Here is a 144,179-nt window from a genome sequence, read left to right as displayed (position 1 = left end):
TCTTCCCCCCCGTCCTGCCCATAAGAGAAAGATCCCCCCGGCCCCATACCTCTAGCTCCCAGTCGACTCCTGTTCCTCCCCCTAAAACTACACCTGCCACTAAGGGGCACAAGAGTGGCACTCTGGCCCCCCGCCCAAAGCCCACTCCTCTGCCCCCTAAACAGAAGGGTAAAGACCATCCCCCTCCCAAACCCAAGCCCAAACCCAAGGACCCCCCACCCAAGAAGAAATCCCCTCCAGCCCCCTGAGGTGCCTGCCTAATATCATCATGATGACCCTGCCCAGTGGAGTGACTGGGCTGTCAGGAGTCAAGTTGGGCCTTGAGTATTGCCCTGTGGCCATTTGTTGAATGTGGACTGGCCTATGGCCCTACAGCATATTTGCACATATGTAAATACTTATTTATTTATAATTGAGGTCGCTGTTCCCACAGTATTACAGTGGTTGGACCAGAGGTATGTGTCCTAGCTTTTTTTGCTCCTGGGTTATGTTGCTGTTGATTTACTCTGCAGATTGTTCTCGGTGTATGGTATGTGTGTTTGGTGTGTGTTGTGTGGGTGGGTGTGTCACTCTCCCATCCCTCCCTTATGTGCTAGGCGGCTATACTCACCGTCTTCATCGGAGTTGCTATTCCTGGACTGCCATCGCGTGGTACAGCATCGGCAGGACTTCCAGTTCTGGTTCCATGGCAGCCACAGTCTCCTCTTTGTCCCTGCAGGTGAGTGTCTCCTTTTATGTGATGTGTTTCTGTCAGGCTTTTGGTGGCGGTGGTCCCGTCCTAGAAATCCTGGCGGTCTGCTATGTCATAATATAGTGGGTGGGTCGTTGTCTTCCGCCTGCCTGAAGATGGCTATCGCCGTGGTCAGTGGAGGGACGGTTCGGGTGGTACACTGGCTGTTTATGGGAGGGATCGCCGCCATGATCATTATTTGGCAGTCTTCACCGCAGCCTGGCGATGGTACTACTGCCATTGCGGGCATGGCGATCAGCTGACCGCCAATGTCATACTAATGGCCATAGTCATTTTCATCTAGTGGGGTATCTTCGGCAGTATCAGGTCTTGGTTTGGTGCACAGTTCAGTCACATCGAGGCAGCAATGCTCCACCTCATCCTCACAGTCATTTACATTTTCAACTGGAATTTGTAAGAGCATTGCTACATTCAGAACATTACATCTTTTAATGTTGACATTGGGGGACCCCAAGATGACCTGCTCATAGCGAGTTAAACGAGCATTGTTCAGATTCTGGGTCTTTGTATCGGTCAAAAGAACTTCAACAGAATAGGGCACAAAACATTCAGAGGATAGCTCATGACAATACCTTTGCATTGTCCTATACTGACACCCACAGTAGCCACGCTTTCAAACAACCGGGCAATGCAGCAGCTGCTGTGGGTGTCAGTATAGGACAATGCAAAGGCATACTGTCAAGTGTTGCTGAAAAATATGCAGCAGGCTTGTTAGCACTTCTGTGTAACTGTGTCAAAACAGAAAGCACACATTCATCTCTTTCACAGCAAAACAAAGAGAAAGATTTGTTGTAATCAGACATTCCCAGAGCTGGGGGCTCGGCACAGGCTTCTTCTCAGCTCGGAGAAGGCACACATGCATTCTTCATCAAATGGTACCGGATCAGACACATCCTTGTGTGTCAGACTCTGTAGAGACTTGGACAAAAGGGAAAAATTCGGAATCCGCTGGCGGCAGTAGCCAGTATTCCCAAAAACATTCTGACATCTCTCTGTGTAACTGGTGGATTTATTTGCATTATGGCTGAAATTCCCTCTTGAGACACCTTCCTTGCACCTTTTTCTATGTGGTGACCTAAGTATTTTACCTCCATTTGACAATACTGCAACTTCGTTGGGGAAACTTTATGTCAATTTTTTCCTAAATGTTGTAACAGGGCAATTGTATCTCTCCTACAGGCTTTGTGTGTATTTGATCCAACTATCAAATCATCAGTGTAATGAAAAAGGCATTTTAAGGGACTCCAAATTCTTTTTCAAAATCTGATTAAAAAGTGATGGTGCCTCCGTATATCCTTGATGCTTACGACACCAAGAGAAAACACGGCTTCCGAATTCAAAGGAAAATAAGAACTGACGGTCCTTGTGGAGGAGAATGTTGAAAAATACCTGATACAAGTCAATGACCGAAAACTGGAATAAAATCACTGCTGCTTTTGGTACCACAGGACAACATAGAACAACAATCTCATTCATGTTTCTCAAATCCTTAAGTATGCAGTATTTTCCATTAGGCTTTCACAATCCTAAATTAGGGGAATTACATTGGCTTCCCAAGATTTCTTTCTGGGGTCATGTTATAAGGCGTTATTCCTGCAATTACTTCTGGGGTCATGTTATAAGGCGGTATCCTCAGAAACACTGTGCTTGGCTTCTCTGTTATTGTTACTGGCTCAACTCTTTTTATGAGCCCTATCTCTTTTCCAGAAAAATCCCAAACGTCTGGTAAAACTGTCTCTCGCAACTCATCAGGTAAATCTTTAACTGTCATCATAGGAAACAGTGTGACAAGCTGGTACTGTTCTGCAATTTTACAGGGCACTTTTTCATCATTTGTTTGAATTTCTACCCCTTTGGGTGTGCAGCTAATAGAACAGTTCAGCTTACACAATAGATCAAAACCTAACAAGCTAACAGGACTTGAATCGCAAACCACAAATTGGATCTGGTCTTCAAACAAACCAATTTTTACTGGGACATGTTAAATAACAGGATTTGTTAATTGCTTATTTGCTACTCCTACCACCTGAATTATTTTTCCTGACAAGGGCAAGTCTAGTACTTTTGCAGTTCTGACAGTGGAAAGTGTAGCTCCAGTGTCACTCAGGGATGACATATTGGGGGTCATTCAGACCCCGGCGGGCGGCGGGAGCCGCCCGCCTGGCGGAAACCGCCGAATGACCGCACCGCGGTCAAAAGACCGCAGCGGCCATTCTGTGTTTCCCGCTGGGCTGACGGGCGACCGCCAGAAGGCCGCCCGCCAGCCCAGCGGGAAACCCCTTCCCACGAGGACGCCGGCTCCGAATGGAGCCGGCGTAGTGGGAAGGGTGCGACGGGTGCAGTTGCACCCATCGCGAATTTCAGTGTCTGCAATGCAGACACTGAAATTCTATGTGGGGCCCGCTTACGGGGGCCCCTGCAGTGCCCATGCCATTAGCCAGGGGCCCCACAACACCCCTCACCGCCATCCTGTTCCTGGCGGTCGGAACCGCCAGGAACAGGATGGCGGTGAGGGGGTCGGAATCCCCCATGGCGGCGCAGCAAGCTGCACCGCCATGGGAAATTCCTCAGGGCATCGGAAAACCGGCGGGACACCGCCGGTTTTCCTGTTCTGACCGCGGCCAAACTGCCGCGGTCAGAATGCCCTGCGGGGCACCGCCAGCCTGTTGGCGGTGCTCCCGCCAACCCCGGCCCCGGCGGTCCTTGACCGCCGGGGTCGGAATGACCCCCATTGTGTCTCATAACATTGGTATTTACATAGGGACCACGTTGAACTACCTCTAAGGGTGCTGTTAACATGCAATCATGCAATCCTGATCATCAGAGCTGTAACTGTTAAATGTTTCTGAAAACTCTTGTCACTCAGATCAATTAAGGGAAGCTGTGACACCAACTGATTTATATTAGCATTTTCTGTCTAATTCACATTTTGCTGAGAAACAATCACTTGCTCACTGTGTCATTGGAGATTATGGAATCTGCATTTGTTGTGGAACCCTTATTTGCTGTGGAACCTGTATTTGCTGTGCACTTGTTTAAGCTGTCACATTTTGGACTCAGGGTCTTTGAATTCTCTGAATTTGAACTTGATCATTACTAATACTCTGAGCAACCCCACCATTCCGCACCAAATTATTCACATTATTATAAGGACATTGCTATCGCCAATGTCCAAAATTTCCACAAGCATGGCATGGCTGTGTTTCCTTTCTCAACTGCACGTCAATCACATTTCCACTCTGATCTGACCGAACACCACATCCTTTACCCCTATTCTCCACGGAGGCACGTTGTTAACCTGCTGTTGAACATCTTGCATTCCACTAGTGTTTACCACCATCTGCGGGCTCTGATTTCCTGCTTAAGCAGCTTTTAATTTCATCACCATTAATTTCTCCTTCAACGTTTTCTGCTTCAACTCAATTTCTTCACTACAGAACCTGGTGTACTGTAGCACCTAGTCAATGGGCTTGTTCTGCCAACAAAGTAATTGCTGCTGAGTCATGGTACTAATCTCAGGCTTCAATCCTTGCACAAATCTAAATACAAAATGACTCATATCTTTCGGCTCAATGGTTTCAGAACCACTGTGCTGTTGCAACAATCTCTCATGATAGGCATGAATTTACTCTTTAGTTTTGTATGCTGTCCTGTCAATTGTCTGCCAATCATCATCTTTCTGGGAAACTCTTTTCTTCAGGAATTCAATTACCTTATAGTACTCTTTCATCACCTCTTCAGGCGATGCACCTGTTACTGGATCACTATGTGGTTCACTATCTGGCCAATCAACACTTCGCTTGCACTCAACCCACAAATCAACTGGAACCACAGTGTCAAACAACGTGTTCAAATCTTCCCACAGGCATTTTGAAAGCTTCACAAATCTCTCCATCTGCTTATTTGCAGTTCTGACAGTGGAAAGTGTAGCTCCAGTGTCACTCAGGGATGACACATCGTGTCCCATAACATTGGTATTTACATAGGGACCACGTTGAACTACCTCTAAGGATGCTGTTAACATGCAATCATGCAATCCTGATTATCAGAGCTGTAACTGTTAAATGTTTCTGAAAACTCTTGTCACTCAGAACAATTAAGGGAAGCTGTGACACCAACTGATTTATATTTGCATTTTCCACTGGCTCTTTCTCAATCTCGGGTAATCATTTCTGAATGACGGTATGTCACTTCTGCTCCAAGGTACATGCACATAACCTCTACATGGTATTTCCCTCATTGGCATCATTTTTATATTGTCTTCAGCTTGATTTGCTCCAGCCAGAGACAAATTATGCTTCGCTATCTTTTGATCTCTTTTCTTACCCCATCTGCCTACCCAGTTATCTAATGCACCCTTTGTATGTATGTATGTAATGAATTCCTTTATGTGCATTTTCATTACTGGTGATCTCATGTTCATTATGTCTTTGGTACTGAATTCTAATCTGTAGCTTCTTTTTAAAGGATTAGATGTTTATAAATCTACTTCATAATTCTCAGCCAATTCTGTTAACTTCTCATAAGTCAAACCAGCATGTTCAGTAACATATTTGCAAGTGAATCACAATTGTTCCTCTGTGTGTGTTTCTAATTGCTCCATCTCTAGCGTTCCCATAATCAATTCATTTAATTCTAATTTGAGTCTGGGCACATTCACATTTTTGTCTTTCTCTGGTGTCTTTTCTGTTCCAACATTACCATTTGTTGCACCTGTTGCTCCTTTTGGTTTCAGATTGCCTAACCAATCAGTTAACTGCTGTGCTGAAAAACCTTGCAAACTAATATTATTTCTCTGGGGCATATTTTGAGAGGTACTGCAATGTACACTTGTAAACTGATCTGGTGTGGGCATGTAAGGAAGTGGAGTTCCCTGAGGACATCTCACATCAGGAACTAGTCCTTTGTGATTTAACATCTGGTTAGGTTCTGCAGTTTGTGTAGGGTTCAAAGTTTGGACACAAGAAGCTATTCTCTCCATCTACGAATCGTCTGAGTATACACATCTCCGCATACCAATTGGTGACATTTCTGCAGATACTTGTGTTTCATGAACTACTTAAACATTCATTGACTGGACATTACTTCCAGGCTTACCTGAAGATACAATGGAACAACTGGACCTATAGTCACAGGAACTGTTAATGCATAAGATCCGATGGGTCCCATCTGATTCTGTTGAATTTGCATTCCAGTACTTTGACCTGTTAAAACAGTACTGAAAGTCTCTCCTGTTTGACTCAGGGTAACATTTGACATTGGTCCTCATTACGACATTGGCAGTAAGTCCCGCTTACTGCTGCGGTGACAGCCGCTAACATACCGCTGCAGTGGCAGATATCCGTTCTCCATATTATGACACACACACCAATCTGACAGAATACTGCCACATACACAAATCCGTAAGCCCAAAGGTCAGTGCTAAAGTGGCGGAACCAACACCCATAACGTTATGCCAAAAGAACAACTACCACATCACGACCCATGTATCACCACAGCAGACATTCAATGGCTTTAAACCATTGGCAGTACACACTGGTGTGCTAAGAATGGACACACAAATACTAAACTACACAACATTGGCCAATACCAAATACACACACCTGACACTCATACACACACCACACCTACCCACCCACAGCACTATAAAACACACGCCCACATTATCCACAACCCTCTACTAATACAAATTATTGCCACCAGACTGACACCAAGACCACCGCAACAACTAGACACACACACCACATATACCCACACATCCCTCACTTACCCCACTTCACACACACAACCACAGTACCCGACACCCACACACTTACACACACCACACAACACCCATGTCCCCACAAAGGCACCCCCGTTTCACGGATGAGGAGTTGCGGGTCATTGTGGAGGATATAGTCAGGGAAGAGCCATAGCTGTTTGGAGAACAGGTACAGCAAATATCCATTGCCAGGAAGATGGACCCATGGCGGAGAATCATGGATAGGGTGAACGCCATGGCACAGCATCCAAGAACAAGGGACGACATCAGGAAGAGGTGGAACGACCTACGGGTGTAGGTACGTTCCGTGGCAGCAAGGCACCAGCTCGCCATACAGAGGACTAGCGGTGAACCTCCACCTCCTCCCCACAGCTCACAGCATTGGAGGAGCAAGTCTTGGCAATACTGCATCCTGAGGGAGTCACTGGAGTTGCTGGAGACACTGGTGAGTCAACATTTACTACTTATCACCCCACATTCCTGCATGCCATCTCACACCCTCACCCTGACTCCCATCACTCCACTCCATCCCACACACTGCACCTACACATATGACTAACCCCAATGCCAAACCCTGCATGCAATACCAATGCATGGACAGCCCTCCCAGCCCTGCATTTACACCCATTACAAAAGCATGCACAGCATGGAGAACATACAACACCATATACAAAGGTGGCAGGGCAACAGCAATGATAGAGGGGAAGCTAGGGATGTACAATATGTCACAGACATGAAGCATAATACATCACTTACATCCCCACAGGTGCCCCAGCCAATCTCAACGGAGAGAAGGTGCCACGATTAACCAGTCCCCCAACAGAAGATGCCCCCAGTGATGCCAGTAACTCTGGATTAGAGGATCTGGATGAACCACCTTGCCCATCAGGGACCACTGGTCAGTCGGTCACCCCAGCCCACTCCCAGTCAACCACAGAGCCTCCCCCCTCATTATTCAACACCACAGCACCCGCCCAGCGTACCCACACTTCTGTCCCCAGGACACGTCAATCAACAGTGTGCCCACCTGTACAGGGACCCCAGTCCACACCTCACACCCAAGACAATCAGGGACCTGGGGTCAGTAGCAGTGGGCCACACCGTTCAGGGGACAGGGGCACAGGGCAGCAGGGACACTGAGGGGGACTGCTGTGCGCCAGGGGGAGGACAGGCCCAGGGAACTGACTCTCCAGGAGGCACTCACCAGTGTCCTGGGGGCCTACCAACAATCTCAGGACACGATGGGCCAGATCCTTAACAGCATACAGGAGAACAAGTGGCTGCAGGAGGAATACCATCAGGAGATCAGGGAGAACTTCCAGGCTGTCAACACCACCATGATCTCCATAGCAGGGGTGCTGGCAGACATGGCCAACATCACGAGGGAATGGTCAGTACAGCAGCTGGCCCCTACCACTCGCCAGTGTATTGATCAGCCCTCCACTTCCGCTGCAGCTAGTGGGCAGGAGGCCCACAGACCACCAGCACCCCTCCTACTGCAGAAGGTGAACCACCCTGCAAACATTCCCTGGGACCCAGACAGAAGCCAGAGACACTTGTCAAGACCAAGACCACCGCCAGGAAATTAGACTCTCCTGATTTTCCCCCTTGTGTCCCACCTTGTCCCCTCTGAACTGACTTTGCTCCCCTTCCCATGGCCCCTTGGACACTGGACCTGTGCTACAAACAGACTGGAACAATACCCTGGACTTTCCCCTACCATCACCCCATTCCATTGCACTTTACAGTCAATGATTTGCACTACAATAAACACCATTGAACACAATTTGAGTGACAGCGTTTTATGTGTTGAAAATGTGCATTTATGGGAACAGTCACAACTAGTGCAAATGATCTGAACACTGTGATAGCATACGAATAATGACCTGTAGATGTCAGCAGTAAACACATCAGGACACTGTTGTTAGATCACCAACATCTGTAAAAGGACAAGGCATAGGTGATAGTAAGTTGAGATGCAAAGGACGTAAATGCCTTCATGCTACAGCCACACAGAAAACATCAATAGTCAGAGTAATGGGCAGTTGCACTGTCTCACTTGTGTGTCATTGGAAGTATTGACGTATAACTGATGTTCTGTTGTCCAAATCCTCATCCTCACTGTCCTCAGGGTCCACTGCTGCCAGAGGGGCATCTCCAGTTCCTTCCTCCTGCAGGAAAGGCACACGTCATCTGAAGGCCAGGTTGTGCAACATGCAGCATGCCACTACTATCTGGTAGACCTTCTCAGGTGAGTAGCACAGGGATCCACCTGTCGGATGCAGGCATCTGAACCTGGCCTTCAGGAGGCCGAAGGTCCTCTCGATTATTCTCCTGGTTCGCCCATGTGGGTGGGCATCTCCTTCGTCCCAGGCCCCTGAGGCCCTGCCCCAGTCAGCCCTGCTGCCCTGAGTGAGGAGGCTATTGACCTCCTGAGATCCATCTCTGTAGGGTAGTCAACCATAGTGAATGGAATCCAGATGCAGCAATGCAGTGCATTCCTGAAGGGCATCCACAGTGGATTGGCGAACCAACAGAGATCGATTCAGGCTCTGGCCTCCTCTCTGATGGCACCCATTGTCCCTATTCCTACCGTCCCCCCTCCAACTACCACTTCCAGGTCCCAGTCTCCTGTACTCCAACCCATCCCATGCACACATACAGACGAGCATGCACACAGGACATCACACAAGAGTGGCACAGTCAAACACAGGCACCACACTTCAGTCCACAAGCACTCACACAAACAACAGACAGTTGCACACACATCCACATGCACTGCCTCCACTGTCTCCCCCTCCTCCTCCTCTTCCACCTCCCTCACAGTCACGTTCACACTTACACATGCATGCACTGCTTCAACAGCCACCACCAGCATCACCACACCAAGCAGCATATACACCTCACTAGCAGACACCTCCACAACATCCATCCATGCGACCCCTGTGCCCTCTCCCACCCTCGTTTTTCATCCTTCACAGGAATCAAACACTTCACTGAGGTCAACTGACCTTTTGACCCAGAAAGAAGTGTGAGAACCATACACAAATTTACATCAACACCACCCAAACAATTTTGACACCATGACCAATGTGGCCAGGGAAGGAAAACTCCAATTGGGAATAAAGTTCAAAGCTTTATTTTACAACCACAAAGTTAGTGTCATAAAGACAATGCGTAAAATCATATTTTAAAGGTATATAATCACCATAGGTTGCCCAAAGCGTTGAAACAAGTTCCAACGAGTTATCATTAACACAATTAAGCATTCAAGAAGAACCAGATATCTCATTAATGAAATTATCTGAGACACAGAAACATATCTCAGGTCAGATTGCATCAACATTTGTCAAGTTCAATTAAGCAGAGTATACAAATTTAGGGCTGGACATAGGTTGTCCCTACAGCTAAACAAATTAGAAAATGCATGTGTGGGAACAGACACTTGTGGGCAAAAATACAATGAGGAGATCCAAATAATTTGTAAAATATATCTCATACTACAGCGTACTAGCTAGAAAAATAAAAAGAGTGAGTTTCAGCATGATAGATTCTATTCTAGAAAAAGGGATGTCAAGGGGCAATAGCAATCACCTGAGAGAGACATACCTCTCCAAGGGACAGCATTCAAGGGGGCATATTTATACTCTGTTTGCGCCAAATGAGCATCAAAAATTTTGACACACATTCGGCACAAACCGTGCACCATATTTATACTATGATGCCCGAGCCCGCGAACGCCAAAAGTCCGCTGTGTGTGACATTTTCTGGATGTGGGAAAGCACCTTGTGTCAATGACATGCAAGGTAGGCGTTCCCGTCGAAAAAATTACGTAAACTCCCTTGCACCATATTTATGCTACCGCGCAAAAATCCCGCATGGCCGGGAGGCGGAGGCGGAAACGGCACACAGCCCGATTTGCGTAAAAAAATAATGCCTGGGTCAGGGCAGGCGTTAAAATAGGGTAAACACACCACTACTTAAGGAAAACACACAGAAGCAACAGCAGAGCTCCAAAAGGAAGACATGGAGGTGCTTTTCATCCAGCATGCACACCAATGCAGAGCACAGGACAACAGCAGCTTCTACAACACCAGCAGAGACCCCAAAGGCAATGCAGAAGGCAGGAGAGGATATTCCGCATCAGGACAACCCTTCTGGGACTCCGGCAACAAGACATCATCCAGAGGTACAGACTCAACTGGCAAGCCATTCAGCAGCTGCTGCGCAACATTGAGCCACAGTTCTCCCAGCTTGCAGACACCCCACACCATTCCACCTGAAACCAAGCTGCTAGCTGTACTCCACATGTTGGCAAGTGGCTCCTTTCAAACCACTGGTGCCCTGGTTGCCGGGATCTCACAGCCCTCATTCTCTGCCTTCCTACCCAAGGTATTGGATGCCATCATTTCCCTCACACCCGCCACATCAGCTTCCCCAACACACAGCAGAAGCAGCAGGAGACCAAATAGGGCTTCTACCAAATCAACGGCTTCCCACACGTGCTTGGTGCCATTGACTGCACACATGTACGCACTGTGCCACCTGCTGCAACCGTACATCTATACCGCAACAGGAAGCACACACACTCCATCAATGTACAGGCCATTGTCGATCACCGGGGATTGATCACCAACATCATGGCAAAGTATCCTGGGAGTGTACATGATTCATTCATCTTCCGCCACTGCACCATCAATCAACACTTCCATGAGGGACGATATGGAAATGGCCTACTTGTTGGTAAGTACAGTAACCTACTTATATACACACTGCACAGCAACCCTGTAGGACACACAACACATACACCACTACATTGACACATGGCCAGGAAGACACTGAGGTTGTGACACTGCTAGGCATGTGTGATATCCTCACCCAATAGGATACAAACCTGTGGACAAATGACGGATCCAAATAACAACAGATGCCATTCCACAGACACAAGGGAACAATTTAAAACAACACAATGACAATGACATGGCCTTAACTGGCAGTACAACTTGGAAGACTAATCTTTCAATATCACATCAATAACACTTAATCAAACACCCTTCCAACCAATAAGTACTGTGCAAGGGGTGTGTAATGTGTTTCGCTGATGGTCAAACAGCATGAGACACATAGCATGATGATGATGATTCTAATGAAGGTGACATGGAATCATTGAGGCAGTATCAATATCTCACATCACTCCTGCTCTGACATTGCCCACTACCAATAAGTAAGTGGACTGTGCTAAGAACACATATTGATGTGACAATATTGAAAGTGCACATTCCTACACATACGGTCTGAGACAATTACACATATACACAACAGATGTACAGGCATATGGACTTCTGACACTGTAAATGACAACCTCACAACCAAGTTATCCAGCTGAACTGGAACAGGTTCAGTAGTATAGGTACAGGTTTGAACCTGAGTCGACTTGGTAAGGGCAGAGAAATAGGTCTGCAAAGATCTTTTCACACATGGGATATTTGTGCATAGTCAATTGTCAACACGTCAGTGCTGACAACTTATGGAGATGTGTTGTACATTGTCACCTTGCCAAATCTAAGGGCCTCACTGACGTTTAACTAATTCTATTGCATTTGTTAAATTGGATGGGATGTCCAGGCCATATAGATGCAACCGTGTTACCACCACTGTGGAATTGACTCTGTGTATGGAAGTATCATGTCACCCCCAGTTAAGACACATGGACACATCTTTCACATGACATAATGTAAGGGAGTACACAATGTACTGCAACTCTACAAAAATACCACTAACATCCGGTCAATCAGCCAAACATCAGTTCAGATAATGAAACAACCCAATGCTGATGGTACATCCTAGAAGCCTAGGATTCCACACAATAACACAAACACCGATGAGTCACAGACAACACAAGAGAACAACTGCCATGCAAAGTGATAATCATGGTGCAACCAACATCAACATTTTCTCACTCATTTTCCCTTTCAGCTGATCAGGGGTATGGGATCCAGCCATGGATCATGATCCCATTTGCAAACCCAAGCACAGCATCAGAGCGTGGAGGACACGCCCTATAGTCGAGAGGACCTTTGGCATCTTGAAGTCAAAATTCAGGTGCCTCAACATCACCGGAGGCAGCCTCCTATACTCACCAGAAATGGTCTGCAAGATCATTTGACCTGTGCCATGCTGCACAACATATGTGTAAGGAGGAACATTCCCCTATATGAACCCGACCCACAAATGCCTGAAGAGGAGGAAGAGGAGGACGTTGTCCATCAACATGAGGGGGAAAATCCAAACACAGCTGCAGTATTGCGTCTGAGACAACACATTGTCCAAAATTTCTTTTAACTCTACTCACCATCACCACTGTCTTACCATATGTCAATAAACAACTATTCTATTCACTATATCATGGTCTGGGTAATCATTTTTGCATCACATTATCCCTAAGAATCATAATCCGAGTGTAGCCTCATGGAGCATTGCAGAAATACATATTAGGATACTGAAAAATCCACATCACAGTTGATGGGTATGAATGTACACCCAATTTCACACACACACTAAAGGACATATATCATGTCCATTTCACATTTGAAGGGCAATAGCAGAGGACCACAGCTATTTCACACATACATGTTGGCAACATGGTTCATTGCAGCATATGGCACACAACTAAGACACCATCATTCACTAAGGAAAAAAATGCCTCATGCATGAGGCAGTGGATGTGCTATAACATTGGTAACAAGAAGGTATGACCAGACCATTGACAGCAGTAAGTGTGACATCAGCTATCTTTGCAAGGACTATGGGGGTCATTCTGACCCTGGCGGTAATTAGCACCGCCAACAGGCTGGCGGTGCTCCGCCGGGCATTCTGACCGCGGCGGTACAGCCGCGGCCAGAAGCGGAAAGCCGGCGGTGTACCGCCGACTTTCCGATGCCCATGGGAATCCGCCATGGCGGCGCAGCTTGCTGCGCCGCCATGGGGATTCTGACACCCCATACCGCCATCCTGAACAGGATGGCGGTATGGGGTGTCGAGGGGATGGGCATGGGCACTGCAGGGGCCCCCATAAGATTTTCACTGTCTGCTTTGCAGACAGTGAAAATCGCGACGGGTGCCACTGCACCCGTCGCACCCCTTCAACTCCGCCGGCTCAATTCTGAGCCGGCTTCCTTGTTGACGGGGCTTTCCCGCTGGGCCGGCCGGCAGTCTTCTGGCGGTCGCCCGCCGGCCCCGCGGGAAAGCCAGAATGACCGCCGCGGTCTTTTGACCGCGGAGCGCTCTTTCGGCGGGAACCGCTTGGCGGGCGGCGACCGCCGACCGCCGCGGTCAGAATCACCCCCTATGTGTGACAAGAAATCCATGTAAGCAGCAAATGCTCCAGGAATGACTAGCATTGCTCACAAGACATCCCCTGCATATGCCATCCCAGGTCATAAGTCCTGTCACTGCCATGTTCTCAGTCTCACCCCACCCTTCTTCAGGGGGCCCTGGAAATTGAATATTTGTACCCAGATAATCCCTCATCTACACACACCCAGACTCACATTCTGACTCCAGTGAGCTTCCCTCTTTAGTATGGTATGCCATAATCATTGTTCTTCTGACTGCATGGACTTCTGGTCGAATAATGCACTGCCTCATAGTCTGTAGGACCTGTAATCACCTGTCCATTGCTTCCCATGTGAAAGGTACTGTTGGCCCTTTGAACTTGATTCTCACCTACAGGACTTGTGAGAGACTTAAGCCGCACACACCTGTGTGCACCTCCATGCAGACCAGCCATTTGAACATGCACTGCCCTTGCAGCTGCCTGGAACGGCATAGAAACTGACATTATATGTATAACACTGTTATGCATTGCTGTATAAATCACCTAGTTAACACAGGCCTTGGGTTATTGTGTTACGTTCAAACACACAGGACAAATACAGTTTTCATTTTCCACAGTGTTGTTCCAGCTTTGACCAGTCTCAGTCTGCTCACTGTGTATTTGCCTTGTTAATTTTTGTTCCTGATTGACCCTGCATCCTGTTAGCCTGACTGGTTCCTGTTTTTGCGTCACCATAAAGGTTCCCTGTGGCTACATTTGTCTCATAGTTCCTTTCCATGCTCTCATTCTCCTCCTGGGGTATTGTGTCATGTAGGTCTACAATGAATACTCAAATACATTGTTTAGCGTAATCAGTTTACTTATCGTATCATGGGGTTGAACTTGTCTTCAAATAGCCTAATCATGTCCCATCCCTTGTCTGGGTTTCATGTATGCAGGAGTGACAAATGTACCATGGCTGTATGCATGGATTGGGTATGGTGCCTCCAGCACAACAAACAACTTTAGATAATGTGCATGAAATGTCAACACATGTTTGTACCCTGACAGTCCACACACTGATTCACATTGCCCCCAACATATTGATGGGGCTTGCGTGGTGAATATCTGTGAGATTAATCAGCACAGAGGCACTGATGTTCCCGGCTGCAGTGGGAATTTTAGAGGCCACCAAGTGTACAAATGTCGTGATGAAACCTGCCGGTTTAAAATTCCTGATCCATTAACTTTGTGAGCACACCAAGGTTGCCCTGTTGTCAGTCTCATAAAACGTCTGCACGGCCATAGGGGGACTATCCCCATGTGTGATCTCAATTCCTCTTCGGCTTTCCTTCAATTCAGCTGTGAAGGATACTTTGTAAATGCTGGAACTGGCTCCACAGACTCATGAGTAGATCTGCACGTACCTGTGACAACATGGACCACAATGACACAGGCTACACATGGTCCCACACACTTGAACTGGACACCTTTGTGCAATTAACCACTGGAAATATGTGCACACGTGCTGCTTGGTCTGCTGGTCCTCCACTGCCACAGGAGAAACATAGGTCATTTATATGACTCGAACTGTGGCGTGACATTACATTTGTGGATTGGTTTTGGGACTCGGTGTCACAAACACCGTACCCACATAGCATTTTCCAATGCCTGACTAATGGGTAGTACACAAGTGCCCAGGAAGTGGTATCCAACATTCCAGGACATGTGACGCCTAGTCTTGGAACTTTGTCATGATCAACCGTCTTCTATCTATCCTGTGCATGGTTTATCATTGGAGATGCTTATGTCCCCAAAAACCTGGGAAGTTCACACAGCATTTGTTGCTACGTGTATGACAAATACATTTCCTTTCTCATTTCCACACTGAATAGCATCTGATGGTTGCCCACATTGAGAATACAAAAATGCATCTTGTGATGTTCACACAGTGGGACAACTACATAAGTAAGAGCCAATTCACATACATTGACACACAGGCAATGAGTCACTGTATTGACTTGCGTAGCCTTGCTATCCTCTATTGACGCACAACTTGCCCAAACTGGGTAATACCAATTTGTATTCCACACGTTTGGCCATCTATTGCGTCAGTGAAGAGTGCAAGTCCGGTACAACAACTAGAGGATCATGGTCCGCAGTAGTATGACCTGTCACATGTGCCCGTTCGCCGGAATGCACAGTGTAGGTGCAAACAGCGTATCTCTGTATAGTCACACCTGTCATGTACTATAAAAATTGAGAAATGACCCAAACCCAATAAAAGACAGACATTTTGACGCATAAGTGTAAAAAAAGACGCACAAGCATCAAAAAATGCTGCATATGCGTCGAAAAATGCTACTCACTGCCATGATACATCCATTGGCCCTGAGCGGTAATTCCCACACTGTACCCCATGAAATTGGTTAAGTATGAAAATGTATTTAAAATATGGATGCGGGGTAATTTCTAAGCATGCGCGCCAAAAAAAATTAAGCACAGACTGTAAGCGTTATAATATTTTGACTCATAAGAATAAAAACGCACCGCATTTGAGGCAGGAAGTGATGTAATAGGATATCCTGTTTACAGAATTGGTACAGTGGGTGTACTTTCACTTTGCAATCTGTGATTTTTCTTGACTGTGTGGCTCTGTTTGGACTTGTCTCTCTGTGCATATTGTGAATTTGTCTCCTGTGTGGTCTTAATATTGTCTTTTGGTGTTTCCTAAGTGTCTGTGTTATCCTGTGTAAGAGTATTTTTGTAATTTCTGGTGTCTAATTTTGTCTTTGTACTGTTGGGAGTCTTTTGTAGGTAGTGTTAGTTTGGGGATAGTTGGGCTGTTTTACTGTTAATAAATTTTAATTTCCCTCTCCTACTTTCCCTTCATTATCCTCTGTACCCCTTTATTACTTTTTTTTCAAGCATGTTGGGTAGGCCACGTCTTGGTAGGATGGGAGAGGAGGAGCTGGGGGGATTTATTTGGCTGGTGTGTCACTTCCTCCCATTAATGATTGAAGCAGGTGGCCGTGTGATACAGGGGTATCACACAGAGGCAAGGAGGCTCCGGTGGGCAAAGGTCTTGTATCATCTAAAAAGAATATACAACACACCGCGCAACGACCACCAGCTAAAACACCGTTGGGCTGACCTGGTTGCCAGGGAGCAAGACCTGCTGGACCACCTAGGGATTGTGATTGGTGGCTCTGTTGGTGAGTACAATTCAGAGTAATGTGCACATTTAAATACTCTGTAGTGATGTTAGCAGATTAGTTCATATGCTGCAGGCAATGTTTTTGGACATGTGGAATGCAAGTTAAACATACAGTTGCCGTGAGTTCTACAATAATTCCTATACATTACTGTCATTTGTTGACGCAACAGCTGCACTAACTTACAAAACACAACAGGAGTCTGTAAATTAGTGCTGCCTTCACGTCAATCGATGATGCAAATGTGGCTCTAACATATGTTTTATGCATGGTCTGTAAGTGTACCAGGAAAGACATGTTTTTAATCCAGATATTTTCAAGAAATAATGGGGGTTATCACAACTTTGGAGGAGGTGTTAATCTGTCCCAAAAGTGACGGTAAAGTGACGGATATACCACCAGCCGTATTACGAGTCCATTATATCCTATGGAACTCGTAATACGGCTGGTAGTATATCCGTTACATTTGGGACGGATTAACACCTCCTCCAAAGTTGTAATAACCCCCAATGTGTCCCCCAATTATTTCTGATACATGTCTGAACTGGATTCAGACACATACGTAACAAGTTATATCTGACCTCAGGTAATATTTTAGGCTGGAAGTTGGACTTGGTTGTGCCACAATTAAATTAAGGATGGATGCCAAAATTAATGCACACGGGTTCATATCAAAATGTTTGGTGCAATTTACCATAGCTGTGGCACATAAAATGAAGCAAATGATACAAATTGAGGGGTAACAACTATCCATGGCCCTCTGTACATTGTACCTGTGTGTTTTACATTCGTCTTAGTCAAAATAGCTGGCCCGAGCTAATGCATTTGCCATCTGTGTCACTCTATTGCCATGTACCTCTCATAAGTTATGGGATCATCATGGGATACCTGAAGATGGGGAATGCATGATCACAATGGATTAAGTGCATGATGTCATGCAAGGGACCACTGACCAATTCCATCATTCATTTAAAGTGAACTAATACTTAGCTAGTTTAGTTTGGCACACCCATGCTGATCAAGTGTAGCATATGTTTAATAACTAACCTCTCAGTATGGAGGCTATCACTGACATGGGTGTATGCTAAGATCAGTAGACCAGCATTCCTGTGACTGCTGTCATTCTGAAGGTACATACTGTGCAGTATTTAGGGAAAGATGCGGAAGACATTGTAACGCGAAGGGTTAATTAGCTTGAGCAGTGTAGATGAGCGTAATGCCTGTTGAAACCCCCTCCCAAACATCGTGGAAAAGTTCATGATATTATTTTCACGCTTGTTTGTGTAGAAGACTCCGTCTCAACCTTGAGAACGAGAATACAGGGAGAAGATGGAATGTAAACAAAGGCTGGAGCAGAGCAGAGCAGCCAAGTACTGATAACATTAGCTAGAAAATGCCAGAATGAGATAGAATCCAAGCTTCGAGTTATTTAAGCGCTGAACTGTGTGTGAGGGATTTGGAAGCTCGCAGATGGAATTGTGGAAGCTGCCATGGCCCAGCGCTGCCTCCCTGTTTGCTTGTGGTGCTTGAGGGGGAGAGAGGTCCAAGCAGGCGGTAGAGGGCTCCTCAGCATGTCGTGGATTAAGTTAAGTTTCCACACAGGGATAAAACACCTTTGTTTCTCTGCTCTATTATTATGACTGATTATTTATGCCTGCACTGTGTTTATAACCTGAAGTATTCAGCTCATTTTGATTTTGCTTTCTAAACCTATTAGTGTGAACTGCTGCAATAATTGAAACATGCATTTTGGTGTGCAGTAAATCAAAGCTTATCAGAAGTATTTAGTTCGTTTATATATTGCCTCCTGAACATCGTAGTGAGAGCCTGCTGCATTAATTGAAACATGCATTTTGGTGTGCAGTAAATCAAAGCTTATCTGAAGTGTACTCATTTATATTCTGCTTCCTGAATATCGTAGTGCAATGCATTTTAGTATACAGTTAATCAAAATATATCTGTCAATTAATTCTTTGGCTATATATATATATATAAATAGATGCTTTTCATTGCTATTCTTATTCTACTATTGTTAATGTGCTAAATGCTTACATTTTACCTGCAATTCTAGTAAAGCTAAATTGTATTTATAATTGGCGTGTGGTCCTTCATTGAGCGTCCTTATTGACTTATACCGAACAGGTGTCAACCAGACACCTGGATAAGACATTTGGTACCAGAAGTGGGGTATAAGTCAATAATGCCTCTTTGGGGACATAAGAAAAGTGAGGCAGAGAGCGGAAGGCAGCATGGGGCAGAAGCCAGATCAATTCCTGGGTGGTTAGCAACTGACCCGTTCTCTGGTGTGGCAGGACTCCTGAACCGGTGGGCAGTGCCGGTGGTTAGATGAGAAAGTGACTCCTCTCTTAGTGGAAGATGCGGTTGAGAGTGTGAAGCTAAGAGGGGCAGAGCTGGAAAGTAGCAGGGCAAGTGGGATGGCTTTACCTGTCTGCGCTCCGTACGGTATACAGGAAAACATTAACACACGATGCAGAGATAATAAAACTGCGGGATGAGGTTGCAGCCTTGCAGGAAAGGCAGTTACTTATGAAAGAGACAATAGAAAGTGCAGTGACTCGGGGTGATCAAATGGAGGCAAGGTGCACCGCATTAGCAGTACGAGTAGCAAAACAGAAGAGTAGGCAGAAACCTAAAATGCCCTCAACTGTGCAAGTGAGGGCACTGATACGCAAACAGAAGAGTAGGCAGAAGCCTAAAATGCCCTCAACTGTGCAGGTGAGGGCACTGATACGCAAACAGAAGAGTAGGCAGAAGCCTAAAAATGCCCTCAACTGTGCAAGTGAGGGCACTGATACGCAAACAGAAGAGTAGGTAGAAGCCTAAAATACCCTTAACTGTGCAAGTGAGGGCATTGGTACGCAAATAAAATTGGGATCCACATACTTGGGAGGATGAGGTGGAAGTACGTGTAACAGAACTAGGTGGAGTTGAAAGTGGAGAAGGACATGTAGGTGAAATTGAAGGTGAAAAGGGAGCGAATGGTGGGCAAATACAGAATTCTTGTTTGGTAAGAGATTATACGCAGAGTGAGTTGTTGCAGAGAACCCGTATGTTTAGGCAGATGCCTGCAGAGCCTTTGTTTAAATGGTTGGTGAGGTTGTGGGACACTGGAGCAAAAGATGCATTACAGAATCCTTTTACGTTAGGTCCCATCACAGAAGGAGACCCGTTTGAGCTGGAAATGATAGTACAGGATGATGTAGATGATGTAGTGATGTGGAGCCTATGTCAGAGGCAGGAAAAATTGAGGGTGCCACAAGATTGGGCCTTAGTAGCAATAGAACGCATAACTGATGATCGGCCGGTCACTTTAAAAACATGGGTCCCCTTACTAGGTTGGACAAGAGACGGAGGGGTTGGCAATAAAGTAGGCAGAGCGCAGGAGTTTGCCATCGTGAAGTGGAAATGGTATCTGCAGCAGAGGGCAAAACCAGGACCAGCAGGAGTGTCGAAGTTACAAGAAGATAAACTAGGGGCAGTGGACTTGCAGGCAATGGCCCCTGCACTAGAGCCCTCTGAAATGGAATCCTCACCATTTAAGACAGCCCCGCCTTTTGAACAACTCACCAAAGAAGAACGGCAAAATGCATGGTTCACAGATGGCACCGCCCGGTACTATCAAGGAAAAAGACAAAGGCAAACAGTCGCATTCCAGCCTGCTACAGAAACGATGTTGCTGCGAGAAGGGAATAATGAATCAAGCCAGCTTGCAGAACGGCAGGGGGTAGCAGCAGTGATCGAACAAGCCCCCATCAGAGAGAAAACATTTGTGTACACTGACAGTTGGGCCACTTACCAAGGACTAGCAAGCTGGGCCCCGACTTGGCGCAAGGATGGATGGAAAATTAAAGGCACCCCGATTTCGGGAGGCGAACAGCTATGGGAAGAGATGTGGGAGAAAGGGCACAAATGTCAAATCTATGTGGGACATGTGGATGCCCATTTCCCATTGGACACCTCACTTGCATCTCTATTCGACAACACCGTAGATCAGATGGCCAAAATGCGAACGGTGGTCATCAAGGAGGAAGCTGAAGCCGCTTTAGCAAACAGGACCCATGCAACATCCGGACATCCAGGAGAGAATGGCACTTATGCATGGGCACAGCTACGACAAATTCCAGCCACTAAAGAACAAGTGCAAAAAGCAGTAAAGGAGTATTCCACTTGCAACCGGATTAGACAAATGCCCTTGCAAAAGAAGTCTAGCGGCCATATCAGAAGAGGAACTGCAGATACTACAGAGTGGCAATTGGACTATATCGGGCCGCTACCAAAGGAAGGAGGAAAAAGCTACGTATTGACCATGGTGGACCCCTACTCTGGCCTTATGTTGGGTATGCCCTGTAAGTCTGCAGACCAAAAGTCCACTTTGCGAGGGCTAAACTACCTGATAAAACATTATGGGGCACATGATGAGATCCAAACAGATAGGGGCACACACTTTTCAGGGAAAACAGTGCAGGGCTGGGCGCAGGAACAGGGAATTCGGTGGATTGTGCACCTTAGTTATTATCCACAAGCTGTAGGCATGATTCAGAGATATAACGGATTGTTGAAAGAACAGCTAAAAAAGTTATCAGCACATGATAGGCTTGCTCAAGTGATTTGTGAACAACCGTACACCCTTCACATTGAAGAAAGATATGCCCCCCTGATAACACCCAGAGAGGTGAGGGAGGATTTGGAAGCACAGGAAGAAAAGTATGGGTGAACCATCCAGGAAAAAAAAGCCAGAGGCAGGAGAGAGCTATTGAGTCAAGGGGTGGGGAGTACGTATATTATACTTTTAAAGAACTCAAATGTACCTGTATTTGTACTTGCAGTGAGACTTACCCCACGGTCGTAAATGATGACATCTGCATCAATGACGTGGTTCATGATTATAACCGGAAAAAGTGTATGAGTCCGACCAAATATAGTCCGTCATGTCACTTGTGCACCTCAAGCAGCTAACATAACTGATGACCAGGGAAACGTTTCACTTTGCAACGTGGAGGTACCTGGAGGCAAGTGGATGGCTGCCAAAGCTGTGACCTGGAAGGTAACTGGACAGCAAATCCGACATGCCAACGGACTGAACAAGGTGGAGAGGACGCCAGCAACAGTACAGGCTTTGAGAAACATGCTAAACATGATATGTAAATATTGTGATACCAGGACACATGGTGGTTGTTACAATGAACAATAAAATACCAGCCTTTATGTTTTACATAACCGAAAGACGCATGGTTAACAACTTAAGCAACGTTTCTATAATGCGATATAGAATAGGATGTAAGCAAGTTCTGCATGCAAGCATAATTAATCGTGTTGTGTTACAGATACATTTTGTCAAGGGGAATGTCTCAAAGTATGATCTATTATGTGCACCATGGATACCACAGTTATGGCCCTTGCTAAAGTTACGCAATAGAAGAGATCTAGGGTCCTTGATAGCTGGGGCCACCGGAATCGGGGTAGGGGCCCTGAATTCTTTTGATATTGAAGCCATTAGGAATAAGCTATCCTCTACAGGATATAGTACAGGAGAGGCCATAAAAGTAATTTCTCAATGGGGGCCTACACACTCACAAGAAGTATGGAAAGTCCTGCGTGGGTTGTATCGTGATTGCCAATGGCATAATTTCACTTGTGAACGATTTGGAAAAAGCTTTCAAAGCACCCAAACAATGTCCAAAGGAATTCAGTGCATACTATGGCAAAGTATTGTTAATCAACAGTATGTAGACTTCAAAGCGGAATGGGGACAGCTTCAAGGTGAATATTGGAGACAGCAATTGCATTTGCCTGAGGAAATATGGGTAAAGCCTATACAATTCCATTGTGAGGGAGAGATGTGTTATGCTCATTTTGATATAGCTAGAAGTAATCTTCCTCCTGAAATATGGTGCCCCTTTATATTGCTCCCTGTAGTAATAGGTGAAGAATGGTGGATACCTCACACTGACAAAAAATTGATTGATCAAACAAATCACACCGTAGATCCCACTAGATGTGCAGATTGGTCTAAGGGGTGGGTATGTACCCACACTGGACGGCGCTAGACCCATGCCTTCACCCAATACCAGGAGAATGTGAATGGTTACCTTATACTATTAATGGCACAGACTTATATCTGATAGGAACAGAGAGCATATGTTACGTTACCAATCATCCCTTACTTATTAACGAATTTATACAAACCACCGGAGAGCAAGTAATGTGTACGCGCAATATTACCAGCATTATTGACATAAGCACTCACATCTTGTACCGACCAAGTTCACCATAACCGCATTACAAACGCAAATGCGTGCGCAGTTAGAGTGGAACATTTCGCTTGTTGTTAAGCTACCCAGATAAGAGGCAATCAGGCACTACGCACAAGTTACCTTTGCTAAATTTGATATGGCAGCTAAATACACCAAGGATACAGCCATACTGATGACCATAAACACTAAACAGCTTATGCACACTGCTTCATGCATCCAGCAAATAACTGAGCAGTATGACATCTTCTTAGGCTGGGCACTAGGAGCTATAAAGACGCTAACTATAGTGTTACAACAGCTAATTTGGTTATTGATTGTTTGTGTTACGCTAATGACTATACTATGTAGACTATATGTATGCACAAAGCAGTTTTCATACTAAAGATGCAAGCGCTTAGAATAACGTTGACCAGTATTAGTAGCAACCTATCTAGCGGAATGTCAAAGTAAATGATATCTGTTTCAACATGCATCACGCTCATCTAAGGAGTGGAGTGTGCAGTATTTAGGGAAAGATGCGGAAGACATTGTAACGCGAAGGGTTAATTAGCTTGAGCAGTGTAGATGAGCGTAATGCCTGTTGAAACCCCCTCCCAAACATCGTGGAAAAGTTCATGATATTATTTTCACGCTTGTTTGTGTAGAAGACTCCGTCTCAACCTTGAGAACGAGAGTACAGGGAGAAGATGGAATGTAAACAAAGGCTGGAGCAGAGCAGAGCAGCCAAGTACTGATAACATTAGCTAGAAAATGCCAGAATGAGATAGAATCCAAGCTTCGAGTTATTTAAGCACTGAACTGTGTGTGAGGGATTTGGAAGCTCGCAGATGGAATTGTGGAAGCTGCCATGGCCCAGCGCTGCCTCCCTGTTTGCTCGTGGTGCTTGAGGGGGAGAGAGGTCCAAGCAGGCGGTAGAGGGCTCCTCAGCATGTCGTGGATTAAGTTAAGTTTCCACACAGGGATAAAACACCTTTGTTTCTCTGCTCTATTATTATGACTGATTATTTATGCCTGCACTGTGTTTATAACCTGAAGCATTCAGCTCGTTTTTATTTTGCTTTCTAAACCTATTAGTGTGAACTGCTGCAATAATTGAAACATGCATTTTGGTGTGCAGTAAATCAAAGCTTATCAGAAGTATTTAGTTCGTTTATATATTGCCTCCTGAACATCGTAGTGAGAGCCTGCTGCATTAATTGAAACATGCATTTTGGTGTGCAGTAAATCAAAGCTTATCTGAAGTGTACTCATTTATATTCTGCTTCCTGAATATCGTAGTGCAATGCATTTTAGTATACAGTTAATCAAAATATATCTGTCAATTAATTCTTTGCCTATATATATATATAAATAGATGCTTTTCATTGCTATTCTTATTCTACTATTGTTAATGTGCTAAATGCTTACATTTTACCTGCAATTCTAGTAAAGCTAAATTGTATTTATAATTGGCGTGTGGTCCTTCATTGAGCGTCCTTATTGACTTATACCGAACAGGTGTCAACCAGACACCTGGATAAGACACTTACAAATTGAAAACTACATCATCATGATTGACATACTAGTATATTGCCAAACCATGTATTAATAATATCATAGTGTCAGTTTGCTATATATCCGCTGATCAACCAAATTGGCAAATTTAAGATGATGAATGTGGCTCATTTGTGATTTCCGAAACCCATATTGGGTAAACAGGGCAATGAGAGACACATTTTAGGTGCATTGACTACACCTGTGCCCCTGCAGTCTGTCATGGATGAATAAAATATACACTGTCAACATATATCTCCTTGTTGTATCCAAATATGAAAACTGGTCAATCTATGGCTAGCCTCAAACTGTCACCAAATAATGCCCAGGATCCCTGCCAATATGGTGTCATAGGGGGCATATGTGGCTCAGGGTATGTAGCATATGTAACCTAGACACAACACAGGCCCTACATGTAAGGGACCATAAAAAGCATGTGGGTTGAATTAAGCATGCCCTTAATTCAACCCACAGGTGCGTCACACAGTAAAGGATTGTCCTTTGATGCCCAAGCCACAATACCTGAGTGACTGGTATTGCAGTCCTCCAGGAAAGTGGCTTTGCATGTCTCTCATTGATACATATGATGAGAGGAGTACACTCCATAAATGAGTCTGCAAACAAATGATAGAGCATGTTTGCCACCACATGATAGTTAGGGCCACTGCATGTGTGCAGATATGTGTGTATCACTCACTGAAGTGCCCGGGTCTGTACATGTTTGCAGCGGTATGTCGGTTGCAGTATCCTCATGCCTGAGAGGCTGGACTTTCTGATTTAATCTTACACACAGTAATTGTATTTGGAAGTGTTGTACAGTGCACAGACATTGAGCACATTTCTTCCTTCCATGCTTTACAGGTGGACCTGCCCCCTACACAATCGGAGAGGTGACTCAATTTGCGGACCCAGACATCTCCAGTAAGTGTTGATATTTCTGTTCTGTGTTGTGTTTGCTGCTGTTGTGTGATTGACTCCTGTGTGTTGGACACATAGGGGGTGATTCTGACCCTGGCGGTTCACTACCGCCGGGGCCAGGGTCGGCGGGAGCACCGCCAACAGGCTGGCGGTGCCCCGCAGGGCATTCTGACCGCGGCGGTTTGGCCGCGGTCAGAAAGGGAAAACCGGCAGTCTCCCGCCGGTTTTCCGCTGCCCTGGGAATCCCCCATGGCGGCGCAGCTTGCTGCGCCGCCATGGGGGATTCTGACAGCCCATACCGCCATCCTGTTCCTGGCGGTTCTCCCGCCAGGAACAGGATGGCGGTATGGGTTGTCGTGGGGCCCCCATAAGAGGGCCCAACATTGTATTTCAGTGTCTGCATTGCAGACACTGAAATACGCGACGGGTGCCACTGCACCGGTCGCACCTTCCCACTCCGCCGGCTCAATTCTGAGCCGGCGTCCTCGTGGGAAGGCTCTTTTGCACTGGGCTGGCGGGCGGCCTTTTGGCGGCCGCCCGCCAGCCCAGTGCAAAAGCCAGAATCACCGCAGCGGTCTTATGACCGCGGAGCGGTGTTCTGGAGGGGGGAAATCTGGCGGGCGGCCTCCGCCGCCCTTCAGGGTCAGAATGACCCCCATAGCAAGGTATGATGCACTGGTAAATGATCGGATATGTTACTTGAGTGGAGTATCATTTTTTTCCATCTTTGAGTTGGATAATCATTAGCGTATAGTCATATTTTGGGATTGTAGTGCAGCCCTGTAGGCACGGCCATGTGAATAGAGTCACTTTTGTTGATAAAACTTTCATTAAGAAAATTTAGCAGAGGACCATATTTATGATTTAGTCAGCAAGTCAGACCCTGAATCTCACAGAATAGGGATGCCAAAGTCCCACAGACTTGAGCCTCCCTGTTCACTAATGAATATGTTTGACTCTATGTTTGACTTCCTAGCAGCATGTAGCTCCACATGTTGTGCTACGTGTATGTAGCACTTGAGTACAATGTCATAGGTGTGTATGCAGCTCATGGCCAGATGTGTGCTTGCATCTATCTGTTTGTTGTAAGTCATGTATCACTGGTATGAAATGATGTTGACAATTGTCTGCATTTCCAAACATAAATGTGGATGGGATTGTCCAAGGTTTGGGTGTATCCTAGTTGGACATCCTCCTTACCTGTGGTGGACTGCCCAAACCCATGTACAGCTGTCCAAAGCTTCCTTGGTGTCCTAGATGTTGGAAAGTATTTGTTGCTTGTCCATCCCCCCCCTCAGGCACAGGCGTAGGGTTATGAAATGTGTACCTAGGACTGATGATCCATGTTTAGTACAGAGACATGTAAATCTGTAAACCACTTGTCCAAAACTAGGATACCCATTCATGATTAGCAACTGCATTCTATCCTGGCAATTCCATTTACAAATCACAGATCTTGTGGCCCTTGATTGATGTTGGAAAATGGGTTATTGGTAAGGGCAGGTAAGTACCTGCACTTAGCAATAGGCCACTAACCTCCACTTAGGTCTCAGTAAATTAAACCCAGCTCAACCCTTGGTAGCTTGGCAACGAGCGACAAGGCTTAACTTAGGAGACAAAGCGTAAAGCATTCAACTATCACAAAACAGTAATTAAATAAAACACAGGAAACAGTTTAAAAATCCGAAATCAATTTATAAAAATAGATTATATTGTTATCTTCAAAATGATGCACAAACAAATAAAATCAGATAAGGGGAACCGGAGATATGAATTTTTAAAGAATTATTATTTTCTAGCGCCTAGAAACAAAAAGCACCAATCTGGTCATCTGGTCGCACCTCGACTGGGGCAAAGTCAAAGTTTAAGGACAACCGCGATGGAGCCCAGCTTGGCTACAACCCATGGGAGGCCTCGGTCGAAAGTTTACCTTAGGACTTAGTAGTTTTTCTGAAGATTTTCTTCAGCGGGACGAACCTGCCAGTCCAATCGAACCTCCTGGAACTCTTCTTTGGATACGCGTTGCGGGAGCCCTCGGTGGAGATTTTTACCTTCGGACGTAGTCGTTTTTTCGAGGTGAAAATCCTTCGCCCCCGGCAAACCTGGATCTTGATCTGACGTCCTTGGAGCCCACCGAAGATACGCTGGCAGGGAGGTCCCGGTCAACTTTCTACATTCGGACTTAGGGGGTCATTCTGACCCCCGCCGGCGGCGGAAGCCGCCGGCCTGGCGGGAACCGCCAGAAGACCGCGGCGGTCATTCTGACTTTCCCGCTGGGCTGGCGTGCGACCGCCAAAAGGCCGCCCGCCCGCCCAGCAGGAAAGCCCCAGCAACGAGGATGCCGGCTCCGAATGGAGCCGGCGGAGTTGCTGGTGTGCGACGGGTGCAGTTGCACCCATCGCGATTTTCAGTGTCTGCCAAGCAGTGGCATGGGCACTGCAGGGGCCCCCATGGGCCCCACGACACCCGTTCCCGCCATCCTGTTTCTGGCGGTGAAAACCGCCAGAAACAGGATGGCGGGAAGGGGGTCGGAATCCCCATGGCGGCGCTGCTTGCAGCGCCGCCGTGGAGGATTCCCTGGGGCAGCGGGAAGCTGGCAGGAAACCGCCGGCTTCCCTTTTCTGACCGCGGCTTTACCGCCGCGGTCAGAATGCCCCCGGAAGCACCGCCAGCCTGTTGGCGGTGCTTCCGCGGCACTCTGCCCTGGCGGTTTACAACCGCCAGGGTCAGAATGACCGCCTTAGTCTCTTTTTGGGAGATTTTCTTACCGGACAAACCTGCATATCAGGCCGGGTCGCTGTTGAGGCAAGCCGGCTAGAGTTGCTGCTGCGGGTTGGTCCCTCTATGGAGCTTTTTTCCAAAAGTTCTCCAAACTTCTGGATCTTATTCCAGATGTTCCTTTAAGGTTCTTTTGGGGTCCACAGCTCACCCCAAGGTTCCAGAAGCTCTGAGATGCTCCTTGGGGTTGTGGACTACAACTCCCAGAATGCACCCGGCGCAAACTCCTTTTTGGCCACTGGACAGTGGTCAGCTGGTTGATTTCTTCAGGAGTTGGTGCAGGGGACTCTGGTTAGCACTTTTTCACCTGTAGCAAACAGGCAGTCCCTCCTTGAACCAGTTGAAGCCAGACAAAGTCCTTCTTGTGGTGAAGCCCAAGTGTGCAGCTGGTTCAGTCCTTCAGAGTGCAGGGTCCAGGTGCAGGCCAGGGGTCCAGCAGGGCAGTCCTTCTTCTCCTGTAGTTCTTCCTTGTTGGAGTCTGATGGGGATCTGAGGTGTGGGTGCAGGTCTGCTAGTTGTATCCCTGCTCCTGGGTGAAAAACAGAGGGGTCCTGGTTCTCCAATCAGGTACAGGGTCCTTCCCCATGTGATGACCACTTCCTGGGAAGTGTGGCAAAAATCAATCCCAGGGAGCAACATTCCTCAAAAATCCATCATGGCTGAAAGTGATTTTTGGAGCTTACATCTGGCTGAGCCCACCCACTGGTGTGGCTAAAAATCCTAAACGCATCCCTCTCCTGCCCTCTCCTAATCTAATCAAGGGGCACCTAATTGTCTGGGTTTGCAGGATGTGAGGGTGTTGCTGGGTTGCTCCAAATGTCCTTCTCTGCCTTTGAAGACCAGTTTGGCAGCCCTCCCCCTTCCTGCTTCACCATCTGCTGAGGGGGAATCTCCTCCCACAGGCACATCTCTTTGTGTGGAGCCAGGCCACTTCACACCTCATCAAGGCAGCCTGGCCAGGCTGCCAGAGGCTGGCCAGTCAGAGCACAGCAGCAAAAACACTACAGGGCTGAAGTTGGCAACTTTTCAGGTAAAGTTTAAAACTCTTTACCTGAACAAGTTATATTAAATCCAACAAATGGAAGGTGTGGAATTTATTATAACAATTAATTTGATACCAAACGCTTTGTATCTGTTACTTAAGGGGACGTTTAAAATTAAAATGAAGTCTCCCCATTCTAGCCTATGGAGGCCATTCACTACAATGAGGGAAAAACTAATTTGGCTGTTTTACCTCACTGGGGCTTATAAAACTATTTTTATAAGGTCCCTGCTTATAGTTACATGGCACCCAGCCCTAGGGGCACATAGGGCACACCTTAGGGGTGATTAAGACTTTGGAACTACTTTTAATTCCAAAGTCAAATTTGCATAAAAGCAGCCAGCAAGGCAGGCCTGCCTTTAAAATGACACTGGGCACCTCAGCAGTGCACCTCTGGGGGCACTACCTATGCTGGGGTCCCTAAACCTCCATGCCCTACCATATACTAGGGACTTATAGGTAGGTTAACTTTGCCAGTTATAATTAGCCTAATTTGCATATCCACTTTACACAGAGCACTAGCCCTGGGACTGGTAAGCAGTACCCAGGGCACAGCCAACAGTCAGTAACCACCATTACCTGTCCAAAAAGTTTGGGGTTAACCAGGGCAAAATGGAGGACTTTCCTACAATTGCCATCCAGAAGTTAGTCATTAGTTGGCCTGTCACATGTGGAGGACTTGCAGCATTTTTTACATGACAAATTGCTGAACAATGATTCATAAGTCATCTTTTAGAGCATTGCTGTGCTGTTTGATAGGACATGTGTAGGCTGTGTTGGCATGTACTTCCTCAGGGACAATCAGTGATCTGTATGATGATATGGCCTGTTTCTGGTACAATAGATGTATTTTCTGATTTACTTCTGGAGCCATATCACACAATGAAGTACCTAATGTTTGGTTTTATAGTTTTTTTTAAACAGCAGCCCATATGAATCCCATCCAGATTCAGGAGTTTCAGCGCTGGGCAATGCGTTACCGCCACATTCTGGATGTGGAGTCTGGATTCCGCAACATGGCATGGCGTTATCGTCATGAAAGAGCCTCCGGAGTGTGGAAGGCATTTGCCCAAGGGGGCCCTTTCATGTCCACCACCACCAGCACCACCACTACCACCCAGGTTTAACACCAACCATAGCAGGCACCTTTGCTGGACCATCAACCTCCACTGCTCCAGGACCTATCACAGCACCACCTGCACCTCCTACACGCATGGCACTGACAAGGGGACATACATCTTCAACTGGCACCCAGACCACCCCTGCTGCAGTCATTGACCCAGCAGATTTTCAGCGGATGCAAGGTGACATTGACCGTATGTTGAGGAAAATGAACAGGCTGCAGCAGGAGGTGGCACAAGTGAATAGGAGGGTGCGTGCCATAAAGAAGACCCTGTGGAGGGTGAAATTGTAAACATTTTACCCTCAGCCATGATTCCCTCCCCTCCCTCCTCTTTCCTGGTTCTTTTCATTAGTGGGTTTAAGGAGCTCAGTGTTAGGTTAGAATACACTTTTAGTTTAGTTAGTAGTAGTGGGTGGGGGTTTGGGGGTATGATACTTTTAATATCTGTTTTTATTATGTGTGTGGGTGGGTGGGGGATGATGTTGGGGTTTTGGTGTTAAAAAAACAAATAAAATAAAATACTTAAAGAAAAATTCAAAAAACGATATATTTGTTTAGTATAAGATAGTATGTGTTTAGGTTAGTATATGTTGCCCTCCATGTGTCCCGTCTTACAAGGGGTGGGGGGTTGATGTTTAGATCATTTCGTTAAATGTGATAAGTAAGTTTAGCTTAGATTAGTTAGGCCAGTTGTGAGTAATGTGTAGTTAGGATAGGTTAGGTTAGGTTAGGTAAGGTGTTTTCCCAGGTTTTAACTTCCTTTTTACTGTTAAATAAATATTTAGGTAATTCTTTACAGTATGTGTCATATGCTTGGGGATCAGGACCTTGGCATGGGTAAACAGTGTCTCTTTAGTATTTGCATTTGTGTCCAATCCTGCAACCAAATCCCAATTGAGCTGTTACATTGGCAGCTACACCAGAGCTACTTTGCTAAGAATCTGACATCCATTGCACCCACCAATCAAGGCTACTATGGATCCCATAGTTAATTTTTGATGTATGTTTTCTATCTCACATACTTTGCGACCATATTTGGTATTGAGGACACTGTGTTAAGTCTGCCTGCAGCCTGATGTTCAAGTGAAGACTTATAAGGTGAGTGGTAGTAGGATCTCATGTAGTATGGTATACATAACTCACACCTGTCATTTGTTACATTGTTCAGCCAGGTTACATATTTGTACGTACACTCATACACATCCATTCATGCTGTATGGTGTGTGTTAGGAAAAATTTGTGTCAAATGTCACATACGTAAATATTGTCTTGAAGAAAAAGTTGAAGGCAATACATTTTGGCTTAGACATCCCTTGAGGAAGCGTTATTCTGTCCAACACAGCATTATACTGTATAGTTTCTATTTCCCTCATAATTAACCCTCAGGAAGGACAGGTGATGGTACAATCCAGACCACAGTGCACAGTTATCAGCCAACATTCTTTCAGGTCAGTTGTATTGACATTCTAGAATCATTGACCTGGGGTAAACATCACTGATCTCCATCACGGTTGATGTGTCACATTACACAGAGACAAAGTTGATGTGTAAGTGCTATTTATTTTAAAGTGCTGTAGTGCTGTATGTACATTGTCCATGATTGTGAGTCCATTAGTGTGACACCTTCCATTATGATCCTACACAAGTGCAAAAGGACATGTCATTGGACATGCTGAGGTAAAGTGTCAGACAGTGCAGAGGGACAGGATTTGCCAATGAGTTAGTGAGAGACAATCACAGGGCAGGGTGACAAGATAAACAGTGGGCTGGAGAACAGTGCTTGAGAGCAGCTTTTGCAAGACTGGCATGTTACAAAGCACAGGACCTTGGTTATACTGTAGATGGCCATGTGGCAGGGACTAGTGCTACTGGGTACTCTTACGGGTGAAGGTGATCTGTTCCACGTCTTCATCTTCAGATGTGTGTGTTGTCTCCTCTGCTCTTGGTGGTGGTGGTTGTGAAGGGGCAACACACACCTCAGTGTTTGAAGACGTGGAGTCAGATATCCCGGTAGCTGCCAACTGTGGGGCTATTAAGGGCAGTACTGCAGCGAGGAGGTTCTTAAGTATAGCAGCCACATCACTGTGGTAGGCAGCCAGGTCGGCCCTGAGGGGGGTTAATATTGCATTCATGCACGCGTTGACAGGATTGTTGTTGGAGGTGTTGTGTCAACTCTCTTACAGCTGTGCTGATTTCCTTCACACTTTTTTCGAGTTCATGCAAGATTGATGTTCGCCCTTGCATGGCTGCTGCCTGTTCTGCTGTTGACATGATGCACGAATGCACCCCTTCTAGTCTGGCTGCTATATTTTCCATCCCCACCCGCACCTCCTTGTCCAGCTCCCGCTGTACTCCAACTACAGTTCTCTCAAAGCTGGTGCCAGTGTCGTCAGAGTCCTCAGCTGGGTTGGAGCTGGCAGGTCGTACAATTAGGGTGGTGGGTGGATCCTCTGTGATGGCTGCTACTTCTGTGCCCCCTCTTGCGACTGAAGATGGGGTCTGGCGGGTCCCAAGGACATCTTGGAGGGTCTGCTGGCTGATGTTTGTCAACTCGTCATCCATGTCATCAGGGAAGTCCAGGACAGGCATATCCCCAGGAGAGCCATCATCCTCTGCAATGAGATATGGTACAATTAGTGTGTCTTTGTTGTGGGTTTTGTAATGTGACGTGCCTGCTTCCTATTTGTTGCACATTGTGATCTTGGTTCCATTTCATTACTCCTGTCTTTCATATTAGCATTCTCCCATGGCCTATGCCCCACCTGCATGTCACATGTATTGTGGTCAGTTTGGGGACTTGTCAGCATCACATCCTCTAGGTGTTGGTTCTGGCCAAATTGTGAATTGCCACCTTCTTGTCCTACTCAACCCTCCGTCTACTTCCATTCTCATGGTGAGGCTTTGCACTGGCTATGGTTGTTCTGATGTCACTAGCACCACACTTCACAATCCGGAACTGACCCAGTCTCAGATATTTCACATCCAGCTATATGTTGCTGAGACCTAGCATTTACTATGTATAGTATTGGCATGGCACACTACATATGTCAGCATTGGTAGTGTGTAATGTTGATGTTGGGGAATGGGTGCTACATTGGATTGCACTGATGGTCCTAGCAGTGTTCCATTTCCTCTTCTGACTGTGAGGGTGAATTTCACTAGCCGGGGACATATGTCCTCCCCCTCAATGCTGTTGTCTGAGCAATACAACATTTGGGATGTTGCATGGTGGCATTGGAGCTATTGTGACCCAGGCACAGGGTGGACCCTGACATATGCAGCATGGGTATGACATTAGTGCTGTGTACCTCATAATGTTTATGACAATGGCACATGTTTGTAGTAATTATGGACAATCACATTTGACAGGATTGGAACATTTTTATTGATTACAGGGGATTGATAAAGTTGTCATCCTGAACCCTCTAATTTGGGTGTGTTTGATCCATGGGGACGTTTCTGCCATTAGCTACTTGGCCTGCACACACAGCAGAGGTGGTAGTGGAAACTGTTGTCAATGTTAAATTCCACTTGCAGATATGGCCTGAGACTGTTAATTGAGCCCTAGTTCATGTAGGGAGAATACCAGCTGACGTGTGACAGCAGGCCAGTTTTACGTTTTACTCTACCCTCCTGGACTGGCTTTACCTTTCCAACATCCTTGGCATGGCAGCATACCCCCATGCAAAGGTTGTTGGTGTAGTGTAGTACTCTGCCCCAGGTTTCATCTGAACGGGCCATGCACCCGTGCCATGCCCCTTTACCCATTCCACTCCCTGAATATCATGACTTCCATGCATTGTGTAGTAGGTATGTTCCCCCCCGCTTGCAGTTAACATATGTGCATTTTAATTCCCCATGCGACTTACCCTGCATCTATGTTGTCTCCTGGTAGTCTGCGCTGTCCTGTCCTTGAATCCCTGTGACGGTCTCCTCAGGGATGACGGCTGCCACCATCTCCTCCATGTGATCCAGGGCCTCCTGCGGTGCTGGACTCCCACCTCCAGTCTGCAGTGCTGCCTTCCTGTTCCTGGCCATCTTTTCCTTGGTCCTGCGCTTGCAGTAATGCCAGTGTTTCTTGCACTCGATGACTGTTCTCCGTACTTCTGCCACACTGTTTATCTTGTCAACAATTTGTTGCCATATTTCCTCTCTCCTACTGATTGGCAACTTTGAGGTGACAAACAGTTGGTGCTGGTGTTTCGTCACCTCTTTCACCAGGATTTCCTGCTCCTCTGCACTGAAGCAACACTTTCTAGTCTTCTTCTCCGTGTCCTGGGTCTTCTGTGGGTCCTCCTGGCTGGTTCCTGGTCTGTTGTCATCTTCCTGGGGTCTGTGCTAGCATCTGGGATCCATTTTGGATCTCCTTAGCACATTTTGCTGTGTTTGCGCCGGTTTTTGATGCAATTGTGTCAAAAAAAGGTGCGTATCTGGTTTGCGACGTCGTAAACCGTCTCACAGTAATTTTTGCCGCGCTAACATCGTTTTTCTTTACGATGTGGCGCATTGGTTTGAGTAAAGAAAATGACACACCAGTATAAATTTGAGCGGCGCAAATAAATGGCGTTAGCTGGCAGTAAAATCTTTGGCGCAAAACTGCGTCGGCGCAGTTTTGCATCAAAAAGTATAGATATGGCCCAAGGTTTCTTCATCAGCAAAGCATCTAGATCAACAGCAAAGTCCAGTCAAGCATGACATCAGGAAAGGTGCAAAGTCCAGTCAAGCATGTCATCAGGAAAGGTGCAGAGAGAGAATCTAGGGTTGAGGGATCTGAAGATCTGCAGAAAGACTGCCTTAAACTTTCAAGGTCCATCCATAACATAAAACCCATAATTCAAAATGATTAGTCGTTTAGTGGTATCCTGTCGCACAAAAGGGGCATCATCCAATCAAGATGTTAGGCAAACTTCAGGTTGCAACAGTTTGGTGTTTTCTCAAGTCTGTTGTGGGAACAGTAGTGGGGTCTCAACATTAGGTCAAAATGTAGAAAATGAAACTATTTCTGCTAGTACTTTTGATCAGTATGCTCACATTGCAGTAACCGTGCCTGTTTTATTTCAACTGGAAGCAATGTTCTATTATGAAGCTGGGAATTTTGGAACATGGGAGAAACTGGATGGCCTGCCAAGGGTTGGGTGATTACTTCCTGAGTTCAATAAAAACAATTTATAAACACAATTCAAGTATTTGATCTCAAAGTTGGTGACAAGGATGGGATCCAGTGAGCGGCAGCCTCGAATATCCATCCCCTGAAAGTTACTTTCATGTGGGAGTAATTGTTACGTGTGGACCATGATGGGCAGATGGAGAGGCGTTCTGATCACTGGAGAGAAGAAGAATGTGTGCCAAGATCGGCGAGTCATACCAGCTCTGTCACTTTCCTTGTGGGTTGTGCGAAAGGAAAAGAAAGGAGAAAATGCACATTTTTGTCAGTCCGGGTCCGTTAACATCACATTCTCAGTTTGAGCCACGTGGATTGTGGTGTTCCTTTGCCCTTGAGAATTGGTGCATGTTCTGTCTGAGCAGCGCAAATGTTATGTGTGTTGCCCAGCTACAGTGTGAGTGGCTAGGTACTGTCAGCTCATGCTGATGAGCCCACCTAACCTGACATTGAGGTGTCCTGGTCCGTTGCTGGTGTCCTTAATAGAATCTAAAATTCTTGACACGATAGCTAGACATTTTTTAATTCTATGTCAGGACAGGAGGCTTCGGATTATGCTAGTTCAAAGCCTATTTACCACATCTGACACCACATCAACAATCAGTTTATGATAGAATACTTTGAAAGTAGAATCATTTGACCAGTCCGCTGCAGCCATAATATCTTCTAATCTAGCTCCAGTTGCAAAAGCTTTAGAAGCCATTGCTCCTCTGACAGAGTGAGCTCCAAAAATACTTATGTCAATACCTGTTTCTGCTAATAACCGTCTGAACCAACGAGCCAATGTTGCCGCTGTGACTGGGCGAAAAGGTTTCTGTAAGGAAATCAACAATTGACCGAAAACATTTTGTCTGAATTCACGTGTGCAATCTCCATATACTTTTAAACATTGAACAACACAAAGTTTTCTATTATGCAGTAAGGAAGGATAAGAAATACATTTTGAGGAAGTTTTTGTACGTCTAGTAATGGAAAAAGATACTCCCTCCGGAGTAAAAACTCTACCTGATAAGTCCAAAGCCTTAACCTCTGAAACTCTTCTGCAGGACAATAGGCATAACAGCATTGTCAATTTAGCAGATAATTGTTTACGAGATAATCCTTCATTATCGGGCCAATTTATGAGAAAACGCAGGACAATATTAACATCCCATAAGGAAGTATATTTTGGTTGCGGGGGTTTAACCAAACGAATATCCCTAAATAACTTACAAATCAAAGGGTGTTCTCCTACTGGTTTACCTTGAATATGAGGATGGCCAGCTGAAAGAGTGGATCGACAGTTATTAATTATCCTATATGCCAAACCTTGGGCTGCCAAATCAGAAAGGAAATTGGCTATGACATGAGTTTCTGACCCCACAGGATCCACACTCCTTGTACCGCACCAACATAACCACTTCCTCTAGGCCTGCTCCTATCTTTTATGAGTGGAGGGGGCCCAAGACTGGGATAAGAAAAACATGGCAGACTCCAAAACTCCAGGCACTTGCCATCGTCGCCTGAAAGTCTCCAAGCCATCAGGGACAACAAACCCTGAAGAATTAGGGGATGAAAGTTGTTCAACTGATCCGTGAGAAGGTCCACAGACAGCAGAATCCTCACCGGAAAATCGCAAGACAGAATCATTGCAGATGGGAACCAAGGCTGAGCACTCCAAAGCGGAGTCACCAGAATTACTTCCGAGCGTTGGCGACGAACTTGTGCCAGGAGGTGAGGAATCATCACGAAAGGAGGGAAAGCATACAGAAGTTCCTCCAGCCACAGTTGAAGAAAGGCATCTGTCCCCTTCGACTGAGGATCAGGTTTCCAGATGAAAAAACAAGGAACTTGATTGTTCAACTGGGAGGCCAAGAAATCTACTTGACACATCCCCCACCACAGTTGAAGCGCTTGAAAAATCTGCGGTTTGAGCTCCCAGAAGCTGCCATCACGAAGGAAGCGTGAATTCCAGTCCGCTGTCGTATTGATTCGACTCGGAATGTGTTCCGCTATTTCTGAAATTTGTTGATGGAGGCAATAATGCTAGAATTCCTTCGCTATCTCCGCTAGGAGACGTGAACTGGTCCACCCTAGGCGATTGATGTATCTGACAGCGGAGACATTGTCCATCCGCAAGAGGATACAACAATGAGCCCTGCGAGGGGCAAGAGATCTGATGGCGAAGGCTCCTGCAAGGAGTTCCAGACAATTGATATGATATGTCAGGTCCCCCGTGGACCACTGTCTCCCCGTTTCCACAGGACCGCATTGTGCTCCCAAGCCCCATCGGCTGACATCCGACTCTATTACTTCATCTGGGCTGGATGGAAAAATCGCTCTGCCATTCCATGCATCCATGTGAGAGAGCCACCAGGACATCTCTGTCTTGGCCTCCTCTGACAGGGGAATCAACTCTGAGTACGGAAGACCTTTCTGAAGATGGAGAATCTTCAACCTCTGTAGGGCCCTGTAATGTAAAGGTCCTGGAAAAATTGCTTGAATTGAAGATGCCAGAAGCCCGACTAAGCGAGCTAAAGTCCTCAATGATATAGTCGGAGAGGCAAGCGCTCTCCTCAATTCCTTCTTGATCAAACTCCGTTTGTTTATAGGAAGAATTAACACGGCTTTTACTGAATCTATCTAAAAACCTAAGAATTCGATATTCTGAGTTGGCACTAAACAAGACTTCTCGGAATTGATGACAAATCCGAGGTCCTGTAATAACTGGATTGTCGAATTTAGGTTTATCAGTACTAGCTGTCTGTCCTGAGCCATAATAAGAATGTCATCTAGATAAATAATCAGACGCACCCCTTGTTCTCTTAAGAACTAGACCACTGGTCGCAGAAGTTTGGTGAAACACCAAGGAACTGAAGACAGACCGAAGGGAAGGACGTTGAACTCGAACCAATGGGAGCCCCATTGGAATTGCAGAAAAAATCTGTGGGGAGCAAAAATCGGAACTGATAGGTAAGCATCTTTGAGATCCAGACGTACCATCCAGTCTTCGTCCCTTAAGAGATCCCGGAGAAGATGTATACCTTTCATCTTGAAATGGCGATAAACCATGCAAGAATTGAAAAGTTTGAGGTTTAGGACCAACCGAGAACCGCCGCCTTTCTTCTGGACTAAGAAAATTGTGCTGGCGAACCCTCGAGGGTGTGGAGTAGTTTGTACTACTGCCCCTTTCTGAATGAGAGAAAAAATCTCTTCCTCGATGAATTCGCGATCTGCGAGGGAAAAAAGGAGAGGCATAGGAGGAGCCTTTTGAGTAGGGGAGGTGTAAAACTCTAACTGAAAACCCTGAACGGTTTGAAGAATCCAAGGGTCTTGAGTAATTTTTTGCCAATCTGGGAGAAAAAACTGTATCCTGCCCCCCAAAACAACCTCTGAAGGATAATTCTCACCTGAATTGGAGGTATCTTGGTTGGAACCACCTCCGCGATAACCTCTGGAGGAGTGACTTCGCCCTCTGTAGCCGTTGGGGTAGAAATTCTGTTGGTCTGTGGAACCACTTCGGTTACCTTGAGAGGCGTGTCTGGAAGCCTGATGCTCAGCCTCTGAAGCGCCCGGCCCGGGCAAAAAAAGCATTACTAAACACCTTGTTTATGTTGGACTGGGCCTTATCCAAGGTAGTAAAGGTGGAAACATATTTACTCAAGTTGGAAATTAATTTATCACCAAAGAGCATACCATTGGCCAAAGAACCAGCCTCATTGGTTGCTAATTCCGCTAGTTTAGGATCCAGACGAATAAGAAAAGAGTGTATACGTTCTGTTGACATGGCACAATTGGCATTGCCTAAGAGACAGATCGCTCTCTGTGCCCATTGCAATACGACTTCCGGATCTAATGGAGTATTGGATTCTTTGGATTGGATGGCAAGATCTAAGATTTTTGTCAGAGGGCCGGAAACGTCCAATAGTTTGTCCTGGCAGCCCCTCCAGACACGATCCAGACCCTTCTTAGGATCCTTAGCGAATTTGCGTAAAAAAGTTGCCATGCTGGGGTCTAACTCTGGCGTCTCCGCCACTTTACCAAGAAGAGAAGGCCGAGGGCATTCTGATCTGAGGGTGTTGCGTACTTCTTTCTCGAAACTTTTTCGCAGTCTATCCTGGACATAGTGGGCTACCTCAGCTGTAGGAACCCATTCGGTGGAACATGGGTGTATGATATCTTCGGGTGAGAATAGATTTTTACCAGCTGGGGAATTCACTCCGGACATGGAGTGACGTGTTTTGCGTTGCTGTTTACGTGGAAGCGAATCTGACTGCGATTCGTCCGACTCTGATTTAGATAAGGATGGATCGTGAAAACTGGATTGAGAAAAAGAAGATTGTTGAAGAGATGAGGATGCATCCTGTGGGGGAGGAAACCCCCCATAAGCATGGTCACGCAGCACAGAGGCTGCCATTTGTGCCAAAAGTTCCACTGAGGAAGGGCCTCCTGAGCGTTGCAGAGGGGGACCCAGATTCTCCTTAGGTTTTCCGGTTTGCAAGCGAGGTTGTTGACTGCTCTCGCCCAAAAACTCTCTTTTGGCAAAAGCTGGGTAAAAGGTTTCAAGGCCTGGATAAAGGCCCAATTCACAGAGTCCTGCACATGATGCCCTAGTGCCTCCACTAGTCTTTCCTCCATCTGATGCTCCAAAGGCATCTCCTGCAGTTCCTGATACTGCTCTTCTTCATTGGCGTAGTACGCCATAATAGTAATGGGATTATTGGAGGAGTTAACGGGGGAAACCCTGAGCAGGTGTATAATGCAAATATCAAACAGCTAAAAAGCTGTTTAGCTGGCAAAGTTCAAGTGGAGGGAGCCACCTGCTGGTAAATTATTATATGAATTAAAGGGAAGGCTAATATTCCCCCCTGAGCAAAGCTCTACACATATTATTGCAGCCCTGTCGGTTGATATGCGGCCGTAAAACTTTCTTGTAGGAGGACTGTGTGCCTTCCGACATATGTGTAGAAAGCCGATCGGAAAAAAAACCCTGATCGGCTCACCGTGTGTGCGTGGCTGGCAACACAGAAAGAGGACTACGTCCTCTTTACTGTGAGCTCAAGCTCACACACAGCCTACTCCCGCTCCACGCCGGCAAATATCAAAATATATAAATGAGGGAGAAAGGAGCTCCCTAGTACAAAAAACAAGATAAGAACACACGGAAGCGCCAATAACAGCGATCGCGCTCGCAGCCTTAAAAAATATCAGAATACAGTAACGACAAACATTAAAATATGTGCGTCACTTAACTGGCTGCTGTAGCAGCAAAGAAAGAGGACAGACTGTAGCATGCTGACTATTTATGTGGTCAATGTATGGCCATGGTTGGTGGACTTGGTATCATGGGAATGGTAGTTTAAAGTTATCTCGTTTTTTATTGGCTGCTGTTTTGTCAGTAAAGAGTAAGCATAATCTGAAGCCTCCGGTCCTGACATAGAATCGGTTTCCTCATCAGAGAAGCTTCTCCACCCACATGTGTAGGAGTGTCCCCACCTACCTTGAGATGTACATGTATGAGTCATAGACATAGAAGGAGGACTAAAGGCAGCGTGCGAGCCATAGACATAGAGGGAGACATAGAAGGAAAGGAGTAAGGTTGTACTGCAAAGCTGTACAGGGTCTGGAAAAGTGGGCTGTGCGGAAATGTTCTGCATAGGGACTTACCACTTTAAAAGGCAACAGATAAGGGACTGGGGGCCGCAAGAAGCCCCGTAGGTAAGGTTGTGCAGTAATAAAAGTGAATTGGAGCAGCAGCATCTTGGCACATTAATGAACAGTGTGCAACGGTGACTATTTCATTGTGTTGCTTTCTTTTCTATTCTTTTTCTCTCTACACACAACGGTGACAACTTTTATTGTTTAAGTTGGTTGTTTTAAAAGATTAGGATGGATGTTCAGTCAGTTTCTCCAACTCCTAAATTTTTACAAAGTCTAGGTCGTCCTGTTATGCCATGAGAGGATTTGAGGGAGTCATTTGAGACTTTTTTGGAGGCAGTGGGTGATGATGTGTTTGTTGCCAAATGTAAGAGGTACCATACTGAGGCACATTTTGGATGTCAAGGGAAGGAAGGTATTGAAAACTTTGCCTATTCTTGTGACTGATGATGGTAATGATGATGACGCTTCTGATGTGGAGGAAGTGCTGGATGATGAATATATGGATGCTATGAGGGCTCTAGAGGAGAATTTCGGGAAGAAAGTGAACATTGTGGTGGAAAGGCATACTTTTATTCCCATGCTCAGTTGCTGTGAGAAAGTGTTGAACAATACATATCTATTCTTAGAACTTTTATAATTTAGTAAAAAAATATTAGAATTAAAAGATCTTTTGTTTAAATAACTATTGCACAACGTATAGAAAACATGTCCAGGTACGTAAAGGAGCTTAATGAGGGCCAAAGGAAGGAAAAGGGTGACTGATAATATTCATGTGGTGCAAACAAACACAGAAAGACGTCCACCCTAAGATGTCCGCCAAGGGGCAATATGTGAAGCAAGCATGTTATCTTCGTTGAAGTGCAAAACACTTAATTAAATCTGACTTTTGTCCTGCTTCAAAAGCCAAGAGTTTTAAATGCAAGAAGATTGGCTGTTTTTCGAAGTTTGAAGTGGGTGAGGGGAAGAAACAAAGAAATGATACATGATTATGGTGAGGAAAGGGATTTGTCTAATGACAGTAGAGTGGAAGTATTGGTTGTGAATGAAAACAGTCATCACTATTCTGAATGTGTCATTCGGGATATCACGGAAGGGTATCGCCCCCGAAATTTGAACTCAGAATCAATGGCAGCGAGATCTCGGTATGGGCTGATTCTTACTCACCGTATACCTTAATAGATCAAACCATCTGGAAAAAATTGACAAATTCTGAGTTGCTTCTTACAGATGTGGAACCTGAAGTTTACTGTGGGGTGAGGTTACCCAAATCAGGGTATTTCGTTAGCACGCTAGAGTATAAGGACAGATCTGCATGTGCGAGAATGCACATGGCTGAAAAGGGGAAAGAGTTTTTGGAATCGGAAGAACAGATGTAATTTTGAATCCCAAACACCCTGATCAGGTGTTGGTCACCAACGATGCAAATGAGGATCTTTGGAGCAATAAATATCCCAAATTATTTGCAATTTAATAAGGGTTCCTGAAGAAGTTTGAATATCATATCATTCTAAAGGAAGGAAGTCGTTCCAAGATACACAAAGTGAGGAATGTACATTTAGCTTTGCAGGGCCAGTTGAGGGAAGAGCTGGGCCGGCTTTCTGTTTCTGGTGTTATTGAACCAATTGAGTCATCTGAGTGGCTCAGTCCAATTGTGTTGATAACCAAGTCCAAAGGGAAATTGAGGATGTGCAGGGAGTTAAGTGATTTAAACGAGTGCATTTAGATTGACTGTCATCCTCACCCATGTATTCATGAGATTCTGATAAACATCAGAAGTATTTCTCACCCTTGGACTTGTCAAGTGAGTACCATTAGGTGTGTTTGTATTCTGAATTTAAACATCTAACGTCTTTATAACACTGGGAGTGCATTTTAGTTTGTATGCGTGCCTTTTGGTTTGGCATTCCCATCAGGGATGTTCCAAAAGGTGATGCAAAGCATTTTAAAGGAATTAATTAATGTGCTGATCTTCCAGGGTGAAATGTTAGTGTGGGGTCCTGATAAAGAGAGACATAATTGTGTTCTGGATGCTTTGCTGGCAAGGTTGGAACCTACGGGATTGACAGTAAGCATGCAGAAATGTAAGTTTGGTGTATGTGAAGTGGAGTATTTGGGACATGTCATCTTGGAATGGTATCAAACCTAAATTCAAATTAGTAGAAGCCATTGAGAAGGTACTCTCACCAGCGGACAAGAAGCAACTTAGTTACTTTTTGGGTTTAGCCAAATACTATTTGAGGTTTATGGAACATTTCTCAGACAAGGTTTATGTGTTGCGTCTGTTAATGAAAAAGGGGGTGAAGTATGAATGGACCAAGGAGCATCAGTTAGTGTTTGAGACTGTTAAAAAAGCCATTGTCAAGGCTGTCATTTTGAAACCTTTTGACTTACAAGACAGAACAATAGTGGTTGTGGATGCTAGTGTGTTTGGTCTTGGAGCCATACTGATGTAACAGAAGGGTGGTCAAGAATAGGTGGTTGCATTCGCATCACAGACTCTGTGAGGACCCAAGGGGACATGCTCTACTCTAGAGAAGCAGGCATTGGCTTGTGGGTGTGGTCTGCAGCATTTTAAGACCTATGTGTGGAGGACTGTATCTGAACTACAACCTGACCACACGCCTCTCACAGTATTGTTCTCCACAAAAGGGGAAGGAATAGCGACTCCTAAAATAGCCAAATGGTTGCATTCACTGCAGGAGTACACATTTAAAGTCAAGTGTGTTCCAGGCACAAGAAATGTGAATGCGGATTATTTGTCCTCCATACCTATTCAGTATGAGGATGGAGTGGAGGATGATGAGTGGGTAGTGGAAGAGTCACGTAGAGGTGCTGTTTCCGAATATGAGTAGAGGCAGGTGCTGACAGCCGATAAGACTCTACAGCTACTCATATTTGCTTGTCACAGACAGTGGAATAAATGAGGAAGAAAGGCTGGAATTGAGTGATTACAAAATGTTGTGATCCTGGTTATCTGTTGTGTATGGTATAGTTAGAAGATGGGGTAGGGTGGTAGCACCCATTAGTGAACGCTCAGGATTAGAGGAGCTGTTGCATGAAGGGCATGGAGGAAAGACGGTCATGAAAAGGAGATTGCAAGTGGACTTTTGGGGGTCTAGAACGGACAGGGAAATTGAGAGGTTTGTGCGTGATAGTGTTGAATGCACATGTATAGCCAAATGTTGTACTGTGGTTGAAACTGCCATTGAGAATGGAATTTTTCACCAGAGCGTGGCTAAGGGCGGGAACAGATGTATGCAGTCTTTTCAGTGGTGGAGGGATGGAAAGGAAATATGCTGTGGCGCTGATGGACTAATATTCCCAGTGGCCGGAGGTGGCTTTCATGAAAAAAATTAGGGCATCTAATGTGGTAGTGTTTTGGGAGGAAGTTTTCAGGGAAGAGGGTTATCTAGAGTGGATAGTTTCGGACAGTGGTCTGCAGTTTGTGGCAGAGGAGTTCCTGCAGTTTTTGGAAAGGCGAGCTATAAAGCTTCACAAGCCTGCGGTATATCATCCAAGGGAAAATGGTCGTGTGGTTCGATTTAATCATGTGTTGAAGCTATGTATACAGTTGGCTGTTGAATGGGAGTTGGATTGGAAAGGTGAAGTTAAGAACATGTTATGGAGTTATAGAAATATACCGCACTGTGTCACTGGAGAAACCCCTTCCTTTTGCTGAAAGGAAGAGTTGCGTTTATAAAAGTGATACCTGCTTGGATGGAAAGGGTGGATCTTTTCAGTGTGAAGAAAGCCAAGTTAAAGGAGAGAGTAGCGAGGTACCAGAAAAAATATGTGGAAAGGAATAATGACAAGTTGAAGAAAATACCTCAAAGATTTAATGTGGGTGATTGGGTGAGAGTCTGTGGGAATTGGCATGGGAAAAAAGGTTATTCTAAGTGGTTGAGGCCCAAGAAAATAAGTGATGCGGAAAGAAACACTGTCTAGGTGGATGATGGGAAGAAGTGGAATGTGAGGAAAGTGATGACGTGTATTGCTTTAGAACGTTGAAGATGGCTAGAAGGTAATGCAAACACTTCTGGGAGGCAACAAGCAATGGAAAAATAATAGGAGATGCCCGAGTCGTTATGGGAAGTGTGGGAATGAGCGAGATGAAGAGGCCAAGTAAGTTTGATGATTATGTGTGTTACTAATTCAGATGCTTTTTGTCATTTTGTTCAGTTTGGTCAATTATTGAATTTCTTCCTTTTCAATTGCAGTTTTTTTTGTCACATGTAGATTATTTGTGTATAGGTATTTAGAAATATAGTTATTTTTCTGTTGTTGTTTTGTTCTTGGTGATGTATATTTAGAGAGGAAAAAAATCTTTCTGTTCATACTGTATAGAAAGAGGGATGTGTTTTATTTCAACTGCAGCAATGTTCTATTATGATACTGGGGATTCTGGAACGTGGTAAAAATGACTGACCTGCCAGGGATTGGATGGCTATTTACAGAGTTTTTCAATAAAAAGTAATTTATAAACACAATTTGAGTGTTTGGCCTCAAACGTACCCACAGCATTAACTCCACCAGAAAGGTAAAGTGGTGACTCGCAAAAGCTAGGAATCTTTTTAAATCAATGTGGGTTTTATGTTTTTTATGTAATACCAGTCTCTTTAGAAGGCCAGTATCTAAGGTTGTGTTCAAATTATCCTGTTTATCTACAGATGCAGCAGGTTGGTCTATGACATTAATAGAAAGGAACAGTCCATTACTGTACGATCTTCATGCACTGAAGAAAGAGCTGAAGATTAGCTAGAAGAACATTGATCCAAGGGGCTGACAAAGAATTACAAAATCTTAGGCAAGGTAAAAAAAGATTTATGACAGTATGTGACTCAATTTCAGAAACTGAAATTCAAAACCAATTGGCCTGAAGAGAAATAACTATCTATCAGGGACTAAATTATGAATTAAAAGATATACTGTCTCAAAATCCATACCTCCCTAAAGGTGTAGAAGATCTAACCACTTTAACTATAGGAATCTGTAAAAGATTAAAAGGCAGACGATTTGAAAAGAGAAGATGTGAATTTAGAAGACAAGTGTTTTGAGAGAAACTCTGAGGTATTAAGAACCACCCTTTCCCCTCCTGAGCCTGTGTAGTTAGGTACTGTACATCCATGCCTAACTAAAGGAGAAAAAATGATGGGAATGAAGCAAGAGCTGTGTTTACGTTATGGTTCAGACGAACATTATATTAAACAATGCGAGAATAAACCTGTGAAAAGCCATCAGGACAATAAGAATGCTCAACTGAAGTGCAGAGGATTTGTGAAGCAATTGTTTAGTAGGCCACTCTCAAGAACTCTAAACACATTACAACCAGGTACCACACATGCTTGTTTTAAACATCACATTGCAGGAAAATGAAAACAAGTTTTTCACATTTTACGGCAGTCATTGATTCAGGGCCTACTGGGATTTCTATAGATTGGAAACTGGTTAGGAAGTTGAAATTATGGAGCATTATGAAGAATAACCCAGATCAAGAGAGAACGATGGATGGTATAGGGTTAACCATCAGCGGCTCCTCCGTTATGGCAAAGGAGCATTGCCCCACTGGCTCAGCAGCATAAAATGATGTATCAAAAGCAGTTTTATTATCATTTTATTTTACAGGACAGGAGCCTGAGCCGAGCCGAGTCTTGGGGGCAGGGCCAAGGCAAGCATGGAGGGCACCTGCAGTGGTGGGCACTGCAAGTGTGCATGACGGTTTGGCCGGCTGTCTTAGGATAGCGAAACCGTCAGGCACAATTAGATGTCTCCAGGCTGATGCATGGAGAGAAGCTGGCACATGCTCCCAGTTCCTCTTGGAATGCAAAACTTCCGCTTCGCCTAATCGCAATGCTGCTTTCATGCTGCAGCATCTGTATTGGCACAGGGGAGTCTGGGAGCCTGTGATCAGGAGAAGTGCTGGGAGTACCAAGGCAGCAGGCAAAGGGGGCAGGTAAATTTTAATTTAAATTTCTTTATCATTGTCCCACCACTTTTCCCTCCTGGCAGCCGCCACTGGAGTTAACATTAGGATTACTCACTCATTCCACTGTCTCAACACTAATTATTAGTGATGCGATTCACATGGAATATGTAAACTTTCACATATTTTATACTCCTCAATACAAGATCATCTAAAACAATCCATGGTTAGTTAAACATAACCCCAGGACTAATTGGGAGCACAATATTATAACATTTCAGTCCTCAAACTGTAAAACTATCTGCAATCAAGAAGTATATTTGGAATCAGAAAATCTTCATACTCATTTGCAAGTTGTGGCTTTGGTATCTATGGAACAATCTGAGATAGAGAATAATTTAATTAAAAAGATTTCTAAGGAATTTCATCATATGTTGGACGCCTTAAATCAGTGGTTCCCAACCTGGGGTCCGCGCCCCCCCAGAGGTCCATGACACATTCCCAGGGGGGACAACAGACCTGGGCCGGCAGGAAGGCTCTTCTCCAGCTGGGCCCTCTGACAGAAAAGTGTGTGTTTTTATATTTATTACTTCCTTTGTGTAGCAGTTTTAAAAGCACTGCAAAGCCATGTTCTTGTAAAAATAAAAGCGTCAAGATAACTCTGGTGATTAATGTACCTGCTGGAGCAAGATGGGAGTTTTTTCTAGTGGCAGTTTTGACTCATCTAAAGTAGCACAGAAGGTTAATATACCCGCTGCAAAGAACGTGTTTCATGCAAAGAACATTGTTTTATGTGCATATGACAGTTGGTTACTGTTTTTGTTACAGAGATTCTTTTGTTACTGAGCAGTTCATAAATTACAATCTTAATCTAGCACAGTGAGCTATAAACTGCAATCAAAGAGCTGCATGCAAACTGCATGGCACAAATTAGAAAGTTATGTTTTTATTCCCAGTCTTTCATTTTCCTTATGCTGCTAAAAAAAGGTTTGCTTGCGTAGAAATACATTCTTATTATTAAAGACAATGCTAACCACTGTGGTATTTTCTGAATCCTGTGTTTTTGCTTCTCCAGACCAAACACTCTTAGAAAACGTCTACCATTGTGCATGGCATGTGAATCCTACACCTTGCAGTCCCTGTAAAGTGCTCTGACACTCTACAATGGTATGAGAGGTGCTATAAAACAAAAGAATTACATGTGATAGAGAAGCTATGGAGAGAGGCCCTTTTGATTTTATTTCCTTTCCCTACCACATATTTATGTGACAAAGTTTTCTCAGATCTTATGTACCTAAAACATAAAAAGAGAAATTGTTTGGAAAATGTAGAATCTGATTCTACATTTCCCAAACAATTTCTCTTTGCTAATTTTAACATGTGTTTTATGAAGAATTTTTCTCAGATCATCAATTACCAAACTATTAAAAACAGGGTTATTTTCAAGTGAGATCTTGTCAGGAATGTAGCATCCTGAGTCAGTGTTTCTGATGTAAAGATAAAGAAAGGTTACAGATTGTCCAGAGGTCAGTAATATCCACATTGGAAGCTTGAACAACCCTCTACCAGGATATTAATAAAACAATTTTATGAACTTCTCATAAATCGGCTCTGGTAATGGTGGCGCCAGACTAGTGAACTGGGTCAGCAGTTAGTTTCTGGGCAGGCGCTGGGTTCACAGCTCCCAACCCACATACTTCAGAAAAAAATGTTGCACTTTAATTAACCCTGAGAGGCACTGGTAGTGTCTCTCCTTCGCACCTCGTTTCTGAAGAGAATTTCTCCACAATTCAGCAAAGAGATCAGTGTTTCGTGCCGGCACTTGGGAAGCACATTTTGTAGTGTGTTCACTTCGTTTATGGTGACCAGTCGCCCACTAGAAATAGTTTTCCCAATCTTCTCAAAGAGCATCTCCTTGGGTGATTTTGGTAGTGTCCCAAGCTTGTTCTTTTTGAGGTCAACAACACAATTTCTCTCTTCATTGAAGAATGGTGTTATTCTGCACTTTGGGTAACACATTTTGCTCTACCATTTGTCCAGCTAAAAGAGTACTGGAATTTTCAGTCAGCTTCACACAGAGCAATATGTGTGGGAAATACAATCTGAATGTGTGAACTACAAGGAGCAAGTATTATATATATACAGATATATATATATCAATATAAATATACTATAAAGAAGACATTTAGCTCTACACGTCAAAAGAAATCAGAACTAAGTACAGGGTCTTCAAGGGAATTGTTAAGCAACATTAAGAGATATGTGATAATATATTTGATGTCGCAAGTTACAACATCAACGAGAGGGGCACAAGCATTGTGTTTCTTGGGTAAACATAAATGAGTGTGCAATATATAGAAATGATAGAATTGAATTCTGTGTTGAAGGTGATGCATGAAACGTCTTGAAGATTTCCAAAGACGGGTCTTAAAAGTTCTGGTCTGTCCAAGGTAAGGGTGAACCTTTACGGTAGCCACGGTCCTGCCAACAAAGAGACGTCAGTGCAGACTGTGCCCTCCAGAAGGAGTCCCAAAAGGAAAAACCCCGAAGGAAAAAGACTCCTGCTGAAGGCTGGAACTCCAGAGAAGGAAAAGATGACCACATCTGGAAGGCAGAGGAGAGTCAAGAAGAAGACAGGAATTCACGCAAGAAAAGGAGAATCTAGTTTAGCAGGATAAGCCACCAGGCAGGAGAAAGGTGCACCAACGGAGTGTGGACATCTCAACAGGAAGTGAAGAGAGTTGCAACGCAAAGAAAATGAAGAACTCCTTGCCTTATATACCCATAGAAAGAAAGTGAGGTAACAGGAAGTAAGAGTGTACCATCTTGGATAGGAAAGGAATAATACAGAAAAGAGAGAAACCACCATATTAGAAAGGTGTATATATACCTATATATTTATTTATATATGTATATATATATATACCTATACCTATATATATATTGGTATATTGTTCCCTGAGAATGTTGGGAACAAGAAAAGGAGGTAGAAAAGGGCAGAACATGGCCCCTGGAAGAAGGTGAGTGTATGTTACATATGTGGCATAGGAACAGTTATTCCAAATGGAGCTGCGACATTCGTTTTGTGCTTCAAGGGCCACTGCACAGTCTTGCGGCGTGCCCGATACATTATATATGCAAGCGACGCAAAGTTAATCTGCGACGCCAGAACAATCACAGCAGGCTGGCACACTGACCTGCAACGTTCCCCGAGGAAGGAGGGAGACGCCACGCCATAGCTATCAGTGTTAGGGTGGGTCCTGCCATGGGCTGAGGCAGCGCCCATGGAGCAACATATGTAGCCTTTGGGGGTACATTATCACAAACTCTTCGAGATACACATCATTTACATCTGTGGCCTAGTCATCCAAAAAAATTGAACGATGCCAAAAAGAATTATACTATTTCAGAGAAAGAGCTATTGGCTATTAAAGTTGAGCTTAGAGAGTGGAGACACTGTTTGGAACACAAGTTCTAGTCATGGTTTAAACGGGTCACCATAATTTGTTGTTTTTACAATAAAACAAAGCATTAATAGCCAGACAGATGAGGTAGTCACTATTTTTCTCAGACTATACTTTTTTGATATGTTTCAGACCGGGGAAACAAAATTAGAATGCTGACTCATATAAATCAAAACTGTTGTGAAAAAGAACACATGCTTTATCCAGTAACTTCAGAGGAGAAAATTGTTATGTCATCTATTTCTGAAAGCATTAAGAGCTATATCCTGTGAGGAAATAATGGATTGGATAGATTAGGATGAGAGGCGTAGTGTCGAAAATCCTTTACCTTGGTTTAGTCAATGTCTATATTTGCCTACTGTGGAGATTAGAACCCAGGCATTAAATGAAATACATGAATCCCCATCATCAAGTGAGCCAGGTAAGCTAAGGCAATTTATTTAATGAAAAGACAATTTTGGCAGCAGGCAATGAATACAGATATAAAAGAGTATGTTTCCACCTGTGACAGTTTGCTCAAGAAACAAGAATGATCATAATAAGCCAATAGCTACAACCACTGGTAGTCTCAAACAGCCTGTCAAATGATTTCCGTGGATTTTCCTGAAGATCTCCCATCCAATAAGTGTTTTACAGCCATTCTTGTGGTTGTTGATTCTTTCTCGAAAAATGGTCCCTACAAAAGGGTTACCACCAGCATCAGAGAATAGCCTTATGTTTTGACAACATCTAGTAAAACTTCATGGGTTGCCTACAATAGTATTTTCTGATCAGAGATCTCAGTTCATATCAAGGTTTTGGAAAGAGTTTTGTACAAGTTTGAAATGAGAAATGGGGTTGTCATCTGCATATCAACCTCATAAAGATTAACTCTGAAAGAGATAATCAGGAGCTGGAAAGATATTTGTGATGCTTTATCCAAGATCTAATAACATGGTTGGATCATTTATGGTTAGCTTAATTTTGTCAGAATAACACTATTCATTCCTCCACTGGCCATAGTCTGCTATTTTGTCATTCAATAATTTCATTCATGTTTTTAGGCAGATACACAACTCAGAGGATCTAGCAATCCATCTGTTAAAACAAGAATATTGCAATTAATAAAATTTGTGAGTTTACAATAGATAATTTAACAAAAGCCAAACAAAAAAATGAAGATACAGGCAAATATCAAATAGAGGATGTAATATGGCTTTTCAACAGTTATAATAAAATGCATGGTAAAGGAAAATTCCAGTCCATATTTATTGGTTCCTATGCTATAACCAAGGTGCTAGTCCTGTGCTATGAAAGTTACCTTGCCAGAGACATTGAAAATCTACCCAGTATCTCATGTTTATTTATTAAAACAAATTAATAAGAGTACTTGCATTGAAAAACCATCAGATCTTATAATTCAAGCCTCTGAGATTGAATATGAGGGACAAGCTTTTCTGGACTCATGAATAGTAAAAAATAAATTTCAATGTTTGGTAAAATGGAAGGGTTATAGTGTAGAAGAAAATTCTTGAGAGCCAGCACAAAATATTAATGTCCCTCAAGCACTAAAGTCATTCCATAAAGAAAATACAGTCAAAATTAAAGAAGATCCTAAAGAGGGGGCTACTGTCATTGTGACATTATATAGCGGTGCCAAGAACTTTAGAGTTACAGGAAATAACAAGTTTAAATGGTGTTTGCTAAATGCTTACAGCAATCATAGTGGTAGATATGATGATGATCAGGATTGGAGGAAAGGTGGCGTGTACAGCAGTGAACACAGCAACAAAACAAAACTAACTTAAATCGCACTGTAAGCAGGATTTCAGAAATGGAGGCCATCTTGAATGTTATTGTATAAAAGAAGAATGGAGTCTGAGACCATTTGCTTTCCAAAGCAGTTCATGGTTGGCAAGATCATTGAGGAGCCAGTATCTTGCAGTAGGAGCACCGGGCTGGAACTTTGACTTCCAGCGACACTAGATTTGCTCACCTCAAATGGCTGTTTATCTAGCAAATGTTTTTAAGCATAGGATCAGCACAGTGCTATCCACGCCGAGCTAGATAGTGACAAAGTCTTTTGACATTTGTACAGCAAAGTCTTTAAGCATAGGTTTCACACAGTGTCAACCTTGCTGAACTGTAAAATGACAAAAGCTATTTACCACTCCAGGCACAGTATTACATCTTTGGACTGGTAAAATACCGTCCAAGCCAACCTGGAATGAATAAAAGCAACCCCTGACACGTGTTTCGCTCTCATTAGAGCGTGTCAGAGAGGTTTAGCTTTGTCCAGAAAGGCTGGAGGATTAGGGATCATTATCCGAGGGGCAGCACCGCTGCCCTGTCGGATAATGATTCAGACCGCCACCAGGCTGCCTGATGGAGGCAGCCTGGCGGTGAGTGAGGGCCACCATCGGCCCTCATAGGGTTAATTATGTGTGGCCCTCCATGCCAGCTGGCGGGTTTTCCTGCCACCGTGGGCATGACGGGCCACACCGCCATGATCGTAATGACCGCTTTTTTTTCTTCAGTGAGTGTATACAGTATAGATATATATATATATATATATATGTATATGTATATATATATATATATATATCCATATACACTCACGCTCTAAGGTAACTATAACTTGCACTTTCGCCACGCGCAGCTAATTACTCCACATTTCATATCACTGATGACACCATCTTTGGCATCTTTGATATCACTGCCACATTTGCAGTGAATATATATATATATTCACTTAAAAAACCAAAGACTACTGGAACGTTTTAGTTAGGCTCTGAATTTGCTCGCACAAATCCATAGAAATTCAGCAGTTATAGTTAGTTATTTCAAGTAGCTATAACCCGTGCCCTCTGGTAACTATAACTCGCGCCCCCGCCATGCACAGTTTTTTCTTCAATAATTTGACTGCTAATGTTTCACCAATATTTTTATTGACATTATAAAAGTTGTCATGAGTGCTGTAATATCTGTGGTAAAATGCCGCATGTCTGCGGGCAGGGAAAGAAATAAAACCTCCCCTTCCAGCAGGTGGGAGCACTTTGACAGCTCCCGCCGGTAGAACCAGAGTGTTTCCGTTTGCTTGGTGGGAGCTGTCAGCTCCCACCAAGCAAAGGCAAACAGCTATGTCCCGGGGATAGGCACCCGGGACATAGCAGGAGCTGGCCCTGGGGGGTGCCGGTCTCGAGGACCATGTATGGCTCCATGAGGAGGCCCCCCTCCAAAATTTAATTTAGCCCCAAGGGAGGTGAGGGTCCTCGGGGATGGGGGTCTGCAATGGACCCCTTCATTAATTTATTTAAGCCCTCAGGAGGTGGTGGTCCCAGGGGCTGCGGCCCCCCTTAATTTAAATGAATTGCTTCAAGGAGGTGGCCCTCCCGCATCCATTTACCATGATTTCCCTGGGGAGGTGGCGGTCCACAGTGCTACCATAAGCCCTAGGAGAGGGGCCCCTCCTTTGGGCTGTAGGTGAGTCTAAAGACCCTGTGGCTAAGTTAGTGGAATCCTTTGGAGCTAAGATTGTTTCTTATGCCGATGACACCCAGATATTCTTTGATTTTAGCAAAGGGACGGCTATTGACTCTGATGCGATTCAGCCATGTCGCTCATCTGTTTTTCATTGGCTGACTTGTAACCAATTGAAGTGTAATACTGAAGTGTTTAGTTTTGGACATAATTTCATCTTAAATTTAAATGTCCACTGGCCTACTGGAGTACCATCACCTGACACCAATGCCACAGCTGTAAAAATTTAGGGGTTAAATTTGATAACAAGATGTCATTTCACAATCATTATTTCATTGGCTGGTGTGTGTTTTGGCATCCTGCGGATGGCTAAACAATTCTTCATCTTCAATCTCCTTCTTCAAAGATTACTGTGGTATTGGCTTTGGTGATGTCCCTCTAGGACCTGTTTATTTTACAGCCAGGATTTCCTTCTAGAATCCTGAGAGAGCTTTACTCTCAGCTGGTAACCTCTTGGCTAAGACCCCTAGGATTTACCTGGCTATGGCAGGTGGCCGGTACTTTTCTTTCCTTGGTCTGCGAGGCTGGAATATGTTGCCCCTTGATTTGCACCAAACTAAGGTAGAGGCTGTGTTTAAGAAAAAGATTAAGACCTGGTTAGTTCTACAATAATTGTGTTTGCATTTAAATAGGCCACCAGCGCTCATGATTGGCTGCATGCTTTTTAAATCCTGTCACTATCACTATTGAAAAATTATTGGGGACAACATGTTTTGGGACCCCTTTTTCATGGCCCCTGCTTGACGGATCACCCCAAAACTTTTAAGGGCAGCATCTGAACTGACTAAAGTATGTGTTTTGAAAAGGTTGGGACGATCCATCAAGCTTTGCCAGAGTTATTAGCAAAACAAAAAATGCTCTTCCTATGGAAACTAGGTCCTAACTATAGCTACCTACTAGCGACCACCAGTAGGTAGTTATATTTAGGACCTAGTTTCTATAGAAAACGTGTTTTTTTACTTGCCTATAGCTTTGCTGCCAGTGGATGAATCTCCACAAAATTTTCCCAAAACATTTGCCAGTCATGTCAGCTGCTGTCTGGAAAGCCTTCAGGATCCCCCATGGTCCCCAGCATTGAGACTGGGTGCCCTAGGGGTCACCCAAGTCACATGGCCAGGCCCCAGGGGTTGGAGAGGGGAACCACACGCCCCCCACACAAAAAATAATAATTAGGCTGAGCCCTGGGGATGGGGTCCCCGGGGCCATGATCGGCCTTGGGAGGGGGTTGGCACCCATTAACAACAGCCCCCTCCCCCCAAAATGTTTTTATGTTTAGGCCAGGCTCTGGGGCATGGGGTCCCCGGAGTGAGATCGGCCTAGGGAGGGGGAATATATGTATTTATGCTGGGCCCCAGGGTGTGGAATTCCAGGGGCCGATAGCCTGAGGCGAAGGGCCATGCGGGGTTGGGTTGTAATAGGGGTTGGCTGCTGGGAGCTCACCAGCAGTTGGTGGGTTTTTATTAATAAATCCATTACTGGAATCATTAAGGGTTTATTAATACGAGATGTTTGATACCAAGCATCCCTAGTTTCAGAGAAGCCATTATGTAGCTGGGGAACTTGTAGTGATCAGTGTCCAGCACATGTATTTGAAATAGCTTCCCTATACACTTGCTATGTCTAAGAACCGACAAAGACTTAGTAGGGGCATATTTGCTCATGCATATATGCCCTCACTTGTAATATAATGCACCCTGCCTTAGGGCTGAAGGCCTGCTGTAGGACTGACTTACAGATATTAAAATCAGTGTGTTAGGGGACATGGCACAGAAGTGTGTGCCATGTTGTGTTTCAATGTTGTTAGCACCTTGTCACAAAGCCTGCAATGGCAGTCTCCATAAGGTTGGCGCTGGGTCCCTGAGAGTGGCACAAGTTGTGCTGTAACTCTGAGGGGCCCTCTTCAGCGCCCATGCCCCAGGTACCAGGGGTACCATTTACTAGGGACTTAAAGAGGGCTGAAGGGCCTGGTCACTTGGAGTTCCATCTTGTTTTAGGGATAGAACACTGCCACTGGGGACCTGGTTAGCAGGAACCCAGTGCACTTCAGTCGAAGCTGCATCTAAAAACTAGGCAAAACTTGTGGGTTGGGGTTACAGCAACCAGAACCCAGCTCCCTACAGTCATTTTTGGGTGATTTTCAAGTATAAACCAGTTTGGACTCCTGTGCACTGATTTCTCCATGAAATTCGAAGAGTCATATGTGAACATCACACTGCATGGATTCCAAAGGACAATAGTAATCAATGTTTATCTATATTTCAGTGATAGAACTGCATCTAAGTTTATATAAGAAAGGGTTAGAGGACTTGTTACTTAAGGTAATTAGGTAGAAGGATTGTATATTATACTGGCAATACAAGGTTTTATACTAATCTAATATTGCTTTATACAGACTTCCATAGCAACCTGAGAGGAAGTGTGACAAGCCACATGTCAGTGTTTTCCCTCTCCTCCCCTTACACTTTTCCCCTCTGTATGGGCTACTGTGATTTCTGTTACAATTAAAAACAATGGTCTGTGGAGTGAATAGGGTTAGATTTGTGGCACTCCTGCAGATTGGTAAATCAAAATCTGTGAACTACGACATGGTGGCAAAAGCTCTGAGAGTGAAAGGATGCAGCTGACCATCTACTTGGACGGTATTCTATTCTAACAATTGCTGTCTCCTCATATGTCATCCTTACATGATGTTCAATCTCTTGAAAGCAATGTGTAGAAATCTCAGTTTTCCCTGAGTCAACAATGGTGGTTCCTGGCATTTCCGATTGTGATGAAATGGGGTATATTAAAAGGTGTGGTTATGTGAACTCACTGACAATCCCTTTAGGACCAGTCAGGTTTTGTTTGTTAAACCTTAGCTGAACCCTGGGTAGTTGTTGCTCTGAGCAGTCAGGATTACACAAAGGAACAAGTATAAAGCATTTAAACAGCACTTAAATAACTGAAGAAGTAAGATACCCAACACTCAAAAAATCCAACACCAATTTAAAACAACAGAGCATATTTTATGAATTTATGGACACCACAACAAAAACGATCTACTGGAGGTTTCCGGAAATATTGATTTTATGAGAAATAATAAAATAGGACTTTTTAGTTATCTGCAAACAAGCAGTGGCACTTGACACTTAGAAACCTCTTCAAGGAGACCTTTGCCAAGATAGAATGTGATTGCTCAGCTTTACTTTGGAAGAACAACACTGGCAGGGAGCCAGACAAGGGGAGCAGCAAGGTCCAAACAAACAATTACCTCCTCAAGGAAAGTAGTCTTCAATCCAGTTCCAGTGGTCCCTTGCCATTGACTTCTAGGGAATGTTCCTGATGCAGGGGGTAAACGAAGCTGAAGATGATGTACAGCTGATGGTGGTCCTCCAGGGGCTACTCCTTGGTCCACTGTCCTGGTGAGGTGATTCTTGCAACAGGGCTTGACAGCCCTTGAAGACTTCATGGACTGGGCTGCCAGTCGTTCTGCGCGGCGGATTGTGTTTTTCTTCTTTTTTGTGGTAACTGTCCTTATGGGTGACCAATCCACACTCTAATGACTCTCCTGGGGCCTGCAGACTTGGGTGCAGCTTTTGAGCATCAGGTCCTGGTCTCTTGGGTTGCATGGCTGCAAGAAGTGGCGATCTGATAATCTGGGCTACCAACTCGCTGTAGGAGGCTTCTTTGCTTTTGTGGCTCTGTGCTGCCAACAGGAAGTCAGCCAACTGACTCTTGGAGTCTCTGCTCCTAGCTGGGATTGGACAACTGGCTTCTCCAAGATTATGGTGCAGCAGGCATAGTCCTTTACTTTGCTAGCTCATGGAGAAGAAGGTGCAATCGGACTTCGGTGCAGCTTCTTCTTTGCCAGTTCCAGGGACAGCAGGGCAGTCCTTCTTTGGTCATCTTCTCCAGTCAAATGAGTTCTGAAGTCTGGGTGCCAGGGGATGCCCCTGTTATGCCCAGAAAGTGCCAGCAGGGAGGTTACAGGAACTAGCCAATGGGCTACTATGTTCCCTCCCACCTGATGACAACTTCTTGTGAAGTGTGGCATCTAGCTATCTCAGAGTGCTCTGTTTTGTCAACTCCCAAGATGTCAGCACTCCACCCTTTGTGTGTGGCGCCTGGCAGCACACCTTAGAGGTGTGGCTACCTTTGGGCTACATGGCCATGAAAAAAACAGGTTGGCCAGTGTTTCCTTGTCTCTGGCCCGTGCCAACCTGTCTACCTGAACAAAAGAGAAGCCCCTCTGAAGTGTGTTCACCATTTGCCCTTCAAAGGTGGCTTCCCCCTTTGAAGCTTGCATTTTGGGCCCACACCACGTGTGGTTTCCTGCCAAGAGGAGGCAACGCCTCCTCCAGTGGCAGGCCTCTATTGTTACCTGTTCTGAGAGCCTTTGATATGTCTCTCCAGGTGGGCAGTAGGCTCTCTCATGACCAGCCAAAACAAATAACCACTGGAAAACTGGGCAACAGAATGGCAGCTTTCTAAAAGTTGCATGTGGCAACAAGTTCCATTAATTTCGACTTAGGCATCAAGTCAGGCTTAATGTAACAAGTTGCTTGAGACCTTGAAGTGCCAAATTTGCTAGTTCCATTCAGAAGTTAGCACAGCTGAGGTGTTCAGCGTGTAACACTGTATTCACTAATGGGGCTACCAGTCTACCTCCCAGTAAAACAACGATTGCTGTTTTTTTTACTCCTAGAACAAGTTAAGTACAGGTTCTACTTTACTAATATGCTGCAGACTTAGGACTGAATAGGCCTAATACAGGGGTGACTTACAAACATTATGATAGGGAGTTTGGGCTTTGCCATTGTATAAAATGGGAACGTTGAATTACCAGTTTTAAACTGCTCCACCAGTCTGAAGTGGCAGACTAGGTGTCACATATTTACCTTGTCCCACTCCGGGTGGCACAACAATTACTGCAGTCCCTGAGGGGATACTCCCACTTACAGGCCCTAATTACCCCTGGTACCATATACTAGGGACTCAGGGTAAGTTAGCTTATACCACTAGGCTATAGGTCAATTAAACAGGCATGTTTTAAGAGACAGGGCACTGGCACTGAGGTCTCATTAGCAGGCCTCAGTGCATTCTTGGGGTGGAAAAACCAGCAGCATATGTCCATAGCTTTGGGGTGACCATACAAAAAGAGGCATTTCTTACTCTGATTGACTCAATGAGAGCATCCCAATATTTTCCTAACTCAAAAATTAATTAAAAAAAAGAAGTTAAGGAGAACCTTAGCGACATTGCAATCTTCTCCGAAATACATTGCAAAGATTGCCAGACTCTTCTCTGCCTCGTGCTAGGATATATTCCCTAGAGTCAATCCATTACAGGACCTTTCAATGACTGAAAATAGCTCACCTCCACAAAGCACTTCCTTTTGGCGACACAATTCCTCTCTCAGAAGATCCTAAACAAAAACGAAGTTGGTAGCTATCTCACAAGGAGGCCTGAAATGGTTGAACAATCTTCAGTTTTCTTCCAGGCATGGTAATATAAAAGATGTTGGTAGGAAAGGATGGGATGATAGATGTGCTACACTCTGTTGGGCGAAATGGTTCCCCAACAAGCTGGAAATGCACGTCAGTCTCCTGGAACTCCTAGCAGGTTATTTTCCAGTGAAACCCCTCACAAAGGACAAGTTGAAGTTTTGCATCCTTCTAAAGATGCACAAATTTCAACATTGAGGTATATCAATAGATTGAGAGGTATGAAACCCAAGATGTTACCTGAAGTAGCCAAAGATGTTTGGCACTACTGCCTCCATCAAAACATTACAGTCAGAGCAGAACATTTGCCGGGAAGCAACAATCTGGTAGCAGACTGTAACTCCAGATTCCTCCAGGACACTAGAGACTGAATTTTGAAGAGACATATCTTTCTGAGGTTAATAGATTACTGGGGTCTGTGTCAGATAGACCTCTTTGCTTCCAGGCTCAACAGAAAACTCCCTGGATTCTTCAGCTGGAAGCTGGATCCGGAGGCAAAAGCAACAGATACTTTCCTTGAGAACTGGTTTGGAGCTCTTCAATATGCCTTTCCCTCTTTCATCATGCTTCCCAGTGTGACATCCCAGATTCAAAGACAAGGTGCGGAGTTGATCTTTATAGCTCCTCTGTGGAGGTCATAATTGTAGTTCCTAGTGTTGTTGGGGCATGCCGTTGCCTAGCCCTGTTGCCAGTTGTTCCTGACTCACTTGTAAACTCTCTGTGCACTCGCCATCTAGTAATCCTAGATGGCAGTCTGTGCTGGGTGGTTTGGAGGCTTTCCAGAACAGATGGTCAGTGCCAGACCATTCAAACATGACTGTTCATTACATTTCAGATGAGTGGGCTACAGTATTGTCAAGAGTTACAATGCTTCATGGAGGTGATACTTCATGCTCCCATAACAGTATTTCGTGCTGATGCAATTGGTGTCTGAAATGGGACCTCGATCCCGCACAGATAGTGCTCACATTTTGAACTTTTTTTCTAAACTGGTGGATTTCAGAATGATGTACATGCTAATAAATAAATTCCAGGTCAGTTATCTCAGCAGGACATGTGCCCGTTTCTCATTCACCAGTAGGTCAACATCCTTTGGTTTGCAAACTCTTAAGAGGGATTAGATTCACTCTTCCACCCAGCCAAGAAACACTAGGCTCTGAGATGGCAATATGGTGTTTCAGTTCTTATAGCAGTGGCCCTCAAATGAGGATTTGTGTAACAAACAGTTTATCTGCAAAGTTGGTGGTTCTGCTATTTTTAATTTCATACAGAAGAATTTCAGACATCAGTACATTGGACATTTCAGATAGGCTTTCTACTCCAGAAGGGATCACCTTCAACAATGGAAGATAAACAAATATCATGTAAATCGATTTCTTATCCAACTTTGTGCAATTCTTTGTGTGCAGGAATATGAAGCACATCATAGTGAAAATAGACCTATCAGAGATAGAGGTCGTTTATTGATGTATTTTTGGGAACCTTATGCTCTGGTTCTGTCATCCATGCTGGTTAGGTGGGAAAAATGGATCATGGCCGAAGCGGGTATTGACTGAGACACACAATTGCTTCAAAGTCTATGATAGCTAGCATGCATCTAGAAGAGATAATGAAATGTCCAGATTGGGTACCTGAGTCTGTTTTCAGACGTTTCTACTTTATGCCCACAATGAACATTGCCAATTTGGTTATTAGTAAGCTTTGAAAGAGCATAATCCTTGCCTTTGGTCCTGGTATAGAATACAAAATGTCATAGCTTTCGTATCTGAAAGTTTTCAATTCTGTTAAAAAATTAGGATTATCCCCCTCCAAGAGCGCTTATTCTTGAATGGAGTAGCTTTAGACTCATTCCCACCCAGGCTTAAATTTAACATGTGATACTCTTATTTTGAGCATCTGTGCTCTTTACAGTTTCTTACGAAGCAAAATTATTGCAAGTATATGTTGATCCCGATTCTATAGTTTTAACACTTTGTTCTCTTTTAGGTCAAGTTAACAGGAGGAATCACATCTTATTTCTTTTAGATCAGTTATTTTGGAGAGAAAAGAGGACTGGACACTAATACAGTCCCTATTTGTTATCATCGCCTCCTTCATTTGTTGCAGTGTTTTGTTGTTTATTAACATACTGCATACATGCTAACATTTTAAATGTGTAAAGTGGGAGATTAAAAAAACAAATCAGAGGAATGTATTTCCCCGACTGACCTATATCGTAGCAGAGACAATTTTAGGTGGGAGACAGATAAAATAAAGCCAGAGTCTGGAATATCCCGCCTGAATCGGGTCTGTTGGGTAGTATACACACTTTACTTAAGACTCATAGCAAATGTATTGGCTGAGGCATTTTATTACTGTTTAAATGACTTCTGAGTTGCAAAATGAAAGAAAAGAAACCATAATCCTCGCCTTTGTGTCCTAGAATTGGAAAATGTCTGATATTTTGCGATAATTTTCGTTTAGGAAGCTTAACCATATTTTCAATTATGTTCATCCTTTGCTAATGTAAAATGCTCTAAGCAATGCCAACATTGGGATATAAGTAAATCCGCTTAGCCATATCACGTAGACTGTGCGGTTTGGCGCTCTGTGGATCATCTCAGTTATCGATTAGCCAGGCGCTGAGCACTCGACGCTCGGCTGCCCAGGGCTGCGTGTCCCAGAATCCCTCTCGCGGAGCCGGCGCTGGCTGCTGTGCGGATTGTTGCCAGTCATTCCCTGTGAGACGCCGGTGGGGTCTGTGACAGCTCGGCCCAGAGACGCCCGGTGCCGGCTCTCGCACTCGGCTTGTTACTCTGCCCAGTCAGGCACAAACAGCCTCGGACGTCGCCATGAAGCAGCCCGCGGCAGCGGAGGTCCCCCCGCGTCGCCCCGAGCCCCAGGATGTCGAGATGAAGGAGCCGGAGGGAGCGGCGGGGGAGGGCGGAGAGAAGCCACAGAAGGAGAGGGACGCCGTGACTCTCGATGGTGAGATCCATGTCTAGGGCGGGGTGCTTAGCACCGAGAGAGCCCCACTTTCTCTTGGGACCGTAGTGGCAGAGGTCCTGTAGGGTGAGAGTGGTGAGTGATTGCTAGAAGGTAGTATTTGCAGAGCAGCGTGTGCCTCAATCCTTGGGGAGCGTGAATGCATCTATGGAAGGTGGGAGCCGGTGGGTAGCGAGTGGACACGGTCGTGGAAGTATGAGCCTGGAAGTAGGATGGAGTGCAGAGCCTTCTTTCCTGGGCGAGTATGACTGCTGGTGCAAAGTGGTGAAGGGCCTTGGATGATGATGACAAAAGAACTGTGGGAAAGCAGAAGTCTGCACGGGGAGATTCCAGGGAGAGCCTGATTCCTTGGAGGAGTGAAGCTAGGTATAGAGTGATGCAGGCACCCGGGAAGGTAAGGGGCACTAAGAAGAAAGGCATATTGTAATAGTATTTATATAGCGCTTACTACCCCTGACGAGGCGTCGAAGTGCTATTCAGAGAGTATCCTTCTGAGCTACAGTCCAGGGAATGGTGGAGGGGACAAGGAGGCAGAGCTTGGAGGTTGGGGCTGCAGGTGTAAAGTGTTGGAGTTGGAGGATAAATGACAGAGGGTAGTGAGGAGGACAGTGTAGTTTGAGAGGGTGTGAACTAGTGCTTCCAGTTCAGCCTGGGATTACCTCTTTTTTATGTTTGTCAGATCTACTTGCAGGGATGTGGAATTCCTATTTTGTCCTTGGGACGAGTAGGCCCAACCCTCTGCAGCACAAACCCTTTGGTTGCCACTTTACAGAGAAGGGAGCTGTCTGCAGTTGAGGCAATATGTGTGTCCATTTGTTAATGCTGTTCAAACTTTTATTTATGGTTCATTCGTGAGCGCTGTAAATCAACATTTTAAGGTCCCACTGCACCAACAGTGGTTCCAGTAAAAAAAAAAAAGTGTACACCCATTTTTGAAAAGTTTAACAATATGAGACTAAGTATAATGCTCCTGGAATGCTCTCTGATTAGATGCAAATGTTTGCCGAACCTTATAAGTAAGAGTGATGATTCTTTGCTTTCAAAATAAAATGTTCAGAAAAAAATGCAAGTAGGAAGAAAAGTTTCGCTACTATGAAACTTTACGTGCTATTTCTTTGAAGAGTCATTTAGTAAAATGTGTTGATGCATGCTAGTATTTCCCAAAAATATTTCTAATGGAAAATCAGTGTAACCATTTTCTACAAGATTACGGGAAGCATGAAAATAAACACGCACTGGCAAAGCCAACTGATCTGACATTTATTTAGGAGTCTTTTGGTTTTGTCAATGTGTGTCTTGTTTTAACATGGCTTTTGTGACACTTTATTGTTTTGGGAGCTGCCAGGTCTTCACCATTGTAACCGACACTGACAAAAAGAAAAAAAAGGTTTTTGGTCTCAAAAAGCACACATTGCCACCAGTGGCGTAACAAGGACCCCACTGTCCCCCTCAGCACAGAATCTTCCCTGAGTGAGTGGAAGGGGGCTTTGCAGGGGGATCCCCTCCAGTTTTGTTTGCCACTGATTGCCATAGTAGTTCCTGGCACTGAACAAAACTACTTTGTGTGGCAGTATGCTCCTTGTGGAAGAACATAATGTGATCATTCATAGTAAGCCAGCCAATAGAGAGAGAAATAGACATTTAAAAAAAGCAAAATATCTTCAGGGTTGTGGAATTCCTATAGCCCGACACATAGGACATATTGTTTGGGGTCATGGACAACAAGTTTTCATGTTTATTTTGTCCTTGGGACAAGTAGGCCCAACCCCCTGCAGCACAAACCCTTTGGATGCCATTTTACAGTACCACATTATGGATCAGGGGGCATTGTTTGCAGCAAAGGTAAAATTTGTGTCCTTATTAATGCTGTTCGAACTTGTTTTTATGGTTCATTAAAGCAAAGCCTTTCTTATTAGGGTGAATGCTCTAAAGAAATGTTGTAAACTCGGACTGCACTCCTGACAGTGGTTCCCTTGTAAAAAGGTGTACACGTTTTAAATGTTGAACAATATGAGGCTACATACAGTGCTCCCAGAATGCTCTCTGATTAGATCCAAATATCTGTAGAAGCTGAAAAGCAAGTTTGATGACCCTTTGCTTAAAAAAAATAAAATGTTCACAAAAAAATGCAACTAGGAAAAAAACATTTTGCTAAACTACTGTGAAATTTTAGGTGCCATTTCCTTGAAGCATCATTTGGTGGGCAGCCTTTTTGTCAATACGTGTATCATTTTGGCATGTTTTTTTATAAAACTTTATTCTTGTGGGAGTTGCCAGGCCCTCACCATTATAACAAGCATTGGCAAATAGCATAATAATTTTGGTCTCAAAAAGCACACATTGCCACAATAGCCCCTGGCACTGAGCACAAAAACTTTGTGTGCTATATAATCCTTGTGAAAGAGCAGAAGTGAAGTTGATAGATGGATAGATAGATAGACAATTGTATTTAAAACAGAAGGTCTTGGTTAAATCCAGACCTAATTAGGGGCCCAATTCTTAAAGAAAGTCACAAAAGTGCACCCATGGTATTTGTCCTTGAATTAGAGCAGATTTACAGCTTTCATGAATTCACAAGAGTTTACAGAAGTAGGCCAGGGAATTGACTCCTATAAAATATTTGTGAAATGCTTTTTAGCATGCGCAAATAGACATGTAGATTTGCTCATGCGAAAATTTAATGAGTGTTATAAGGTCACTATCCCTACCAACCCTGGAAGACGTTTTAATTCTGCCCTAGTCAGGAGTAAATTTCCAACCTTTCTCAATATGAGAACAGATTAGAGAAGAGCTGGCAAAAACCCCTAAGACATGCAAGTTGGTAGATTTGTATAGGCTCAAAAGGACATTCCAACCGTTGAACTATTGCTTAACACTACTTCCAGCCCTAGTATGTAGATCGGTGGAAAGGTAGCAAAATAAGGAAATTGCTAGAATTTAAACCTTACTATAGTACGAACCCTGGCATAATTACAGAGGCTAGTATCAGAGATTTTATATAATGAGAGGGCTACCATAATTTCTCTGCAATACGTGGCACCAAAAGGACAAGTGTTTTTTTTTTTTTTTTCAATACAAGTAGATTTGAAAAGCAATCTGTTCCAAGGACAAGTAGATATTTTATTAAATTCCACACCCCTAATCTTTAACGCCAGACTTAATTAGGGACCCAATTCTTAAAGAAAGTCAAATGTCTTTTACTTAGTGGCTTTCATGAATTCACAAGAACTTAAAGAAGTAGACCAGGAACCGTATTCCTAGAAAATACTTGTGAACTGTATCTTAGCATGAGCAAATATGCATGTGTAGATTTGCTCATGTGAAAATCTATTGAGCGTTTACAAATTCACTTTCCCTCCAACCACTTTTTTCCTAACCCTGAAAGAACTTCTACTTCTGCCATTGTTAGGAGTAAATTTCCAACCTTTCTCATGGTAGGAAAAGGTTAGAGAGGAGTTGGTGAAAATCCTTAAAACATGCAAGTTAGTAGATTTACAGTCTCAAAAGCATTCCAGCCCTGGAACTATTGCTTACTGCTTTCTCCAGCACCAGTATGTACATCTGCGGAAAGGTGGCAAAATATGGAAACTGCTATAAAAGGGATTGAAATTGCAAGTATTTAAGCCCTACTATAGTAGTAGCCCTGCCATAATCAGAGAGGCTATTATCAGAGTTCTTACATAATGAGGTTGCTTCCATAATTTGTTGCCACACTACATGGCACCAAAGGGACAAGTAGATAATTTTATAGGTCAAGTAGATTTAAGAGGCAACCTGTCCCATGGACAAGTAGATATTTTATTAGATTCCACATCCTTGACTCATAAAAGCTGTGATTTTATCTGTCCTACTAGTGTTCAAGGACAAATACTGCCCCCAGTCCGACAAGGCTAGTGTCTACAGTCAGTTCTGTCTTTGCTTGAGTGTCAAAATAGTGCATTACAACATATTTCAGGGTGAGTTTTTTTGTTGTTACAATAACCGTCCTCATGTTCCTCCTGCCAGTTCTACACTGTTGTCGATTTCATGAGGCTTTGTAGTGACTGAAATAAGGTTTCCAGATTCAGTAGTCAGTGATGCCTATGAGTGGGGTGCTTGGGTATGGGTGCTTTTTTGATGTCTTAAACTTTCTGTGGATCTATGTGGAGCTTCTTGTTTGAGAATGCTCGAAAAAACTTGTTTCAGAAACTAACGTTTCTGTCGGGTTCTATCACCCCCCCCCCCCAGCGTTTCTGACTGCTTTAGTTCATCCCTAGCTTTTTGTTCAATTTGGAACGCAACTTGGCATGTCTTTGGCCTACAAATTCAATCGTGTTATTCATGTTTATTATCAAATTACAAGATGGACTCAGTATTCCTAATTGGAACTGAGTAATTGACTGATTGAATAAGGCAGGATTCCCATAGAAGTTGTTTACAGTATTTCATTGCTTAATTGCTGTTTAGGAACATCAGTAAACCATACATCCTTCAATGACAAAGAAGAGAGAGTGTCCGTGTAGTCAAAACCAAAGACATATAATATTGTTATTCCACATGCATATCTTTTTGGTTATTGTGTTGTTTCATAACGGACGAATGATGACTTAGGGCGTATTGAACACATGACATAGGTTGGTATGGGATATGGCGCAGTGACAAGTGAGTGGAAAAAATGGATTAGGGCATAATAAAAACACATTTAAAATTCCCCTTTCAATGCATTTTTGCAGCAACAGATCTTTATGGGTACGAATAACCTGCGATATCTTTATGATCTGTTGAAAGATATGAGCATTCACATTTTGACCCATAATGTCTGGTTTCAGACATGAGTGGAGCCGTTTTATAGGGTCACAATTCTATGTGAAAAGATGTGTAATCAAGCCTGATGTACCTGTGTTTCATACAATGAGTATAAAATGACACCATGTGTTATGTTCATGCTGCTATAAATCACTGCAGCCCGACATATTACTGTGAGAATAACAACTTTTTCCATTTTTGTAGCAACATCTAGTTATACTGACACATGTATGATATATGCAGCATCATTTTTTAGAACCATAAAACGAGCATTGAGCAAGAATAGGTATTGTGCCCAAAGTGAGGTATAGTGCCAAAAACTTTAGCAGAGGGAGTGCTCCAACAGTACGAGTCAGACAACCTATGCTAACTGTAAAGTTGATTATGTTTGGAGGTTTCCTTATAAGTCTGTATATCGCTCTAAAGTGAGCTCATCAATATGACTGCAATCTGAAGTGCCTAAAGAAGGGTATAAAGGAAGGGAAAATGTTTGAAATGGATGTATTTCGAGATAGAAATAGTGTATGGGCTCCCTCATCTTGAGTCCTTGAAATAGAAGAATACATACAAATATTTTTGTCTGGTTTTAGTGTAAAAATGAAAAACTAAGGTAGTGTTAAAAATGGACAATAAAAGATAAGCACAGATAACCGTACATGAATCACAAAATCACTATAAATCTTTGTAGTTGGATAATCACAGGTTTTGGGGGAAGAAGTGGTACTTGTCTCAGTTTACAGTTGAAAAAGCCAAACGTAAATACATGACTAATTGGAAGAGTGCAGTTGGGGAAATTCTCACTTAATAGACTTTTGCACCATGTACATATATAAACGTTGATAAATAATTATGACACAGGTTACAAAGACAGATACTTTCGGTCACAATTGGGTGGTATGAGGTTTCAAACGATAAATATACCAAAAGGATACCACTGTGTATAACGTCTTCCTCATCTTCTTTGACAGATATTAAGGAGCATGTGAAGCAGATCGAGAAGGCAGTGTCTGGGAAAGAGCCACGCTTCGTCCTCAGAGCTCTCCGTGCACTGCCTTCCACATCTCGCAGACTCAACCTCAATGTCCTTCATAAGGCCATCCAGGGCTTTTTCACATCCAATAGCACAGTGCGTGACTTCTTGCTGAGCTTTCTGGAAGAGGTGAGTATGAGAAAACCTGAGCAATACGTGAAATTCATGTTAGGTACACGGTTAATGACATCCTGTTGAGGTTTCAGAAGGTCAGAGTATGTAAACACTGGTGAACATTTTATACATGAATTTAAGCCACTGTTTTAAACTACCAACTGAAATTTTCTGGAGGAAGTGATCATCAGAATGCCATGGTGTGGTAAAACAGGTTCTATGGTAGTTGAACAGCTTTGTGAAGGTGATAAGTTTTGGAAGACTTTGGGGTTTCAGGTCACATATCGGGATAGCAGATCTTCGGCTGGACTTTCTGAAAGAGGAGACTATGAATGTTCGCTCTCAAGTGAATTTACCAGTCCATCCTGGTGTATTTACTAGAGGCAGTTATTAGTAGAACGTTTAGGGTATGGCAGGTACAGCTTGAAGATCACATCACTCAGACTGCCTTCTTCTGGCTGTGCTTTTTGAAGGAGGTGGACATTAATTGGTTGGTTTGTAGTGTAATTTTATTTGGATGTCATCAGTAACTGCAGCAGCACAACCAACATGATGAAATAGTTTGTGTTTTCTCTGTTTAGTATTTTATTTCACAGCTCATTTTACATCCCCTAAACAGAGGATGGCTGTTGTGTAAGTAGCACAGCTTGTTCTTGTCTGATCAAACATTTCCTCTTTCTTTGTAAGCCCATGGACACTGAAGGAGAGTTGCCATTCCGTCCCCGCACTGGGAAGGCTGCTGCATCCCCTCTTCTGCCAGAAGTAGAAACCTATCTCCAGCTTCTACTGGTCGTGTATTTAATGAATGCCAAACGCTACTCGGAGGTAAAGAAGCACTAACTTGTGGTTGTATTCTCCTCTCATCTCAGCCACTGATGGGTACCATTTAGTACCATCCACAGCGAGCGTCTTCAGCAAGCAACTCCTTAGCTAATGGTCACTCTTTAGCTACTGGGAAGTTGATCTAATGTGTGCAGTCCAGTATACTAAATTATAAGCTTTTTGATTGGTTGAATTAATATATGTTTACCAACATTGAAAATAGTATATTCAAGACGACAGTATGGGTATTTTCTCAAAACAAAAGTTGATGTTTGGAGAAAAGTTTCTGAATATAAAAAATATACTTACAGCTGATATTGGAGTAATAAATCATGTGGGGTTGAGGCTTATTACTAATAACTTTTTTGTTACATTACTGCTGGCAACTGTGCCTTATGCTTGGAGGTGGTCACTGCTGGTAATCTTGTATATGGCGCCCACTAATGTAATCTTGTCTGATGGACTTAATATTAGTAAATAGTTTTTCATTGAAGATAAATAGCTGTAATTATAGAAAAGTTTGAAGACCCCTGTTCCACACCATGGCCCTCATTATGACCCTGGCGGTCCGAAGACTGCCAGGGCCGCTGTGGCGGTGTCACTGCCGACAGGCCAGCTGTGATTACCGCCAAATTAGGAGTTTGGCGGTTTGGCAGATGCCAAACCGCCGAGCCTCCACCCGTCCCGCCACATTACCACGTTCCGCGGAGCTGGAGGTGAGCACCTCCAGCACAGCGGATGGCGTGATACCGCTAGTGGTAGCATGAGGGGGGAGACCGCCAGCATTTTTCTGCCTGCAAAAGCTGGCGGTCTTGCACCCTGGCAACAGGAATAAGCATTCATGTCACCAGGATACACTCGCACACATGTCCACTTACCCGCACACATGCACTCACATACTCCCATACACAAACACACCCCCACTCTCTCGCGTCATACACCCCATTCACACTAACATACATTCACAAACAATCATTCATGCTGCATTCACTCCCCCAGTGCATACATACATTCACACACCCCTCCCCCAGCACATGCATACAATCACCCCCAAGCACATACATACATTCACACACTCCTCCCCCAGCGCATACATTCACCTTCTGCACCGCATACACGCACTCACCCACTCTCCGTGTCAACTTACACAACACTCACCCCGTGTCCACTTACATAAACACTCACCCACCTTACGTACACATACACACGCACTCACACCTTCCATCTGCTCTATCGCACTCAATCGCTCACCCCCTACACGCACGCCCTCCCACCATCCACAATCACTCGCCCCCCACCCACAATCACTCACACACACAGACACGCACCCACAAACACCCCCCTCCGCCCGCATTCCCACACGCAGACATGCACACACACCCTCCCCTGTCGGACGATCCACTTACCTCGTCCGTCGAGGAGGTTGTCCGGGAGGGGACGGGTCCTGACGCTTCCACCGCCGGCGGGGCCGCGCCATCTGGACACCACCACACCAAATTACGGGTTGTAATATGGTGTGCAGTCTCTTTTTGGCGCTGCGGTACCGTCTCTGCACCGCCAACTGCCAGCACGGCTGGTTTTGGAATTTCACCTGAGTTCGGGCAGAAGTCAGAGATCAGTTGTATTAGGGCGGTCTTAAGACTGCCAGCACTGGCAGTATTTTGGCGACAGCAGCTTCGGCGGTCTTTGGAACAGACCGCAAAGTCGTGATGAGCCCATGTCTTCTTTGAATGAGGTATGCAGATATACTCAACAAAACAAGGACAAACCAATACAAAAATATGACTTGGAGTGTCCTGTGGAAAAATGAATTGATAAATACCAGACCTGACACCAGTGAACAGGAAAGGTCTGCATTTGCTAAGCTTGAGTTGTTTCCCCTTATTAGAGATGTACATAACAGAAGTTTATGTCTGCTTATATAGGGAACCATGATGTGACTGAGAGTCCTGAATAATGACATGCAACAGAAGACTTTTTATTATTATTGAGTTTGACTCTGAAGAATACTGCTAAAGCTGATCCCCAGAAAACTGATATCTGTGCAATAATGCACCCATACTGGGTTTCAGGGAAGAGAAGGAGAGTAGAAGATTTCTTATACTCAATGTTGCTTTATTTCTTGGGGTGCGCAATACTTTTTTCACACTTTGCAGTGGAGGGATCAAGATGTTGTTCAGACAGTGCCCCAGTGCAGGTAGTGCCCTCCATTACTGCAGTGCTACAGAAGTCCTTTTTTTATACTGGGAGTGACCACGGAGGCTTTACAAATAGGAGATATTTGGACAGTATGGAAGATCCTAGAGGTGCACTTTTTAGAAGGCTAGGTACTGATGAAACATGCTTGGGAATGGGGTTGTGGTATCTTGATTGTTCACATTTGGATTACCTTCATTACTTTTCCTTATCCTCAGGCACAGAAAGTTTCAGATGACTTGATGCAGAAAATCAGTCCCCAAAACCGCCGTGCATTAGATCTGGTGGTTGCCAAATGTTACTATTACCACTCCCGGATTTATGAGTTCCTGAACAAGCTTGATGTAGTCCGAAGGTAGGATGGTGTTTTGTGTATAACTTCACGTTAACTGTAATGGGTTTGAGAGTGTTTTGGACTTCGTGTTACTTTGTTGTGCTGTTTAATCATTGTTTTGTCTTTTGGGCGATTGATTTATTTTTTTTTCATTCATTTTTTATTACATTATATTTTCTTATCCTCTCATATTCTCCACCTGGTTACAGCTTCCTGCATGCCCGATTGCGGACAGCCACCCTCCGCCATGATGCAGATGGCCAGGCAACTCTCCTTAACCTACTTCTCAGAAACTACCTTCACTACAACTTGTATGACCAGGCAGAAAAGCTAGTCTCCAAGTCAGTATTTCCAGAACTTGCTAACAACAATGAATGGGCCCGTTACTTATATTATACAGGTTAGTAGATTTTATCCTAACCTTCTCTGTATTTCTGTAGTAAGTGGGATCCACACTTATAAGGTGTATTTCATGTGTCAAAAATGACTGTTATCTCTACTTTTATCTGAAAATCATAAATTCCTGGGATATATCGCATTGAAAAGATGAACATTTAGCTTGTATTGTTAAGGGATGATTTCTGGGTGCTTCTTAGTTTATTTTCTTAAGGAGGCAGTTTCACAGCTAGTAAATTGATGTTCTGCGTGGCAATTTCACAGTCCCCATGATTATTTATCTCTGACATGGATTCCCTGTAGTCACTTTACATGAACATATAGTTGTGTAATGTCAGGAAAATTTAAAATAAGAAAAAAAAACGTTGTTGGCTCCATCCATAATTGACATCATGAAGTTGAGACTAATACTGGAGAGTTTATTCAGTAAAAAAAGTGGATCCTGTGCAAGAAATTCTCACAAACTGAAAAAAGTCTTCTAGTGAGGTGTGGGTGATTCTTTAGAAAGTTTTTTTTTATTCCTGATCCTTGCAATGATGTGCTTCTCCTATAACACTGAATGGCTAAAAGTATCTTCCTTTCACTCGAGGAGGTTTAGACAAAGAGTTGTGTAGTTGCCTTCAAGGGCCACTTATGAGCTGCCTCTAAAAGTGCTCCTGAGCTTCTCCAATCCTCTAAAAATACCAGAACTATATATGAGCTGTAAGGATGTGCCTCTCTTACTTACACCCTTCGTGTTAGACCTGAAACGTGGAGATAGTGGTTCCCGAAACGTTTTTGCTTTTTTCCAGGCGGCTTTGCAGATCCTGTTGAATGCATTATGGCCCTGGGTACTTTCCCACTACATTTTTTGGGAAGGGGCACCTACCAGTATGTGCACACTGATGTTTTCAAGTATATACTAAGCCCAACATGGTTTGCTTAAATGTGCACACTTACACATTAGTTCTTCCATATGTATACTGAGTCTGGCATGACTTGCAGATATGTGCACACTTGCACATCAGTGTTTTTGTGTTTATGCTGAGCCTAGCTTGGCATAACCTTTTGTGCACATTTGTGTTTTCATATGTATACTGAGACTGGCACAACTCGCCAGTATGTGCACACTTGCATGTGAGGGTTTTTATATATGTACTGAGCCTGAGACAGCAGGTCTTTATGGCGCGCTTGCACATTAAGGGTTTTCTCAAAGCTTGTGCCAAGCCTGACCCTGCAGGCTTGTGAGTGCGTCAGGGCACATGTGCCCATGGAGTGAAGAATGCCCATGTGTGTTTTCACTGCCATTGAGGGCTGCTCTGCCCATGTTACTGTGGGGGAAAGTTTGTAATTAATCCTAGCTGCAATAGTGGATTGAAGTGGGGCAGCCTCATGACGTTTACCATCATTAGATTCCCAATGACAAACTCTTTCCAGTGGTAAAGGTGATTTTGTCACTGTTCCCTTGGAAACGTCACTTCAGAAGGTGGGCATTTCCATGTTGTAAAATCCCTTTTGTGTCCCTTTTCACTTCAAGCTTCATTTTGCTGGGGAAAAACACATTGGTGCATTCCCCAGCGACGGCTATAAAACGTGGACAACCAAAACGACAGACCTCTGCCTTCTGAGGGCCTGGCTGGATATGTTGGAGAAAGGTTTTGAAACTTGGCCTCTCGGAGTCAGATCATGGCACCACTAAAGATAAGGATCTACATCCCATGGCAGGCATGACTGAAATTTAGGGGAGATACAGGGTTCCCCTTTGAACTACCCCCAACTTTAAAGGCCCACTTCAATATAACTAGGGGGACCACACCACCAATTTAGAGATATCCTTGCTGGAGAGCAGGATGGAGTCCCTGTACTGCTTGGTGCACAATGCCAGAGGAATCTATTGTCCACAGGAGTATTTACTGTCCTCGGAAGGGATTGTGCACCCTTCCTGCATCGTGGCTGGCCAGGGCACCCTGCTTGCTGCAGTGTGACAATATGAAGTGTGCTCTCCAAGCACTTGTTGGCTTGACCCCTGTTCTGTGTGGATTTTCAGGGACATCACAGACCTCCTGTGAGAGACCTACACTGTCTACCGTGTTATCTGGAGACCGGTGCCCTCTTATGCAGCTGTTGTCTGCTAGATTCCACTTGGTAGCATTCCAGAAGTGTGGCCCTTCACTGTTGGCCATTTCAGGCAGAAGCATTTAATTGATAGTGAATGCATTGCTTGTTGCGGGACCCTGCTGGACCCATTGTTGAGTGTGCTGCATTTCTCTTGTGTGACCACTGACTGCACACTCACTGCATGCGGTGTCCATGTCCCTGGTTGTGACCTGGGGAGTTGAGGAGCATACCTGGAGCAGTGTTGCAATCTACCTCCTGCGGTACTACTGAACTGGTGTGCCTGTGGGTGTGATTAGATTGGTCTGGTGCGACCGAGGTCATCGCACACTGGTGTTTTGCCACATTCCTGGGAGGTATGGAACGGGAACTGATTGTGTGTTCAGAAGTGCCTAGTGCTAGGCGTGGTGTCTCATTCCAGGGAGGCACAGCAGTGATAACTTTTCATGTGCAGCAGAATTTTCTTGTGCGACTCAAGTCATCACGCACCCGACATTGGGTCTCATCTGAGTGAGGTCCTGCATTGAGCACTTTGCATTTGCACTCCACAGTGTCTGGTGCTACTTAGATCATTGAGCACCAGACCATGTGCCCCCATACCAGGAGGGCACGGAACTGGTAAACCCTTCATGTGCAACCCGGACGCCTTGGGCAGTCCAAGTCATCGCGCCGCAGACGTGGTGCCTCTTGTCCTGGGAGGTGCCGAATCTGCAGCTATCTGTGAAATGGTGTGTCTGGCTTGGCTGTGTGCCACTGATAAGCCATTCTCTCCTCCTTCCCCTGTACCTGTGCCCCGGGATCTTGACCAAGTGTATCCACTGGCTGTGAGCGGCCTAGTATCAGGGAAGGGTTGCTTCAATACTAACTCTGAGGGGGTGCGGTAATTGGTTAGAGGGTGGAGGAAGGTTTGGGTTTAAAAGGGGTCTGCAAACTCATTTACACTTCACCTGCCGATTGTCAGAGCACCACATTAGGGTGCTGGAAGCGAGTGTGTTCTTGTAGGCGAGCATAGCTGACATCCATGGTACTGAGTAGCGAGTATATGGGTTTAATGTCACTGCATGGCTGCATTACCGTGCACATATACTATTGTGTTTGAGACTGACGTTTACTGGTGCTGCCTAGGTGCAGAGCTATTTCAAAAGTGCTATAGTTCTCTGTATCTGTACATTGCTGCTAACGTTGTGAACCAGGATACATCCTACAGCTGTTTCATATTGAATTGGGTGGGTCTTGTGCTGCCAACGTGGTAGTACCACATGTGGATGTGGGGAGGAAAAGTATTATTTTCTCACATGTACCTTCTGCTGATTTCGTATTAACACTGTTGGACCTCGTATTATTGGTGATATTTCTGACTGATTTATGCCTAGATTTATATGGTGTTCATGTGGTATTATTAATTAATGTGTGTGTTTAATACAAACTTTATTTACATACATCTTGTGTTAAGTCTTGTTTGTGATGTTCAGTGTACTTATTGTGTGGCTGTGCTGTGCCATTGCTTTACACATTGCCCCTGTGATAAGGCTAACTGCTCTTTGCCAAGCTACCCAAGGGTGACCGCAGGTTATACAGTGAGTGTAATCACCCACCCTTGGAAGGAGTTGTAGGTTCTGCCTGGCTAGGGCATCGCCTCAGCCAACGAGAACGTGCCGCCTCCAACACCCTTTTACTGATATCATAACTCTCTTAACTCCCCACCACCCCCATCAGATCAGGTAATTTCCTTTTATTCTAAAAAAGATATACCTCTTTTTAGTGCAAGCAGCTTCCAACTTGTTTTTTTTTTTTTTTTAACTCAGCACGGTATCCTCGGAAACCTCAAAAGCTGGTTTTAATTTTCAGCTTCTTCAAATTGTTATTCTAAAATAGAGCCTATTCTCTTCATTTCAAATAGCGTTGAGATTTCCAACACAGTAACACAGAAAAACTCAAACATTTTGGTGGCATTTATACGCATTAGAACCCTGGGTGCTTCAGTAGATAGTTAATCAATTCCAGTGTTGCTATTCCCGGCAAACCCTAGAAAGAGGGGGAGCTTGTCGAATTGAGTATTATTTACCAAGAATGAGGACTGATGGAACAATAAAGGAAGTGGGGCTATGGTAATATATGTGTACACTCTGTGTTTGTTTATTTTTTTAAGTACCTTGTATGCATTATTCTGTTTTAGGTCGCATTAAGGCCATCCAGCTGGAATACACTGAAGCGAGGAGGACCTTAACCAACGCCCTGAGGAAGGCCCCTCAGCACACTGCTGTCGGATTCAAGCAGACAGTGAGTAGATATCTGCAAAATTCACAAGTGCAAAGAAATTGCACCTAATAAATTAGGACCCCCATATCTTTTGCTGTTAATGGAATGCTGGATCCGGTCCCAGTGAGTTAGTACCGTTCGTTGTCTTTGTTGTCTCACAATACAACAAAGTAGGGTAGGTAAACCTGTTGATCAGTATAAGGCACTTTGAAACTTTCCCCCAGGGAAATTGCGTGTCCTTAGGTGCAATGATTGATCTATCCTACCACCACCCTGACCCACCCCGTCTCCAAAACTAACTACGTCAACAGAGTCTCAGGCCTGGTGTCAAAATCACATGGTCAGTCTAAAGGGGGTCATTGTTCCATTGCCACCTTATCCGTCAGAGATCACTAGTCATTGAGAGCAAGACGGCCTAACTGTGCTTGGTCGGAGATGTGAACAATGGTTCTGCAGATGCCTGAACTTGATACCAGTGTTTTTTTTTTTTTTTTTTTTTTTTTTTCCAAACCCTTTGGCTTGGAAGAGCATATTTGATGTAATCTAGAGCAATGGTTTCCAACTTTGACTCCTGAGGACCCCCACTAAATCACTACTGGAAGCTGGGGACCCCCAAGCAATTTGTATAACTTCAATTTTAATCATTAAAATAGTAATTTGTACAACATACACAAACAAGTACAGACCTAACAAATACTCACATTACTAAAGATATAAACATTTTATATTGAAAAAAAAAAGCAGAAATCAAAATCTTTAAATGGGAAGGTTGGTGCTGCATTTTGGCGACTAACTTTTCAAGGTTTGGTTTTATTTCAGAAAGTTGAATCCTCCGGTCAGATTCTACATTTCCCAAGCGATTTCTGTATTTATTTTTTTAGGTATATAAGATCTGAGAAAGCTTTTTAACATAAATATGTGGTGGGGAAAGGAAGTAAAACCTTACGTGCCTCTCATCTCTCCATAGCCTCTCTGTCATATGTATTTAATTTGTTTTATAGCACCTCTCATACCAGTGTAGGGTGTTGGAGCACTTTATATCACACACACACAGGCACAGTCAATTGTGTGTAAATCAGTGTAGAGAAAATGTTGCATAAGGCGAGGGAGGACTACAAGGTGTAGGATTCATGTCATCCATACTGGTAGGCATTTTCTTAGAGTGCTTGGTCTGGAGAAGCACAAACCCAGGATTCAGAAAAGAACACAGTGGTTTGTGTTGACTTTGATACTTGTTTTGTTTTTTTAAATACGCAAACAAACCTTTTTAGTAGCGTCAGGATAATAAAAGACTGGGAAAACATATGTTTCTAACTTGTACCATGCAGTTTGCATGCAGCTCTTTGTTGGTACTTCATAGCTCACTGTGCTATATTGCGATTGTAACTTATGAACTGCACAGTAACAAAAGAATCTCTGTGACAAAAAGAAGTACCCCTCTGTGCTATGCGCGTAAAAGACAGTTTTTTGCTATGCATGCGACCCGTTCTTTGCAGCTGGCATATTAACCATCTGCGCTACCTTGGAGTCAAAACTCCCACCTCTCGCCAGCAGGTACATTAATCATCAGAGTTATCTTGACACTTTTATTTTTGCCCGAAAGCTGCTGGATATACAAGGAACTTTGCAGTTCTTGTAAGACGGCTGCAAAAATGATGTAACAAATATCGAGAGGCCCCAGTTGGAGAAGTGCCTTTTTGCCGGCCAAGTCCATAAGATGCCTGTGGACCCCCAGGAACGTGTCATGGACCTCTGGGGATCCAGGGACCAGAGGTTGGGAACCTCTGATCTAGAGAAGTTACCAGAAGGGGCAAGGCAGTCCAGCAATGGTTTGTTTTGGGGTGGATATTGACCTTTTTCTATTTTTATCTGACAGCACTAATTCGGTCTGCAAGGAAGTATTAATCAGTTGACAATGGAATGTAGAGACCATTATCTTGCATTCCTTCTCTTAATTAGTCCTACTGGACAGATACCCTTGGTGCAGTCCTCAATTACTGCTATACTGAGGTAGGAGTAAGTCATTCAGGAAGTCTAACAGAACAAGAGTTCTTGAGTGTTTGGGTTTAGTTCAGTTAGTGGGGCAACTAAAGGGAGGAGAATCATGTTACCATCCTTCAGTGTGTAAGGCCACACCCTGGTGAACCATAAGCTAGTAGATATTGCAGGAGCAGAGGGATTCATGTTGGTTTGTTGTATATTCTAACTCTCAAGGATCAGGTGGTCAAATTGGGATTCTTTTTAGCTTTACACCCATCATCCTTGCATTTTTGCTTCAGTAGGCCTCCCCTCCCTCGTTTACCCCACATGGTCAGTGCCTGATCAAAATGTATGACCTTTTTATCACGATGTAACCAATATTACAACTAAAATCAGGGCCACCCAATAACATAGATAATTCTTCTGGGTGAACTCTAGCCATTTGCAGTAGTACAGAGTCAAGAGTGGTAATCTTCGAGGCACATCTAGTAAGATAGACTTTTTTTTTTCTCTCAGATGGTGCCGTTTCTATTGGTGCTCCATATTGCCTAGGTTAAAAGGATAATTGATAGACGGCCCGTTCAGTCTCCTGCTCTCGTTCTTTTCTAGATTCCTCCAGCTTGAGAACTTTAAAGATCAGATCAGTTACATAGTCTCCGTTTAGTCTTTATTGTGTGCTGTTTGCTTCCTTACATCATGTGTTGGCTCTCACTATTGCGCAGTCTTGCCGAACAATCTTACATTTTGTGAAAAGCTGACTTGGTTTTTGTTACCACCAAAGGGCCATAGGGGCTGGTTAGCACTCATGATGGAGGTTTTGCCGGAGATTCGTCTTTTTTTTTCCATTTGATAGCGTTTGGGCTAGGGCTGTTTGTTTTAAGCCTGGAGTCAGCCATAGTGTATGTTGTCAGTGGCAGTCCCTGTTTCCAATACGCATAGGCAGTGCTGTTTTCAGTTTGGTTGCACAGAAATGTATGTTGACTACAAATTTAGCTACATAGTACTCTAAGAATATTTTTAGGCATCCCATTATCAGCCTACTTGGTTGCAGGGAGAATTTGATTGCAGTTTCGACTGCAAACTCATTGTGTAATAGTTGGCATCACTACACAGTGGCAGACAACATATGGCAGTGTGAACTAAAAGCAGGTGTTTATCCAGACAATGTAAAATAGCAGGTTAGGAGCATGGCCGTGTCAGTGGTCTTTTTCTTAATTTATATTCTCTTTTGACCACACTTCTTTAACCAAATTGAAAATGAGTATTCTTTTAGTCCTTGTATATTCTGTGATAGTTTGACTCCCACAGAATCAATCCGTTTATGGTCAGGTTGATGTGTTTACTGAGGTGTGAATTTTGCAGCTGTTCTTTAGAAAACTAGCAAAGCAGCTTAGCACAGGTCCCTGCCTTTTGAAAACCATGTTCTATTTCTTGAAAAGGCATTAGCCCTTGCAACCGTACTTTCAGTTTTATCACTTAGATTTCTGGAGCCTAATGTTGGTAACAAATGGGACATACGAAGTTCAACAGGAAAATAATATTTCAAGTTTATTTTTGTGCCAAACTAAATGGGAGTTGGCAGGTCAAAGTGAGCTTGTAAGTTTTGGACCTTTTGTGGGTGGGGTTGGGGGGCTGTATTTTTATTATGACAGCCATTGTTGGTGACACAGAAGTTTTTTCCCCGCTACGCTTGCCCTGAAATTGTGTTTGTGCACTTATGGAGAACATGGGCATCAGAAGACTGCACTTATGCTTTAGTATAGTATTGCGAATGCGGGTTGCTAATTAAACCAATTACAAATGCATTGCAATTATATGTTGCAGCAAACTTCTGCCCAAATGTGCTTGCATGCATAAAGTCCTTTTTATGGCATATCCTTAAAACTGCCATGCCACAACACAGAGAAAAGCAGGCTGTTTTGATTGGAATCAAGTGTAGTACCATGTTTTTTCCATTCTACCATCTCCAATACAGTGCCAGGAACACACAACATTACGTATAATCTACCTGCGGCGTAGATGCAACTCTGTCGTCCTCTGAAGCACAGTGTACACTAGTGATCTAAATCTGACCCGAGTGCCTGACTTAGGCCCTCATTACGAGTTTGGCGGGCGGCGGAGCCCGCCAGCAAAACTCGTTCCACCATCAGGCCGCACCGCCGGCCCTATAAAGAGTTCACCACAGGGCCGGCAGGCGGGTAACGGTGTTTCCGTCCGCTGGCTCTACAGTGAACAGGGCCTTTAACATTGACATGGCTCCTAATAGAGCCAGCGCCAACGAGGCGGTGCTGCTGCTGCAGCAGAACCCATCGTGCTTTCGTAAGTCGGGCAGTGGAAAGCACGACTGGGCTGTCCATGGGGCCCTCTGCACTGCCCATGCCAAGTGCATGGGCAGTGCAAGGGCCCCCGGCACCCCCTTTCCTTTCGGGGCTACCACCATGCAAAGGCTGGTGGAATGGGGACTCGTAATCCCCAGGGCAGTGCTGCAAGCAGCGGTTCCCTGGAAGATTACAACCGCCGTGACCGCCAGGCTGTCCGCTGGCAGCAACCTAGCAGTGTCGACGGTCCGACCGTGGCAGCTCTGCCACAGTCATAATGTTGCGGTCGGACTGCCACTTTGGCGGTGGTCTGGTGACTGCCATGGTCATAATGGGGGCCTTAGTGTTTACTGCAACCTTAGAAATGTTGATACTGTTAAAAGCTGATTGAGCACAGTCTGGCACCTACTTCCTTCCCATTGTGTGCATTTCTGTTAAATGTGATGTTTATTGTTGGAAGAGCCTTGTGTGGATCTCTTTCATGGTTGTCTGTTTTCGAGTGTGGGATGCAAAGCTTATTTTTTTACACTTTTTGTTTAGAATTATTATGTTATTTTCATAGCTCTTGGCTACTCTCTTGCTTTGTCTTGCTAACAGTTTGAGCTCTGAACAAGTTTTGATTAAATTTACAACTGGTCATTGTACTTTCGACAGGTCCACAAGCTGCTCATTGTGGTGGAGTTACTGCTGGGGGAGATCCCCGATCGCCTACAGTTCCGACAGCCTTCCCTGAAGCGCTCCTTAATGCCATATTTCCTGCTTACTCAGGGTAAGTAAGTCAGTGTTGCCAAGTCCCTACAAGTCTTTTAAATGCCCAAGCAGCCATCCTCTCCCTTTTAAGGTTCCTGCAATAGGAGCATTTTTTCAGTAAGTAATAATCTGCAGCTTAGCTCATTATTTCACAGTTTACAACATAGACCTGCTTCAAAGCCCTGAGCTTTGTGTTCCTGCCTTCTGTGGTAAAATCCGAACTAGTGTCATAAAGGTTTTGGAACAACCAGAAGTAGTGAATCTTCTTCTGACACTGGCAGAATAGCGCTAGAGGAAAAAGGAAATTAGGAAGCAGTTTCCCTGCTGTCAGCAAAAATAGAATTAATGGCTAGTTGAACAGGTTTTGCTAGAAGGTGTGTTTTCTATAACCAACTGAAATATACATTTAATTTAAACAAGAATAAAAGTAAAATGTCGGCTCTTTACAGCAAGGAATGTTTTTCTGTTCTTACAATTTTCCTTTCAACAAGATTCATGAAAGTTTTATTTAAATATTAACTACTGTGTTTGAAATTGGCTTCTTTTTATTTGAAAAAAATTAATAGAAATTGGTGAGCAGTGCATAATTAGACTGCCAAAGGCTTTTTTTTTTGAAGGGCTCGGGGATCCTGCACATGGGTAGGAATTGTCATTTGTTATGTCTGACAGTGAAGATCCACTGGAGGAGAACTACTATTTTGGCTGTGACACCGAACACATTTATTTTATTTTGTAGTTTCATATATGGCAACCAGACCCTGTAAATCATTGGAATTACGTAGGTAAAAAAGCAAAGTAAATGCATTAAATACAATATAGTCAGGGCTTTTAGCCATCAGAACGTCCGTGTTCACGGATCTGTATCTAAGCTTCCCCTGAAGGAGCCATGACTGCTCACGCTACTCTACTCAACTGAGAGTCTGGTTCAGAAAGGGGGTGCTTGACCTAGTTGATCAGGGTCCATAGTAGGGTGGGCCACAGGACAACTGGAGTAAAGGGCCTCCACTGCTTCAGTTAGGTCCAGTAACTCCAGCATGCCCAGTGTCCCGCTGAATGGGATTCTGACAACAGAGTTCCTAGTTATAGACTCCGAGAGAATACCTAAAAAGGCAAAACAACACACTTTACTTAAATTTGCTCTCTGATTCTACCAAAATACAAAGTGAAAACCTTGTTGTACATTTTGCTCCCCATTTGTCTATGAGGAGCCAGACAAATTTAATGGTATTTACCACTAACTATCATCTGGAGCTTTTAAAATGAGTTCGTCCACTGTCAGATGACCGGATAAGGCAGTCAGTGTGAGAGCAGTGATCTGGTATCTCAATTAGACTACTGTAACTCTGTGTTGGTTGGCACAGTAGATAATAAAAGCCTCCAGGTAATCAATAATCTGGCAGCTAGAGCGTTGGCAAATATGCATAGCTGGGAAACTATTTAGGCAATTCTAAGGATTCAGCAGTGGCTTCCAGTCTAGTCAAGGGTAACATTTTAAACTGTAACTCTTATTCGACAATAACACCACTGAATACATATCAGCCTAGTAAAAAAAATTAAGATTTAGTATTATCCCTTCGCTGCCAGGCCTTTTCCCCCTCCTGTGCCGAGCCTTTTTTTGGCTATTTGGGGCAGTTCGCTCTTAGGCCCTCATAAGTTTTTGTTCACATAAGCTACCCATGCCAAATTTGCGTCCTTTTTTTTCCAACATCCTATGGATTCTAGAGGTACCCAGACTTTGTGGGTTCCCCTGAAGGAGACCAAAACATTAGCCAAAATACAGTGAAAAATTTGTTTAAAAAAAAAAAAAAATGGGAAAAAAGGGCTGCAGAAGGCAGCTCATGGTTTTTCCCCTGAAAATGGCATCAACAAAGGGTTTGCGGTGGCAAGATCACCATCTTCCCAGCTTTCAGGAACAGGCAGACTTGAATTGGAAAACCCAATTTTTCAATACAATTTTGACATTTTACTGGGACATTCCCCATTTTTACTATTTTTTGTGCTTTCAGCCTCCTTCCAGTTGGTGACCAAAATGGGTGAGAAACCAATGCTGGATCCCAGAAAGCTAAACATTTCTGAAAAGTAGACAAAATTCTGAATTCAGCAAGTGGTCATTTGTGTACATCCTACAAGTGTTTCCTACAGAAAATAACAGCTGAAATAAAAAAATATTGAAATTGAGGTGAAAAAAACAGCAATTTGTCTTCACGTTTTACTCTGTAACTTTTTCCTGCGATGTCAGATTTTTTAAAGCAATATACCGTTACGTCAGCTGGACTCTTCTGGTTGTGGGGATATATAGGGCTTGTAGGTTCATCAAGAACTCTAGGTACCCAGAGACAATAAATGAGCTACACCTTACAATGGGTTTTTATTCTATACCGGGTAAACAGCAAATCATTTGCTGAAATATAAAAAGTGAAAAATAGGTATCAAGAAAACCTTTGTATTTCCAAAATGGCCACAAGATAAGGTGTTGAGAAGCAGTGGTTATTTGCACATCTCTGAATTCCGGGGTGCCCATACTAGCATGTGAATTACAGGGCATTTCTCAAATAGAAGTCTTTTTTACATACTGCCTTACATTTGGAAGGAATAAATGTAGAGAAAGACAAGGGGCAATAACACTTGTTTTGCTATTCTGCGTTCCCCCAAGTCTCCCGATAGAAATGGTACCTCACATGTGTGGGTAGGCCTAGCGCCCACGGAAGGAAATGGCTCAAAACACAACGTGGACACATCAAATTTTTTCACAGAAAACAGAGGTGTTTTTTGCAAAGTGCCTTCCTGTGGATTTTGGCCTCTAGCTCAGCCGGCCCCAGGGGGGGGGGCAGAAATGGCCTAAAATAAATTCCACCCCCCCCCCCCCCCAAAACCCCTCCGGGAGCGACCTTTGCCTACAGGGTCACTCCCCCTGCGTGACATTGGCGCAAAAAAAAAGATCCCCGGTGCCTAGTTGTTTCTGCTCCCCTTGGGGGCAGATTGACCTAAAATCGGCCGATTTGCCCCCAAGGGGGGGGCAGAAATGGTCTAAATACAATTTTCCCCCCAGGGGAGCGACCCTTGCCTAATGGGTCGCTCCCCATCTCTAAAACAAAAAAAAAACTTAGCCCTGGCGCCTAGAGGTTTATCAGCCTAATAACAATAGGCCGATCTGCCCCCAGGGGGGCAGAAATGGCCTAAAATAAATTTGCCCCCCGCCCCCCCAACCCCCCCTGGGGAGCGACCCTTGCCTACGGGGTTTCTCCCCTTGCGTGACATTGGCGCAAAAAATAAATCCCCGGTGTCTAGTGGTTTCTGCCCCCCTTGGGGGCATATTGACATAAAATCGGCTGATGGCTTAAATACAATTTGCCCCTCCATGGGAACGACCCTTGCCTAAGGGGTCGCTCCCCATCTGTAAAACAACAATAACAACAAAAAATCGCCGGTCCCAGATCGGCCTAATTAAAATAGGCTGATCTGCCCCCCAGGGGGGCAGAAATGGCATAAAAAATGTTTGCCCCCCCAGGGGTCGCTCCCCTTGCCTAAGGGGTCGCTCCCCTTGCATGAAATTCGCAAAAAAAAGAAAAAAAATCCCTGGTGTCTAGTGGTTTCTGTCCCCCTTGGGGGCAGATTGGCCTCATAAAAATAGGCCAATCTGCCCCCAAGGGGGGCAGAAATGGCCTAAATATAATTTGCCCCCTAGGGGAGCGACCCTTGCCTAAGGGGTCGCTCTCCACCTCAAAAATACAAAACAAAAACAACAACAACAACAAAAAAAATATCCCTGGTGCCTATTATAGGCCGATCTGCCCCCAGGGGGGGGGAGAAATTACCTAAATATAATTTGCCCCCTAGGGGAGCAACCCTTGCCTAAGGGGTCGCTCTCCACCTCAAAAATACAAAAAAAAACAACAACAACAACAACAAAATTATCCCTGGTGCCTATTATAGGCCGATCTGCCCCCATGGGGGGCAGAAATGGCCTAAATATAATTTGCCCCCTAGGGGAGCAACCCTTGCCTAAGGGGTCGCTCCCCACCTCAAAAATACAAAAGAAAAAAAAAAAGGCTCCCTGGGAGCGACCCTTGCCCAAGGGGTCGCGATCCTTGCCCAAGGGGTCGCTCCCCTTGCGTGAAAATCGCAGAAAAAAAAACTCCCTAGTGTATAGTGGTTTCTGTCAGATTAGCCTCTTAAAAATAGGCCAATCTGCCCAAAACTTTCAGTTTGATTGCATGTGTGGCTGTAGATACACATGCTCTGCACAGACTGTAAAGCAGTCCCTCCATAAAAGCGGTAGCTAGCCTGTAGGAGTTGCAGTTGACTGGAAAAGAGTTCGGAGCACAGCTTGTCCTACACTGGCTTGCTGGCGTGCTAGCACATCCACACATTAGTGTTTTGTGAGTGTATGTGGAGTAGACCATGTAGCTGCCTTACAAGTGTGAGCTATAGGGATGTTTCCAAGAAGGGCCATAGTACCATATTTTGTACTATTAGAAAGTGCTCTAGGGATAACCGGTAACCATCTCTTTGCTTTAGCTTAACAAGTTTGTATACATTTAACTATCCTTCCAGCTATGTCAGTTTTGGATTTTGGACTGACTTACGAGGTAGTGAAAGAGCTGTTTAGTTTTTCTAAACTCTTTGGTTCTGTCAATGTCAAAAATGAGCACTCTTTTAACATCATTGGTTCTGTCAACATAAAACATGAGTGCTCTTTTAACATCTAGAGTGTGGAGAGCTCTTTATGCAACAGTCAGGTTGCAGAAAGAAAATGCATAGTTCGATGGACTGGTTTATCTGAACTTGTGATACCACTTTAGGTAGGAGCTTAGGGTTAGTGCGTAGGACTACCTTATCCCTATGAATCTGGGAGAAAGGTTCTTCCAAGGTTGTTGCCTGAAGCTCACTGCCACATCTGAGTGATGTGTTAGCAACTAAGTAAGCTACCTTCCAAGAAAGGTATTGAAGTGGTTCAAAGGATGGACCCATGAGTCTGGTGAGAACAATGTTGAAGTTCCACAATGGTATGGGGGAACCCTAGGCTAACCCTAGCGCGGACAGGCTTCTTAAAATTTTTGTCAGCGACGAAGCATGCCTGGGAGAACTGTTAGGAACTGAATATCCCTATGTGTGGAAGTAAGGGTATCAAAAAGGAAGACCTGTTGGATAGGGGCTCTATGTAATTGTACATTATGGAAGGCAGTAGCTTGTGCAGCTACTTGTTGGTATGAAGTAATGTCCTCTGATCATGAGGGCATGCTGGGTTGAGGTCTGGATAATTAGAGGGGATATGGTCATGATCATAAGTATCCTAAGGGACTGGGTCGTGGATGAGCCCACCTAACCTTCCCCAAGTAATAAAGGGGAACCATGAGGAGTATAATCCCCGGAATAGTAGAGGTCCGGGAGGTTGAAGGAAAAAAAAGAGGCAAAGGAGGTGGAAGAGGTGGTGAAGAAGGCCTTAACGTGGTAGACTAGTGGCCTTGTCTTTGGTCTTCTTTTTCTAGAGTGGAGGAGTGTCCAAAGGTTCCTGGAACTAAATCTTCTTTTTTAAAAGTACAGGCGGTAAAGCAATAATACGTCCTGTACCCTCCTGGATTTGGAGGCGGCGCTGAAGAGCATCCATAGTCTCCAGTACATGCTCCACAGGAGAAGGGGTAGCAGTAGACTGGCTTGAGTCTTTCTTGTCGGACGATTTTGGCTCCGTCTGTTTTGGCACCAAAGATTTTGGTCTTTGCAATTTGGTTGGTGCTGAAGTGGAGGTGGGCGGAGTTCGCCTCAGAGCCAAACCTCGGATTGAGATGGAGACGACCTCTTGGCCTGATGGAAAGGAGATTGAAGATGATGGGTCGGTCTTGGCATTTGTTTTAGGTGCCGAGGCAGAAGGCAGGGCAGCCGAAGTGCCTTTCAGTTCTCATGGCTGGTGGCAGTGGCAGACTTGTGACCTCGAGAATGGGCATTTTAAGGGCCCTGTGGTGGGCTGGAGGGGCCACTTTACTCACAGGTTGCGACGACGTGATCTCATGGCTCTCGATGTCCGATTGAATGTCTGAATCTTAAGAGTCCTGATGGAAAGGGCCTCCTCCTCCTGTAGGGGCTCCTCCTGCGCATGTTCCTCCCCAATGACGTCCAGGGTGTCGTCTGGAGTCCTGTGCGCCATTTCCCATTGACGTGCTCTTGGGTCCTTCTTCGAGTGGAAAGATTTGCAGGTGTAACAGGTAGTCTCTTGATGATTGGGGAGAGAGGCAAAGATTACACACCAGGTGTTGGTTGGTGTGTGGAAGTCTTGCCTGGCACTTACGACGGAAGCGGAATGGAGTTGGTTCGATCAGGTCTGCATGTCAGTCGGTGCTGCATGGACGTTAGGCCCATATTATAGACGCCCGAAGGGCTTCCGGTCGATACCTGGACCAACGATTGGAGTGCAAGTGCTAAGGTGGAAGTGCAAGCGAAAACAATACCGTTGAAAGAGGGCAAGATAAACGAAAGATTTAAAACCCGAGTGAATCGAGACTGAGTGAAGACACATGTCCAATGGCGGAGAGAAAACAATCTGACAAAGGAGTCGATACCGATGCGCATTATCACCAACAACTTGCACCACTTGGGACCCAACACTAGATGGCAGGAGTTTGCAGCACGTGTATCTACAACCACACATGCCATTGAACATAAGTTTCTGTAACACTTGTGATATTAGGTATCAGATAATGGCTTGTGCGCACCTAACCATATACACATGGGTCTTTTCATATTTTGAAGGCTATTTCGAATTAATCCAGCAGACAGCAGAAATGTGCAAATAACGCACATCTGTAGCCAATATCGACTGCCAAAATTTAAAGTTTGATTAAAACTTTGCATTGCAAATTACCGGTCTGGTTTTAGAGTTGCCAAATCTAGATCTTTCAGTGGAAAAAAATCATCCGTTGAACATTGAATTCCAGATATTTGAATACAGGAAATTTCTTGTGACCACACTCCTTAGGGATCGTCTCAAGTGTTTAGGAACAAACATTCAAATGCACGGTGTCAATTAACAGGGTCAGGGGACCCTTGTGTGGAGGATACAGCTGCATCTGGGAAGTATTCACCCTGGATATTATAATATAAAATTCATTCCGAAGTACTCAATCATTTAGAACATGCTGGAATTGCAGAGCACTGGTACCAGGAATTGTGTTCTACGTGGGAGTCTGTGGGAAAGTGCTCTCATTGGGGAACAACCACAATTATTTTTATTGGATACACCAAGACTGTGGGTGACGGTTCCTGTAAGGTGAATTTTGATTTACCATTCACACTTGATTGTTTCAGCAAAGGGAATCAAAGGTAGGAACTTGTACTTTGTTTTGGCTGAGCAGTCTGTGCCTCCCGTGGCTGCAGCCCCAGCCAGTGTAGAAGCTAATTGATTTCTGCCCTCCGTGAGGATACCTTCACGAGCAGTTGGACATGCTGTGCATTACTCCAAACTGCGTCGGGCGTGCCATTTACAAAAACGAAATTATGTGAACTCGCATGTCATTACGTCACTCTATGGGGTTATTTTTTATGACCAGGGTGACTTCGAACTATTCAGCTTGTCAGGTAAGAGTTTACTTTGTTTCATAATGCATGAACATCCAAGGCAGTCCCGTAGGCAATGTACTGGACTTTGATTCTTGTTCTATCCATGCGCTAGCCGTACTTTTCATATGCTTGATACCTTGCTTCTGTCACCCACAGCTGTCCGGACCGGAAACCTGTCCAAGTTTAATCAGGCCCTTGACCAGTTTAGCGAGAAATTCCAGACAGATGGTACCTACACCCTCATTATCCGACTGAGGCATAATGTCATCAAAACAGGTGGGTGTCATTTATGTGCCATGAGGCTATTTTTATGGTCCGTCTATCAAGCCTTCTTGGATATACACTATTTGCAGCCTAGTTCACTGTGCTGGTCAGAGACATTTTAAAAAGATGGAAGCCTCTTTACAGGATTTGTTTGTATGCTATTCATAACAGAGCATTCCCTGCTCAGGTCATTTATGTGAAGAAGTAAGCCAGTAAAATTCCGTTAGGACCTGCTTTCCTCTGGCCTTGTTATTAATATTTATAAAATGCAGTAGCAAATAACTTTTCACGTCTTTAGTTTATTTGAATTTTTTTAATCTCACAATAATGTGTCATGAGTACATAGTTTCGGCCATTGGAAAATAGAAGTGAGTGGCAGGTCAGGGGTGGTGGGATATTAGTGAAAGCAATGTGTAGCAGAGGCCAGTGGTGGATACGTGTGTAGGGTACTCAGTCAGAAGTCTAGGCTGACTTTATGCCTTCATGCTTCTGCATTCGCTTATTCATTGGCTGATTTGCCTTTCGCTCACAGTCTCCCTTCTGTGTCCGCTTGCTTTTGGCTACTCTCTATAAACAGGCTCTACTGCTCCTTCACTGATCTGCTTAAATACTGACCTTCTGGATGAGCTCCTTGCTGTATCATTTGCAGACAGAGCTGCCATCTGTATCTTCTCACTTGCTGGCCTGTCTGCTTTGTTTGAACTTACCCCTACCTCTGTGTCTGCTCACTCGCTGGCTGAGTTGTCTCAGTCTCCCCATGCATTCAGTTTATGAACACTATTGTGTCTGCGTTTTATTTGCTACCTGGGAAGCCATATGTACCAGTAGTCTGTTTTCCGATTCTCATAGTGCCATTCTTTCTTCTACTAGGCGTAAGAATGATCAGTCTTTCATATTCCCGCATCTCTTTGGCTGACATCGCCCAAAAATTACAACTGGACAGTCCTGAGGATGCTGAATTCATTGTTGCAAAAGTGAGTCTGCACTGTGGCCAGCAGTGTATTCATGTGTGGGTGAGAGAAGGTGGCCTGTGCATCAGGCATGAGGGAGACCTGTAAAGAGCTATGTGCTCTGTGGGTAAGAGCGAGCCCGAAGGATAATGGAGTGGGTCTTCTCTCACACAGTGTTGGGCGGCTGTTGAGTGGATGTTGACCAGTATGTGAATGAAGTTTTGGCATCAGTAAATTAAATTGATAATGAGGAGTAATAGACAAAACATTTCTCCACAAATAGTTCACTACACCTCTACATATTGCAGAGAATGAGTGGAACAATGTAACAGTTTTAAGAGAGAAGTGACATTATGGGATGTACGCATCTGCCTAACTACTTATTAGTTACCCAATGGGGCAGATATCACATTTTTAAAAAGAAGGATTGTTTTGTTCTTTATTCATTCAGCAGATTGCAGAAGAATCTCTTCAGCCCGTGAGATTCAAGTGTTGTCCATCAGGGAGCATTTACGATGGTCAGAAAAATTGACTTAGCCTGATCTAAACTTAGCTGACGTGTTAAAAGCCCATCTTACACAACCCTCCATTGACTCAGCTTGTGCATGCCTCGTGAGTCGGTGTTTGTGGGCACTCTGCACCGGCACTTAATTCTTCACACAGGCACTTATTTATGACTATTCACCAGACGGTGGTGCTGTCTAGTCAGTTTAACAATTAAGTATATATAAAAATAATTCTAGCATGCCCAGGCCATTCTTACACCTTTTGGTGTTCTGGAATAGTCCAGACTGTCACATTTGCAGGCGTGTGCTTACTAGGAACCCCTTATACTGGCATATGGCAGCAGTGCCAGGTAGTGCCATCTGCAATGGCCTTCTTTTTTTATTTTATTTTCAAACACCCTTAAGTACTGGTTTTAGTGGTTGTGTCCAAACTGACCCACCATAAGGTGCAATTAATACATTAGTCCATTATACGCTCAGGTTTAAAATAAATGTGTCCATAAATGGGAGACAAATCGGATTTAGAGTAAAAGGTCCATACCGTGCATTAATGAAGCACGGCATCTTTAAAAAGTATGGACCTTTTTGTCTTTCAAGTCTTTTCTATTTACTTTGGCAAGAAACCCACTCTTGACCTTTGCAAGAAATTCGTATCCTTTGATTGTAATGAGGATGGGGTTAAGAGGAGAGCACATCTACCATCTTTGTCCAACGTGGCCAGTGAAAAACCAGAGAAGATGATGGCATAGCTTCATTTGCATATACTTGAGAGAGTTTTTTTTTGGGAAGAGTGGAATATCATTGTGTGTCACTATTTTGCCAGTGTGTTAAAAGTGAGGAAGAAATGGCATCTGTACAACAAGTAAGAGGATTCCCTTCTTCCCTGGTACTATGGCGGGGTGAGATGACGCCTAGAGATTTGTGAGCGTATGGATTGTTATGAGAAGACATTGTCTCACCAAGCTAACTGAAGCGAGCTTGTAAAAGCATACAAGTTCAGTAGGTCAGGACCCTTTTGTACATTGGTGTTTGAGCTAGGTGGTCTGACTTCTAGTATGAGCGATCTCACAGTTAAGTGGGTCTTTTGCTCTTCGATTTTTATACAAGGATAAATTGTGTCTTTATAGTTGTCGAGTTATAGAAACAAGGATTGATTCCCTTGCCTATTTTTGCTTTTGATGAGTAAAAGTGGCTTTGGTGTTTGCCAGGCAAGAGAGAATTGCTCGGGCAAAATTCAGTCTAGTTTTTCATGGTGGAGTGATGAGGAGTGGTATCTAGAATTCCCTTCGATTGTGTTGAGAGCCTGGTCTATAGAGCAAGTGAGGTGTGACGTGTAGGATGGGTAAGAGGAGGTTTATGTGGGTATGTGATGTAAAGGAGAGACAATGCTTAGTAATGTTTGAGGCTGAATTTATCAACAAGTGAACATGCTGACAGTATCCCATGTGGTGTTTCAGGCTATTCGTGATGGAGTCATTGAAGCCAGCATTAACCATGAGAAGGGTTATGTTCAGTCCAAAGAAATGATTGACATCTATTCCACACGTGAACCCCAGCTGGCCTTCCACCAGAGAATCGCCTTCTGCCTGGATATCCACAACATGTCTGTCAAGGTAATGGTAGCACCTCCGTCTGTATTCCTGCTCCTATTCCTGTGTACATGCTCATTCACTCTACTCCTGCCTTTAATTTCTCCTGTTTGCAAAGAGAACACAAACGTCAAGGTGCTTTGTCAAGGCTGCATCTCTACCGAGCAGTAAGCAGCCTCTCCTTAACAAAAACGATGTAATATGGATTGTGGGTATTTGGTACTCCTATGTTGTCCTATGCTTTCCCTATGCTACGTAACATCCATGAACCTGGAGTTGGTAAAAACTGCATTCAGTATAGTTTGGCAGAAGCACTAGGTCAGGAAGTTACTTTTTCCTCCAAGCATTGAACAGTTTAGTACACCCAAAAGAGGAAGTTACCACAAACTCTCAAATCTGATTCAGGGAGCGAACCCCTGACGCAGCAACACCAGCGCTAACCTGAGATGGCAGCGGCGACCTGGCCCACCTTCAGATGACCCTCTGAAGATCAGTAGGCAGATCGTTAAGACTTCTGTCAAACAACAACCAGGCTCTAGGGTTTTGCCTCAAAAGTTTTTGCTTTCCAAGAAGTGGCTGTAATGATGAAAACCTCCCAAATAAATATCCGTTAAGGGGCCCTTGTCTTTGTTAACCAGGTTTACAATTGGTGGTTTGACACTATAGCTGTGGTTGCATTTATCCTGACTTTTCATTCACATGACCCAAAACCCTCATCTGTGATAGTCTCCCATAGGTTACATTCAGCCTTCTTTGGAGAGGGGGAGCCTAGTTTATCAGGTGTGGGCGCAGAGACGGCGTTTACAAGAGACACACGCCAGCAAGCATCCCCAACAAGGGGAGCAATAAAGGCACAACTGCTATGGAGTGAATTGTGACATAGCAGTCGCACTAACTTGAGCATTAAGGTCACAAAAATGCAAGTCCTTAAGCATAAGATCCATAGAAAATACTGTTTACACTTGTCTGTATCGTGTTCACCCCACCACCAAGTTCATGTCCACCAACATTCACGCTGCTTGCACACCGATTGCCCCTTTGTCTCTGTTTGTGCGTTCACACATTCACTTCTCTTTTATGGGCCACTGCACCCAGTGCCTGGCCTCTTCCACATCCTTACTCTGCTTCCATAGCAACATATCTTAGGGTCCATACAGATTAATTGAGCAATCCTTTTGCATGTTGTACAGGTGGTTCAATAGTTACCCCGATTTTTTTTTTGTCTCCTACAGGCAATGAGATTCCCTCCGAAATCCTACAACAAAGACCTAGAATCTGCTGAGGTAAGCTGGTGCTGCTGAGCATTGCTTTTCTGGGGGAAAAATTGTGCAGGTTAATTGTGGGTGAGTGTGTGATAATGGCAACCAGTCAGGCAGGAGAGCACTTCCATCCTCTTTCACTCGGGTTGCACGTGTATTAAGCATACACATATGCCCTTCATTTCATAGGCCTTTCCAAGCAAAAGATTGAACCTATTGGGTCTGAATATTGAGGTGTCTTGGTATCTGTGTAGCGGCTACTCAGATGTCCCAGGTAAAGTAGAGGTGGAATAGGAGCTATAGGGGTAATGCAGTTTGGCCCATCTTCCATAGCACACTAAAGCCAGAGCGACGGCGAGAAACAAAGGTAATGCTAATTGCAAGCAAGCTGAGCTTCTACCGTACCCCAGTGCATTCTCCTAGAGCTTTCAGAACAGTCTTAACAGAGCTTCTAGGGTTACTTAAAATGAGCTGTTTACAGAAATAAGTGGAGTAAAGGCCCAATGTATGCGTGTGCTAATCGCACCAGAGAAGAGGAGGAATACAGGAATAAACCTAAACAGTGTTCTACAGTAGAGTTAGCTTTCTTCCAGTGTTATGTGATATCAAAATGTACTTACTAAATATGCTGCACAAGATTGCTTAGTGGATTCATGCATCCCCTATGGTAGAGATCTGTTTGATCCCACGGTCACAAGTTTTAATCTGCACGTCTGTTCAGACTTCCATCCTCGGTGGGGAAATAAAATAATTGAATTGGGTGGCAATAACACCTTTCATATAGCACAAATACAATTTTCAGGGTGAACCATGTGCTTTATAGTAGCCGTTTATTTCATCATATGTCAATTCCAATAAAAAGTTGAGGTGTGAAAAGCATAAAAGATAATACTCTCTGGAGTAAAAGACAATCATTTTATTAACCAGTCCAAGGATTTTGTGTAAAAATCGGCCATCTGTGGGGTATGACTTCTTAAGACTAGGTCCCTTGAGACATACTCCAGGTCTCCGGGTTGAATGGGTCTGTCCTGCCAGGAACACTGCAAGAACAGATTCTCTAAGACGGGCTGTTTCTTTGTCCGCAATTAAGTTATTGGATCTACTAAAAGAGTGTTTATGTGCTCTGAGTTCTGCAGAGAGGGTAAAAAGGCCCTTCAGCTTTCTGCTTGGTGATTAATTGTACCCGTTGAATGCAGAGCTGAGCAGTGGGACTCTGAAACTGAAATAACCTTACAATGTTTTTTCGACAGAGCAAAGGCCAGCAGCCTACTTGTCCCTGCTTAAGGTACAGATACAAACTGTCTACCGTTTCGGTGGCATCAGACCCACCTTTTACAGCAGAGTTGACATTAGGAAGAGTTTAACTTTTTGGATCCCAAAACCTTACACTACTCATCTTGACTTTTGTGTGGTCCTCGACTTAAGTGTTATCTATCTTCGTTTTTACCTGTTGTATGCTTCAGAGTGCCTGGTACCTGAATGCCGTAGGGTGTATACAGCAACCATTCTGCTGTGTACCATGGTAGCCGTTGTCCCTGCAGGGTGGAACAGAGATAGCCATGCCATTATGTGGGCTATAGTTATTTTCCATCCGTGTTTATAAAAAAAATAAATAAAAAAAAGCTGTCGTCTGGGAGGAGCTGTCTCAAGCAGGATTGCATTTTGCAGACAGCTCGTATACCTAGCAGAATTATAGGCTGACGGTAGAAAGATCTAAAAGTGAAAGTATATATACGTATGGAAAAATAGTAGGAACACGGTATGAAGCCTCATCATGCACAAAATAGAGACCCGTGTTAACACAAGAGAAGTGTGACGGTAAGTTAATGCATTTAATAGTTATTTTGCGCCCAGGAGACACCAAAGAGACCGCATAGTAGGAGGAGCTCGCTCAAACTCCTGAAGTATGGTCAGCAAAAGCACAGGTTCCACCCCTCAACTGCTATCGAAAAAAAGTGTACAGACCAGGATAAATCTCTGGACCGTATAGAAGGCAGAACAATCTAACGCAGTTGGTTATCTCTGGTTGATGTCAAGGTTAAATAAGTTTACAAAGTTGAATTTCGTAAAAAAAAAGCTTCATTCGCTTTTGATAGAGAAAAATATGGTTTCCTGTAAAGAAAATAAAAGGAAAGAACAAGCTCAGCTCCAAGTTTCTCCTGCAAAGAAAACTGTGCCCTAAGTAACTTGGGGTGAAGGTTGTACACTTGGCTACTTCAAGATTGTAGACGTGTGCCTCAGCCATTAAAAGATATTAGGCAAACCATGAATGAGAGAGTTCAAATTCTGTCCATTTTGTTGAGGTATTAAAAACTGCAGAAAGCAATGTCACTCCAGGAGCAATCGCTGCCTATTAATGTTTGCTCGCTTGCTGCAGCAGTAAATGGGTGTTCGGTGGCATGTGTAGCTGCAGATACACATGCTGTGCACAGTCCGCCGTCTGGTGTTGGGCTCGGAGTGTTACAAGTTGTTTTTCTTCGAAGAAGTCTTTTCGAGTCACGAGACCGAGGGACTCCTCCCACTTCGGTTCCATTGCGCATGGGCGTCGACTCCATCTTAGATTGTTTTTTTTCCGCCATTGGGTTCGGACGTGTTCCTTTTCGCTCCGTGTTTCGGGTCGGAAAGTTAGTCAGAATCTCGGGAAAATTCGTCGGTATTGTTTAGTTCGGTATCGGGTTAGTTAGAACAAATCGACACCGAATCTTGAAGAGCTCCGGTAGCCCTTCGGGGTAATTTCGATCATCCGTCAGGGCCTGGTCGGCCCGACCGCGTGCAACATCGAGACTGATGGAACGGACCCCGTTACGATTCTGTCCTAAATGCCATAATAAATATCCTTATACGGATCAACATTTGGTCTGTAACTTGTGCCTGTCCCCCGAGCACAAGGAGGATACGTGCGAAGCCTGTCGCACATTTCGGTCGAGAAAAACGCTCAGAGACCGAAGAGCCAGGAGGTTGCAGATGGCGTCCACGCCGACAGGACAACAACGGTTCGAGGAGGAGGAAGAAGAAACTTTCTCCATCCACGAGTCCAACAGGCCATGGCTTAACCCGGAAAGTAGGTGACCGTCCATCGGCACCGAAAAAGGGCGAGCTGCTGTCGAAGTCATCCGACTCCGGTCGATATACAGGCACACAGCAATCTCGGGACCGAGAGAGTGACGCAGAAAAAATTCGGCACCGACACAGCGGCACCGAAGTTGGTCGCCACCGAGAGGGCACGACGCCAAAAAGAAAAAAGATCTTGTCGGAGCCGAAAAAATCCAGAGACACGGTTTCGGTGCCGAAACACCCGGCAACCGAACCGAAAACTGGTTCCTACTCAGAGAAACAGGGACTGTCCTCTCAACTAAAAAAACACAGAAGGCACTTGAAACAGATATTTCAGGAGCCAGTTAAAAGCAGAGCCATAACTCCAAGGGTGGAGAAAAAATACAAGGCTCCGCCCACAGACCCTGTTTTTATTACATCACAACTGACACCAGACTCAGTAGTTGTGGGGGCAGCTCGTAAGAGAGCCAACTCGCATACATCAGGCGACGCACCACCTCCGGACAAGGAGAGCCGCAAATTTGATGCAGCGGGAAAAAGGGTTGCAGCACAAGCGGCAAATCAGTGGCGCATCGCCAACTCGCAAGCACTCCTGGCGAGATACGACAGGGCTCATTGGGATGAGATGCAACATTTCATCGAACACCTCCCCAAAGAGTTCCAAAAACGAGCGCAACAGGTGGTGGAAGAAGGACAAAGTATCGCGAACAATCAGATACGGTCTTCCATGGATGCAGCGGATATAACTGCAAGGACAATAAATACTGCAGTCACGATAAGGAGGCACGCATGGCTGCGCACATCTGGGTTCAAACCCGAAATACAACAGGCTGTGCTCAATATGCCGTTTAATGAACAGCAATTGTTTGGGCCGGAGGTGGACACTGCAATTGAAAAATTAAAAAAGGACACCGATACAGCCAAAGCCATGGGCGCACTCTACTCCCCGCAGGGCAGAGGCACATTTGGCACATTTCGTAAAACAACTTTTAGGGGAGGGTTTCGAGGTCAACCCACAGAAACCAGCACCTCACAAACAAGACCACCTACCTACCAGGGACAATATCAAAGGGGAGATTTTCGGGGACAATACAGAGGGGGCCAATTCCCAAGAAACCGGGGAAAATTTCAAGGTCCCAAAACCCCTCAAAATAAACAGTGACTCACAAGTCACACAACCCCTTCACACAACACCAGTGGGGGGAAGACTAAGACAGTTCTACAAATCTTGGGAGGAAATAACAACAGACACTTGGGTCTTAGCAATTATCCAACATGGTTATTGCATAGAATATCTCCAACTCCCTCCAAACGTCCCACCGAAAACACACAATATGTCAAAACAGCATATAGACCTTCTAGGACTAGAAGTTCAAGCATTACTGCAAAAGGACGCAATAGAATTAGTACCACGTCGACAAAAGAACACAGGAGTTTACTCACTGTACTTTCTAATACCAAAAAAAGACAAAACTCTAAGACCAATACTGGATCTCAGAACACTAAACACCTACATCAAATCAGACCACTTTCACATGGTCACATTACAAGACGTAATCCCACTGCTCAAACAGCAAGACTACATGACAACATTAGATCTAAAAGATGCGTATTTCCATATACCGATACATCCTTCGCACAGGAAATACCTAAGGTTCGTATTCAAGGGAATACATTACCAATTCAAAGTGTTGCCATTCGGAATAACAACTGCGCCAAGAGTCTTTACAAAATGCCTAGCAGTAGTAGCTGCACATATCAGAAGGCAGCAAATACACGTGTTCCCTTACTTAGACGATTGGTTAATCAAGACCAACACGCTAACAAAGTGTTCATATCACACAAATTGTTATACAAATCCTTCACAAGCTGGGTTTCTCCATCAACTATGCAAAGTCACACCTTTTGCCGTGTCAAACACAGCAATACTTAGGAGCGACAATCAACACAACAAAAGGGATAGCCACTCCAAGTCCACAAAGGGTTCAAACATTTCACAAGTTAATACAGGCCATGTATCCAACACAAAAGATACAAGCAAAAATAGTATTAAAACTCCTAGGCATGATGTCTTCATGCATAGCCATTGTCCCATACGCAAGGTGGCACATGCGGCCCTTACAACAGTGCCTAGCATCACAATGGTCACAGGCACAGGGTCAACTTCTAGATCTGGTGTTGATAGACCGCCAAACATACATCTTGCTTCTATGGTGGAACAGTACAAATTTAAACAAAGGGCGGCCTTTCCAAGACCCAGTGCCAACATACGTTATAACAACGGATGCTTCCATGACAGGGTGGGGAGCACACCTCAATCAACACAGCATCCAAGGACAATGGGACATACATCAAAGAAAGTTTCACATAAATCACTTAGAACTGTTAGCAGTATTTCTAGCGTTGAAAGCATTCCAACCCATGATAACCCACAAATACATTCTTGTCAAAACAGACAACATGACGACAATGTATTATTTAAACAAACAGGGGGGGGGACACACTCGACACAGTTGTGTCTCCTAACACAAAAAATATGGCATTGGGCAATTCACAACCATATTCGCCTAATAGCACAATTTATTCCAGGGATCCAGAACCAACTAGCAGACAATCTCTCTCGGGATCACCAACAAGTTCACGAATGGGAAATTCACCCCCAAATACTGAACACTTACTTTCAAATTTGGGGAACACCTCAAATAGATCTATTTGCAACAAAAGAAAACGCAAAATGCCAAAACTTCGCATCCAGGTACCCACACAGGCACTCCCAAGGCAATGCTCTATGGATGAATTGGTCAGGGATATTTGCGTACGCTTTTCCCCCTCTCCCTCTCCTTCCATATCTAGTAAACAGATTGAGTCAAAACAAACTCAAACTCATACTAATAGCACCAACATGGGCAAGACAACCTTGGTATACGACACTACTAGACCTGTCAGTAGTACCTCATGTCAAACTACCCAACAGACCAGATCTGTTAACACAACACAAACAACAGATCAGGCATCCAAACCCAGCATCGCTGAATCTAGCAATTTGGCTCCTGAAATCCTAGAATTTGGACACTTAGACCTCACACAAGAATGTATGGAGGTCATAAAACAAGCTAGAAAACCTTCCACTAGACACTGCTATGCAAGTAAATGGAAAAGATTTGTTTATTACTGCCATAATGATCAAATTCATCCATTGCATGCATCTCCAAAAGATGTAGTAGGATATTTACTACATTTGCAAAAATCCAATCTAGCTTTCTCTTCCATAAAGATACATCTCGCCGCAATATCTGCTTACCTGCAGATTACTCATTCAACTTCCCTGTTTAGAATACCTGTCATTAAAGCATTTATGGAAGGCCTAAAGAGAATTATACCACCAAGGACACCACCTGTTCCTTCATGGAACCTCAACATTGTCTTAACAAGGCTCATGGGTCCACCTTTCGAACCCATGCATTCTTGTGAAATGCAATACTTAACGTGGAAAGTTGCATTTCTCATTGCCATCACATCTCTAAGAAGAGTAAGTGAAATACAGGCGTTTACCATACAAGAACCATTTATTCAAATACACAAGAATAAAGTAGTTCTAAGAACAAATCCAAAATTCTTACCAAAGGTTATCTCACCGTTCCACTTAAATCAAACAGTAGAATTACCAGTGTTCTTCCCACAGCCAGATTCAATAGCTGAAAGAGCACTACATACATTAGACATCAAAAGAGCACTAATGTACTACATTGACAGAACAAAAGTAATTAGAAAGACAAAAAACTATTTATTGCCTTTCAAAAACCTCATACAGGAAATCCAATTTCAAAACAAGGTATTGCCAGATGGATAGTTAGGTGCATCCAAACCTGCTATCTTAAAGCAAAAAGAGAGCTGCCTATTACACCAAAGGCACACTCAACCAGAAAGAAAGGTGCTACTATGGCCTTTCTAGGAAATATTCCAATGAACGAAATATGTAAGGCAGCAACATGGTCTACGCCTCATACATTTACTAGACACTACTGTGTAGATGTGTTATCTGCACAACAAGCCACAGTAGGGCAAGCCGTGCTAAGAACTTTATTTCAAACTACTTCCACTCCTACAGGCTGAACCACCGCTTTTGGGGAGATAACTGCTTACTAGTCTATGCACAGCATGTGTATCTGCAGCTACACATGCCACCAAACGGAAAATGTCACTTACCCAGTGTACATCTGTTCGTGGCATTAGTCGCTGCAGATTCACTTGCGCCCACCCGCCTCCCCGGGAGCCTGTAGCCGTTTGGAAGTATATCTTCAACATTTGAACATTTGTAAATATATTACTTTAACCTTCATTTTGTACATACGTATTCATTCCATTGCATGGGCACTATTACTAGCATACACAACTCCTACCTCACCCTCTGAGGGGAAAACAATCTAAGATGGAGTCGACGCCCATGCGCAATGGAACCGAAGTGGGAGGAGTCCCTCGGTCTCGTGACTCGAAAAGACTTCTTCGAAGAAAAACAACTTGTAACACTCCGAGCCCAACACCAGACGGCGGACTGTGCACAGCATGTGAATCTGCAGCGACTAATGCCACGAACAGATGTACACTGGGTAAGTGACATTTTCCATACCAAGCAATGCATATAGAGCACCATGTTTAAAGGAGGCAGCAAGGACAGCAGTGCAACCAGCAGCACGGAGGATCCAAAAGAAGTAGCTTCACACATTATATGACTGGGTGCGCCATCCAGGCTGACGTTTTTTGGCTTTTCATCACCTGCTGTTTAGTGCATCAGGTCTGCAGGCCCTGGCAGCTCCAGTGCCTTGAATGCGTTCTGGCACTGCAGTAGTTCTCATTCTGAAGCTCAGAAGGAGTCTGCCCTTAATTGGTGACTGTGGATTCCCTTTGTTTATGGCCACCCGGGGGATGATTGGCTGGGGTATGTTGGGTGGTATGTATTCACCTTTCTAACTTTAAGTTAAGACACATGTATCTTCGTTTTCAGGAACGCAGAGAACGTGAACAGCAGGATTTAGAATTTGCAAAAGAAATGGCTGAAGATGACGATGATGGATTTCCGTGATCCCCTGACGAGATGCCTATTTTGGAGGATTTTGTTAATATAGCTTTCAATCTTGTTTTTGGTTTTTGAGAGCGTCTGATACTTAAATTCCCACATATTTGATAAACTCCTTTCTTGGTCTTTTTTATAGACTGCTTATCCAGGTTGGGTGGGGGGTAGGAGGAATGGAAGACTGTCACTGTATCGGACACACTTTGTGATGTATTGAAACAGGTTAATTCCACCTATCGAGGTTGTTTTCACCAATTGTTGCCAGAAGATACAGAATAAATAAATAAAACGTATTTACAATGATATAATGAAATGTTTAGCCCTTTTATCCTTTGCGCCAACTTTGACAGATCCTTCCCCAGTATGCATCCTATCCTGACCGTTTCTTATTTTGTACAGCCTCAGAAAAGTCCAGGTACGGCCCCACCTGTTACAAACCAGCCATTGTAGGGTACATAGCTGAATTCATAGTTTTGATAATTTGATTTCTTATAATCGCTCGGGGTAGACTCCTGTCCATTGGAGTTGGTTCAACTGGGTTGCTGTCTTAGTGGCTGCTGGTAAGTGCCTCTTTTTGTGTGATCACCCTCCACACCCCAAAGGTTTGAACGAATGCGTCTGGTTTTTGGAAAGTGTAGTGCACTGGGCCCTGCTGTCCAGGCCCTAGTGCATGTGCTCGGACCCCTCAGTATTGTGTACAATTGGCTAATACACGATTGGCTTATTTAACTTACCTAAAAGTCCCTAGTACATGGTACAAGAGGTACCCAGGGCTAGTAAGCTCAATGTCACTAGTGGGCTACAGTACTAAAATGTGCCCCTACTGCAGTGACCAAGGTGAAAACGTGACTGTGGTCTGCCACTACAGCCTAATCGGACAACTCCCATACTGGCTACTCAACATGGCAAAATAAACCCTCTTGCCGAGTCAAAGCCTTCCGTTTTAATATTAATAATTCACCTCTAGGGAGGGCCTTGATATCCCACAAGGCAGGGTGCTAGATATTAAAATGAAGGACATGTTCCTTTCGTTTTTGGCAAGTCCTCATAGTGAAAACTTTAAATTGTAATTTTCACTGTAGTAAGGCCTTTGGCCTGATTGGCTAACATGGGGTTACACTAGAAACTGTGCTAAGTGCTAACTTCCATTAGGGACCGCCAAAGATGTTACTCTGGTATAAAATTAATTGTTACATTAAAACCGACTTATTGCTGAGATCGTATTTAGATAACTTCTAATAGGAAAGTGACATTAGAAAGTCACCATTTTGTTGCATAAAACCATTGGTAGCCCTTCCTGACTATCTGCAGCTGTTGGTTGCCACAGGAGCAAGGAACAGAGGGAACATTTGATGGGAGAAAGTATGACCTCCTCTGGCAGGATTACAATGGGGGTGTGGCCACAGGTGGCCCTGCTCCAAAGAGGCTACTGCTTCTGTGAAGCAATGGCTATCACTCCTTAGCCTGTCTGCTCCTTTGCGTAGGCAGACAGGCTGTTGTTTCCTCCAGAGGGGGAAAACTCATGGTAGAATGGGTTTTCCAGGAGAAGTGGCTCATTTTGTTGGGTACAGCCTGTGGGGGGAGGGTGGGACCCCAGGAAGAAGATCTTAGCCATTTTGGATTTAGGCTGAGAAGGGTACTCTATGCCCCAAAGAAGTGATGTAAAGTGGGAAGAGTTGCCCCATGAGAACTGCTGCCCCATTGGCTAGTGAATATTCCCCTCCCCAAAACACGAAGATGGCATAAAAGCTGCACCTCTGGCACTCAGTCCTCAAATCACTGCTGGCATGGAAAGAAGAAGGACTGCCTTTCTGCTCCCTGTATCCAGCACGAGAGGCTACCCCAAAGGCTGGACTGCACCCGCTGCTCCCGAGGTACCTGCAAAAAGGACTCTGCATGCTGTGCCCACTCCGGGAAAATCCTCCAGTTGTGCCGGGGCAGACTGAATGACTCCAAGTGCTAGATGGCTAGCACCCTGTTAAACATCAGGGCTACAAAAGCTAAAGAAGCCTGCTCCGTGAGAGCCCAACTGTACAGGAACGCCTGCCTGCTTCTGGATGCAGAAGTACGACCTGGGAGGTTGAGTCTTCACCGTCACGTAGTGCCTCCAAGGTTGTCGGACCTGTGACTGAAGTCAGAGTGGACTCTGGGTCCCAGACAAGAAAGATTTACTTACCTGCACGTAACTGCTATCACTGGGAAACTAGCTGACCGGTGGCAACCACTGAAGCCTTGTGGGAGATCGAGTCCTTAGGCCAGAGATAGCCCCTGACCTTCACGGATCCAAGGGTGGCCCAGGAAGACTCGCAGCATCTTCAGTATCCTGCATTTCCAGCATCAGGACACCTTCTTTGCTGGACTATGATAAGGGATAAACATACAGGTAAGGACCCCGAGACTGCTGGACCAGATAACTGTCTTCCTAGACCTAAGTGGTCTCATTGACCGGCTCCCAGCCTGTTGTGGCCTATCCAAGAGAATTCTAGTGGCTGTTATATCCAGTTCGCACAGAACTGCTAAGCCCCTTACAACGATTTATTGCTTTTTAAGGATTTGACTACAGTGATTAACTTAAAAAAAAAATCATATAATCAGTTTCCCGCAATAGATCTTTGTTGTTGTGATGTCTATTTAAAGATAAAAATATACCCTTTTTTATAAATTGGTGTCGTATTTTTATTATGTTGTATTTCTTATTTGCTGACTTGTTCTCGTACTTCTGAAAGCTTTACACTTATCCCTTTGATTAAGTCTAACTGTTCTGTGCCGCAGCTACCCAGGACTGAGGTAGGGGTTTCTTTAAAGAACCTAACTGGACCTAATAGAGATTGTGACATCATTATATGTGGAGGTCTCACAAACAACCCACATAATCATTCACTTCCCTATAGTAGCCTACACATTCTTTTGGTGATAGAGCAGAAATAGTTGTGCAGCAGTGATATATGCAGCTAAAAAACATAATTTGCTGCAGTTGTAGCATTTCTTTGGAACCCGTAGATTCCTCATGCATGTCGTATGCCTGAGGCAATGTATTACTGGGTAATGTTTCTATTCCAGTTCTAATTTGTCACAAACCCCTTTCACTTACGCCCACTATAGAAATATACTGTGCCATTGGTTTCCTCCTCATGCTAATAGGTGTTGGACGTTTTCCATTTACACTTAACACACACATTCATGCCTTGAAAATCGTTTTGTATTTTACCAAAGTCAGTCTATAGTATTTTAAACATCCGATAGTGTACGCATACCAGTCTTAAAATACAATTAGTGTGGATTTCACCTTCTTTCTCATATTCCCTTTTTATTCTTCTCTCTGGAAACAGGTATTGTTCTCTTTCCCACTTGCAGTGCTACATTTCTCTTACTTTAAATTTTTGTATCTGTGCATTAGGTTCTCATGTTTATTTCCACTAATAGATTTGATTATCCGATTCTTAGTTTGGTCTCATCTTTCTCTAAAAATATAGAATACTGTTCTGCATACGATATTACTTTTGACTAATGGCTTTCAGGAAGAATAGATTCACATTTCACAGGGAAATATTTTTTTTGACAGGCCTGAAGAGTTGCCACATGTTCTCTCACAATTGCCAGTAATGCTGATCCCTTGCTTGGAGTCACATGCTAGTTCAGGACACATTTCTCATGTCTTTATCTCATTTTTATGATATACTATTTACTACCTGTTACCACTAACGTCTTCATCTTGTCCTCCTCTCTCTGTGCTGTGTTAAATATTTTGGTCAGTGCTGTAGGGGACTATGCACCTAGATACGGCTAAAAAAGAAAATAAGTTTCCCAGAAACTGGTAGCTCTACCCAAGCTCTGATTACATACTCTCAAAACAAGTAAACACGTATCCTTGTTTTTTTTCTACAATTAGCTTCTGGTCTGATCAGACATCCAACTTACCTCTTACCGTTTACGTCATAGATAAAGATAATTAAATTATTTGGAGCTGTTTTAATGTCGCAGAAGCTAACCCTTGGAGCATAGTATTCAGAGTATCATACCTAGCATCGCATTCCCTCTTGCATTTTTGGGTCTCGCCTACTAGAAGTGGAAGCTGTCTGGTTGCAAGAGACCTTGTGAGGGCTTAACAAAAACTTGTGAGGGCTTAACAAAAACTTCAGAGGGCGTAGAAGCCGGCATATTGATTTAAATTGGTTGGTCACTTTGATTTGTTTGCTTCTTACTCGATGACTCCCCTTCATCTCCCTTCCATTTCTTATGATTATCCCCTCCTTGGAGCACAGACTTTTTACTGTCCTTTCAATTGGCTGACTTGTATCCGTCCACTGCTGGACTTGGAGGGAACTACGTTTTCACTAAGCACTCCATTAGAGCGCATGTGTTTTCCATCTCTCTCTAAGGTACTTTTTCCTCTCCCGTGCTTACTGTTGCTCTCTCAGTCGTATATTGCTCTCCGTCTCTCTCATGTGATTCTTTCACCCCCATAAATACAACCACCCCATGCTGCGTGTTGTTTTCTCCCTCGTGCTGCCTTCCTCGTCTTCCGCTCACCTGGCTTCATTACGTCAAGCCTACCCCCCAATTGCTCCTTTACCCGTTGTGGTACTGGCGTTTAAGAAAAATGCAATAATAATAAAATGTAAAGTTAAATTTCTGAAGGGCTCCGCAGCTGCCATTTGCTGCCAGGACCTCCTCTGCAACAAAAGAGCTGCACACCATAGCCAAATACAGTAGTGCCCAAAGGCAGCACCTATTGCTTTGCCAATGCATGTTCATGGTTCACTTTCAGCTGGGACCACATTGAAACCACCTACCCCAAAATTGGGCTACTTTCCACAACCAACAGCCATGCCATTAGGTTTGTGGGTGTTTGAGGTAATTAACAGCTTGGAATTTCAACATCTCTTTAGACATGTCCTTGTTACTTTAGAGTACTTCCCAGACTTTTAAAGCAGAAAAGGACTCCCAACTAAGCAGGTGGTACACTGGTATGCTTTCCCATGGTGGTGCCACCAAGACGTTTTCACCAAGGCCAGTCTTGAGATGCACGGTGGCTCAATGACCATTAAGCCAGGCTACCATGGAGTACTGTCTTTCACCACAGCATGCTCCAAAATTATACTTTGAAATCTCACATGTTGTATCTTGTGTGTTGGATGCCAGAGGTCACTTTGGTTTGCAGGGCCAACTAACCCAAGTTGGAGGCAACATCGGGGACAGCGATAAGACATTGCCCTCAGCATGTGGCAGTTTTTTCCAGCCTCAAACAAGCTGTGATGGAGAATAGTTGACTTGCTATTTGATAACAATAATACAGCTATGCAGGGCGATCCATTTTAGAAACTCGAGCAGAGGCTTTCTATTTACTGTTTAGTTAAAGCTTAGCACAGCGCTTAGAAATAGCCTGAGGGTGTTAGGATGAGAAATGCTCACGCATTTTAGAAGTGTTCATGCTGTTTTGCTGATCATAACATGTTTTGCTGCATTCATTCTTGCATTCAGTGTGATTGCCATTTACATTTCATGCACTAGATCAAGATTTTAAAATAAATATTTTAGAATACATGTCCTAATTATTATTGCTAATTTGAGTGTGTTATTTACTTACAAATAGGGTTTGGAGTTCCACTGTGTCCCTGAACTCATCTTGTGGGACTGATAGTTACCAGGAAACAAACAATTATTGCACAGTATTGCTCAGTGGGATGTTTGTGGGTTGCAGTCCAGCTTGATTTTTAATTCATATTAGTGCACAGACTAAGGTGGTCATTATGAACATGGCGGAAACAACCGCCGTGTTCATGCTGGCGGTCAAAACACTGACTGCCAGCGACTCCGGAACCCCGCCGGCCAGATAATGAATTTTTCTGTGAGCCGGCAGGCGAAAACCTTGTGTTCGATGGCATCTGTCGCTGTAGATACACATGTTCTGCATAGCTCGCCATCTGGTGTTGGGTCGGAGTGTTACAAGTTGTTTTTCTTCGAAGAAGTCTTTCGAGTCACGGGACCGAGTGACTCCTCCTCCTGTCTCCATTGCGCATGGGCGTCGACTCCATCTTCGATTGTTTTCTTTCCGCCATCAGGTTCGGGCGTGTTCCTGTCGCTCCGAGTTTCGGAACGGAAAGTTAGTAAATATCGGAAGATTTTCGTCGGTATTGTTGCGTTCGGGATCGGTGTAGTTAGATTCAACACCGCATCGAAGATTGACGTGCTCCGGTGCCCTTCGGGGTAGTTTTCGATCCCCCGTCGGGGCCTGGTCGGCCCGACCGCGTGTCGAACAACGCCGATGGAACGGACCCCGTTCCGTTTTTGTCCCAAATGCCACAACAAATACCCGTATACAGACCAACATTTGGTCTGTAACCTGTGCCTGTCACCTGAGCACAGTGAGGAGACTTGCGAGGCCTGTCGCGCGTTCCGGTCCCGAAAGACACTCCGTGACCGTCGAGCCAGGAGACTTCAGATGGCGTCCACGCCGACAGCGCACCGAGAGTTCGAGGAACAAGAGGAAGAAGAAACCTTTTAGATCCACGAATCGGACTCCGAGGAATTCGACGATCAAAGAGCCGTGAGTAAGACGTCGAAAACAACACATAAGAAAAGTGACAAGGCCCAGGGGACGCCACTGCCACCAGGCCATGGCTCCACCCATAAATTCGGTGACCGACCATCGGCACCGAAAAAGGCCCAAACAGTGCCGAGATCGTCCGACTCCGGTCGAGACACCGGCACGCAGCCTTCTCAGGATCGAGAAAGTGCTGGGGAAAAGCAACGACACCGAGATAGCGGTGTAGAAACGGCTCGACGCCGAGACAGCGGCACCGGCGAAGATCGACGCCGAGATGTTTCGACTCCAAAAAAGAAAAAAAGCCACCTCGGAGCCGAAAAAAGATACAGGCAGGGTTTCGGTGCCGAAACAACCCGTAACCGACCCAGGTCCAGGCTCTTATACAGAGGAGCAATCACTGTCCTCTCAGATGCGAAAGCATAGGTTTGAGGAAGAGCTGCAATCCACCGAAGTGGACCATACGCAAAAACGTATTTTCATACAGCAGGGAACAGGAAAAATAAGCACCCTTCCCCCTATTAGGAGGAAAAGGAGACTGGAGTTTCAAACAGACCAGGCGCCACAAACAAAAATGGTGAAAAAGGTGACTCCGCCACCCTCTCCTCCACCTGTAATTAACGTCTCACCAACGCAAACTCAGTCACATTCCCCGGCTCACACCACCATGAGCCAAGGTGACCAGGATCAAGACGCTTGGGACTTATATGACGCCCCAGTGTCGGACAACAGTCCGGAGGCATATCCAACAAAGCCCTCACCACCAGAAGACAGCACAGCATATTCTCAAGTGGTGGCTAGAGCAGCACAATTCCACAACGTAAACCTCCACTCAGAACAAGTCGAGGATGACTTTTTATTCAACACCCTCTCCTCCACCCACAGCTCCTACCAAAGCCTGCCTATGCTGCCAGGTATGCTTCGGCACGCAAAGGATATCTTCAAGGAGCCGGTCAAAAGTAGGGCAATAACGCCAAGGGTGGAAAAGAAATATAAGGCACCTCCTACAGACCCTGTTTTCATCACCACACAGCTGCCACCAGATTCCGTCGTAGTAGGAGCAGCTCGGAAAAGAGCCAACTCCCACACATCTGGGGATGCACCACCCCCAGATAAAGAGAGCCGCAAGTTCGATGCAGCTGGGAAAAGAGTTGCAGTACAAGCTGCAAACCAGTGGCGCATCGCTAACTCTCAAGCACTACTTGCGCGCTATGACAGAGCCCATTGGGATGAGATGCAACACCTCATCGAGCATCTACCCAAGGAACTACAAAAAAGGGCAAAGCAGGTGGTTGAGGAAGGACAGAACATATTAAATAACCAGATACGATCTTCTATGGACGCAGCAGACACAGCTGCAAGAACAATTAATACATCTGTGACCATTAGAAGGCACGCATGGCTAAGAACGTCTGGGTTCAAACCAGAGATACAGCAGGCAGTGCTCAATATGCCATTCAACGAAAAACAACTGTTCGGACCAGAAGTGGACACGGCAATCGAAAAACTTAAAAAAGACACTGACACTGCTAAAGCCATGGGCGCACTCTACTCCCCGCAGGGCAGAGGAACCTACAGCACCTTCCGCAAGACACCCTTTAGAGGGGGGTTTCGGGGTCAGGCCACACAAGCCAGCACTTCGCAGGCAACACCGTCCAGCTACCAGCGACAGTACAGGGGAGGCTTTCGGGGCCAATACAGAGGAGGGCAATTCCCTAGGAATAGAGGAAAATTTCAAAGCCCCAAAACCCCTACAACCAAGCAGTGACTCAGATGTCACTCACCCCCTCCACACAACACCAGTGGGGGGAAGAATAGGTCATTATTACAAAGCATGGGAGGAAATAACTACAGACACTTGGGTCTTAGCAATTATCCAACATGGTTATTGCATAGAATTCCTACAATTCCCTCCAAACATACCACCAAAAGCACAGAATTTATCAAAACAACATTCCGAACTTCTGGAAATAGAAGTTCAAGCACTATTGCAAAAGAATGCAATCGAATTAGTACCAAACACACAAACAAACACAGGAGTCTATTCACTGTACTTCTTAATACCAAAAAAGGACAAAACACTGAGACCAATCCTAGACCTCAGAATACTAAACACCTACATCAAATCAGACCACTTTCACATGGTCACGCTACAAGAGGTGTTACCATTGCTAAAACTACAGGACTACATGACAACCTTAGACCTCAAAGACGCGTATTTCTATATACCAATACATCAATCTCACAGAAAATACCTACGGTTCGTATTCAAAGGAATACATTACCAATTCAAAGTATTGCCTTTTGGTTTAACAACCGCACCAAGAGTCTTTACAAAATGTCTAGCAGTAGTGGCTGCACACATCAGAAGGCAGTAAATACATGTATTCCCGTATCTAGACGACTGGCTAATCAAAACCAATTCACTAACAAAGTGCTTACAACACACAAATCAAATCATACAAACCCTCTACAAACTAGGTTTCACCGTCAACTTTGCAAAATCCAACATTTTGCCGTGCAAAGTACAACAATACCTGGGAGCCATAATAGACACAACAAAAGGAGTAGCCACTCCAAGTCCACAAAGAATTCAAAATTTCAACAAGATCATACAACGCATGTATCCAACACAAACAATACAAGCAAAGATGATATTACAACTCCTAGGCATGATGTCTTCATGCATAGCCATTGTCCCGAACGCAAGACTACACATGAGGCCCTTACAACAGTGCCTAGCATCACAATGGTCACAAGCACAGGGTCACCTTCTAGATCTGGTGTTGATAGACCGCCAAACTTACCTCTCGCTTCTATGGTGGAACAGTATAAATGTAAACAAAGGGCGGCCATTCCAAGACCCAGTGCCACAATACGTAATAACAACAGATGCTTCCATGACAGGGTGGGGAGCACACCTCGATCAACAGAGCATACAAGGACAATGGAACGTACATCAAACAAAACTGCATATAAATCACCTAGAAATGCTAGCAGTTTTTCAAGCATTAAGGGCTTTCCAACCAATTATAACTCGCAAATACATTCTTGTCAAAACAGACAACATGACAACAATGTATTATCTAAACAAACAGGGGGGGACACACTCAACGCAGTTGAGCCTTCTAGCACAGAAGATATGGCGATGGGCAATTCACAACCACATTCGCCTAATAGTGCAGTTTATTCCAGGGATCCAGAATCAACTTGCAGACAATCTCTCTCGAGATCACCAACAAGTCCACGAATGGGAAATTCACCCCCAAATTCTAAACACTTACTTCAGACTCTGGGGAACACCTCAAATAGACTTGTTTGCAACAAGAGAGAACGCAAAATGCCAAAACTTCGCATCCAGATACCCACACAGGCAGTCCCAAGGCAATGCCCTATGGATGAACTGGTCAGGGATATTTGCCTACGCTTTTCCTCCTCTCCCTCTCCTTCCTTATCTGGTAAACAAATTGAGTCAAAACAAACTCAAACTCATTTTAATAGCACCAACTTGGGCAAGGCAACCCTGGTACACAACACTGCTAGACCTATCAGTAGTACCCCACATCAAATTGCCCAACAGGCCGGATCTGTTAACACAACACAACCAACAGATCAGACATCCAGATCCAGCATCGCTGAATCTAGCAATCTGGCTCCTGAAATCCTAGAATTCGGACACTTACAACTTACCCAAGAATGTATGGAAGTCATAAAGCAAGCCAGAAGGCCGTCCACTAGGCACTGCTATGCAAGTAAATGGAAGAGGTTTGTCTGCTACTGCCATCATAATCAGATCCAACCTTTACACACAACTCCAAAGGATGTAGTGGGTTACTTGCTTCACTTACAAAAATCTAACCTAGCCTTCTCTTCCATTAAAATACACCTTGCGGCAATATCTGCATACCTGCAGACTACCTATTCAACTTCCCTATATAGGATACCAGTCATTAAAGCATTCATGGAAGGCCTTAAAAGAATTATACCACCAAGAACACCACCTGTTCCTTCATGGAACTTAAATGTTGTATTAACAAGACTCATGGGTCCACCTTTTGAACCCATGCACTCTTGCGAAATACAGTTCCTAACCTGGAAGGTTGCATTTCTCATCGCCATTACATCTCTAAGAAGAGTAAGCGAAATTCAGGCGTTTACAATACAAGAACCTTTTATACAACTACACAAAAATAAAGTCGTCCTAAGGACTAATCCTAAATTTTTACCAAAGGTTATTTCACCGTTCCACCTAAATCAAACAGTGGAACTACCAGTGTTCTTCCCACAGCCAGATTCCGTAGCTGAGAGGGCACTACATACATTAGATGTCAAAAGAGCATTAATGTACTACATTGACAGAACGAAAAACATCAGAAAGACTAAACAACTATTTATTGCATTCCAAAAACTTCATGCAGGAAACCCAATATCAAAACAAGGTATAGCCAGATGGATAGTTAAATGCATCCAAATCTGCTACCTTAAAGCAAAACGACAACTGCCCATTACACCAAGGGCACACTCAACCAGAAAAAAAGGTGCTACCATGGCCTTTCTAGGAAACATCCCAATGCAAGAAATATGTAAGGCAGCCACATGGTCTACGCCACACACGTTCACCAAGCACTACTGTGTAGACGTGCTATCCGCACAGCAAGCCACAGTAGGTCAAGCCGTGTTAAGAACATTATTTCAAACCACTTCCATTCCTACAGGCTGAGCCACCGCTTTTGGGGAGATAACTGCTTACTAGTCTATGCAGAACATGTGTATCTACAGCGACAGATGCCATCGAACTGAAAATGTCACTTACCCAGTGTACATCTGTTCGTGGCATCAGTCGCTGGAGATTCACATGTGCCCACCCACCTCCCCGGGAGCCTGTAGCAGTTCGGAAGTTAGCTTCAACTTTGTACATTTGTATATATATTATTTTAACTTTAAATAGGTACATACTTAGTCACTCCATTGCATGGGCACTATTACTACAACACAACTCCTACCTCACCCTCTGCGGGGAAAACAATCGAAGATGGAGTCGACGCCCATGCGCAATGGAGACAGAAGGAGGAGTCACTCGGTCCCGTGACTCGAAAGACTTCTTCGAAGAAAAACAACTTGTAACACTCCGACCCAACACCAGATGGCGAGCTATGCAGAACATGTGAATCTCCAGCGACTGATGCCACGAACAGATGTACACTGGGTAAGTGACATTTTCATTCTGCCCGCCGGCTAACAGAAAGGCCCGGCCGGGACATTGACGCCGGCTATCAATGCCTCTGTGCGGCAGGTGCACAGAGGCAGTGCTCTGCACTGGGGCCCCTGCACTGCCCATGCAAAGTGCATGGGCAGTGCAGGGGCCCCCAGGGGTGCCCCAGGGCACCCCCTCCACCAGCCTTTTCCTGGTGGAATATCCCGCCAGGAAAAGGCTGGCGGGAAATGAAACATGATCCGCAGGGTAGTGCAGCTATCCTGGCGGATGGTGTTTCAACCCGCCGCCAGGCTGCCTGATGGCGGGAGCCTGGCGGTGGGTGACGGCTGCCGCAGGCGGCCGTCACCATGTCCATTATATGGCGGTTTGGCCCGCCATGCCGCCTAGCGGCTTCAGCCACCACTAGCAGCATGGCGGGCCAAACCGCCATGATCGTAATGAGGGCCTAAGTCTTTGAGCCAGTGTTAGAATTCTGACTCCTGCAGCTCTGATGTGGTAGTCCCTAGATCATATCAAGCAGAACCACAATTGCAACCACTCCACTGAAGGCACAAAGCTCTCCGAAAGACAAGTAGACATCTCCAAATAGGGCAGGCTCTAATCCAAAAGGACAGTGGAGTAGATTCCTCCATCCCTCTGCCGCCCTTGTGGAAGGGAGTAGTATCGGGTCTTCTTGGAGTCTAAATCCGGTCCACGGTCTACTCTCGCCGTTTTTGCTTTTTCTCATATACCTGTATTTGTTTCAGTAGAAGGCATTCTAAATGGTTGTTTCTCTCGAAATTCATTAGCAACTGCTTACTTCGTTTTTCTTCTCTTCCCCTTTATCATTTTCCTATTTTTTGTGGCTATTAAAATATTTGTATGAAATTGGTTTTAGTCTTATAGTCTCTTAAATAATGTTGTGGAATCCCCGCCTCTCCCTCCCTGAAACATCTAATCAGAATAAACCATACAGTCCAGTCTATGATATTTACAGGTAAAACGATCTTTAAAGAAATCTTTGGTTTTTACACTTTGACGTTTCCATGACCAAGGTTGTTGTAGGAACTTGTCTTTGGTCACAAGCGCTTTGGTCAAGCTCTCCTTCAGTCAGTCAGGTGGCTTTCATACTGGCACTTTGGGATACTTCTGTACAGTCTTCAGCTGTGCATGCTACGTAGACCCGATGACAATCATTTTAAATCTACTCCTAGACCTGTATTTGAGAAATTGTAGCTCCATGGGAAAAACTGCTCCAAACTCTGGAACGCCATCTTGTCAAACCAAAGACTCTGAGTTACAGTTGGTTCCTGATCCAAGGAGCCTAGTGGTGCCCACTTGTGCTTGAAAAGAGTGAGATAACTGTCTGACCCCTAGTTCCACCAGACAAGGTGCGACTGTGCCAGCTGTGCTCCTGCAGTCTGCCTTGCCTTCAACTCTTGCTCCCCTACTGCCTGCAAGTGCCATTTCACCTTGAACTGGAGCTGTTTGATAGTTCTTCATACATACCTGATACAGCAGTCATGATAGTGTGTGGGCAGGATTTTGTGTTGCAGCGCATCAATCTGCAGGATTGGGGTGTTTTTTTGTTTTTTTTGTTTTTAGCGCACCACTTTTGGGTCACTTTTGAAATAATCTTTGTATTTCAGTTGATGATGTGTTTCAAAGTATTGAAAGGGAAGGGTGTGGCTTCCAATTAGCTTTGTGTTACATGTGACACCATCAGCCAGTCTTTGCATGTTGAGATTTTTAAGCAAAACAAAACCTTCCGTCATTGAATGCAGAGTGCTGTTGACCAGAACTGAAAGGCAGGAAATGGCCCACTTGGAAAGGTAAGGGATGGGTGATACTGAACAGATCTGAGGTGCATCGGAAGCTCCTGGTGTTGTTTGTAGAGCGAGGATAGAAAAGTGTGTGCTGTGGACAGTATTGAAGTCAATGGTAGAGCTCTGTGGGACACAGTGCGCAGCACCTGAGAGTATTGTATGACAGTACTGATGAACATTGATAAAGCTATGTGTTTCTTGGTACTGAAAAGGGAACAATACATGTTAGGTTTGTGGTGCACTTAAAATGTGGTGTTTGTGTACTAAATAAAAGGCAACACAGGAGATTGAAGTAAACATTGATCCAGTTATTAAAGGCAGCAGAGGGGCTACTTGTTTGAGGTACATCATCAGAGCAGTGTCAACTACCTTGTCACATGTGTGTAGATCCCTGTATTAAAATAGCAGGAGGTAATGGTGTTTAGGTCAGCAATTTGATTTCCAGGCAGACCCAAATGAGATGCACTGGGATATTTCAGTGAAGATCATAGCACTGAATCAAGGCCAGAGAATGCTGTCACCTGGAATGCAGGGTGCAGAGCATCGGTGGTCGGCAAAGGGGTGGAAAGAGCTCAGATAAGTCATGACTTTCTGTCTTGGGCTACACCAACCATTCAATTACATCAACGGGAAAATGCATCAGCCTTTCATTGGTTCGCTGCAGGAAGCGGTCAGTTCTGCCAATTGAGGAAGAGGTCAGCTATAGGTAGTGTTCTGGAAGCATGGTCCTCCTATTATTGATGGTACTGGAATAATGGCTGTTATTTCGAACACTGCAGTAAGCACATGCCAAGAATGGAGTGTGCAGGAAAATATGGACTAATTAGTGTCCGGTTATGCAAGTGGCATAGGCCTACTCTAGAGGATTCACAGGAACTGACTAGCCCCTCAGAGGATTCTTAGGCCAGAAGGTACATGTTATTTTTTTTATAGATAGGTCCACATCTCTGTGCATGCAAATCGACAGTTTTCTGCTTGCCTGCTTCCTTTTAAGAGTGGGGCCTGCAAGTGCATGCCCTTGCATCGCCAATGCGAGACTCTGTTGTGTTCATTAAAGGGCTTGGAGCCCAACTGTTGCTCACCATTTGTTGGTTTGCGTGGCACTCTTCTTTACAGCCTTGTAATTCTTCAAGGCATGCTTGGCATCATTTTTGTTCCTCTGTGTGGAGCAGGGATCAAGCACTAATTGATGCAACTTAATTAGTGCCCATCTGCAGCTCCCGATGGGATCGAGGTACTATTTGTTGTTTTTAACTTCAAGTGCCCCGCAAACAGGCGGCTTGTGCTTGCCCAGCAGGCATACAATTTCAAAGTTTTATTTTTTAAAGCTAACTTTCTGTTATTTTGCCAAGTCGTCTTTTCTCAGGTTCTTCACCTATTTTCTTTTGTCTTTGCTCGTGGGTGCTGTTGTCAAGAGATGACAATTAACTTGTTTGAAATATATGAGACCTATTGCATTTCAAAAGCTTGTTCAAAATTGGGTTCGAGAGATTTTCTCGATGCTGTCGGAATACACAAATATCTTTCTCCCTTATCTCAAAAACTACTAAACAGCTGTACACTAAATTACAAACACACATGCTTTCTGGACTAAGATCTAGCTTCCTGACAAATTTGGTGTAATTCCATTCAGCAGTGTTTTTTGGTACCACTTCTTAAACAAGCATTTGCAATGCAAAAGATCTTTCATTTTCTTGAGTTAGAGCTATTGAAATTATAAATTCAGAACTGGACTTTTCTTGCCACATAAATTTGTCAACCCTGTCTCATAATTTTGTATTTTCCTGCCATGTTTTGGCACGAACATCAGAAATCTGAACAGAAATTGGAAAATAAGGCTGGAACAGAAATTGGGAAATAAGGCTGGAAAAGTATTTTATTTTTATTTTAACCGAATGACGTGTCTAGCAAGCATCCTTGCCTCTCACGAGCAGAGCAGCCTGAGAAGATTTATGGCCCCAACAAAGGAGATAAGCACTGCTCTGTGTGCGATGTTGTGAGTGCTGTCAGGGAGAGGCCCTGGAAATAGAGATTGGAGATGCCATGTGAGGCTAAGCAAGTTTCACCTCATTGCTTCTAGGTTTAGCAACATTCTATCAGAAAGGGCATATTGTGACCTTCATGAGGAGTGAGCTAAACGATTGGGTGTTTCTTTTGTAAAATAAGCTTATTTTAGGAGCCAGAGGTAAACGAGGACAGCACTGGAATAAGGCCAAAACAAATGTCAGCGACATGAGAGGAACGGAATGCTGCAATAAAATGCAGGCAGCTACAAGCCTAAAACACCCACAGTGAAAGGGGAGCACCAAAGAAATGACCAAAATAGTCAGTCACAGCAACAGATAAGAGAAACCAAAGTATAATAATACTGTAGTTGGTCACTGTTTTGAAACAGAAAAAGACAGAACTGACCCGCTAGCGGGCAATAATTTTTAAAGGACACTGCAACCGACAAATGAAATCGCTTTAAGCCATAAGAAGTATACTAAATGTATACACAAGGTCGAACACTTACGCTCTACCGAAAAAAACTGCTATAGAAAATGCATTTTCTCCGCCGCCACTTGACCGATCACCCCAAAACTTCCCAGCACAAACAAACCAAAAAATAGCACTTTTGGGGAAAATAATGTGACACTTCGTCAAACGGCACCAAAGGTATTAGCAAAACAAAAAAGGCATTTCCTATGGAAACGCTGGCCTGGGTATAACCATGTAAAATTTAAGCAATCTCTTTTCCAGCTTTATTTATGCAGCATACTCAAGGAAAACATTACAATTCCCGCAATCCTGCATTCTCAAGCAGCAAGCATTAACATTAATGAAAGTCACCCGGTACTGTAAATAGGCATGGTTCCTAATAAACTTCCTCTTTTTAAAATTACATAGCATAAAGAAATCTAAATATAACAACAAAAAGCAATTCCTCCTTCATTTGACCAAAGTCCTAAGTGCAGTAGTCTTTCCTACAGGAGGCATCCTCCAGTCTAGCTTGAACCTTTAAGCGAATGTCTGATTCGATGAAACCCATACTAGAAATAATCAAAAGAGATTTTTATAGCATGTCAAATATGGGTGGGAAAAAAGTATTCCTAGGAGTGTCGGACCTCTCTGAAGATGGACGTTCAGGGAGCAACCGCTGACTACAGGTTGCCAGAGTAGCTAAGGTTCTAACAGTGTTGGTCTGCCAGAGGTAAGGGCAACCGCTTCCAGTAGCCATAATGCCAGCAAAACCTGAATGTGCCTAAGCAGATTGTGCCTTCCAGAAGGAGTTCCAAAGGAGGAAAACGCCCTAGGAAAAAATTCCTCCTAATTACAGGAAACACCACAGGCAGACAGTAACGAGAAGGACCCCCAAATGGCGGAGGACAGGAAATGCAGGACGAAGAATTGCAAGAAATACTTTGCAAGTAGAGACAAGAAGAGCGAGGATACCCATAGGAATGAAGTGTTGCGCACAAGGAGCAGAAAGAAAAATGGCAATTTATACTGTTATAACAGGAAGTACTTCCAGTCGCCATGATAGTTTGGGAAAGTATGAGAAGCCGCCATCTTGGATTGGGCTATACAGCAACCCAGAAATCCTCCCTAGAAAGGGCATGTAGACACTGGCAGCATTCTCCTAACCAGCCCCTTACAGTGGAGGTGCTGAAGATGGTACTGTTGGGCTGGCAACCGCAAGATAAGTTTGCAACACAGGAAATGTGGTGGCCCCCTCCTGCCCATGAGTCACATGATCCTCCCGCCCATGAGCAAAGTGGGAGTTGCTGTCCAGTGTGAACCAGGCTCTATTATGCAAGTTCCATACCACATCATCGAAAATCACTCAATGGTTGTACAATAAAAGGTTTTAAATGTAGAAACCCTTGACCAATCTGCTGATCTTAGAATATCTTCCTGCATGGCACAAGCCAAGAAGGCTTTTAAAGCCATAGCTCTGCGCTTTGAGTGTGTAGCAAACTGACCTGTGTCTACACCTTCCAAAGCCATTACCCCTTTCACCCATCTTCTCAGCATGGCTGAAGACACCGGAATAAAAGGTTTCCACAATGTTATAAATAAGTGCGTGGCTGCAAACTCACCCCCTCAGTTACCAGTTTACATTGTTGAAGAAAAAATGACCTACCTGCGGTAAAGATCTTTCTGATGGATATTCTATCTGCAGATTCCTCACCTGTAGAACTACCCAGGTGTCAGCCTGGATCCATAAACTTCAAAGCTACAAGATTGCTAGTACAGGGCACTGGACTCGGCCGGCACCAGAAGTGATTTCAGGTGACACCACTGAGGCCATATAGCTCCCTGGCATAGAAACATCAATTCCCTTATTCTGTGCTTTTGTCACAGATTGGGAGTTTTACCCTGAGGACAATCTTTATCTCATAAAATTGAAATACAGAGTACCAAAAATATGTTCCCCGCCCCCCAAAAGAAGGGTCTGGATTCAAACCCTGCTGGGATTGTGAGGGGCACGTCCATCACCCCCATGCCATCTGCTTAAGGTGTTGGGATCTGACCATGACACTAAGTTGTGTTCCTCATGCCTTATTATGAACACAAAAACCATTAAGGAGCACAAGGTCAACATTTTTACAGCCCAGCAAAGGATGACTGAATTCATTGCTCCCATTCTCCATCAACATTATCAGGTATGAAGAGGTGAAAACATAAGAAGGACGATGAGCAGTCTCGAGGTAGGTCACCACACCAATCTATCTCCAATAGGACTCTTCCTAGCACAGATCCAGCAGCTTTCCTGAAAATTGATTTCCGTAAAAGCATTGATGCGTCCGGTTCCTCCTTAAGCAAAGCAGACCTGCAACATTTTCCACTCTTTATGCCCTTCGGAGCTGTTCCTTTAGAGCCTACTTCATACTGCTTCAATCTGCTGCAGCCCAACGTCAAGCCACGAGCTCACTCTCAACAAGAGAGGCCCAGAGGCTTTTGGAAGAGGATGTTTACAGAACACGCCTCAATGAGATTTTTGTGACGGACTCAGATCAATTGGAGTTTTTCTCTGAAGACATGGGTTGTTCTACATATACATGCCACAAATCTGTAGTATCAATTAGAAGACATCTTACCACACACAGGTGAGGGTGTACAGGAAAAGAAGGAAACTCTGTAGTAGTAGAATGATTCTTTGTGTGACTTGTAAGTTGCACCCCAAGTAGCAAAAAATGCATTGCAGATACGTCAAGAGCAGTAACATCAGACATCCTTCTAAAAGTAACCAAACATAACAATTTACCAGTTTAGCTCACAGACAGTTGAACAATAATTTGCCATTGTCTTCTCAGGTCAGAAACAGTTCAAACAGACCAAATTAAAATCTAGCAGTGTAAAATGTCACCACTTAAGAAGATTCTCATACCATCCTCTTCAACAATCTACGAATCATAAGATGGTCACCTACTGGCTTGCGCTCAACGTTCTGGTGCCCTGCTCAAATTGCAGATCTGTAGGTATTAACCAACCTGTAAGATTTCTGGCCTGCTGCCAACAATGCCAAGATGTTTAGAATACTTGTGATACTCAACCTAGATTAATGTCCCCTTCTTCTACACACCAGCTACACCAGACATCCCTAGCTCACATGAAAGTTCTAGTTATGTCTTTTGGACAAGATGCTCTTATGTATTTGGAAGCTGACTCTGAAAAGTCTGGCAGTTCTGTAAATGCTGTGAGATAGTCCAAACCACCAGCACTGGATTGCCCTCCTTATCTAAACCGTGTTCTTACCCAACAGGGTTGATAAACCTGGAAATACCAGGATCAGAACTGGACAATCCACTGAAAACTCCAGAAGAGGTGGCAACCATGGCTGGGACCTCCACAACTGTCAACCTCGCAAAGTGTCTGCAAACCTGAATGAGACACTTGGGGATGATGAGGAAAGCTAGAAAAGCATTAAGATTCCAACAGACTAACCCTGCCAAGAAGCATCTATAGGCAACACCTCCGAATCTAGCCTCTATCTGTAATATTTGATCAACAGAGTTATCGGTCTTGAGGCAAACAGATCTATCTAGAAGGGCCCCCACAATTCTAATATGGCCCTGAAGACCTGCGGGTGCAACTGCCAGTCGCTGGCATCTTGCAGACTCCTTGAATAACAGCACGCCACCATGTGTGACAGTCTCAAAAGATATTCCACAATCAAGTATATCCCCTGCCACAGACAGAAATCCCACAGTAGCCTGGTCAACTCTGCCAAGATCCTCAAGCTTGTTGCTCCTGTTCATGTACCTGACTGCTGAACTGTCCATTCAGAGAAGTAGTGCACATCCTACACTGTCCTTCGCTAGACTTTGAATTGCAAAGGGGCCTGAATGAAGCTTCAAACAATGTATGTATGTGAATGACTCCCTCCTGGGCCATCTTCCTCCATTCGAGTGCATGCCACATCTTGCACCCTGTCCACATAGACTTGCAGCTGACTCTCATACAAATTATGGAGACGTAGCAAAAATGGCTCTTGTTTCACACATCTGTATGGTCTAACCACCATTCTAGCTCATTCCTTTCTTGCTGATTCAATGGAGCCATCTCTGCATAATGCAGACCCTTCTTAGATGTTTTACCTTTAATCTCTGTGCCGTGTAATACAGAGAAACTCAGAAAATTACATGAAGTCAAGTTGAGAAAAGACCTACTAGCCTTGTCCACTGCTGCAGAGAAATTGGTTACTGAATTAGCATTATCCTGAACTTGACTTTAATGTTGCTTCTTGAGAAGACAGCTCTATTGCCCCTTTCCACAACTCCTTAACCTTGCTTGCAACCAAATCTTGCCCTCCTGAGAAAAGCGCATGGGCATTATAGCTGTTGTTTGCACCTGGGTAGTATAAAAAACAATCTAAAACTTCTGAACAGCCTGACATACCCATAGATTACTTGCAGCCCCCTCCAAACAATGCATAAATTGAACCAATCTGCATCCTACTTTTAGACGGGGACAGGAAAGCTTGCTTACCTTGAAAACTCCCTTCTCTTGCTTGGCCCTTTCTCATGTAGAAGCGTCCACCCTCTCTTCTTTGTGGGAAGAATATGGGCTTAGAGAACCTGAACTGCTGCCTGTCCGAAGAAAGGTGCCCAGTAGGTGAAACAACCCCCAAATTTGCTGGCCCTGAAATAGACCAGCCCAAACATTCTTGCAGGAGAAAAATGTGCTTTGTCCAAAGATGTGATAGTCTGAACACACTGTCAAATTTCAAACCCTGGTTGGTACTCATATTCTGCAAGATTCCTCATGGGTCTATTTATAACAGCATGCACTTAAATGTCCCGTAGGATACTGCTTCATTAGCATTTCCTAGAAAGCAAATTCCTTTCTGAGGCCAACCAGTCATCAAATCAGGATTCAGATCCTCACTCAAAGTTGGCAAGCATAGTATTTCGCCAACAGAACCCAAAGTATCCAGTACCTTGTCCAGGCATGAAGCTCATGTCCTATCTATTGTGATCCTTACCTCCTTGCGAAATAATATAAGAACTTTAGGATCTAAAATGTGCGCAATTGGCCAGTGTTTCCATTTTTTGTCCGCCTCACATTGGCATGCTCTGGACCAAGCAGTTTAAGTAGTCTCTTATTAATTACATCGGATTATCACTGGCCTAACCTGTGGAGACGGTTGTTTGAGAGATTCCATCGTTACTGCATTTGGGTCATGGATCTTGGCATCGCTCCAGCAGTCATGATTTCCAGCCAGTGTAGGTAGCATATGAAGGATGTTTAGGCAGATATTTACAGTGGGAGAGTGTTTTCCCAACAGTCGGACAGATTAAGACCTATACATATGGGATTTGGATCTTTGGTGTAAACTGCCCGCTCGTCCCAGCGACTAGTGTTTTTAATCTGCTTCTGACACATCTGTTTGTGTCCTGAAGAAGGTGTGTGGTCTGATGACCACCCCCTAAATTGATTTTATCCTATGGTTATATCATGTATTGTTCAAATAATCAATTATCGCAACTCTTAGAACATTGAAATGTTTATCAAAGTAGTAAGTATCCGCTTTGTCCATTTCTATTTTCATACTATTATGTTTCTGTCTGATATAAAAAAAAAAATGGGACTGATTGTCTCTCTGTTTTAAATGAGTTTGCAGTGAGTGGAGTATGATGAGTGGGAATGGTATGTATTGAGGTTGTGAGTGGGAATGTTTTGTTCTTAGCTGTGTTTGAGGGATTTGTATACAGACCATGTCGAAAACTGTAGTAGACTTTAAATAAATAAAATAAATCAGTGGCATGTCTTGTTATATCAATCTATTTGAACATGTATTATAGTCTAGGACTCATATGAGAGCGCTCAGTTGGAGGTGGGTTGCTGTCTGTTATGTTCAGGTTCCGGGAGTCGCTCAGGGACCCATGGACTCCAGCCTCCCTTCCGTTCAAGTACTGTTTAAAGCAAGGGTCGGCATGTGCCCCCTCCATGCCAAGCTACTAACGGGCCCTGGAGGCCATATCCCATGGGGCTGAATGTGGGGGTGGGGGAGTAGGGCACAGTAGTTTTCCCTGCCTGCAAGAGCAGATGCAGGGGAACATGTCTTCTACCTCTAGGTGGGAGGATTTTTAAGCTCTGGGTGGGAGCAGACATACCTTCCCTGCTAACAGGAATGTGGGCAGGGCAGGCATGTTTGCTCCTACTTGGCGGGAGCATTAAAAATATTCCCACTGGGTGGGTGAAGACTTTTGTTTCCTTGCTCAAGCTTTTGGAAAAACAGCTGCTCCCCTCTGGAGTGCGTGCCAAAAGGGTGCATGCAGAGAGCTGTAGGGGGCTGTGGAGCTCCTTGAGCAGCCCCCAACATACTGTTTGATGGGTAACCCCAGAAGCACCTGAGGTCCCAGGGGATAGGGTCCTCGGTGCCATTATAGGCTTGAGTGGGGATGGGCTGAGGGCCTGCTTTTCCTTTACATAAAAAAAGCCCCAAAGGATGAGGTCTCCAGGGCCCAGAGTGGCTCGGGTAAGGGGTGCTGAGTGCCACTACTGCGTGCTCCCTCCACTTAAAGGACCAAGATATGGGGTTCATGTGGCCCCTTGTGGCTTGGGGACGGGGACCATGCACTCCCTCCCCTTTAGAATAATCTTTTGGCCCCAGGGATGAGGCTCCCAGACTCATTCCTGGCTCGGGGAGGTGGGGCAGTGCGTCCCTCTCCCCTTAATAATAATACAATAAAAAGCCCAGGTGATGGGGTCCTTGGGTCCCTTAGTGGCTTGGGGAGGGGGGGGGGGGGGATGCGTGCCTCCTTCCCCCTTAATTGTTTTTTATTTATTTAAAGAAAAGGCGCCAGGAATGGGGTCATCGGGCCCAAATTGGCTCAGGGAGGGGGCTGCATGCCTGTGATGTCCAGTAGAAAAGGCAGGCCACAACACAAGTAGAGATGCTCTATGAGATTGAAGAAATTCCCGCCGCATCATCCTAGTTTTACTTTGGTATAGGCTTTACTTATTTTGAATGGAACACAAGGTCTCATCCAATTTGTAGAATGAGGAGTAAATCTATATTCCGCCACTTTTTTTTAAACACTGAATGCAGCTATAACCACCGGACTCAGCAATTTGTATGGTGTCTTTAAGTGTCCTATTGAATCTCTCAACCATGCCATTGCTTTCTAAGTGATGTAAGGCACACCTCTGATGTGTAATTCTTCTGTCCACCAGAAACCTTTCCATATCCTAGGAGATTAACTGAGCTGCGTTGTCAGTGAAAATGAATTTACCATTTCCTCCCACAGAGAACATTTCAGTCAAGAACTTAATGACTGCTGAAATATTGATCACATTGTTAAGACCCACTTCTGGCTATCTAGAAACCATGTCCATAACAACCAGTAAATACTTCACAGAGCTACTTACTTCAGTAGGCTCAACAATATCTAAAGCAATCACTTCTCAAACTTCATTGGAAATGTCCCGGGAAAACCATGAGACATTTTCATTTCATACTCGTGTCACCCACCCTGCACTCACTAACTGTAGGAAAATGCCACATGGTTACCCCCTAACTTTTTGTTGATGCTAGTTTTGATTGAAGGTGTGCTGGGACCCTGCTAACCAGGCCCCAGCACCAGTGTTCTTTCCCTAAACTGTACCTTTGTTTCCACAATTGGCACAACCCTGGCACACAGTTAAGTCCCTTGTAAAATGTACCCCTGGCACCAAGCACCCTGTGGCTAGAGAAGGTCTCTAAGGGCTGCAGCATTTATTATGCCACCCTGGGGACCCCTCACTCAGCACATGCACACCTCATAGCTTGTGTGTGCTAGTGGGGAGAAAAAGACTGTCGACATGGCACTCCCCTCAGGGTGCTATGCCCACAACCCACTTCCTGTGGCATAGGTAAGTCACCCCTCTAGCAGGCCTTACAGCCCTAAGGCAGGGTGCACTATACCACAGATGAGGGTATAGCTGCATGAGCACTATGCCCCTACAGTGTCTAAGCAAATTCTTAGACATTGTAAGTGCAGGGTAGCCATAAGTATATGGTCTGGGAGTTTGTCAAACACGAACTCCACAGTTGCATTATGGCTACACTGAATACTTGGAAGTTTGATATCAAACTTCTCAGAGCAATAAATCCACACTGATACCAGTGTGAGATTTATTAAGAAATGAACTCAGAGGGCATCTTAGAGATGCCCCCTGGATACCAGCCCAACTGCTAGTGCTAGGCTGACCAGTCTCTGCCAGCCTGTCACTTCCAGAGTAGTGTCTGGCCACATGGGGTAAGTGCCTTTGTGCACTCTGTGACCAGGAACAAAGCCTGTCCTGGGTGGAGGTGCTTCACACCTCCCCCTGCAGGAACTGTAACACCTGGCGGTGAGCCTCAAAGGCTCAAGCCTGGTATTAAAATGTCCCAGGGCACTCCAGCTAGTGGAGATGCCCACCCCCTGGACTCGACCCCCACTTTTGGTGGCAAGTCCGGAGGAGATAATGAGAAAAACAAGGAGGGGTCACCCTCCAGCCAGGACAGCCCCTAAGGTGTCCTGAGCTGAGGTGACCCCTTCCTTAGAAAATCCTCCATCTTGCTTTGGAGGATTTCCCCCAATAGGATTAGGGATGTGCCCCCCCTCAGGGAGGAGGCACAAGGAGGGTGTAGCCACCCTAAGGGACAGTAGCCATTGGCTACTGCCCTCCAGCCCTAAACACACCCATAAATTTAGTATTTAGGAGTGACCCTGAACCCAGTAAACAGATTTCCTGACGCCCTAAAGAAGAAGGACTGCTGACCGGAAAGCCCCGCAGAGATGACGGAGGCGACAACTGACTTGGCCCCAGCCCTACTGGCTTGTCTCCAGACTCAAAAGAACCTGCAGCAGTGACACATCCAGTGGGACCAGCGACTGCCCTGCAACCCAAAGGACCAAAAAACTCCTGTGGACAGCGGCTCTGCCTAAACAACCAAAAATAAACCATCTTTAAAGGGACTCCTGCCTCACTCCTGATGCATGAGTCGCCAAGACTCTGCACCTGACACCCCCGGCTCGTGCCCAGAAGAACCAACACTGCAGCGAGGACCCCCAGGCAACTCCCACGACTTGGCCACCCTGAGACGACCTCCCTGCACCCCCACAGCGACGCCTGCAGAGAGAATCTGGAGGATCCCCCTGACTGCGACTGCCCAGTAACAAAGGACCCGACGCCTGGAAGAAGCACTGCACCCGCAGCCCCCAGGCCCGAGAGAAGTCGACTACTGGTGCAGGAGTGACCAGTAGGTGACCCTCCTTCTTGCCCAATCGGTGGCTTGCCTGAGAAGCCCACCTCCGCCCTGCCTGCATAGCCAGAGTGATCCCCGGGTCCCTCTACTGAAATCAATGTAAAACCCGACACCTACTTCACGCACTGCACCTGGCAGCTCCTGTGCCGCTGAGGGTGTACTGCGTGCGCCTGTTTGGGACCCCCCAGTGCTCTACAAAACCCCCCTGGTCTTCTCCCCGAGGACACAGGTACTTACCTGATAGCAGACTGGAACCGGAGCACCCCTAGTCGCCATAGGCGCCTATGTTATTTAGGCCCCTATTCGACCTCTGCACCTGACCGGCCCTGTGTTGCTGGTGCTGGGTGTTTGGGGTTGAGTTGAACCCCCAACGGTAGGCTGCCTATGCACTGGAGACTGAACTTGTAAGTGCTTTACTTACCTGATAATCTAACTTGTGCTTACCTCCCCCAGGAACTCTCGAATTTTGCAGTGTCCACTTTTAAAATAGCTTATTGCCGTTTTTGACAAAACTGTGTACATTACTGTTTTAATTCAAAGTCATATACTTACCTATGTCAAGTACCTTACAATTTATGCATTTACTTGAATTCTGAATCTTGTGGTTCTAAAATAAATTAAGAAAATAATATTTTTCTATATAAAAACCTATTGGCCTGGAGTTAAGTCTTTGAGTGTGTGTTCCCATTTATTGCCTGTGTGTGTACAACAAATGCTTAACACTGCCCTCTGATAAGCCTAACTGCTCGACCATACTACCACAAAAAGAGCATTAGTATTATCTATTGCCACTATCAACTTCTAAGGGGAACCCCTGGACTCTGTGCACACTATCTCTCACGTTGAGATAGTATATACAGAGCCAGCTTCCTACACTAACACTGTCTCACCAACCTCTCAATTGTTAGGTCTGTAAAACACATCTAAGTCTCTCCTTCATCTTACAAATGCCATAATGACCCTTATGGGTAAGATATATGAAATGGTCCCAGTCACCATGTGGAGGGACCAACCTACTCTCTCTTAATAAAAGATTATTGACAACAGAGAGCTAATCAAATGCTTTCGCAAACCCAGAGAACCTCTCACCTCCTTTCCAATTGTCCTCACGCAGCACAAGTTGAGAAACCCGACTCAAAATGTCATCTTTCTCCATTTCAAGTAGCCATGCACTCTGACAAACCTCAAAGTAACATTCCAGACTTTGATTTCATCATCTGTCCACCAGTTATCTTCCTCGTCTTTCTTATATATAGAGTCCACAGCTAATCTCGAAAGACAATCAGCTGCCTTTTAATCTAAACCAGACGAGTATGTAACTACAAAGTGAAAGTCCTGCAGTGCCAACAGCCATTTACAAATGTGAGATGATATGCAATCTAGTCATTTCATACTAAAAACCTCCTGCAAATGTTTAATGATCAGTCTGCACCTAAAACTAACACCCCACACAAACTGCTTAAATTTCCTAATCGCCCAATAAATCACTAAGGCTTCCTTTTTAATAGCGGTATAGTGTACTTCAACTCCCCTCAATGATCCTGAGGCAAAGACTATAGTGACTTCCTCACCCTCCTGATTTTGCTTCAAAACAGCATCAGAACCATTCTCACTGGCATCTGTGAGATCACAAGGCAATCCAGAAATAAAACTTTTTAAGCACCTTGCTGAAGACAAATCAGACTTAAGCTCCCCAAACTCTCTTTGACAATCACTCTACAAAAACTGAACACCCTTCCTGAGAAGATTTCTAAAGGCAGAAGTGCAGCTTGCAAAACTAGAAACAAATCTGGAATAAAACTCTGCCATTCCAAGAAATGATTGCACCTCTTTTTTTAGTGGGATGTGGCAAGTCCAAATTTTTCTTAAGAAATCCTCTTTGGGTTTTACCCCATCCCCTGAAATGACGTGTCCTAAATATGTGATCTCAGGCTGACAAAATGTACACTTACTAACTTGAAGATTTATAAAACTTCCCTAACTTTGTCAATGTGATCATGTAAGGTATTGCTAAAAATCAAAAGGTTGTGCCTGATTAAGATCTCTGCAGATGGTATACTCGGTCACAAATGTGACGGATATCCCGTCCGCCTTATTAGGATCTCCAGAGGATATAATGGGATTGTAATATGGTGGAAGGGATATCTGTCCCATTTGTGATGGAGTACTCCCCTTCGCCAAGATTTAAATCGGGTTCATTGCCTTGAAAGAACTTCACACCCATCACACCTTTCAATATCTCTGACATAAGTCTTTGAAACACGGATGCCGCAGAACAGAGACCAGGAGGCATCATGTTGATGTGGAACACCCCAAAAGGCATTATAAAGGCTGTAAGATGCTTTGAATCCTCACTCAAACAAGCTTGATGATAGGCAGATGTCAAGTCAAGAGTGGTGGAAAAATTTAGCATTTCACATTGGAGTAACCATCTTCATAAGGTTGGGAAGAGTAAACTTATCCTCTACCACCACCTTGTTGAGATGCCTAAGATCCACACATAACGTGATCTCAACAGAAATCTTAGCGGCAACAACAATGTGCTTTCCCCTGCAAGGTTTCCATGGCTTCAATTATGCCCTCATCTTTAAGGTGATTCAACTCATTTTCAACTGCATCCTGTAAACCTAAGGAATATTCCTGACTTTGCACGCAATGGGTTTGGCACCTGCTTTCACATGATGTATGTATGTAGCCCTTGACACAAACCACTCTATCGAAAAACACCTGTGGAAATTTCAGTAGAAATAATTCTGGTAATCGCCCAATTTTGTTTTTTTAATTGTAGCATCAACCTTTCTGACTTCAACCTGTGGAACTGAATATGAATCCAGGTAAATTCCTAAACGTTTTTGGTTTGGCCAACTGAAAACTGTCACCCATGACTGGAACATATATTTTGCCAGAGGCATGATTACCACGAAATTCGGTCTGCTTCAAAATAACCAATCAGCTCAATAGGTCTACTTCCATAGCTATACGGAGTGATGCCAGGATCATAAATGTAACCTTATCTTCGAAGTATCGAGCACGATCACATCAGAAACCAACAATGATATTTCACCTGAATCCATCATCAAGATCCAAGTCCCGGAGAGCTTCACAACATCAGAGGGATAATCACAATGCACTTTTGATACACACTTCACATCATTAATAATCTGAGAACAATTTCAGAATTTTTCAAATACACTTCATCCACTTTCTCGTTGACTGTAGAAGATTTACCACATTTGGCAAAGTGTCTTTTTTCCCGACATGATTTACATACAACCCTTAAAGCAGGACAATCTTTAAAATTGGCCATATGATTGCGATTGCCACATCTAAAATAGTTTTTTTTTTCTTTTTACTTTAGGTGCAACATATTGATGTTTTTTGCGACTAGACACAATGGTATGAACTGACGACAACACCTCTTGGGTCTTCTGCAGGTCCCGTATACATTGCATAGTGTGTTCTACCTGTTTAGCAATGGTTAACACCTCAGTAGGACTATTGTCATTTTTGGACAGTAACTCTTCTCATATTTTATCACTTTTAAACTCAAGCATAAATTGATCTCCTATTTTCTTTTCAATATTCTAACCGAAATTACACGAGACTAGCTTATGGAGAGCAGTCACAAAATCCTCTATGGATTCATAATCATTTTGTTTCCATTTCCGAAATAAAATCGGCATAAAATTATGGTGACCTTGGGAAAAAAATGAATGTCCAATTTCTTGATAGCTTTTTAGTGCTTTAAACTTATTCAAGCAAAAAGAATAGATGATAGATGGAATGCTGAACAATGCAAATGTTCCCCATGGGAACAGTCCAGCCCGAACTGCCAAACTGGGGTGGCCTGGTGGGCAAAGAAACAATGAATTAAACCCAGATCTTTGTGACTGGGGATGAATGTTTGCAATGTTCACCATTCCATCCATCACCTGTTCTTTTTGCCTTTGTCACCCTAAGTGGGAAGGGTATGCCCAGAAGTGGGTCCAGTGCTCATTGCTCCACTGGATTCAAGTTAGCTTGATGAGGGGTGATACCCCAAACTGGTCCCAGGATGCTTGTTTCCAGTCCAGTGAGGACTGACTTGGCAGTTTGGACTGGACTGGTCCCAATGGGAGCAGGGCAAGACTGATTTGTGTATAGCTGGGTCCAAACTGAGGTGGCGTGTTGGGCAAAAAAAAAACAATGGATTAAACCCAAATCATTGTGACTGGCAGCATTCGTCCATCATCTGTTCTTTTTGTTCTCACACTCGTTCAAAGCATCACCCTCATCTTCACTAGCATTATCAGATAAGATATATCTCTTGGTGCACTGCTTCCAAACTGTGCATTAACATAAACGTTTTTTTTCTGGTGATAAATTTGGACCACACACACTTTTAAGTTAATGAACACTTGTTTTCGTTTACATCACAGCATTGGATCACCTGGTGATGTTAGGAATAAAGGAGGAGATGTGATATTTTGCACAGTGGTAATAAGTTAAAGAAAAAGAGGAAATGAATGCCTTTGGGGGTTGGATGCACATACTTTTATATACATTTAGATATCAATATCACCGAAATCAGGTGAATACTTTTTGAGCTATGAATTTTTAGAGTTTGCCAAAATGTATACTTAGTGCATTTTTCAGATGCGGCTATGTTATCCTAAGGAGGAAGAACAAGCACTGCATAAAGGTATAGTACAGCGACTTACGGGATCAATCTCTTGGACTTAAGGTAAGTATGGGGCAAGGTCCGAAGGCCACACCAATAGGTCACCTTGGGTGGCACTGGGGCAGCCTGGTGCAGTTAAACATCGGGTGCCCCATGTAAGTCTCTGGGGATCGGACTGGTCACAAAGTTGCTGCAGAGGTGGACTGAGAGTCTAGTCTGGGCGAACCACCAAGGAGATTCAAGGTTTGCGATGGTCGGAGACGTAGGGACACGAGTGATCCTGATCTCCTCGGTCTGGGGTGTCCGGGTGCAGAGGTGGTTTTGGCCGTCCAGTTTCCTTCACAGGAGTGGTCGTGGTAGAGGGGGGCCCACAGAAGCAGGCTGTTGGGAAGGGTGTGTAACACCCCTGACAGATCAGGCTTGGTTTCTGACCTCCAGAGAGCAAAGTCTCTCACTCTTGGGTCTGTTGGTGGCAGGCTGGCTAGAACTATTCAGTTAGCCCACCAGCAGTTGGCAGGATTTTAGGGGGCACCTCTAAGGTGTTATTTAGGTGCATGTATATAAATCCATCACTGGCATCATTGAGGGTTTATTAATATGGGATGTTTGATACCAAACGTCCCTAGTTTCAGTGAAGCCATCATGTAGCAGTAGAACTCGTATTGACCAGTGCCCAGCACATGTACTTAAAATGGCTTCCCTGTTCACTTACTATATTTAAGAATTGACAAAGACATAGCAGCAGATATGTCCACACATGTAATATAATGCACCCTGCCTTAGTGTTGTAAGGCCTACTGTAAGGGTGACTTACAAATATTACATGCAGTGTTTAGGGGACGTGGCACACAGGCTGTGTGTCATGTTGGGTCTTCACTTTTCAGGGCACCTTTGTCACACAGCCTAGGGACTTACAAAGGTGCTAAAGGGCCTGGCCAATTAGGGAACAAGTGACTAGGTGACTTGTTTTGGAGAAGGAACACTGGCATTGGAGACCTGGTTAGCAGTAACCCAGTGCACTTCAGTCAAATTAGTATCAGAAACCAGGCATAAAGTGTGTGTGTGTTGGAGTGGGGGGGTGAGGGGGAATACTACAACCAGAAGTCAGCTTCCTACACTGGTTGCACATCTTTTGTTCATATGCAGCATGTGGTTGTTTGCCTGCAAGTGAGGAAGGAGGGGTGAAGGGGGGTGGTGGAATGGGTTGACTTTATGTAATGTTTTAAACCCCAAAAACACTTAAATTCACCAGTTCTAGTTATTTCTTGTAACTATAGCTCATGCTCTAAGGTAGCTAAAACTTCCACCCATACCATGCACAGGTAATCTCACAGATTACGTCACTCATGACATGGCCCATAACATGGTTGTAAACATCAATGCAACATCTGAAATAACAAAATTGATGAAAAGACTGTTTGAATGTGGCCCACTTTTCTTTTTTGGGTGTCTTGGTTAGTTTTGCTCCCAACCTGAGACTGACTACAAATGTGAAAGCTATGTGTGCGAGTGTGAGGGGGGCGCGCGTGCACTGCTGCATCAAACTTGTGCTGTGTCTAGTAGCAAATAGTGTATGAGATGTGTCGGGAACCGTTCTAGACTGTGGTCTGTGTTTTCACCTGTCCTGTTATGAATGTGATCTATGTGCGCTGTTTAAGCCTGGGAAACCTTCTCACTTTTCAAAAAGCCACGTTTATTGACTTTATCAGTGCCTCAGTAATTGTTATCACAGTGTGGGAGCTCGAGCAGTGGCATTTTATCAGTCAGTATTCGATCTTTTGCAGCTTTAGACAGTAGGTGGCGCTGTTGGGTCATACATCGGTTGCTGCAGTTCCGCATCTAGGACACAGTAGGCACTTTACGTAGCAATAACTTCGTTAACACCACATATATTTGCCGTTTGTAAACGCACGAATTACCAGGTTTAAATCAATCCTGCTGTCTTCTTGGACTTCGAATTCATCTTCCAAAAGTTTTATTTTGGTTTAAAGTTCACGACTATGCATTAACAAGAAACTGAAAGATAATTCTGCTGCACGCTTTTTATATGCAACAGGAGGGGCAGCTCTGCTGTCATAGGCATGAGTCGTATTACTTACTGTAACCAGGATTGCTCTGTTGTCTGAGGCATGGGCTACAACTATAACCTCTGTAAACCGAGGGATAGCTCAGATGTCTGATCATGAGCTGTACTATTTTTTATCCTGAGAGATTACCCAGGGGTCTTCAAACTGGCCCCTAGGGGGGACCTCAAGTGATCTGGGGGGGAGGGCGGGGGATAAAAGAACCATTATGCAGACAACAGTGCTTTGTTTTAAGCAGAAAACTATTCATTTTATTTTTAAAAGTAACATAGCTTAAGCGAAGTGTTTGAATAAGTCTAGACATATTTAAACATTGCAATCTTAATAGAATAATTGTGAAAAATTCTGAGGGGGTCCGATTATTCTTATTTTTTCACAGTGGGGAGCGGGCACGGCATTAAAAAGTTTGAACACCATTGGATTACAGTTTTCTGGGGTACGAACTGTAATCCCTTTAAACCACGAGGGATCTCTGCTGCACGGTGCATGGACTATATTATTAACCTGAGGGAGAGCTCTGTGCTGTGATGCATGTGCTGTTTTGTCCGTAGTCTGAGGGATAGCTCTGCAACCTAAGGCATAAACTAAAATATTTGTAGCCTGGGGACTGCTTTCTGAGGCATAAATCCTATAATCTGTAACCGAAAGGACTGCTCTGCTTTTGCAAGTATTAGATGTTTTATCCGTAACTTTAGGGATAGCACTGATGTCTGAAGCATGAGTTGCATAATGATGTGTACCTAGAAGGATTTCTCTGTTGTCAGAGTAACCAGGACCAGTCTCTGCTGCCTGAGGCTCGAGATACATTACCTGTACGCCGAAGGATGGTCCTACAGTCAAAGGCATGAGATGTTTTATGTATAACCTGTGGCACACTTCTGTATGAGCTAAGTGATGTTATATCGTTAATCAGGGAACGGTAACCTTAGGGATAGGTCTACTGTCTGAGACAGGAGTTGTATTACCTGTAGGCCAGGAAGGGCTTTGCTGTTTGAGGCATGAGTTGTGTTAGCTGTAGCACAGGGAGGGCTTTGCTGTTTGAGGCCTGTGTTGTATTAGCTGTAGCACAGGGAGGGCTTTGCTGTTTGAGGCATGAGTTGTGTTAGCTGTAGCCCAGGGAGGGCTTTGCTGTTTGAGGCATGAGTTGTGTTTGCTGTAGCACAGGGAGGGCTTTGCTGTTTGAGGCATGAGTTGTATTAGCTGTAGCACAGGGAGGGCTTTGCTGTTTGAGGCATAAGTTGTATTACCTGTAGGCCAGGGAGGGCTTTGCTGTTTGAGGCATGAGTTGTGTTAGCTGTAGCACAGGGAGGGCTTTGCTGTTTGAGGCATGAGTTGTATTAGCTGTAGCACAGGGAGGGCTTTGCTGTTTGAGGCATGAGTTGTATTAGCTGTAGCTCAGGGAGGGCTTTGCTGTTTGAGGCCTGAGTTGTATTAGCTGTAGCACAGGGAGGGCTTTGCTGTTTGAGGCATGAGTTGTATTACCTGTAGGCCGGGAAGGGCCTTGCTGTTTGAGGCATGAGTTGTATTAGCTGTAGCACAGGGAGGGCTTTGCTGTTTGAGGCATGAGTTGTATTAGCTGTAGCACAGGGAGGGCTTTGCTGTTTGAGACATACCCTGTGTTATCTGTCACTCATGCCCAGCTTCTGCTTTCTGTGACTAAAGCTGTTATCTGTATTCTGACTGATGCTTTGTGGTCTAACACATGAGCTGTATTATCAGTAACCAGGCCATGCCTACGCTTTCTGAGACTTAGGCTGTTTTGGCAGAATTCTGGAGATGGCTCTGTTTGGTGTATGAGCTGGGACTCTGGAATTACAATATATGTGACTGTGGTATTATCTGCATCATAATAAGGCAAGGGAGGAACTCACTGAGTTTCACTCTGCGGAATTCTGGGTAGTTATATGAAACCTCTGCAAGATTCCACAGAGTTACACCAACTGGGGCAAAATATGCATGCTTGCATAGCAATTTAGCATCAGTACTGCGAGCAGCACTGAAAAATCAGCATGCACAGTACCGTGTGATGCGCAGGAGTGTGTGGCCATTCAAGTTGATTTTGCTGCTGTTCAAGTAGAAAATCTTCTTTAGCAGCAGCAAATCTACTTGAGAAGCAGCCCTTTGACTGCCAGGATTAGAAAATGGTGTTAAGGGATGCCAAATCTCGCTTACATTTTGAAGCCTTACAGGAATAAATTCCACCACACTGATTGGTGGGATGTGGCCGTGACTCATCCTAACAAGAGTAAAATGGTGGAGTCACTAAATTCCGTCAATTCTGTGGGCAGAATGAAACATTCTGCCCACCCCTAATCATAATTAGATTTTCACCAAAAATTATTTCTGGCTCAAGTTATCGAAACATACTAAAAAGGCTACCACATGTATTGCTACACAGCAGCATGCCCTTTACAAAGGCTGACTGGTCACCTTCCAGTTGCTGATCAAAGTATTTAGATTAAAACTGACACTAACAAGGTGAAGCCTTTGCCAAATCGGTGTTAACGCATGTAACAAGCACTGGAATAGGTCTGGCATTGGCTGCACCCCTTTTTTGGCTTTGACATTACATGTTTTGCTTCACCATTTTTTCTACAAAACTTCATCATTGTGGAGTGGCTGGGCCCTGGCCAATATGAAAAAACAAATCCCTAAAAGCAAAAAAAAAAAAAAAATATATATATATATATATATATGTTCGATGGCATGTGTAGCTGCAGATACACATGCTATGCACAAGTCCTGCCATCTAGTGTTGGGCTCGGAGTGTTACAAGTTGTTTTTCTTCGAAGAAGTCTTTTCGAGTCACAAGACTGAGTGACTCCTCCTTTTCGGCTCCATTGCGCATGGGCATCGACTCCATCTTAGATTGTTTTCTTTCCGCCATCGGGTTCGGACGTGTTTCTTTTCACTCCAGTTGTTTGAGTCGGAAAAGTATTACAAACTCTCTAAATTCGTCGGTATTGTTTTCGATCGAGTACCATCTATCATCAACACCTTGGTACCGGCGGACACAGATCTCTACTTGCCCTTCGGGGCACCCGCGCCCAACTTGGGCCTGGTCAGCCTGACCAAAAGTCTTGTTGAAGCCTCATGGACCAGACCCCGTTTAGATTCTACCCTCGGTGCCACGCCAAGTATCCCTACATGGACCAACATCTAGTCTGTAACCTGTGTCTATCTCCAGACCAGCGAGTGGATACTTGTGAGGCCTGCGGATCCTTCTGCTCGAAAAAGACTCTGAGAGACCAAAGAGCGTGAAGGTTAGAGATGGCGTCCAGAAGCACCTAACGCCTCAACGTAGAAGAAGAGGAGATGATCCACACCGCAGTCTCCGTTCTGGGGTCCGACTCGGAACACGAGTCCGACAACGACCGACCGATAACAGCGCACCAGCACGTGAGTACGCTTGGTCCGACCCAATCCAAGCCCAAATACAAGGCCTCGGGGACGCCACTGCCAGAAGTCCATGGCTCCACCCATAAGAAAACTACTGGTGACCAAGCAACATCTTCAGCACCGAGGAAGGCCACACCAACGAAGCCTTCGGACTCAAGCCGAGGCACAGGCTCTGAAATTCTCAAGCACCGACCCATCGAGTCGAAGCCCCGAAAATCCCTCTCAAAGCCGAGGCCAACAAGTACTTCAGGCTTTTCGATCCTGAAGAAGCCGGCTTCGGAGCCAAAAAATCACACATACACAGAGGAGCATGGACTTTCCAAGCAATTAAAAGAAAGCCATAGATTTGTGGAAGAACTTACGCAAATGGAGGATTTTGATGAAAAACAGGCCAGAATCCAAATTCATAAAGACACTGGCAAAATCCTCACTGCACCTCCTCTAAAAACAAAGAGGAAACTGGCCTTTCATGGACATTTGGACACAGATCAGCCACCAGCTAAAGTGCCAAAACCGAGACTAAAATCTCTGCCTCCTCAGTTTTGACCTCACCAGACTCCTCCTCATTCTCCTTACCTAACTGTCTCCCCGCCTGCTACCCCCACTGCACAGTCTCCAGCACACTCTGTACAGTCACACCAGGATGACACTGACCCATGGGACCTTTATGATGATCCCATTTCAGACAATAGTCCAGAGTGCTATCCATCAAAGCCATAACCTCCAGAGGATAGTTCCTCATAGACACAGGTTCTAGCCAGGGCAGCGGCATTTCACAACATAGCCATGCACACAGAACCTCTTGAGGATGACTTTTTATTTAACACGTTTTCCTCAACTCACGCCACCTACCAGAGTCTACCCAAGCTTCCTGGCATGTTAAAACATTCACATCAAATCTTCCAGGAACCAGTTAAAGCAAGAGCAATTACTCCAAGGGTAGAAAAGAAATTTAAGCCAACGCCTTCAGACCCAGCTTTTATTACCCAGCAGCTACCCCCAGATTCCATAGTGGTCAGCGCAGCAAGGAAGAGGGCTAACTCCCAGTCCTCTGGGGACGCAGCCCCTCCAGATAAGGAAAGCAAAAAAATCGATGCTGCCGGTAAAAGGGTGGCATCACAAGCAGCTAATCAGTGGCGTATAGCCAATTCCCAGGCACCAATGGCCAGATACGACAGGGCCCACTGGGATGAGATGAAAGACATTATCCAGCATCTCCCCAAAGACCAAAAGAAGAGAGCCCAGCAGGTAGTAGAGGAGGGACAGGTAATTACCAACAATCAGATCAGGTCAACGTTAGACTCCGTAGACACAGCCGCAAGAACTATGAATACGGCTGTCACCATTAGGCAACACGCATGGCTTAGGTCGTCAGGCTTTAAACCTGAAATTCAGCAGACTGTTCTGAACATGCCTTTTAACGAACACCAACTATTTGGCACACAGGTTTATACAGTCATTGACAAAATAAAAAAAGACGCTGACACTGCCAAAGCTATGGGGGCGCTTTATTCAACTCAACACAGAGGCTCATTTCGAAAGCCTCAATATAGGGGAGGCTTTAGACCCCAACCATCTGAGCCATCTACCTCCCAATCCAAACCCTCTTACCAGACACAATACCAGAGAGGGGGGTTTCGGGGAAACTACAGAGGACAATTTCCCAGATCTAGAGGAAAATATTAGCCCTCAAAGCAACCCAGGCATAACAGTGACTTCATCCACATCTTCCCTCGCCACACTTCCCCTGTGGGAGGAAGACTACAAAAGTTCCACACCCACTGGTTACCCATCACAACAGACAATTTGGTCTTATCCATTATCCAACATGGTTACTGCATAGGGTTCACACAAACTCCTCCAGATATTCCCCCAAAACCACACAAACTCTCATCTCAACACATTCCAATGTTGCAAACAGTGGTACAGGCACTATTACTCAAACAAGGCATAGAGCTTTTGCCACATCATCAAAAAGGAACAGGGGTTTACTCCCTGTATTTCCTCATTCCCAAAAAAGACAAAACATTGAGACCAATACTAGATCTCAGAACTCTCAATCTCTACATCCTATCAGAACACTTTCACATGGTAACACTACAGGATGTAGTCCCACTGTTACAACAACAAAATTTTATGGCAACACTGGATCTAAAAGATGCGTATTTTCACATAACCATCCATCCAGCGCACAGAAAATATCTCAGATTTGTAATACAAGGAAAACATTACCAGTTCAAAGTGTTACCTTTCGGGAGAACAACAGCTCCCAGAGTGTTTACAAAATGCCTTGCCGTAGTCGCAGCATACATAAGAAGACAACATATCCATGTCTTTCCATATCTCGACGACTGGCTAATAAAAGCCAACAGTCAAACACAGTGTCAACACCATACACGTTATGTAATAAACCCCACACACACACTAGGGTTCTCAATAAACTACCAAAAATCGCACCTACAACCAGCGCAAATTCAGCAGTACTTAGGAGCCACATTAAACACCCAAACAGCACTTGCAAGCCCAAGTCCACAAAGGGTACAATCGTTCCACAACTTATTGCCAAAAATCCAGCCAAACCAACAGTCACATTTGTCATGAAACTGTTGGGCATGATGGCATCTTGCATCACCATTGTCCCCAATGCAAGACTAAACATGCGACCCTTACAACAGTGCCTTGCAAGACAATGGTCACAGGCAAATGGTCATCTTCAAGATCTAGTGTTGATAGACCGCCAAACACACATCTTGCTTCAGTTGTGGAATTCCACAAATTTAAACAAAGGGCGGCTATTTCAAGACCCTGTGCCTCACGCCATTCTTACAACAGATGCATCAATGATTGGATGGGGAGCACATCTCAACAATCACAACATTCAGGGACAATGGGAAAATGGGATACCAAACAAAAACAACTTCAAATAAATCATTTAGAACTGCTAGCAGTATTCCTAGGACCAAAAGCTTTTCAACCTCTTCTTGTTCACAAACACATTCTCATCAAAACAGACAATATGACGACAATGTACTACTTGAATAAAGAAGGAGGAACCCACTCATCACAATACTTTGCCTTCTAGCACAAAACATTTGGCATTGGGCAATTCACAACAACATTCACCCTGTAGCTCAGTATATTCCAGGGATTCACAATAAATTAGCAGACGACCTCAGCCGGGATCATCAGCAAACCCACGAGTGGGAAATTCACCCCCAAAGTGCTTCACAAGTACTTTCGCCAGTGTGGAACACCAGACATAGATTTATTCGCCACCAACCAGAACGCAAAACTTTGCGTCCAGGTACCCACACCCTCGATCCAAGGGCAATGCTCTATGGATCAACTGGTCAGGGATATTTGCTTACGCTTTTCCCCCTCTCCCGCTCATTCCATTTCTGGTCAACAAACTGCGTCAAAACAAACTCAAACTCCTACTTATAGCACCAACGTGCACACGTCAACCGTGGTAGACAACATTGTTATACCTGTCACTAGCATCACACATCAAACTACCAAACAGGCCGCATCTGTTGACACAAAACAAACAACTAATCAGGCACCCCAATCCAGCAATACTCAATCTAGCAATCTGGCTCCTGAAGTCTTAGAGTTTGGATATCTACACCTTCCACCAGAATGTATGGAAGTGATCAAACAAGCAAGAAAACCCACTACCAGGAAGTGCTATGTAAACAAATGGAAAAGGTTTGTTTTTTTACTGCCAATCCAAACACATACCACTCCTTGCCGCATCCATACAGGACATTGTGGGTTATTTACTCGATCTACAAAAAGCAAAATTTGCTTTTTCATCCATTAAAATACATCTCAAGCTATTTCATCTTGTTTACAAAATTTACAAAACAAATCTCTATTAGAGTGACTGTCATCAAAGCCTTCATGGAGGGTCTAAAACGTATCATACCTCCAAGAACACCACCAGTACCTTCATGGAATCTTAATATTGTACTCACACGACTTACGGGTCCACCGTTTGAACCTATGCATTCGTGTCAAATGCAATTTCTAACATGGAAGGTAGCATTCCTCGTGGCAATCACTTCATTACGAAGAGATAGTGAAATACAAGCATTAACTATTGAACAACCCTTTATACAAGTACACAAACATAAGGTTGTACTTTGCACAAACCCAAAATTCCTACCTAAAGTCATCTCACCGTTTCATTTAAATCAAACAGTGGAACTTCCATTCTTCTTCCCACAGCCAGACTCAGTAGCAGAAAGAGCGCTCCATACATTAGATATTAAAAGAGCTTTAATGTATTACATTGACAGAACAAAATCATTCAGAATGACTAAACAGCTGTTTGTCGCATTCCAAAACCCCCATACTGGTAATCCTATCTCAAATCAAGGCATAGCCAGATGGATAGTAAAGTGCATCAAAAGCACATTCCACTAGGAAGAAAGGAGCAACAATGGCATTTACAGGAAATATACCAATGACAGAAATCTGTGAAGCAGCCACTTGGTCAACACCCCATACATTTACCAAGCATTACTGTGTAGATGTGTTAGCAGCACAACAAGCCACAGTAGGACAGGCTGTACTAAGAACACTATTTCAAACAACTTCAACTCCTACAGGCTCACCACCTTATTGGAGGAGAACTGCTTTGTAGTCTATGCATATCATGTGTATCTGCAGCTACACATGCCATTGACCAGAAAATGTCACTTACCCAGTGTACATCTGTTCGTGGCATGAGATGCTGCAGATTCACATGCGCCCTCCCTCCTCCCCGGTGTAGAGTGCGCAGGGGACACAACACAGTTGAAGTCTCCAGTGGGAACTGCGTCAGCGCAGCTCTGTCTTTATTTTTATAACCTCTGTTCTGTGCTCCGCCGGACGCGCAGAACAGGATAAAATGTTGGGGAGAGCCCGGATGGCTCTCTACATCCCTCCCATGTTTTACTTCACACAGAAGAGGAACTGAATACACATAGACCATAACCAACTACAAATGCAATGCTAAAATGGTGGAGATGTGAACACACATATAAAAGAAAATAGAAACGCAGGGGCGGGAAAAGAACAAAAGGAAAGCAAAACAGAAAATTGTCAATGGACCCTGAGGACCAGGTACAGCACCCCTGGCCAGCTCACAGCAGTCATCTGGTCACCCAGGACCCTCCAGCAGATATACAACCTTGAACATGGGCTCCTCCTCAGCCAAGGGTACAAAAAAAGTCTCTGAGCTGGCTGTTGGACATAGGGTTGGGGCGCAGATGATACCGTCCACCCCTAGCGAGTGATTCTTCCTGGCCAGCACTCTCACCCGGCAGGTGCCGTGTACTGGGCACCGCTACCGGAGTCTTCTCTGTTCAGACTTCCTCACCCGGAGATTCGGCCATCGATTCATCGACCTCCTTCCTATCTAGATTTGCTCGAAACCCCTGCTTTCCTGAAGTGTGATATGTTTCTGGTGATCCTCTGCCTGCCTCTGGCTGCTGTTATCATGGTGCCTCTCACACTGATGACCTGCCAGGGTTCAGGCTTAAAAGGAGTTTGGAATTTCCCTCCTGGTCGGCGATTCTTCACTACCACCCTGTCTCCTTCCTGAAAGTCTCTGAACCGACCTCGCCGTTTGTCAGTGGTCTTCCGGTTCGTGCGCTCTCGGTGCTGCTGGGTGGCTTCAACATCTAGCTCAGGTGATACCCAACGAGGGCCAGATGGGATGCAGTCTTGAGGCGGGACTTTGAACATCAGTGCGGCAGGCGCACACCCTGTAGTGCTGTGAGGTGTTTGGTGATAAGCACTCAAAAACTGTTGCAGACATTGTTCACTGTCTTCTCCTTGTTCAACACCTATTCTGAGGGCTCGGTTTAGAGTTCGCATGAATCCCTCAGCGTCCCCGTTAGCCTGTGGCCAGTAGGGCATGACACCTGAGATGTCGATGATGTTCCTCTCTGGTCTTGGAGTATATGAGGATGTCATCACTCAAGTTGATCACTCCCTGCAACCCTGACAGCGTCTCTCTTATCACGTTTTGGAATACTTCGGCTGCCGAAGATACCCCAAAGCTCAGTCTCTTATATCGCCGGAGTCCTACATGTGTTGAGAATGTCGTGATGTTCCTACTATCTGGATCCAGCTCCAGCTGGTGATACCCAGCATTGAGGTCCAATTTCGAGAACCACTGTACCCCATTCAGATCTGCTATGTCATCCATCGTTGGTGTTATGTGTATCTCCATCTTGATGGCATTGTTAGGAATGCGCACATCAACACAAAGACGGATGGCTCCCGGTTGCTTGGGCTAAGGTGCTATCACTAACTGCGAGACCCATGGTGTTGGTCCTTCCACCTTCTCGATTACTCCTTGGTCTTCGAGCAATTGTAGCTCTTTTTCCACTGCTGGTCACAAATGGAACGGTACACGTCGGTGTCTTAGGGCAACAGGCGTGATTCTTGGGTCGATGTGGAGTTTGATTCTTTTATCTTTAAGCCGTCCCAACCCTTCAAAGAGCTGCGGAAATTCACTGATCAGGTGCTCAGCATGGGAGTCATATTCCTGT

General features: G+C 44.5%; 1 protein-coding gene across 1 annotated transcript; it reads left to right on the top strand.

The window, feature by feature from the left end:
* Nucleotides 1-62,579: 62,579 nt before the first annotated feature.
* On the top strand, nt 62,580-102,518 carry PSMD3 (proteasome 26S subunit, non-ATPase 3). The gene is made up of 12 exons (XM_069237422.1): nt 62,580-62,865; nt 68,637-68,827; nt 69,500-69,637; nt 72,049-72,185; nt 72,374-72,564; nt 76,831-76,934; nt 81,866-81,980; nt 89,669-89,788; nt 90,647-90,750; nt 92,690-92,845; nt 94,054-94,104; nt 102,137-102,518. The coding sequence occupies exons 1-12, from the start codon at nt 62,730-62,732 to the stop codon at nt 102,212-102,214; spliced, it is 1,521 nt and encodes a 506-aa protein (XP_069093523.1). The 5' UTR covers nt 62,580-62,729; the 3' UTR covers nt 102,215-102,518.
* The last annotated feature ends 41,661 nt before the right edge of the window (nt 102,519-144,179 follow it).

The sequence above is a fragment of the Pleurodeles waltl genome, chromosome 6 (genome assembly GCF_031143425.1).
Source record: "Pleurodeles waltl isolate 20211129_DDA chromosome 6, aPleWal1.hap1.20221129, whole genome shotgun sequence".
Taxonomy (NCBI): Eukaryota; Metazoa; Chordata; class Amphibia; order Caudata; family Salamandridae; genus Pleurodeles; species Pleurodeles waltl.
The sequence above is the reverse complement of the archived record's forward strand: the minus strand, read 5'-3'. Positions and strand labels throughout refer to the sequence as shown.

What these genes read in the sequence shown, in the direction of transcription:
- PSMD3 (XM_069237422.1), top strand. Translation starts at nt 62,730, where the DNA reads ATGAAGCAGCCCGCGGCAGCGGAGGTCCCCCCGCGTCGCCCCGAGCCC. An exon ending in ATGCCAAACGCTACTCGGAG is followed by an intron (nt 69,638 to 72,048) that starts GTAAAGAAGCAC and finishes CCTTATCCTCAG; the next exon opens with GCACAGAAAGTTTCAGATGA. An exon ending in ATATTTCCTGCTTACTCAGG is followed by an intron (nt 81,981 to 89,668) that starts GTAAGTAAGTCA and finishes TGTCACCCACAG; the next exon opens with CTGTCCGGACCGGAAACCTG.